At 43.8% G+C, this 120,806-nt stretch overlaps 2 protein-coding genes across 9 annotated transcripts; both read left to right on the top strand.

Annotated features, from left to right (window-relative positions):
- Positions 1-651: 651 nt before the first annotated feature.
- Positions 652-16,997, top strand: daglb (diacylglycerol lipase, beta). Its single transcript, XM_020460746.2, has 15 exons — positions 652-1,406; positions 1,895-2,046; positions 2,296-2,470; positions 12,889-13,156; positions 13,247-13,369; positions 13,472-13,599; positions 13,711-13,837; positions 13,947-14,030; positions 14,116-14,193; positions 14,292-14,372; positions 14,458-14,585; positions 14,700-14,768; positions 15,247-15,319; positions 15,452-15,699; positions 15,819-16,997. Exons 1-15 carry the CDS (start codon positions 1,312-1,314, stop codon positions 16,012-16,014), a joined length of 2,025 nt encoding a protein of 674 aa, XP_020316335.1. The 5' UTR covers positions 652-1,311; the 3' UTR covers positions 16,015-16,997.
- Positions 16,998-18,933: 1,936 nt separating this feature from the next.
- On the top strand, positions 18,934-72,892 carry LOC109869894 (C-Jun-amino-terminal kinase-interacting protein 4). Of its 8 annotated transcripts, XM_031804768.1 has the most exons (31): positions 18,934-19,555; positions 34,607-34,727; positions 47,012-47,082; positions 48,844-48,941; positions 53,421-53,565; positions 55,181-55,249; positions 55,978-56,107; positions 56,222-56,461; positions 56,666-56,756; positions 57,004-57,140; positions 57,485-57,542; positions 57,766-57,918; positions 58,044-58,104; positions 59,539-59,669; positions 59,912-59,968; positions 61,062-61,064; positions 62,311-62,490; positions 62,679-62,811; positions 62,914-63,009; positions 64,567-64,734; positions 64,887-65,058; positions 65,170-65,385; positions 68,075-68,243; positions 68,326-68,454; positions 68,539-68,687; positions 68,785-68,933; positions 69,085-69,256; positions 69,487-69,600; positions 69,895-70,068; positions 70,146-70,283; positions 70,440-72,892. In XM_031804768.1, the coding sequence occupies exons 1-31, from the start codon at positions 19,256-19,258 to the stop codon at positions 70,550-70,552; spliced, it is 4,137 nt and encodes a 1,378-aa protein (XP_031660628.1). In that variant the 5' UTR covers positions 18,934-19,255; the 3' UTR covers positions 70,553-72,892. The 8 variants fall into 8 exon arrangements, with proteins under 8 accessions (XP_031660628.1, XP_031660625.1, XP_020315766.1 ...); XM_031804765.1 differs by having other exon boundaries at positions 55,978-56,461; XM_031804767.1 differs by lacking the exon at positions 55,181-55,249 and having other exon boundaries at positions 18,937-19,555; positions 55,978-56,461.
- The last annotated feature ends 47,914 nt before the right edge of the window (positions 72,893-120,806 follow it).

Genomic DNA, 120,806 nt, shown 5'->3' with positions numbered 1-120,806 from the left:
TCTTGTGGAATGCCACCTGTGATATGTATTTTGTTTGAGTTGTGTTCACCAAGGTTGACAAAATCTCAACTGGTTAAATAGTTCCTAAACCAATTTAGAACTGGACTGGAGAGGCCAACCCACCTCTCCAAACTGTCCAGAAGGACATCATGGTCAACAGTGTTGAATACAGCACTTAAAGACAAGAGTACAGAGAGCTGTTTGGCATCTGGGGGGACAAAAATGCAATTTCAGAATGGGGGGGGGGGGACATGTTCCCAGTGAAAGTTGTGCCCCTACTCATAGTAATATATTCAGTGCGATTAAAAAGGTCTGGTTATCATAACATAATTACAACCCTCTTTTTCGCCATGCATTTAAAGAGTTTTACATCGTCAACATGTAACTCATCTCTGATTGTCTTAATTTCCTCAGGGACCATCAATAATCCGGGACCAGCGCTCCATCCCGGTGCTGGTGTATGTGCAGGCGAAAAAACAGATGGGAATTTTTCCACATACAGGGATTAATTAACATGGGATGAATCAACATATTCAATGATCTGATTCTATATTATATATATTTTTAAACAATAGTAATGTTACAATCAAGTATTTTTAATTGTCTTGGCCTAGACCACAAAACAGTGGAAACAACTGATAACGACACGAGAAGCGGAACTTTATTTTCACAGCACGTCGTTCGACAGGTTTTTTTTAATAGACACAATCACTAGAAGAAAACAAAACATTTCGAGCAGCTTTGTTTGCTTCTGTACTGGCAGCCTGCTACCTATATTAATTATTTTGGGGAGTTTTTCCTCAGATAAATATGTAAACCAATGCTGTTGACGATGGCTTCCAGGAATTTACCAGGAATTAAATGACCGGTGAAGATTGTGCGCAATAACAATGGTATCGTTAGCCCACTCCTTGCTAGCTAACGTAGCAAATCGAATTCAACGAAGCCAAATAATCTAGCTTTATTTTTTACAAATCCGTGACATTACAAATAGATTGTGAACAAGTGTGCGGTCATTTAGCTATACATGGGCTCTTATTGAGGGGACATGCTAGCTAGCCTAGAGGTTCTAGCTAATAGCTAGCAAAGCGCGTTAGCCTAAATTCGACGAAAGCAAATGGCAACAAAGTAACGACCTTCCCTTTTACACCAATAACAGTAATTTCACGATTGAAGGTGTTACGAAATGGCCATCTTAAAAAAGTAGCATTGCTTCTCCGAAAGATAACAAATCAGAACGTTGTCAAGATAGCTAGCTAGGTAACGTTATTTATCTCGTTCCTGACAGTGATTGTAGTGTAGCTATTTGTCATGCCTGGAATGATAGCGTTTGGTCGGCGATGGGGCATCGCAAGCGACGACCTGGTCTTTTCCGGCTCTTTTGAGCTGTTCGTCAGGGTTCTATGGTAAGTGAACTCAACATTAATGGAACGATATTCAAAGAAAAGGGAGTGATGATGCAAAACTCTTTGTCATATCATACCACGTGCAGTCAATGACAGCTGTAAACGTAGCTGTCAGTAGTCGTAGCTACATAGATCCCACACTCAGTAGCACCTTGTTGTATTCTCTCATTGTTTGTATTTCACTGATTTATTATACAAGCATGAAAAACACAATGCTATCCTCCCTGCTATGCCCAACCCACAACCTGGTAAAGGTTGCTGCACTGACCTCTATTGGGGTGTATTCATTATGCCGAATATGTTGCAAAACGTTAAACAAAAGCAAAAGGAGAGAAACGGGAGGGTACCAACGGAATTTGTCCAATAGAAACTTGTTCTGTTTTGCAAGTGTTTGGACTAATGATTACACCCCTGGTATTGCTTTGATGTGTTTTAATGATCTAAAAAAAATCTAATCAATCATGCTGTATCTCTTCACTGCCCTACAGGTGGATCTGGACGCTGGCTCTGTACACTCTCCATAAGGGGAAGTTTGACTGTTCAGGTGGGAGAGTTCTACACAGCTACCTGGTGGTTTTACTGGTCCTGTTGGCTTTCATCATCCTGTCTTTATGTGCCATCGTCTACGTCAGCGCTCAAGGTGAACCTTGCACACTTTTACTGTTATGACATGATGAAAGGAATTTACATGAATTTACTGTATTATTCACTGGGTTTAGAATTGGTGTGATATATATTCTAGTTTTTTTTATTTTATTTTTACCACTTTTAGTAATATATTCAGTGCAATAAACAGGTCTGGTTATCATAACATATGACATAATCCTCCTCTTCACCATGACTCAGAGTTTTACGTTGTCAATATCTTTGATGGTCTTTGTTTCCCCAGGGACCATCACTAACCCGGGCCCGCGACGCTCCATCCCGGTGCTGGTGTATGTGCGGGCGATGCTGTACGTCCCTGAGCTGATCTGGGCCATCCTGGGGGCCATCTGGGTGTCTGATGACAGCCGGGGCTGTGAGCCTGCTGAGGTGGGGGCCGTCATTGCAGCAGTGGTCGCCAGGTGGGTGGGAAGAATGTTTTTTCCTGTACGTATACTGTGGTATGATTTTGGGGATTTTCATTAAATTTAATCCATAGAAGGGACCTTTTTTGACTCCATAATGTTTCATCTGTATGTGCTACAAAGAAAATTGGTGTCATATGAAGCTTTACCACTTTCTCTGTATTATGAGAAATATTTACATTTCAATAACAATGTCCTTACATTAATATATGGATATTGAAAAATCTAAACATAAATATTGAAAATATACAATTTGACATATTTCATATTGTTGAACATAATATACTCTACGAGCATATCAAAGTGCGATTTCTGCTAGTTTTTATGGCCCATTTTTATACAGAGACATTTGTATAGTAGGCAATCACAGCCCTCCTTTTACATGTATCAAATCATATCATATTGGTCACCAACACATGGTTAACAGATGTTATTGCGAGTGTTGCGAAATGCTTGTGCTTCTAGTTCCAACAGGGAAGCAATATCTAAGTAATCTAACAATTCCACAACAACAACCTAATACATACATCTAAAGAATGGAATAAGAATATATACATAAACTCAGCAAAAAAAGAAATGCCCCATTTTCAGGACCCAGTCTTTCAAAGATAATTTGTAAAAATCCAAATAACTTCACAGATCTTCATTGTAAAGGGTTTAAACACTGTTTCCCATGCTTGTTCAATGAACCATAAACAATTAATGAACATGCACCTGTGGAACGGTCGTTAAGAAACTAACAGCTTACAGACGGTAGGCAATTAAGGTCACAGTTATGAAAACTTACGACACTAACGAGGCTTTTCTACCGACTCTGAAAAACACCAAAAGAAAGATGCCCAGGGTCCCTGCTCATCTGCGTGTACGTGAATTAGGCATGCTGCAAGGAGGCATGAGGACTGCAGATGTAGCCAGGGCAATTGCAATGTCTGTACTGTGAGATGCCTAAGACAGCGCTACAGGGAGACAGGAAGGACAGCTGATCGTCCTCGCAGTGGCAGACCACGTGTAACAACACCTGCACAGGATCGGTACATTCGAACATCACACCTGCGGGACAGGTACAGGATGGCAATAACAACTGCCTGAGTTACTCCAGGAACGCACAATCCCTCATCAGTGCTCAGACTGTTTGCAATAGGCTGAGAGAGGCTGGACTGAGGGCTTGTAGGCCTGTTGTAAGGCAGGTCCTCACCAGACATCACCGGCAACAACATCGCCTATGGGCACAAACCCACCGTCACTGGACCAGACAGGACTGGCAAAAAACTGCTCTTCACTGACAAGTCGCGGTTTTGTCTCACCAGTGTTGATCGTCGTATTCGCGTTTATTGTCGAAGGAATGAATGTTACACCGAGGCCTGTACTCTGGAGCGGGATCGATTTTTTTTTTTATTATTATATATTTTTTTAAGGGGGAGGATCCGTCATGGTCTGGGGCGGTGTGTCACAGCATCATCGGGCTGAGCTTGTTGTTATTGCAGGCAATCTCCACGCTGTGCGTTACAGGGAAGACATCTTCCTCCCTCATGTGGTACCCTTTCTGCAGGCTCATCCTGACATAACCATCCAGCATGAAAATGCCACCAGCCATACTGCTCGTTCTGTGCCTGATTTCCTGCAAGACAGGAATGTCAGTGTTCTGCCATGGCCAGCAAAGAGCCGGATCTCAATCCAATTGAGCACGTCTGGGACCTGTTGGATCGGAGATTGAGGGCTAGGGCCATTCCTCCCAGAAATCTTGGTGGTAGAGTGGGGTAACATCTCACAGCAAGACCTGGCAAATCTGGTGCAGTCCATGAGGAGGAGATGCACTGCAGTACTTAATGCAGCTGGTGGCCACCAAATACTGACTGTTACTTTTGATTTTGACCCCCCCTTTGTTCAGGAACACATTATTCCATTTCTGTTAGTCACATGTCCTTGGAACTTGTTCAGTTTGGCTCAGTTGTTGAGTCATGTTCATTCAAATATTTACACATGTTAAGTTTGCTGAAAATAAACGCAGTTGACAGAGGATGTTTCTTTTTTTGCTGAGTTTATACATGTATGGATGAGCCAATGACTGAGCAGCATAGGCAAGATGCAGTAGATGGTATAAAATACAGTATATACATATGAGATGAGTAATGCAAGATAGTTGAAGTCGGAAGTTTACATACACGTAGGTTGGAGTCATTTAAAACTCATTTTTCAACCACTCCGCAAATTTCTTGTTAACTAACTATAGTTTTGGGATGTCAGTTAGGACATCTCCTTTGCATGACACAAGTCATTTTTTCAACAATTGTTTACAGACAGATTATTTCACTTATAATTCACTGTATCACAATTCCAGTGGGTCAGAAGTGTACATACACTAAAATGACTGTGCCTTTTAAACAGCTTGGAAAATTATGGTATGGCTTTAGAAGCTTCTGATAGGCTAATTGACATCATTTGAGTCAATTGTAGGTGTATCTGTGGATGTATTTCAAGGCCTACCTTCAAACTCAGTGCCTCTTTGCTTGACATCATGGGAGCAATTTCCAAACGCCTGAAGGGAGCACGTTCATTTGTACAAACAATAGTACGCAAGTATAAACACCATGGGACCACGCAATCGTCATACCGCTCAGGAAGGCGACACATTCTGTCTCCTAGAGATGAAGGTACTTTGGTGTGAAAAGTGCAAATCCATTCCAGAACAACAGCAAAGGCCCTTGTGAAGATGCTGGAAGAAACAGGTTAAAAAGTATATATATCCACAGTAAAATGAGTCCTATATCGAAATAACCTGAAAGGCCGCTCTGCAAGGAAGAAGCCACTGCTCCAAAACGGCCGTTTAAAAAGCCAGACTACGTTTTGCAACTGCACATGGGGACAAAGATTGGAGAGATGTCCTCTGGTCTGATGAAACAAAAATAGATCTGTTTGGTTGTAAAGCCCATCGTTATGTTTGGAGGAAAAAGGGGGAGGCCTGCAAGCCGAAGAACACCATCCCAACCGTGAAGCACGGGGGTGGCAGCATCATGTTGGGTACGTGCTTTGCTGCAGGAGGGACTGGTGCACTTCACAAAATAGATGGCATCATGAGGTAGGAAAATTGTGGATATATTGAAGCAACATCTCAAGACGTCAGTCAGGAAGTTAAAGCTTGGTTGCAAATGGGTCTTCCAAATGGACAATGACCCCAAGCATACTTCCAAAGTTGTGGCAAAATGGCTTAAGGACAACAAAGTCAAGGTATTGGAGTGGTCATCACATAGCCCTGACCTCAATACCACGGAAAATGTATGGGCAGAACTGAAAAAGCATGTGCGAGCAAGCCTACAAACCTGACTCAGTTACACCAGCTGTCAGGAGGAATGGGCCAGCTCTGTCAGGAGGAAGGACCTAAGACATGGAATTTGTACTAGGATTAAATGTCAGGAATTGTGAAATACTGATGTATTTGTATTTGGTTAAGGTGTATGTAAACTTCTGACTTCAACTGTATGTTAACATTATTAAAGTGGTCAATGATTTCAAGTCTATCTAGGCCTCTCTGTGTTAGTGGTGGCTGGTTAACAGTCTCATGGGATGGAAGCTTTTTTTCAGTCTCTCGGTCCCAACTTTGATGCACCTGGACTGACCTCTCCTTCTGTATGGTAGCGGGGTGAACAGGCAGTGGTTCGGGTGGTTGTCCTTAATGATCTTTTTGGACTTCCTGTGACATTGGGTGCTGTAGGTGTCCTGGAGGGCAGGTAGTTTACTCCCGGTGATGCGCTCTGCAGACCGCACCACCCTCTGGAGAGCCCTGCGGTTGTGGTTGTTGAAGTTGCCGTACCAGTCGGTGATACAGCCTGACATGCTCTCAATTGTGCATCTGTATAAGTTTGAGGGTTTTAACCTCTCTGGGAGGTTGAAAAGCCAGGGAAAATGCAGAGCGCCAAATTCAAATAAATTACTATAAAAATTAAACTTTCATTAAATCACACATGCAAGATAGCAAATTAAAGCTACACTTGTTGTGAATCCAGCCAATATGTCAGATTTCAAAAAGGCTTTTCGGAGGAAGGAAACGATGCTATTATCTGAGGATAGCACCTCCGTAAACAAGAGCGAAAGCATATTTCGTTTGATCCAGAAAAACACCAGTTCCAACTTGAGCAACGTGACTACAAAATATCTCAAAAGTTACCTGTAAACTTTGCCAAAACATTTCAAGCTACTTTTGTAATACAACTTTAGGTATTTTTTAACATAAATAATTGATAAAATTGAAGAGTGGATGATCTGTGTTCAATACAGGAAGAAAACAAACTGTAGCATGCTTTCTGGTCACGTGCCTCTATCTAACAGTACACTTCAAGTGACCCTCGTTCAAGATGGCCGTACTTCATTACACAAAGGAATACCCTTAACCAATTTCTAAAGACTGTTGACATCCAGTGGAAGCGATAGGAACTGCAAGAAGGTCCCTTAGAAATCTGGATTCCCAATGAGAACCCATTGAAAAGAGTGACCTAAAAAAAAATCTGAATGGTTTGTCCTTGGGGTTTTGCCTGCTAAATAAGTTATGTAATACTCACAGACATGATTCAAACTTCAGAGTGTTTTCTATCCAAATCTACTAATAATATGCATATCTTATCTTCTGGGGATAAGTAGAAGGCAGTTGAATTTGGGCATGCATTTCATCTGGATGTGAAAATACTGCCCCGTCACCAAGAAGGTAAGTGACAAGCCAAATTTCTTCAGCCTCCTGAGGTTGAATTATAAAAGATAAAAAATTATTTAACCTTTTAACTTGGCAAGTCAGTTAAGAACAAATTCTCATTGATAATGATGGCCTACCCCGGCCAAACCCTGTGCACCGCCCTATGATGGTAGGAAACAACATCTTCACTTTGCTGATCCTCAACACTGGGGCCCCACAAGGGTGCGTGCTCAGCTGTTGCGCCTTCTTCACCACACTGTCTGTGTCGGTGAACCATTTCAGTTTGTCTGTGGTCTTTACGCCGAGGAACTTTTCACCTTCTCCACTACTGTCCCATTGATGTAGATAGGGGGCTGCTCCCTCTGCTGTTTCCTGAAGTCCATGATCATCTCCTTTGTTTTGTTGATGTTGAGTGAGAGGTTGTTTTCCTGACACCACACTCTGAGGGCCTTTCGCCACCTCCCTGAAGGCTTTCTCGTCGTTGTTGGTAATCAAGCCTACCACTGTAGTGTCGTCTGCAAACTTGATGATTGAGTTGGAGACGTGCATGGTCACGCAGTCATGGGTGAACAGGGAGTACAGGAGGGGGCTGAGCGTGCACCCTTGTGGGGCCCCAGTGTTGAGGATCAGCGACGTGGAGATGTTTCCTACCCTCACCACCTGGGGACGGCCTTGCGAGGGTTAACACGTTTAAATGTCTTACGTTGGCCACGGACTAGGAGAGCCCACAGTCCTTGGTCGCGGGCTGCGTCGGTGGCACTATATTATCCTCAAAGCGGGCAAAGAAGGTGCTTAGTTTGTCTGGAAGCAAGACGTCGTGTCCGTGATTGTCTGTAGACCCTGCCACATGTGTCTGAGCCGTTGAATTGCGACTCCACTTTGCCTCTATACTGACATTTTGCTTGTTTGATTGCCTTGCGGAGGGAATAACTACGCTGTTCTGTATTTGCCATATTCCCAGTCACCTTTCCATGGTTAAATGTGGTGGTTCACGCTTTCAATTTTGCCCGTATGCTGCCCGTATATCCACAATTTCTGGTTAGTTAGGTTGTCAGTGGGTACAACATCTCCTGTGTACTTCCTTATAAACTCACCCGCCGTATCGGTGTATATCTCGATATTATTCTCTGAAGCTTCCCGGAACATGTCCCAGTCCGCTTGATCAAAACAATCTTGAAGTGTGGATTCCGATTGGTCAGACCAGCATTGAATAGTCCTTATCCCGGCTAGTCTGGTGTTTTGCGGGTACAATTTAATGAAGCTGCCAGTTGAGGACTTGTGAGGCGGCTGTTTCTCAAACTAGACACACTAATGAACTTGTCCTCTTGCTCAGTTGTGCACCGGGGCCTCCCACTTTCTATTCTGGTTAGAGCCCGTTTGCGCTGTTCTGTGAAGGGAGTAGGTCACAGCGTTGTACTAGATCTTCAGTTTCTTGGCAATTTCTTGCATGGAATAGCCTTCATTTCTCAGAACAAGAATAGACTGACAAGTTTCAGAAGGAGCGTTCTTTGTTTCTGGCCATTTTGAGCCTGTAATTGAACCCAGAAATGCTGACGCTCCAGTTACTCAACTAGTCTAAAGAAGGGCTTTTTTATTGTTTCTTTAATCAGCAGTTTTCAGCTGTGCTAACATAATTGCAAAAGGGTTTTCTAATTATCAATCGGCCTTTTAAAATGATCAACTTGAGTTAGCTAACTCAATGTGCCGTTGGAACAAAGGAGTGATGGTTGCTGATAATGGGCCTATGTACCCCTATGTAGATATTCCATTTTCAAAAATCAGCTGTTTCAAGCTACAATAGTAATTTACAACATTAACCATGTCTACACTGTATTTCGAATTAATTTGATGTTATTTTAATGGACAAAAAATGTGCTGTTCTTTCAAAAACGAGGACATTTCTAAGTGTACGGTAGTGTATATATTTACCCAAAAATATATGGGGCATTGGAATTGATGCGGACAATTACATTGATGGAAGCAACAATCTATCCGCAATTTTAAAGCTGATCCACCCCCGAAGTTATTTGTTTATTTTAACTTTTTTTAAATAAAAAAATTTGCTATGGTAACGTTTATAAATTGGATCATAACTCTACATCTAGTAGAGATCCCACTCTGGAACTTTACTGTAGAGTATGTTATCTTAAACAATATATTTAAAAATGTGCCAATATAAGAATGGAATATTCTTCAATATTCATTTTTTAAAATCGAAATCAAAATACTACTCATATTACAGAGCAAGCGGTAAAGCTTCATGACGCACATTTTTGCTTTGTAGCACATACAGATGAAACATTATGCTATTATGTCTTAAGGAGGCCTGGGTAAATTAAATTCATTCTTTCTCAATAATGCTTTAAGATACAAACTTCAAATATTTTAGGCAGGGAAAAACGTGTTTTGGCGATTTTTATATCATAAAATTAAATCAATCACAGGGCGTTTTTACTCATTGAGCAGTTTTTACCAGATTAAGTACAATACCATTGGAAATGTTTGTTGAAAGTTTTCTTTATATTCCTGAAACTTAAGTTGAAAATGATGCTTTTGCTGCTTCCTGTTAACAAGACATATTGATAAAAGCCCAATGTCAAAACACAGTTTTAATGTCCAAATCAATAAACGATATTCAGAAAGTGTTTGTGCTATATTGAAAACCTAAAGTATTCTATCTACACATGTAATCATATAACTTTTTTTTCTAACGAGCAGCATATAAACTGGACACAATCATTTTGTTTTGACAAATGGCAAAAATCACTCATTTAGGGGGGGGGGGTGCGCTGTTGAAACTACCACAACGAAGAAAAAAATAAAAAATACATCACTAATGAGAGGACAACCTGCAGAACAGTCGGTTACATTTTGAAATGTTGCATTTTGATACGGGCAGTGGTGTAAAAATACTTTAATGTACTACTTCAGTAGTTTTTTACTTCAATACATTCCGAAAGAAAATAATAAACTTTTTACTCCATACATTTTCCCTGGCAAGTTCTCATTACATTTTGAGTGGCTAGCAGGACAGGAAAATGGTCCAATTCACACACTTCAAGAGAACATCCCTGGTCATCCCTACTGCCTTTGATCTGGCGGACTCACTGAACGCAAATGCTTCATTTGTAAATTGTGTTGTGCCCCTAGCTCTCCGTACATTAAAAAATAAGAAAATGGTGCCGTCAGGTTTGCTTAATATAGGGAATTGGAATTTATTTATACTTTTACTTTCAATACTTAAGTATATTTTAGCAATTACATTTACTTTTGGTACTTAAGTATATTTAAAACCAAATATTTTCAGACTTTTACTTAAGTTGTATTTTACTGGGTACCTTTCACTTTTACTTGAGTTTTTTTTTATTAAGCTATCTTTACTTTTACTCAAGTATGACAATTGGGTACTCTTTCTACTTTTGGTTTGAGCGTTGGGCCAGTAACCGAAAGGTTGCTAGATTGAATCCCCAAGCTGACAAGGTTCAAATCTGTCGTTCTGCTCTTGAACAAGGCAGTTAACCCACTGTTCCTAGGCCGTCAATGTAAATAAGAATTTGTTCTTAACTGACTTGCCTAGTTAAATAAATAAATTCCACCTCTGGATACAGGGTCACCAAAACAGAAAGGGAAACGCAACACTGTTTTGTCAATTAATCCTATCGATTACCACTTTGAAATCAATTGTGCGAGAGGGGGGATATGAGGTTGCACATCCTGTTAACTAACACAGCTATAAAAAAAAACACAGAATCTGGGAATAATTTGTACGTCACTGGTTAGAGGATCATTTTTGGTGTAACACTTACATTAAAAAAAATCACTTCCATCAATATCACTCTGAAATCAATAGAACAGGCAAACGTTTGGTGTAGCGCTGTTTAAACTAACACTATTCAAAGGCCACATGGAGTAACCTATACATGTTTGGTTAGATGAGAATTTGTAGAAGGCTTCTATTTATATTTTGGAATGGAGGATGTTGATTTCGGGAGGCTGCCATCACTGAAAAGTTAACTTCTGTTAACTTCAATGAATCACGACCCGCCATAGGATATCAACAGTGACAACGGTTGGCTGTTATTTAAGGGATAGTTGGACTGTCAAATTCGTTTATTGGTGTGTGTGTGACCAGCAGCTTTTATAAAGAGACCGCCCAGAATTATTTGTACCGTTTGAGAAAGGAATTGATATCTGCGTTCTATATCCTGCGAACCCCCACCGCCCCCAGTGCATATGACAAAATCAACAGTACAAAACCAAAGATAAGATCGATTGCAGATCAATGTGTCACCATGTTGACTATAAACTTTTACACTAACATCACCAATCTGAGGTAAATGGGATGTGTAATTCGCCACAATTCAATGTGGTCAAAACGTCAGCTTGTGTACACTGACATAATGTGTCCAACCGACTTCACAGCCGCAGACCACATGTATTGTGTCGTGTGGGGGTGAGCGCTTTGCTGATGTCAAAGGTTGTGAACAGAGTGACCCATGGTGGCGATGGGGTTATGGTATGGGCAGGTATAAGCTATGTACAACGAACACAATTGCATTTTATCGATGGCAGTTCGAATGCCCATTGTCGTGCCATTCATCCGCGGCCATCACCTCATGTTTCAGCATGATAAGGATGGAAGGATCTGTACACAATTCCTGGAAGCTAAACAAGTCTGTTCTTCCGTGGCCTGCATACTCACCATATGTCACTCATTGAGCATGTTTGGGATGCTCTGGATTGACGTGTATGACGGCGTATTCCAGTTTCCACAAATATCCAGCAACTTCTCACAGCCTTAGAGGAGTGGAACAACATTCCACAGGCCACAATCAACAGCCTGATAAACTCTATGCGAAGGAGATGTCGCGCTGCATGAGGCAAATGGTGGTCACACCAGATACTGACTGGTTTTCTGATCCACGCCCCTACCTTTTTTTAAGGTGTCTGTGACCAACAGATGCATATCTTTATTCCGAGTCATGTGAAATCCATAAATTAGGGCCTAATGAATTCATTTCAATTGACTGATTTCCTTAAATGAACTGTAACTCAGTAAAATATTTGAAATGGTTGTTTATAATTTTTGTTCAGTATAGTAACACATGGAAAGTAGCGTTGTATACATTTTTTAGATATGGCAAGATAATTCAAATAAACTCACAGATTTGTTCAATAATCTGATTTCTTACTAAATGAACCATTTAGAGATTTTAAAAAGTACCTTATGCACAACTTAGCCTGGCATCCGAGAAAGAGCTCCCATAGTGACTGTGCAGCAGCCCATTAATTTGACATCTCTAAATATTTTATTTATTTAACCTTTTATTTAATTAGGCAAGTCAGTTAAGAACTATTTTATTTTTTTAGAATGACGGCCTACCCCGGCCAAACTTTCATCTAGACCGGACGACCCTGAGCCAATTGTGCGCCTCTCTAATACAATTCCTAATATTTAGGTGCATGGCCTTTTGCCCTCCAGAACAGTCTCAATTCGTCCGGGCATGGATTACAAGCATAGCTTTCATCTGGATTCACCTGGTCAGTCTTTGTCATGGAAAGAACACTCAGTGTATGTCAACAATCCTTCCTCCAAAGGACCCTTCTATAGATTACATTTATTGAAAATCCAAAACACCACGGTCCTGTTTTGTGAGGTATCGCCCATATAGGCCTACATCCTACCTGAATATACAGTACATTGGCAGTTTACATTCCTCTCACTCCCTGGCAGTTGGATCTTGCTGCTGTCCACAGGGGTGGGAGTGCTGTTTGTGTTCGACCCACTGGGCAGCCGCCTTCCTGGGCCTCCGTCCCAGGAGCAGCTAGGGGTAAGGGACCTGGAGAGCAGTGAGGGCTCCCAGCTCCTGTCCACCGCCCGCTCCGTGGCTGTCAGGGTGTGGGAGAGCAGGCTAAGACTGCTCTGCTGCTGCCTGCCTCAGGATGAGAGCCACAGAGCTGCGTTCTCCAGCATAGCTCAGCTTGTCAGCGGATTCTTCTCGGTGAGTAAGGGAAACAGGGTGTGTCTGTGTACATCTTGTTGGTCAGTGTGAGACTTTTTTAAAACGAATCATGTTTTCATTGTGTGTTAGGATACAGACCTGGTTCCCAGTGACATCGCAGTGGGTCTGGCTCTGCTACATCAGGAGCAGGATAAGAAGGAGCAGTGTAGGGATCCAGACGAAGTCCTGTCTCACAGCCCCTCATCACCTATTGTAAGTACTGGAGTCAGTCAATAAGTCTGTCAATCCATCCAAAAATAATCAGTGCGTCCATTTAAATTAATCAATTACAATTTGTGTGTGTTTGCTCTGCAGGCAGAGGATCTTGAGGCAGAGCTGGAGAAGGCAGCCCACTGTATGCAATTTGCTATAGCAGCGTATGGCTGGCCCATGTATGTCTACTCCAACCCACTCACTGGAGCCTGCAAACTCAGCGGGGACTGGTAAGACTGTTACACCTCTAATTTAACGTGCTCATCCTTCTCGATTTTTGAGCCGGGGTGTGAAAGTAATTTGGCCACTTTGTTAACAGCAAAGTCTACTGTGTGTTTCAGCTGTAAGACCCAGTCTGCTGAGTATGACATTGTCGGAGGAGACAACATGGGCTGCCATTTCTCCTCCATCCTCCACAGCACCGGCCTACAGTACAGAGACTTCATCTACGTTAGCTTTCACAACCAGGTACTTCGACTCAGGACAAATCTCAAGTGAGATCCTATTCCCCATTAGTTTGCAACCTTTGGCCAGTACTGAATTCTCTACTGATGAAATGCAACCCTGTGTGTTCCAGATCTATGAAATTCCATTCTTTGTGGCTCTGGACCATAAGAGAGAGGCAGTACTGGTGGCTATCAGAGGAACACTGTCACTCCGGGTGAGACTCCTCCATCACTCCATTCCACCTATCTATCTATTGATCTCTATCTCTCACTCACTCGTTCATGTACATTTCTGTGTAGGATTTGCTGACTGACCTGTCTGCAGACTGTGAGAACCTCCCAGTAGAGGGAGTGTCAGGAACATGCTATGCTCACAAGGTGGATAGAATAATCACATTACTTCATCTATTGAATGTACATGTCTATCAGAACATTCTTTATTTGTAGATAGGAGCTGTAACCTCTGTGTTTCACAGGGCATGTCTCAGGCAGCCGGCTACATCTATAAGAAACTCCTCAACGATGGCATTCTAAACCAGGCTTTCACCATCGCACCTGTAAGTCTCCTTACCTGTCCTCTCTCCGCCAAAGTACATTCGTTGTAACCTTAGAAGCCCTAACTGTGTGTGTGTGTGTTTTCAGGAGTACAAGCTAGTCATCACAGGCCACAGTCTTGGAGGGGGTACAGCCTCTCTCCTGGCCATTCTATTACGTAGCTCCTTCCCCACCCTACAGTGTTACGCCTTCTCTCCACCAGGGGGACTCATGAGGTACCAACACACATTCAAATAATTTATGCTTAGCATTATGTCAAGTGAGGATTTAAGTTTGTGTAATGTACATAGTATTATTCAGATTCATTTCCCTTTGTGCTCCCTCTGCAGTAAAGCCCTGGCGGAATATTCCAAAGACTTTGTGGTGTCTGTGGTGTTGGGGAAGGACTTGGTGCCAAGGTGAGGAGAGGAGCCACTTTAGACTGAGATGCCCCCCTCCTCCTGTCATGTGCTCTGTACTCCCATGTTTATCTCAGACAAAAGTTTACACTGAAACAAACTGTGTTCTATTAATGAGTTTCTCAGTATTACACATTATTATACTAGTACACACAGTGGACCAGGATAGGGATTCGGAAACTCTTGTTTTATTCATGTGTCAGTGTGTCAACTCAAGTGGAAAGTCCTGGTTTCTGAGTCTGAATGTGAAAGTGCTGTGGTGTAGAGGCTATTCCTGACTCTGAACGATGGAGACGCTATATTTAGGATCTGCCCCCTTATTACAGGCACACAGAAAATGAGAGCAACTCTCCCGCCCTCTCACTGTCTTTTCCCTCTCGCTCTCCTCTCTGAGTTAGTTCAAGTGCTTGTTCTGTGTTTTGGTGAAAGCACAGATTTGATTCATTTTTCCTCTCTCCTCCACTTCCACCTCTCTCAGGTTGAGTTATCCCAACATGGAGGACTTGAAAAGGAGAATATTAAAAATGGTTTCTAATTGCAATAAGCCCAAGGTGAGAACATTAAAATTAAAATCCAAAATTTAGTAAATGAATCAAATAAGTTGGGCAGAATCCTAACTTTGGAGAACTTTATGATTTCTGATGACTTCTCTCTCTCCCCCTCTCCTTTTCCCTCTCCCTCAGTACCGTATCCTACTCCAGGGCTGTTGGTATGAGTTGTTTGGGGGAGATCCTGATGACTTCCCTACTGAGATGGACAGGCGGGAGGAGGAACTTAGCCAGCCGCTCCTGGGGGAGGAGACACTGCTGATTCGTGGCTCCTCATCCTATCAAAGCCTGGCTTCCGAGGACTCGCCGGTACACTGCGCCCATCTGCCACTTTATTTACCGGGACGTATACTGCACATTACAGAGGACGGCCCATCGCGGAGGTGTGTGGCACAAACACACACACAAAATACATTACACCCATGTCTGCCTTTGTCATTGACCAAAGTTTTTGTCTTCTACTTTTTCTTTCCCTTCCTTCCCTCCTTCATCGCTTCTCCAGGTCCTGTTTTTCCCAGGTGCGTTACCAGGCGGAGTGGTCCAGTGAGACAGCATTCCGGAGTGTTCTCATCAGTCCTAGGATGATCGCCGACCACATGCCTGATGCTGTACTCCGATCTCTCAACAGTATGACACAGGACAGGCCCTTCAACCTCTGCCCCTCGTCGCTTAGCAACAGCCACCTCAACGTCATCTGAGTCACACTGCTACACACGTACACACACCTGGACAGGGCGAGCCTGACTGTCTGTTGCGAAGGCTGTCCCCAGTCCTTTGGTTCTAGTTTCATCTCTTCCCGCCCCAGTTTCTGTCCCTGTTTTGTCCCTACTCCATGACCAGGATACTCAACAGCGAATACAAAGGGACAAGACAATTGGACTCCTCGATTAAAGGACTGTGCAGGATTGTCTTTCTCATTAGGCCTTTGGAAAGGGTGTTGTCATTTGATTATTTATTTATGTAGTAAACATTTGTTGCCATTTCATTGGTTATTGCTATCTTCTTCTGAGTAATTCCATGAACTGTCATTGTGTCCTTATCATCCATTGTGCTCTGTGTACATACCTAGATTGCAGTGTTACTGTAATTCCAAAAGTGTACATTCAGATTTTATTTTATTTTGTATATTTTTTTTATTTAGGCTGCTGATTTTAAGATTAGTTTTTGATTATGTAACTATGCTTTGTCTTGTGTGGAATGTATAAGACTTAAAAAATTGCTTGAGGTAGAATTTGTCCTGGACCACAGATCTAAGATCAGATGACCCCCCTCCCCCTCTCTTTACCCTAACCATAAGGGTGAAGAGCAATATCTGACCTTGCATCAGTCTTAAGAGGACATTTCTACCTACTCAAAAAATCAGGGCCCTATGCATTGCAGATCAACAAGTCTCACCAATACTCCCAATGCTTGACCAGTTTGTTTTGACCCATATATGCTAAATGAGTAGTGTATGAAACAAATGAGTTAATTGGCATGAAAACAACTTCTAGGTGATATGTGGTAGCCTAAATGACTCCAGTTTCATGACACATGTTCTGTTAACATGCCATATACATACTTTATAAGGTAATTAAATATTGAAAAATGAAAGTCAAAGTAATGGTTTTACATCTTGAATCGTGTATTTGTGATGATGGACTTATCATACAAATAAACTTGTCATTAGTCACTGCAGTTATTTTTGTATTTGGAGGCTGGTTTACTTACACTACCAGTCAAAAGTTTGTACACACCTACTCATTCAAGGGTTTTTCTTTATTTTGACTATTTTCCACATTGTAGAATAATAGTGAAGACAACTATGGAATAACACATATGGAATCATGTTGAAACCAAAAAGTGTTAAACAAATCTAAATATATTTGATATTCTTCAAATAGCCACCCTTTGCCTTGATGACAGCTTTGCACTCTTGGCATTCTCTCAACCAGCTTCACCTGGAATGCTTTTCCAACAGTTTTGAAGGAGTTCCCACATATGCTGACCACTTCTTGGCTGCTTTTTCTTCTCTCTTGTGGAGGACAGGTCATCTGATGCAGCACACCATCACTCTCATTGGACAAATAGCCCTTACACAGCCCGGAGGTTTGTTGGGTCATTGTCCTGTTGAAAAACAAATGATAGTCCCACTAAGCCCAAACCAGATGGGATGGCATATCGCTGCAGAATGCTGTGGTAGCCATGTTGACAGTATTACCAGCAAAGCACCCCCGCACCATAACACCTCCCCCTCCATGCTTTACAGTGGGAAATACATATACGGAGATCTTCACCCACACAGCGTCTCACAAAGACACAGCGGTTAGAGCCAAAAATCTCAAATTTGGACTCATCAGACCAAAGGACAAATTTCCACCGGTCTAATGTCCATTGCTTGTGTTTCTTGGTCCAAGCAAGTATCTTGTTATAGGTGTCCTTTTAGTAGTGGTTTCTTTGCAACAATTCAACCATGAAGAGGCTACAGAGTAGCCTAGTGGTTAGAGCGTTGGACTAGTAACCGAAAGGTTGCAAATTCAAATCCCTGAGCTGACAAGGTACAAATCTGTCGTTCTGCCCCTGAACAGGCAGTTAACCCACTGTTCCTAGGCCATCATTGAAAATAAGAATTTGTTCTTAACTGACTTGCCTAGTTAAATAAAGGGGCAAAAAAATGAAGGCCTGATTCACACAGTCTCCTCTGAACAGTTGATGTTGAGATGTGCTTGTTACTTGAACTCAGTGAAGCATTTATTTGGGCTGCAATTTCTGAGGCTGGTAAAACAAAGGTAACTGGGTCTTCCATTCCTGTGGCGGGCCTCATCAGAGCCAGTTTCATCATTGCACTTGATGGTTTGTGCGACTGCACTTGAAGAAACTTTCAAAGTTCTTAATTTTCCGTATTGACTGACCTTCATGTCTTAAAGTTATGATGGACTGTTGTTTCTCGTTGCTTATTTGAGTTGTTCTTGCCATAATATGGACTTGGTCTTTTACCAAATAACCCTATCTTCTGTATACCACCCCTACCTTGTCACAACACAACTGATTGGCTCAAACGCATTAAGGAAAGAAATTCCACAAATTAACTTTTAAGAAGGCACACCTGTTAATTGAATTGCATTCCAGGTGACTACCTCATGAAGCTGGTTAAGAATACCAAGAGTGTGCAAAGCTGTCATCAAGGCAAAGGGTGGCTATTTGAAGAATCTCAAATATAAAATAGATTTTGATTTGTTTAACACTTTTGGTTATTACATGATTCCATATGTGTTATTTCATAGTTTAAATGTCTTCACTATTATTCTACAATGTAGAAAATTTTTTAAAAAAGAAAGAAAAACCCTTGAATGAGTAGGGGTCCTAAAACGTTTGATCGGTAGTGTACCTTATTTACTAACCATTTGAAAAGTCCCCAAGCAATTTTTAGAGACTACCTGTTGAGTTAAAGCAACAGTACAGTGCTGAGGCACATTGAACAAAGTTGGCAAATTAGAGATATGAACAATATTGATGTGGACAGTGCTATTGAATGAAAAACACTTCAAACGGATTAGCGGTACATTTTCTCCCCTAGATCCCTCCCAGCCCTCTTATAGCGTGTGACGTCACTGTGACGGGCCAGTCATCAACAAGAACACAGAAGCTCATCTGTTGGGAAGTCGAGAGGAGAACTAACTGAAAACCCGGAGCCAAGTAGAGACTTTTCTATTTAGCCCCCCTTATAAGTCAACCGTCCATAGGAGAAAGGGGTCGCAACTTGTTTAACGTCGTTTGTTTTTCTCTTTAAAATAAAGAAAGTAGCTAACGGTAGCTCAGTTAGCTATATTTAAGGGACACTATTTGGTCTCGCTTCACAAATAAGGATAAGGCAGGTTGCTGCTGGCAGGCTTTCTCAAGTAGCTTTTTCCTCGGCTAACCTGCTAACCTTAGTTTGCGAGAAGAAAAGGAGGCAAGAAAATGGAGTTGGACGATGGAGTACTCTACCAGGACGACTCTGGTAGTTCGGCGATGATGTCCGAACGGGTGTCGGGTCTGGCGAGCTCCATTTACCGGGAGTTTGAACGGTTGATCGGTCAGTACGACGAGAACGTTGTGAAAGAACTCATGCCGCTCGTCGTCGCGGTGTTGGAGAACTTGGACGCGGTGTTCGCGGAGAACCAGGAGCACGAAGTCGAGTTGGAGCTCCTAAAAGAAGACAACGAACAACTTGTTACCCAGTATGAACGGGAGAAATCGCTCAGAAAATCTGCAGAAGAGGTGGGTTTGAATCCTCGACTGTCAAAGAAAGGGGGAGAGTAAGACAACTTTCGCAGACAGACCACGAAACTGATCGAAAAACTGCTTGCTACTGCTAGGCCACTCAAGCTAGCTTTGACAGTTCAAGCGCAAGTAATGTTCAACAACAAGCACAGACTGTACCCAATAATGTAGCTACTATTCCCATAGGGTTAATTTGCACATAGCAGGGCCTATTGCCTGTGAGAACTTGCAAACAATTATGCATGGACTAGATTGCTTGCTAGCTTTAAACCCTGAAAGTCAATGTTGGTAAACTACACAGGCTAATCTTATAAAGCTATAGCATTCTGAAGCTAGCAGGATATGTCATCTGGTTGCAACAGCTGATGACAAGGTTACATATTACTTATTTGACACTGTTGCTAATATTTTGGCTGGTGACATTACTTAAGTCATTTGCTTCATGGGTGTTTTTTTTTTTTTTGTAGACTAACTTGTTTAATTTCATGCCTGCTGTCCAAACTGGATGCAAACTCCTGCAGCCATGCATTAGTCAGCATACAAATGGAGCTACACCCAAAGGGAATTACTCTGACAGTATATTCCAAACCTGTCAGTGTTTCTCAAATAATGGGTCAGGACCCAGTGGTGGGTCGCGGCTGACTCCCTTTAGGTCACTGCTCTAGATATTTTGAACCTAGCCGTACAGCTTTCTGGCTAAAAACATTTGTCTGCTTGACTTGGTAGAGTCAGATCGACCATAAGAGCAGTTGCCAAATGAGATTTGGTCATCCCATCCAAATCCAAAACAGGAGTGTCATTGGAAGTTTGAGTGCCACCTTCTCTTTTCTCTCTCTCCTGTTTGTTCTGCCACCACACACTGCAGTCACTCCAGACAATGAGACTACTCACTTTCTGTCCCTCTCTTTTGTTCCCTCTCTCTCTCGCTCCCCCCTCTCTCTTTCTCCCCCATCCCCCTGCCTTTCACCCACTATGCCAAGGGTACTCGACTACTATTTGAGAAGGTCCAGTGACATATATTTCCTAGGTGGCAAAAGCCCGGCTGGATTTCATCCATTATCGGCTCTGTGTTACGACGTAGTAACAAACATAGTCGTCTACGACTTAGCAAACATGTTGTTATATAAAGTGTACATTAAATGAGACTAAGAATTTGAATTAATTGCAACTTTATGTTGAATGTAAACATGTGCAACATTGCTGAAGAACAAAGGTGGATGCATAATTGCCATTGCACATGGGCCTTGAATAAATAATATATATAAATTAAATAAAGTGCATGTTTTCTGGAGAACAAAGGAGAGTTGAACCAAAAATAATAATCTGAATGCACAGAATGCCACTGTGGGCCATGCAATATTAATGTGTGTCACTCTGGGCCTTGCCCTTGCATCAATGAGAGAAATTACACTTTGAACCTTGCCACAAATGGTGTGAAAGCAACTCTGAGACACTGGTGCAGGTGTTCATTGGTGAGCCTGGTGCGGTATTTGTTTTGAATTAAGATCAAAAAGTTAGGCACAGCGGTCTAAGGCCCTGCATCTCAGTGCTAGAGGTGTCACTACAGACCCTGCTTTGATTCCAGGCGGTATCACAACCGGCCGTGACTGGGAGTCCCATAGGGCAGCGCACAATTGGCCCAGCGTCGTTAGGGCCGGGGTAGGCCGTCATTGTAAATAAGAATTTGTTCTTATTAACTGACTTTCCTAGTTAAATTAAAACGAGGCTTATTCACAGCTGTATCTGGAGCCAAACATGGTCAGGATGTATAGTGCCAGTTTCTTGAGAACAGGGGGATCGGCTGCAGGAACCGTCCTTTCCCAGAAAGTGACAGGGTCACAATCACCAGCCTACTCCTTCAAAGACACATTTTCTTGCAGCTCAATCAACTCCCTTTGCAGTGATGCAGCATCTACCCATCTGAAGATCTGTTTTTGTGTCTTCTGACAACTTTGTCACATTTGTGACCAATAGAGGGTTCTGTGGATGAGCAGCAGCAGCTCTTGTCCAACAGTGATGTCATCAAAGCGAGCCTTGAAGTTATCCATCAGCTTCTGGATGAAATCAACATGGTTGGGAACGTCTTTGTCTCCCTGCATTAATATGAGAAGATTGGGAAGTGGACAAATTCTCCCTAGAGATCATTCTTGAAAAGCTAATTTCTTCTGCAAAGCTCGGACTGCTGTTATCATATCACACACGGTGTTGTCCCGTCCCTGCAGCTTAACATTCAGTTGATTAAGGTGTGATGTAATGTCTGTCAAAAATGCAACTGTTTTTCGTCTTCTCATCTTCCAAATACTGAGTTGCCTTGTCACTCTTGCTCTGATAAGAAAGTTTTGATTCCCAACCGAATGGCCCAAAAGCATTTCAAAACCCTGGGTATTGTCAGTGTTATTTGTTCATCCACAGTTAATGAAATGCATGCTGATTTTCTGAATGGCCTGGAAGTTGTGAAGTTACATCTTCAGCTAATATTTCACTTCTCCTCATTGCTGTTGAATCTGACAGTGGGATCTGTTTGATCTTTTCCCAGATCTCATCTTTTTGTTTACCTTCAAGCAAGGTGTCAGCACCTTCACAAATCTTATTTTACCATCTCCGCGTCTGAATTTTTTTTCTCAAAACCCAAGTTATCCTCAGTGAACACTCGTTGCACGTTGTTGGGCTGTCATATTGGAATTTGAGTAAGTTAATCTTGTTTGTTCTCCCCTCTGTGTTCAGGGGATACGTCTGATCAAAATGACTATGCCTGCTGTCATAATGGCGCTTAACATTGACACTTTTCATGAGGGCTGTGGACTCAAATCTTTCTGTTTCTTTCTGCTTGCTTGTCCCAAGCTTCTGTAGAGGATATTTTGATTGATGTGATTGGGTAAGACGTGCCCTCTTGTATTTGCATATAACCACATGTTTGGATTAGACGTGGCACTAGTAAATTTGGGCATTGCTTCGAGAGAGAGAGAGAGACAGAGGTTGCAGAGTAGAGGCCGCGGCCCTCGGTTGATTTTCTTTTTTATAAAGCTGTCCAAAAATAATTTATAGACTTTTTTTATTTTTATTTTTATATATAACAAAATGCGATGTCCGGTCCGTATTGACCCGCTTTCCGCCCGTTGAGTTTGGCTGCGCTAGGCTGTCTCTCTGTCTCATCACACTGTTCTAGTGCTGTTGTGATTCAGCCCCCCCCGCCCCCCCCCCCCCATGTCATTAATCTCTTTATTCCCATAACTGCCAAAGTGAAAGCTCCTATCCTCTCCTAAAGATGGGTTAACAGGTCAAGTGATCCTTTGTTGGCAGCAGCAGTGCTGTTGTAATTTAGCCATGTTTAGCTTTCTCTCGGCCTGCCAGACAATACTGTACATGAACACGGCTTAGGAGACCTCTGTTGTAGTGTTGGTTATGGCTTGTGTGTGTCAGGTGCTCTGCCCTTTCAACTTCCTTCACATCAGCACGGTGTGCATTTACAAAAATAATGGATTAGTGTTAACTAGTACATTATAACACAACAATTGAAGGTTACAGTGGTAATGTTACAAATCTGTCTGATCCTTCACTTTGTCCTGTCAAAGGGCATTGCTAGCGCTATTTTTAAATGAGAACAAGTTCTCATTTGCAACTGCGACCTGGCCAAGATAAAGCATAGCAGTGTGAGCAGACAACAAAGAGTTACACATGGAGTAAACAATTAACAAGTCAATAACACAGTAGAAACAAAAGGGGGAGTCTATATACAATGTGTGCAAAAGGCATGAGGAGGTAGGCAAATAATTACAATTTTGCAGATTAACACTGGAGTGATGAATGATCAGATGGTCATGTACAGGTAGAGATATTGCTGTGCAAAAGAGCAGAAAAGTAAATAAATAAAAACAGTATGGGGATGAGGTAGGTGAAAAGGGGTGGGCTATTTACCAATAGACTATGTACAGCTGCAGCGATCGGTTAGCTGCTCAGATAGCTGATGTTTGAAGTTGGTGAGGGAGATAAAAGTCTCCAACTTCAGCGATTTTTGCAATTCGTTCCAGTCACAGGCAGCAGAGTACTGGAACGAAAGGCGGCCAAATGAGGTGTTGGCTTTAGGGATGATCAGTGAGATACACCTGCTGGAGCGCGTGCTACGGATGGGTGTTGCCATCGTGACCAGTGAGCTGAGATAAGGCGGAGCTTTACCTAGCATGGACTTGTAGATGACCTGGAGCCAGTGGGTCTGGCGACGAATATGTAGCGAGGGCCAGCCGACTAGAGCATACAAGTCGCAGTGGTGGGTGGTATAAGGTGCTTTAGTGACGAAACGGATGGCACTGTGATAGACTGCATCCAGTTTGCTGAGTAGAGTGTTGGAAGCCATTTTGTAGATGACATCGCCGAAGTCGAGGATCGGTAGGATAGTCAGTTTTACTAGGGTAAGCTTGGCGGCGTGAGTGAAGGAGGCTTTGTTGCGGAATAGAAAGCCGACTCTTGATTTGATTTTCGATTGGAGATGTTTGATATGAGTCTGGAAGGAGAGTTTGCAGTCTAGCCAGACACCTAGGTACTTATAGACGTCCACATATTCTAGGTCGGAACCATCCAGGGTGGTGATGCTAGTCGGGCATGCGGGTGCAGGCAGCGACCGGTTGAAAAGCATGCATTTGGTTTTACTAGCGTTTAATAGCAGTTGGAGGCCACGGAAGGAGTGTTGTATGGCATTGAAGCTTGTTTGGAGGTTAGATAGCACAGTGTCCAAAGACGGGCCGAAGGTATATAGAATGGTGTCGTCTGCGTAGAGGTGGATCAGGGAATCGCCCGCAGCAAGAGCAACATCATTGATATACACAGAGAAAAGAGTCGGCCCGAGAATTGAACCCTGTGGCACCCCCATAGAGACTGCCAGAGGACCAGACAGCATGCCCTCCGATTTGACGCACTGAACTCTGTCTGCAAAGTAATTGGTGAACCAGGCAAGGCAGTCATCCGAAAAACCGAGGCTCCTGAGTCTGCCGATAAGAATATGGTGATTGACAGAGTCGAAAGCCTTGGCAAGGTCGATGAAGACGGCTGCACAGTACTGTCTTTTATCTATGGCGGTTATGATATCGTTGAGTACCTTGAGTGTGGCTGAGGTGCACCCATGACCGGCTCGGAAACCAGATTGCACAGCGGAGAAGGTGCGGTGGGATTCGAGATGGTCAGTGACCTGTTTGTTGACTTGGCTTTCGAAGACCTTAGATAGGCAGGGCAGGATGGATATAGGTCTGTAACAGTTTGGGTCCAGGGTGTCTCCCCCTTTGAAGAGGGGGATGACTGCGGCAGCTTTCCAATCCTTGGGGATCTCAGACGATATGAAAGAGAGGTTGAACAGGCTGGTAATAGGGGTTGTGACAATGGTGGCAGATAGTTTCAGAAATAGAGGATCCAGATTGTCAAGCCCAGCTGATTTGTACGGGTCCAGGTTTTGCAGCTCTTTCAGAACATCTGCTATCTGGATTTGGTTAAAGGAGAACCTGGAGAGGCTTGGGCGAGGAGCTGCGGGGGGGGCGGAGCTGTTGGCCGAGGTTGAAGTAGCCAGGCGGAAGGCATGGCCAGCCGTTGAGAAATGCTTATTGAAGTTTTCGATAATCATGGATTTATCAGTGGTGACCGTGTTACCTAGCCTCAGTGCAGTGGACAGCTGGGAGGAGGTGCTCTTGTTCTCCATGGACTTCACGGTGTCCCAGAACTTTTTGGAGTTGGAGCTACAGGATGCAAACTTCTGCCTGAAGAAGCTGGCCTTAGTTTTCCTGACTGACTGCGTGTATTGGTTCCGGACTTCCCTGAACAGTTGCATATCACGGGGACTATTCGATGCTATTGCAGTCCGCCACAGGATGTTTTTGTGCTGGTCGAGGGCAGTCAGGTCTGGGGTGAACCAAGGGCTGTATCTGTTCTTAGTTCTGCATTTTTTTGAACGGAGCATGCTAACTGCTTTCCTTTCCACCAAAATGGGAGCTTATCTAGTACATTGAGTACAAGGCCTAGTTTTGTTTCGACATGTCATGATTTGAAATCTAGGGTGGGGCTGGGTGGGGACTGATTAATGCGTTTGTGTCTTCCTGAGGTAATTTGCTTTGCACTGCACAGGCATGACTTTCTCCTCAGAGCTGCAGTTCAGTGGAGTGTGGAAAGACGAGCTCAGAGTCTGGTCATAAAGCTTCATAAGTAGTTAAAGCTGCAATCCATATAACTTTTTAGATGACCTGACAAAATTCACAAATGTGTTAGATCTGTCATTCTCATTGAAAATAAGTTCAAGAAGCGGTAGATCTGTTCTATATGCACTTTTTCTATGCTTCCCGTTATTACGTATAATTTTTTTTTTGCTTCTTTCTTTTGTACACCAACTTCAAACAGCTGAAAATTTCAGATTTTCGATTCTGGAAAATATATTTCACAGCGGTTTAGATGGTACAATGATTTTCTACACGCTACAGTTGAAAAGAGTTGAGAAACCAGTTGTCCTGTGTTAGATTCTTCACCAGTGTTAGGCCTAGGTGTTTACTTTGAGGTTAAAAAACACTATGCTTAATTGACTTTACACACGCCTGGTTAACTCAATGACATCAGTCATGTTGGTCATTAGGCTCTAGAAAACCATCCAATCCACATGCTCATGGCTGTAAAAACCCAAACACCTGCCTAATAGACTATAAGTAAAGACAATATGGTTCTCAGCCAGTAAACAACACTGAAGACAGACACCCCAAGTACTTCTTGGGACAACCCATTAAATGCTGTTGTGACTCAACTGCCAGACAAACAGTCCTAGTAAGTCCAGTGTAACACTGATCTCTCCCAGAGCTGAGCTCAGTGTAACTCTTCCTAGACGGACTGTGACTCTACACTATAGACAGGGAGAGGAAGAGGGCAGGGCCAGGCAGGAAATTGCTGGGAAAACAAGACTTCGTGAGTTCCTCTCTGCGGCCAGGATGCTCCTCGCACCCATTCCCCCTGACATCAAAGGGTCACGGTTCAGAATGATAATGTCACAGGGTGATGTCAGAGAGTCGTGTCATTCCTGCCAATGTCAGTCAGGCTCTAACCAAAAAGCCCCTGTTTCCTGTGCCAGGTATCTGTTATCACACAGCATTTATCAGGAGCAATTTGAAAGCTTCAAAGCATGTCATTGAATTGGGGCTGGAAAACAGAGGTCGGGGGTGTTTATCTAAAGTGCATGGTTCAAGAGTCAACTGTAATAGGCTACATCCCCATTCCTTCTCCCAGAAAACAAAACGCGATGTGGATCTTGATTTATTTTTCAAGCTATATCACACTATTTTACATACAGCAGGTTTTTAAAGGAACAAAGAGTACAGTCTGCGATACTGGTATAATCACAGCCCTCTATTGAACCCAGTTTATTATTTTAAATCAAGACCGAACCTGCTAGCCCCACAATTGGATGTCACGGCCCAGACCATTTGTATGGTTTGTTGATTTGGACAATTTACCCGGATGTTTGATGTTGATCTAAGTTATGATTTAATATTAAATCAATGAAATGTTTATTTGTCACATGCTTCGTAAACAACAGGTGTAGACTAACAGTGAAATGGTTACATACGGGCGTTTCCTAACAATGCAAAGACAAATAATTAGAAAAATAATAACAGAAGGACTAAATAAACAATGAGTAAGCATATCTTGTCTGTGTACATGTGGTACCAGTACTGGTTCAATGTGTAGGTTAACAAGGTCACTGCGGTAGATATGTAGGGATAAAGTGACTAGGCAACAGGATGGATAATAAACAGTAGGGATGCACCAATATGACATTTTTGGTCAATACTGATATTTTCCTTGCCAAACAAAATCCCAATACCGATGACTGATATTTACAATTTTAGAGGCCTTTTAAGCATTCTAGTACAGTTAAATAGTTGACACACACTGACAAAGTTATTTTGTTGCCATTTACATATGTCCCCATTACCAGTAAAACATAATCAAAACCTATTTCTTTCACTCATTGTTGTGCTGTTTCGTTGTTCATTTGTTCAGTCGTTACATTCTCAACCAGGTTTTCATCATACATGTCAAGCAGTGACGTTTCAGCTCTGTCTGTGGCTTTTTCTGTCGTGGGTTCTCTTCCTCTGTGTGCACTGGCGCTGTGTCCATTTCCGTCTTGTCCAGCTGTGTCTTACATTTCACGTAACCCTGTTTCTTGTCTGCATCGAAGTAGCGGTCCTTGTACCTAGCGTCCAGCATGATGGCGACACCGTAAAGAGGCTCAGAGGGAAGGCCACCGAATCGCTTTTTCACAGCCTCGAGTAGAGTACTTTTGTAAGTTTTAACCCCACGGTCTGTGTCTGCAGTTTTGTTGAGCAAGTGTTTCAATACCATGACAGAGGGTATCACGTCTTCTGCAGGCACAGTTGATGAGCTTATTTCTCCAGTCAGTTGTTCAAATGGAGCTAAGCATATCTGTTCATGTTTTCAATGAGAGTCCATTGATTTGTATTGATTGTTGCAGGTAACTCATAGTCTGTTGCGTGCTCGCCAAGCACTCGTTTTTGTTCCAGCTGGCTCTCCATCATGTAGAAAGTACTGTTTCATCTGGTGGAAACGTCTAGCCTTTCTGTTTTCACTCCAAGCTGCTCCTGTATTGCTTGCAGGCGGCTGTATGCTTCCTACCTGTTGCCACTGTGTCAGATATGCTGCGTTGGGTCAAAACACCTTCATTTACAGCCAGTTGCAGTGTGTGTGCCTTGCATGGCAAACTGGCGACTCCGCATTCTTCCAAAGCCTTTGTCATGTTCCATGGATTATCACATAGCAGCGTGTACTTTGTTCTTGGATTTTCTAAGTTTCAAACATGTTCTCAAATGCCATTGAAGTGGCAGCAGCGGTATGACAACCAGCACATTCTTGAGCATGCAATACATCTTTCCTCAGTACGAAATCCTTGTCGACCCACTGTGTTGTCAGACTCCGCATGCTCGTGGGGCTGACATCGCTGGTCCAATTGTCAGTCGTGAAGCTAATAGCAGTGAAGCCCATAGCAAGAAGCTCATGGATGTGGTTTTAACAATACTGTGTAACTCCGGTAGGGCAACATCTGAAAAATAGCGCCTACTTGGTAGTGTGTGCCAGAGCTTGAGGTGCTCGACCAGTCGGCAAAAGCCAACATCATCCACAACCGAGAACGGTTGATTGTCAAGGGCAATGAATTCTATTATCTTGGCGTTAATGGATTCTGCCTTTGAGTTGTCTCGCTGAATTGGTCTTACTCTTTCAAATGACTGCTCGACTTGAACTTGTTTAGTTGTTGGAAGTGTGAGCTTAGTTTTAGTCGCTGATGTCTGGGGTTGAAGAACTTTCAAATGACTAATTAGGTTTGTGGTATTGAAATATTTCACTTTCTCCCCTCTGGAAATAATAGCAGCACAAACGTTGCATATGGCCTTTCTGTTATCTTCCCTTGAAACGTCATAATAGATCCACACAGCAGACATTGTGGGCCAGGTTAGGAATGCTGTGTTGCACGTGTAGCGCTGTATTTTTCGTGGCGTCATTGCGCCATCTACCTACGTTATACAGGTATGCCGTCGGTTTTGCACTTCAGTGTTTAAACTATACATAGAGCCGATGTTGGCATTTTGAGCTAATATCATCCGATTTCTGATATATCGTGCATCCCTAATAAACAGTAACTGCAGCGTATGTGATGAGTCAAAAGAGTTAGTGCAAAAAGGGTCAATGCACATAGTCCGGGTAGCTGGTAGTTGACTGTTTAACTAATTATTTAGCAGTCTTATGGCTTGGGGGTAGAAGCTGTTCAGGGTCCTGTTGGTTCCAGACTTGTTGCAGTAGCAACGCTTGCCCTGCAGTAGCAGCGCGAACAGTCTGATTTTGGTGGCTCAAGTCTTTGATCATTTTTAGGGCCTTCCTCTGACACCACCTGGCACAGAAGTCCTGGATGGCACAGAGATTGGCCCCAGTGAAGTACTGGGCTGCACGTATTAATGTCTGCAGCACCTTGCAGTTGGCTGCCAAGCATTTCCCATACCAAGTGGTGATGCAGGCAGTCAACATGCTCTCAATGGTGCAGCTGTAGAACTTTTTGAGGATCTGCGGGCCATTGGAAAATCTTTTCAGCCTCCTGAAGGAGAAGTGGCATTGCCATACCCTCTTCACGTGTGTGTGTGTGTGTGTGTGTGTGCTATGAAAATTCCTTAGTGATGTGGATACTGAGGAACTTGAAGCTCTCGACCCGCTCCTCTACAGCCCTGTTGATGATGTGGGTGTGCTCGTCCCGCCATTTCCTGTAGTCCAGGATCAGCTCCTTTGTCTTGTGGACGTTGAGGGAGAGGTTGTTGTCCTGGCACTACCCCCCCCCCCCCTGTATATAGCCTCGTAAATGTATTAATTTGATTTTTTTAAAAACTTTAGTTTATGTATTTATTGAACTGCATTGTTGGTTAAGGGCTTGTAAGTAAGATTTTCACGGTAAAGTCTACACCTGTTGTATTCGGCCCGTGACAAATAACATTTGATTTGAAATCTAACCCTGACTGATCTTGCTAACCACAAATGCATGGCCCTTTTTAGTGACTTTCAGTATCTCTTGGCCAATCAATCTCCTACCTTTTTTGTCAGAACCGTCTTGCTATCCCAGCCGCCCAGTTATACCCAGGCGAGACCCAAAGAAGACGCAGTGCACTTAATAAAACTCCCTGTCAATAGAATGTTCATACACTGGGGCACTGTGTGTGTGAAGGGACAAAGGGAGCATTATGCGTGTTCAGGAGGAGAGGAGAGGGAAGAGGCAGATAGCACACCAGAGAAAGTTCTACTCGTTATCGTATGAACACCCAACTATGGGTCATATGATCAGCAGCACGGAGAAAGTGTGTGTGTGTCAGTCAATAGGAGAAGGCGGTTAGGTTCTAGGGAGGGATGTTAGGAATTATGCTTTTATGATAGTACTTTCTGTGTGTGACTTGCACCCTTGTGTTTAGTGCTGTTTACAGATTAAGTCCCAATACCCTCTCCCCTTCCTCCTCTCCCAGCCCCCTTGTTCAGTCCAGGCTTCATGTAGCCTAATGCTCTTATTAGATTTACTATGAAGTCTGTGCCTTTACTGCCTTTCAGACCCTTTCTCATACCTTCCCACGTTCCCAGTTTTATTTATCCCATTTTCTCTGTCTCTCGCTTGCTAGGCTTATGCTTTCATAACCATTTGAACTGGGCCTTGACTACACCTACAGCCAAAACATTTTGCTTTATATCAGTGTAGGCAATTAAGCAGGTCACATAGACATTCTCCAAGCGCCTTTTGTCCTAGCTTACATCTGCTCTTTGACACATAGAGAAGAGCTGATTAGTTCCAGTAGGCCTCCGGCGGAGCAAGGGTCTCTGGTGATAGTCTCCACCAGCAGATGACTGCTCATCCCAGCCGATGTGCTGGCTGAGCTCCATGATCACAAGACTCAAGACTGTTTTGCGTGTGTCGTGCTAATGAGCGCAAACTTTAGTTCCATCCTAGTGTTATAACACAAGATTCAACTCAGTCTAGTGTCAGGTGTGTTAGTGCCGGGCTAGGACGAAATCCTGCAACACTGCTCTAACAGGTCTCTGTTAACAGTCACAGGCTGGTTCAGCTCTTTCTGTATGTTTCTAATAAGCTAGGTGATATGCAGTTCTGTGTGTGTGTGTGTGTGTTTCTCTCTCATTCCCATGGACAATTGTTGTGAGTTTTGATCTGAAAGAAGTTACTGAGATCTAACAGACAACAATAAGACTCACTGCCTGACTGATATTGTCTGTACAACGCATAAACGCACTCAAAAGCTGTGGCTGCGTGCACATGTGCGCCAAGGGGTTAGCGCTCTGCACCTGTTGTCTGACACCCAGTGAATGGAACTGAAGACGGACTGACTCGTCATGATGATCTCAGACCTGATACACACACGCTCAATGGAGCTGCAGAAAGCCACACAGGCAGACGGGTGGGTTTTTCCCATTGATCTCAGTCTTTATGAGTTAGCGAGACCTTAGAGCTGTCCCTAGAGTTTCTCCCCATTAATCTCTTCTCTCGCTCTTTCACTGTGTAGTAGTGAGTGACACTAAGGATCACAGGAAGTTGTGACAGGAGGAATCTCACATGAACATGATGCATACAGCTCACCCTCCTGTCTGTTGGCTAGAGGTCAATGATCTTTCTTACAAGTACTTAAAGGTCCAATGCAGCTCTTTTAATCTCTATCAAATCATTTCTGGCTTACAAGTACCTTACTGTGACCATTTTCAAATAAAATGGTCAAAAATCAAGCAAGAATTTTGCTAGGACTGTCTCAGTGGTGAGGTGAAAACTAGTTGGTATTGGGAGAGATGTTTGGAACGCTTTCTAATTGGTCTATTAACTCATTTACCACCTGGTGATGTCACCAGGCAGGCCAAAACACCAAAAACACAGAAATTTCAGGCGGTATTTTCAAACGGCTCTTTCACGAAAAGGACATTATCATAATTTTACAATTTCACAGTATTATTCCAACCTCATAGTGGTTGGAACCTCAACCTCATAATATATATATATATATATATATATATATACACACACACACACACACTACCGTTCAAAAGTTTGGTCACTTAAAAATGTCCTTGTTTTTGAAAGAAAAGCTAATTTATTTGTCTGTTAAAATAACATCAGTTGTGCACCGGGACCTCCCACTCCTCTTTCTATTCTGGTTAGAGCCAGTTTGCGCTCTTCTGTGAAGGGAGTAGTACACAGCACAGTATGAGATCTTCAGTTTGTTGGCATTTTCTTGCATGGAATAGCCTGTAATCGAACGCACAAATGCTGATGCTCCAGATACTCAACCAGTCTAAAGGCCAGTTTTATTGCTTCTTTAATCAGACCAACAGTTTCAGTTGTGCTAACATAATTGCAAAATGGTTTTCTAATGATCAATTAGCCTTTTTAAAATGATAAACTTTGATTAGCTAACACAACGTGCCATTGGAACACAGGAGTGATGGTTGCTGATAATGGGCCTGTGTAGATAGTCCATAAAAAATCTCATTTCCAGCTACAATAGTCATTTACAACATTAACAATGTCTACCACTGTATTTCTGACCAATTTGTTATTTTAATTGGCAAAAACTGTGCATTCAGAAACGAGGACATTTCTAAGTGACCCCAAACTTTTGAAAGGTTGTGTGTGTGTACAGTAGAATTCGGAAGTTTACATACACCTTAGCCAAATGCATTTAAACTCAGTTTTTCACAATTCCTGACATTCAATCCTAGTAAAAATTCCCTGTCTTAGGTCAGTTAGGATCACCACTTTTATTTTAAGAATGTTAAATGTCAGTATAATTATTTATTTCATCATTTCTTTCTTTCATCACATTCCCAGTGGGTCAGAAGTTTACATACACTCAATTAGTATTTGGTAGCATTGCCTTTAAATTGCTTAACTTGGGTCAAATGTTTCGGTAGCCTTCCACAAGCTTCCCACAATAAGTTGGGTGAATTTTGGCCCATTCCTCCTGACAGAGCTGGTGTAACTGAGTCAGGTTTGTAGGCCTCCTTGCTCGCGCACACTTTTTTCCAGTTCTGCCAAACAAATTTTCTATGTGATTGAGGTCAGGGCTTTCTGATGGCCACTCCAATACCTTGACTTTGTTGTCCTTAAGCCATTTTGCAACAACTTTGGAAGTATGCTTGGGGTCATTGTCCATTTGGAAGACCCATTTGCGACCAAGCTTTAACTTTCTGACTGATTTATTTAACCTTCATTTAACCAGGAAGGGCCCCTTGAGATGTAAAATATATTTTTCAAGATAGGCAGCACCAATTCATTACAAAAATTACAGACAAACAACATGAAAAACTAGTAATCTAGTAAAATCCATAGAATTCACAAGAGTATAACAAAATCAAAAACAGAAAATTAAAAACATTGACATGTCAGGGAATCAGTCTCAAGATCATTCATCAGTGATTTAAAAACACCAATCGGGACAAGTTTCAAGAACTTTGAAAGTTTCTTCAAGTGCAGTCGCTAAAACCATCATGCGCTATGATGAAACTGGCTCTCATGAGGACCACCACAGGAAAGAAAGACCCAGACTTACCACTGTTTCAGAGGATAATTTCATTAGTTACCAACCTCAGATATCGGCAATTAACTGCACCTCAGATTGCACCTCAGAGTTCAAGTAACAGACACGTCTCAACATCAACTGTTCAGAGGAGACTGCGTGAATCAGGCCTTCGTGGTTGAATTCCTGCAAAGAAACCACTACTAAAGGACACCAATAAGAAGACACTTGCTTGGGCAAAGAAACACAAGCAATGGACATTAGACCGGTGGAAATCAGTCTTTTGCTCTGAGTCCAAAGTTCAGATGTTTGCTTCCAACCACCGTGTCTTTGTGAGATGCAGAGTAGGTGAACGGATGATCTCTCCATGTGCGGTTCCCACCGTGAAGCATGGAGAAGGTGTGATGGTGTAGGGGTGCTTTGCTGGTGACACTCAGGGATTTATTTAGAATTCAAGGCACACTTAACTAACAGTGTGGTTGCCACCGCATTCTGCAGCGATACGCCATCCCATCTGGTTTGCGCTTAGTGAGACTATCATCTGGTTTTGTTGATGGTGGTGGAAAATGCTGTCTCAGGAGCTGTTCCAGAATCTCCCATAAGTGTTGAATTGGGTTGAGGTCTGGTGACTGAGACGGCCATGCCATATAGTTTGTTTTCATTCTCATCAAACCATTCATTGACCACTTGTACCCTTTGGATGGTGGGGTATTGTCATCTTATGGGGCCATGGTAGTCAATAATGGGCTGACCAGTATTTTTTTATACATGACCCCCTACACATGATGGGATGTGATTTTCTTAATTAGCTCAGGAACCACACCTGTGTGAAAGCACCTGCTTTCAATATACTTTGTATCCCTCATTTACCCTCATCCCTCACGTTTTTGACAGCACTGGGCCTCTAACGCATCCAGACACATGCCGTTGTGTTATTCAGTGTTTTAATATCTTTCTGTTTCTGTCTCTGTAGAGGTACATGGTGTTTGAGGACAGTCAGGAGACGGAGAAGAAGGACCTTCAGAGTCGACTGGTCCTGCTGGAGTCACAAACACGTCAAATGGAGCTCAAGACCAGGAACTACTCGGACCAGAGTGAGTCAATCATTATGTCTTCTAGGACTGGAGGGGTGAACCCTGATGGAAGGAATACTGAGAAAGACATTACAAGTGAAGGGCTCAGGATTGTGCTCATAACGTGGGGCTGGAAGACCAATATATTTACTGGGTTGTACTGTATCTGCACGCCATAGAAACAAACAACCCACACGATGCTGCCAAACACACCCTCACGAACCGTGGGAAGGTCATTACATAAGGAATAAACTCAAGAGGTGACAGTTTGGAGGTGTCTGTAAGTGCAGTCTAAGGGAGTCTTGAATGGCGATTTTAATTTCATTTTTCAATCCTTGCATCACACCTCGAACTCAGTTTATTCTGATCTGAGTTGGTGTTTGACTGTGAACGATCAGGACTGATTGGGTTAAGTAGCTACTTTATGGGTGTCTGTCATCTGACTTGATATTCACTAGTGCTCACAGCCAAGTCCACAGTTCGTGTTCTTTCCTATTCAGTTTTTCCTCTCTTCCACTGTCACTACGTCTTTCTTTTTTTTTTACACTTTCAGTCCTTTCCTACTTGAACAGTTTTCACTCTCGGTCTTCTCTCTCCTTAAACTAGATAGGGAGAGACAGAGCAGTAATTCTCTTGAGTCATTTTGATGTGAAATCCAGGCTAGCTCATAGTCAGCAGATGTGTGTAGACTGTAGCTGATGAACCGAACCGTTATAATAGACCGCAAGCCGTAAACATACAGTACTTCCACTTCCCAATACACACATGTTTTACTATCCTTGTGGGGACCTAAAATTGATTTCCATTCAGAATCTTTTTTCCCTAAGCTAAAAAGAACCTTTGTCCTCATGATGACCTGGGAAGGGTCCCCACGAGGGAGAATTTTCTAGCATAGTACCAATGAGGATAGTAATAAAAGCCCACCCTCACACACCAGGTGGTTTCCTAAAGGGTTATTTCTGTCTGTACATTCTCTAGTTGGTTCCTCATTGTCTACTGATAGTCATTAGTCATGGTAACAAATAACTTGCAAATCTCACAGCCATCTGAGCTAATTCCTAGGCATTCTTTAAACCACCTATGACGGTCTGTGTTAAAAGCCTGCCCTAACGAGTCTCTTTTCTGTTGTTCTGAATCAAATCCCTGCCGTATGTCTCATTCTACTAAAAGCCAACTCCAAAAATCCAATGACGACAGTCTGGTGTTAGCCAGGCTACCATAGAGATGTGTGGAGGTAGCAGATTATATTAGATAACTGTGTTGTCAGTTAGTGACATTTAAATCCTGATGCTGTGTTGGGAGGGTCATTGTCAATGAGCAGATGGTAGTCCTGCTTGGGTTAGTGTCTCAGTCTCACACACACTGCCTTTGTGAGAGGATATTGTTAGGCTGGGCAATCGTCATCGCGTACACACAGAACGTTGTCAGGGTGTTTTCACTATAAACAGTCCATGCCAGCCAAGTTGCCAACAAAGTGGAATAAGTAACAGGGCTCAAGACCTATCCTTTACTCAAATAGAGTGGATTCTAAAGTCTGTTTCTAGTGTGTTTGGGTTCCTGCTTGTCCATTTTAATCTTAAAATTTAAACATGGCTTCTGTGTGTGTGTGTGTGATAACTGGACAGAATGGCTTAGAATTCCTAATGTTTTCCATAGGATTATGGCTACTCTGACCCATAACCCAAAATATTTGAGTGTTTGAGCCAGCCAGTGTATTTTACTAGTGTGCTAATGACACCTGGTGGTCATGTGTTGCTACTACAACTGACAGCAATTTAAAACCGTACTTGGTTTCTCATCTGAAGCCTAGGCCATGTTCAGTTCGAAAACGTTGAATGTTGTGGATAGAAATACCATGACCATGAATACCAAATACCAGAGCTTTTCTTTTAATTTAACCTTTATTTAACCAGGAAGGGCTCATTGAGATTTTAAACCTCTTTTTTTTTAAAGAGCGTCCTGGCCAAGATGGGCAGCACCAAGTCGTTACACAATTTCAGACAGACAACATGAAAAACTACAAGTAATCTAGTAAAAACCATAGGATTCACAAGAGTATAACAAAATCATAAAAGCGCAAATTAAAAACATTGACAGGTCAGGGAATCAGTCTCAAAATCCTTCATCGGGGATTTAAAAACACCAATCGGGACAAGTTCTTCCAGTTTAAAAGTATTTTGTAAGGCGTGGCACAGAGCACATACAAGCTTTTTTTACCAAATTCAGTTCGGACATATGGAGCAGTTAGCAGAATAAAGTCCTGCGAACAAAGAGAGTACCCACCACATTTCTGAACAATAAAAATGCCTAAATAAAATGGTAGTAAACCCCAAATGGCTTTGTAAATAAAAGTGTACCAGTGACTGAGCCTACGAGTGACTAGAGAAGGCCAGCCATCCCTGGTATATAAAAGTGCAGTGATGCGTAAGGGTTTTGCAGTTTAAAATAAATCTCCATGCACCATGGTAAAGGGTGTCAATTGATCTTCAACACTGAGCTGAAGCATTCATATATAAAATATCCCCATAGTCTAGTAAAGGCATAAATGTAGCTGATACTAGCCTCCTTCTGGCTTCAAAAGAAAAACAGGCATTATTCCTAAAATAAAATCGCAACTTCAGCTTCAATTTTTATTTATAAGTTATTGAATATGCAATTTAAGAGGCCGTCATCAATTAAAATTCCAGGATTTGAGGTTAGTCTCAATATCATTACCCTGACAGGTAGTAATAGGTGAAAGGTTCAGAGGTCTATTTCTTGCTTTAGAAAACACCATTTAGTTTTGTCAGTGTTGAGGATAGGCTTCAATTGTTGAACAGGTATGTTGAACAGTATAAAAAGCAGTTTGCAAGTTCTGGAAAGCTTTTGTGAGACGAGGTACAACAATAAATAACAGTATCATCAGCATAAAAGTGAAGTTGTGCATTTTGCACATTTTTGTCTACATTTTCTTATATAAAGAGTGAATAAGAGGGGACCAAGTACAGAGCCCTGGGGTATACCATTACAGACAGACATTTTAACAGACATGGGCCCATCAAATTGAGTGCAGACAGATAGTTAGCAAACCATGCAACTGCATGCTCCGAAAGACCTACACTCGACAATCTCTGCCTTAGTATAGCATAATCAACTGTATCAAAATCCTTAGCGAGATCAATAAAAAGTGAGACACAGTGCTGTTTTTTGTCAAGGGCTTCAGTGATATAATTTAAAACATTCATGGCTGCTGTAATTGTGTTATGCTTCTTCCTGAAGCCCGATTAGTACATTGATAAAATAGTTGGTATATAACTTCTTATTTTTTTTAGCTGTTCACTCAAGGGTTTCAAGTATTTTCATCAGGGGTGACAGCTTTGAGATGGACCTATAATTATTTTTTAAAGTGGTAGGACAAATGCTGAATTCTAGATCTTTGGAATTTCATTACATTCCAGGGTTAGATTGAACAGATATGTAAGTGGTTCAGCTATGAAATCAGCTGCCAGATTTAAAAAGCAGGGATCCAAAAGATCAGGACCTGCAGGCTTTCTCTGATCTAAGGATTTCAGGGCTTTATGTGCCACCTGCACTGAGAATGGCAAAAAGCTAAATGTTTGACCAGCTCTCACTGCTTCATCCACACAGGGTTGTACAGAGGACACTGAATCAAACAGCCTAACAGATGATACAAAGTGCTCATTGAAACAATTCAGTATTTCAGTTTTGTCATACATCAACAAAGTCCTTCAATACAGATGATGGTAATTCATTAACGTTATTGTTTCCAGACATGAACTTAATATTCTTCTAAAACTTTCTAGGGTCATTTAGGTTCAGTCGTAAATATTCAGACTTGGTCTTCCTGAGAAGAAAAGAACACTTGTTTCGTAACTGCCTAAAAAGAAGCCAAACAGCATCAGAACACGATTTCCTTGCTTTAGCCCAGGCTAGATTACGGTTGTGAATAATACAAAGACCGCTCAGAAGAATTCCATGGATTATCCCGCCCTTTAACTCTGAACCTGCGGAATGGGGCATGTTTGTTTACTATTTGGAAAAAAACATAATGAAAGAATTTCCAGGCAGTTTCCACATCAGGAATAAGCTCAATCTAGCTCCAGTCAAAATAAAACAAATGATGAGAGCCTGCTCATCAAAACTCTACAAATTTCTCTTACGAGTAAAGCGTGGGTTTGTCTTAGTATTTCTAACAGCAACAACAGCACAATGGTCACTTAAATATTCTGCGGTTGTTTTTGTATTGATTTATGTGGTTATTTGTCAATATCAAATCAATCAGATAAGGTTCCTTTGGACATTTGAGATTTGGGCGAGTGGGTTACTTAATCAACTGGGTAAGATTCATAGAATTACAAAATATTTTTAAATTATTAGACACCGGCTTTAACCAACACCAGTTGAGATCACCATTCAAGATAATGTCACTGTAAAGAAGTTTAGATGTAAGGTGCATCAGAGAAGACAATGCATCACCAAGAGCAGAGGGGGGTCTATAACAGACAATCACAGTTATAGAGAGACCCTTTGAAACCTCAATATTCAAAGCAAGAAATTCCAACTGTTAAAAATAGAGCTGACGTGATTCCTTATTCCAAATACCAAAGAGGTATACAGTGCCTTGCGAAAGTATTCGGCCCCCTTGAACTTTGCGACCTTTTGCCACATTTCAGGCTTCAAACAAAGATATAAAACTGTATTTTTTTGTGAAGAATCAACAACAAGTGGGACACAATCATGAAGTGGAACGACATTTATTGGATATTTCAAACTTTTTTAACAAATCAAAAACTGAAAAATTGGGCGTGCAAAATTATTCAGCCCCCTTAAGTTAATACTTTGTAGCGCCACCTTTTGCTGCGATTACAGCTGTAAGTCGCTTGGTATGTCTATCAGTTTTTCACATCGAGAGACTGAAATTTTTTCCCATTCCTCCTTGCAAAACAGCTCGAGCTCAGTGAGGTTGGATGGAGAGCATTTGTGAACAGCAGTTTTCAGTTCTTTCCACAGATTCTCGATTGGATTCAGGTCTGGACTTTGACTTGGCCATTCTAACACCTGGATATGTTTATTTTTGAACCATTCCATTGTAGATTTTGCTTTATGTTTTGGATCATTGTCTTGTTGGAAGACAAATCTCCGTCCCAGTCTCTGGTATTTTGCAGACTCCATCAGGTTTTCTTCCAGAATGGTCCTGTATTTGGCTCCATCCATCTTCATCAATTTTAACCATCTTCCCTGTCCCTGCTGAAGAAAAGCAGGCCCAAACCATGATGCTGCCACCACCATGTTTGACAGTGGGGATGGTGTATTCAGGTTGATGAGCTGTGTTGCTTTTACGCCAAACATAATGTTTTGCATTGTTGCCAAAAAGTTCAATTTTGGTTTCATCTGACCAGAGCACCTTCCTCCACATGTTTGGTGTGTCTCCCAGGTGGCTTGTGGCAAACTTTAAACTACACTTTTTATGGATATCTTTAAGAAATGGCTTTCTTCTTGCCACTCTTCCATAAAGGCCAGATTTGTGCAATATACGACTGATTGTTGTCCTATGGACAGAGTCTCCCACCTCAGCTGTAGATCTCTGCAGTTCATCCAGAGTGATCATGGGCCTCTTGGCTGCATCTCTGATCAGTCTTCTCCTTGTATGAGCTGAAAGTTTAGAGGGACGGCCAGGTCTTGGTAGATTTGCAGTGGTCTGATACTCCTTCCATTTCAATATTATCGCTTGCACAGTGCTCCTTGGGATGTTTAAAGCTTGGGAAATCTTTTTGTATCCAAATCCGGCTTTAAACTTCTTCACAACAGTATCTCGGACCTGCCTGGTGTGTTCCTTGTTCTTCATGATGCTCTCTGCGCTTTTAACGGACCTCTGAGACTATCACAGTGCAGGTGCATTTATACGGAGACTTGATTACACACAGGTGGATTGTATTTATCATCATAAATCATTTAGGTCAACATTGGATCATTCAGAGATCCTCACTGAACTTCTGGAGAGAGTTTGCTGCACTGAATGTAAAGGGGCTGAATAATTTTGCACGCCCAATTTTTCAGTTTTTGATTTGTTAAAAAAGTTTGAAATATCCAATAAATGTCGTTCCACTTCATGATTGTGTCCCACTTGTTGTTGATTCTTCACAAAAAAATACAGTTTTATATCTTTATGTTTGAAGCCTGAAATGTGGCAAAAGGTCGCAAAGTTCAAGGGGGCCGAATACTTTCGCAAGGCACTGTATCTGTTCTACATCATACATTTCTATCTGAACGTTGGCCAATGATGTGTCCTGCTAAACATGGCCCTGGTTTGGGACAGATATTACTGATTGGCATCCAGTAATTGGACCGTGCTCCCACCCATCCAGGACATCTATTCGAAACGGTGCCTGAGGAAGGAACGCAGCATCAAGGACCCCACACACCCCAGCCATGAGCTGTTCTCTCCCTTACCGTCGGGCAGACATTATCAGAGCATGAGGTCTGATACCAACAGGCTCAGTGAGACTGCTGAACAGTTGAACTGGACTGATCACCTACTCTGATTCTCCGCACCTTAGAGTGTGCGCACACACACACACACACACACACACACACGTATACATTCATGCTACACACACCACAACAGCTGCTGCCAGACTCTTATTATACTGCTCAGTTTATACACTGTCTCCCACCCCCCCCCCCCCCCCTTCCCCAATACACTTGTAAATAAACATTGGCCTATAAATTGTGCCATCCTGTGTTAGTTATGCTAAAAATATATATTCTACTGAGCTATTTGCTTTGTTCGTATTCTTATTGTTATTGCTTTGTCAAAGGAACCTGCAAGTAAGCATTTCCTTGTACGTTGTTTCCCGTACATATGACTAATAGAGCATGAAACCTGGTCACTGACACATGACTAATAGAACATGAAACCTGGTCACTGACAGATATGACTAATAGAGCATGAAACCTGGTCACTGACAGATATGACTAATAGAACATGAAACCTGGTCACTGACAGATATGACTAATAGAACATGAAACCTGGTCACTGACAGATATGACTAATAGAACATGAAACCTGGTCACTGACAGATATGACTAATAGAACATGAAACCTGGTCACTGACAGATATGACTAATAGAACATGAAACCTGGTCACTGACAGATATGACTAATAGAGCATGAAACCTGGTCACTGACTGATATGACTAATAGAGCATGAAACCTGGTCACTGACAGATATGACTAATAGAGCATGAAACCTGGTCACTGACAGATATGACTAATGTCCCCAGATTGCATTAAAGGATTACTTCAGGATTTTTGCAATGAAGCCCTTTATCTACTTCCCCAGAGTCTGATGATTTGGAATTTTAAGACTCTTGAAGTATAAAAATATATATATATATACAGTGCCTTGCGAAAGTATTCGGCCCCCTTGAACTTTGCGACCTTTTGCCACATTTCAGGCTTCAAACATAAAGATATAAAACTGTATTTTTTTGTGAAGAATCAACAACAAGTGGGACACAATCATGAAGTGGAACGACATTTATTGGATATTTCAAACTTTTTTTAACAAATCAAAAACTGAAAAATTGGGCGTGCAAAATTATTCAGCCCCCTTAAGTTAATACTTTGTAGCGCCACCTTTTGCTGCGATTACAGCTGTAAGTCGCTTGGGGTATGTCTCTATCAGTTTTGCACATCGAGAATTTTTTTCCCATTCCTCCTTGCAAAACAGCTCGAGCTCAGTGAGGTTGGATGGAGAGCATTTGTGAACAGCAGTTTTCAGTTCTTTCCACAGATTCTCAATTGGATTCAGGTCTGGACTTTGACTTGGCCATTCTAACACCTGGATATGTTTATTTTTGAACCATTCCATTGTAGATTTTGCTTTATGTTTTGGATCATTGTCTTGTTGGAAGACAAATCTCCGTCCCAGTCTCAGGTCTTTTGCAGACTCCATCAGGTTTTCTTCCAGAATGGTCCTGTATTTGGCTCCATCCATCTTCCCATCAATTTTAACCATCTTCCCTGTCCCTGCTGAAGAAAAGCAGGCCCAAACCATGATGCTGCCACCACCATGTTTGACAGTGGGGATGGTGTGTTCAGCTGTGTTGCTTTTACGCCAAACATAACGTTTTGCATTGTTGCCAAAAAGTTCAATTTTGGTTTCATCTGACCAGAGCACCTTCTTCCACATGTTTGGTGTGTCTCCCAGGTGGCTTGTGGCAAACTTTAAACAACACTTTTATGGATATCTTTAAGAAATGGCTTTCTTCTTGCCACTCTTCCATAAAGGCCAGATTTGTGCAATATACGACTGATTGTTGTCCTATGGACAGAGTCTCCCACCTCAGCTGTAGATCTCTGCAGTTCATCCAGAGTGATCATGGGCCTCTTGGCTGCATCTCTGATCATTCTTCTCCTTGTATGAGCTGAAAGTTTAGAGGGACGGCCAGGTCTTGGTAGATTTGCAGTGGTCTGATACTCCTTCCATTTCAATATTATTGCTTGCACAGTGCTCCTTGGGATGTTTAAAGCTTGGGAAATCTTTTTGTATCCAAATCCGGCTTTAAACTTCTTCACAACAGTATCTCGGACCTGCCTGGTGTGTTCCTTGTTCTTCATGATGCTCTCTGCGCTTTTAACGGACCTCTGAGACTATCACAGTGCAGGTGCATTTATACGGAGACTTGATTACACACAGGTGGATTGTATTTATCATCATTAGTCATTTAGGTCAACATTGGATCATTCAGAGATCCTCACTGAACTTCTGGAGAGAGTTTGCTGCACTGAAAGTAAAGGGGCTGAATAATTTTGCATGCCCAATTTTTCCGTTTTTGATTTGTTAAAAAAGTTTGAAATATCCAATAAATGTCGTTCCACTTCATGATTGTGTCCCACTTGTTGTTGATTCTTCACAAAAAAATACAGTTTTATATCTTTGTTTGAAGCCTGAAATGTGGCAAAAGGTTGCAAAGTCCAAGGGGGCCGAATACTTTCGCAAGCACTGTATTTGGCCTTACTGCTATTAGCCCATACAAACACATTGAATAACAGATTCACTACATGGAACAACAGATCCTGAAAATCTGTTTGTTCTGAAGATTATATCCTATATTTGAGATGCTCATGTAAAAAAAAAAAACTTGTATTAAACACCTTATTTTTGTCACTAAACCGTCTCCATATACCATATTGCCAGCAGCATACCACCCTGCATACCACTGCTGGCTTGCTTCTGAAGCTAAGCAGGGTTGGTCCTGGTCAGTTCCTGGATGGGAGACCAGATGCTGCTGGAAGTGGTGTTGGAGGGCCAGTAGGGGACACTGGTGATTGGGGACACTGCCCTGTGTAGGGTGCCGTCTTTCGGATGGGACGTTAAATGGATGTCCTGACTCTCTGAGGTCATTAAAGATCCCATGGCACTTATCGTAAGAGTAGGGGTGTTAACCCCGGTGTCCTGGCTAAATTCCCAATCTGTCCCTCAAACCATCATGGTCACCTAATAATCCCCAGTTTACAATTGGCTCATTAATCCCCCTCCTCTCCCCTGTAACTATTCCCCAGGTCGTTGCTGCAAATGAGAACATGTTCTCAGTCAACTTACCTGGTAAAATAACGGATAAATAAATAAATAAAATAAATAAATATACAGTGGGGAGAACAAGTATTTGATACACTGCCCGATTTTGCAGGTTTTCCTATTTACAAAGCATGTATAGGTCTGTCATTTTTTATCATAGGTACACTTCAACTGTGAGAGACAGAATCTAAAAGACACCTGTCCACACACTCAATCAAACAGACTCCAACCTCTCCACAATGGCCAAGACCAGAGAGCTGTGTAAGGACATCAGGGATAAAATTGTAGACCTGCACAAGGCTGGGATGGGCTACAGGACAATAGGCAAGCAGCTTGGTGAGAAGGCAACAACTGTTGGCGCAATTATTAGAAAATGGAAGAAGTTCAAGATCACGGTCAACCACCCTCGGTTTGGGGCTCCATGCAAGATCTCACCTCGTGGGGTATCAATGATCATGAGGAAGGTGCGGGATCAGCCCAGAACTACACGCCAGGACCTGGTCAATGACCTGAAGAGAGATGGGACTACAGTCTCAAAGAAAACCATTAGTAACACACTACGCCATCATGGATTAAAATCCTGCAGCGTAAGCAAGGTCCCCCTGCTCAAGCCAGCGCATGTCCAGGCCCGTCTGAAGTTTGCCAATGACCATCTGGATGATCCAGAGGAGGAATGGGAGAAGGTCATGTGGTCTGATGAGACAAAAATATAGCTTTTTGGTCTAAACTCGCTGTGTTTGGAGGAAGAAGAATAAGTACAACCCCAAGAACACCATCCCAACCGTGAAGCATGGAGGTGGAAACATCATTCTTTGGGGATGCTTTTCTGCAAAGGGGACAGGACGACTGCACCGTATTGAGGGGAGGATGGATGGGGCCATGTATTGCGAGATCTTGGCCAACAACCTCCTTCCCTCAGTAAGAGCATTGACGATGGGTCGTGGCTGCGTCTTCCAGCATGACAACAACCCGAAACACACAGCCAGGGCAACTAAGGAGTGGCTCCGTAAGAAGCATCTCAAGGTCCTGGAGTGGCCTAGCCAGTCTCTAGACCTGAACCCAATAGAAAATATTTGGAGGGAGCTGAACGTCCGTATTGCCCAGCGACAGCCCCGAAACCTGAAGGATCTGGAGAAGGTCTGTATGGAGGAGTGGGCCAAAATCCCTGCTGCAGTGTGTGCAAACCTGGTCAAGAACTACAGGAAACGTATGATCTCTGTAATTGCAAACAAAGGTTTCTGTACCAAATATTAAGTTATGCTTTTCTGATGTATCAAATACTTATGTGATGCTATAAAATGCAAATTAATTACAGCAAAATCATACAATGTGATTTTCTGGATTTTTGTTTTCGATTCCGTTTTTCACAGTTGAAGTGTACCTATGATGAAAATTACAGACCTCTACATGCTTTGTAAGTAGGAAACACTGCCGATTTGGCAGGTTGTCAAATACTTGTTCTCCCCACTGTACATGCTTCCATGAAACAAATTGACTGGGAACCTTCAGACGAGTCTTGTGAGGCCTGTGAGCATTCCTAGAGCAAAACAACCAACATGTTTGTGAGTCTCACCTTTACACAGAAGGCTACAGACAGAAGTCTGTGGGAGTCAGAGAACACCTGCGTGTTCGTGAGGCTCATCTGTCCAGAGCGGTCATCATCGTTTGTAGGCCAAGCCGTTCAGACGCTGAAGACTATTTTGTGAGAAGACTGATTTTTGTGATGTGTCATGGTCTGACAAACCCAGCTCTAGCTTTGTTACCTTTCACCTCACAAGTGTTGCATAGGCAGATGCGGTGGATTGAGATGCATCCAATTGAAAAAATTTAATAAAAACATCTCTCTTAAACTGACAGATTTTTAAAAATGACGGACATCGACCATAGGGGGTTTTAACTGCTAGGCTACCTGCCTCCACTTTCTGAAGGCACTGTATGTATGAAAAGTATTTGTTCAAATCAAAAGGGGTTGAAATCAAATGGAATGACTAGGGTTGCAAAGGGAGTATAGGGGTATATTACTGGAAATTTTACCAGGAAACTACCCAAATTTGGGTACTTCAGATTATCACAGGTGTCTGCAATTCTCCGGCCCTCTGTGGCCTTACCACATTTAAAAGATCTGAAATCATTAAATAAGATTATTTAAAAATAAAAACATTTGAATGACAAAGCTGTAAAACATTATCCTGAATATAAACTATAAACCTAGTGAATACCAATTGGTGTTTTTAATTAGGGTTTTCAGCATGAAATATACAATTTCCCCCAACAAAATTACAATTTATGTCTATGTATTTGTTGTCAATGTTTTGGCATCAAACAGGTGGCAGTTGTGGAATCAAAATTCAATAGTTGGATGAGTTGAGGTGATTGAAAATAATGCCATTGTTGATTTGATGCTTTTCTTTCATTAATTAGGCAATTTTCTCTTGAACCATATAGTCTATCTTCTAGAAATTCGTGGACATAGAGAGAAAAAATAAAAAGCATTTTTTTTAAAAAGTTATTCAAAGTATAAATGACCTAAGTTACAATAGATTGCCATAGATTTTCTGTTTATTACCCAAATTACTGAAGGTTCCTGTAACTTCCGCAAATTACCGGTTGCTTTGCAACCCTTGGAATGACCCTATAACAGTTGTTTTAGGGTTCTTTTCCCTCATTAACCATGTAGTTCTGTTTGACTGAGATCACACATCGACCTGTTTTCTCTCTCAGTTGGCAGATTGGAGGAACGAGAAGCCGAGCTGAAGAAAGAGTACCATGCCCTCCACCAGAGACACACAGAGGTATGGGGGGGAAGAGTGTTTTGTGTTGGGACTGTTCCTTTTGTAGGTCTACTGGGCAAACTATACTGAACAAAAATGTAAACGCAACATGTAAAGTGTTGGTTTCATGAGCTGAAACAAAAATCCCAGAAATGTTCCACAAGCACAAAAAGCTTCTTTTTTTTAAATCAAATTTTGGGCACAAATTTGTTTACAATCCTGTTAGTGATCATTTCTCCTTTGCAAAGATAATCCATCCTCCTGACAGGTGTGGCATATCAAGAAGCTGATTAAACGGCATGAACATTACACAGGTGTAACTTGTGCTGGAGACAATTAAAGGCCACTCTAGAGTGTGCTGTGCTGTCACACAACACCACAGATGTTTTGAGGGAGAGTGCAATTAGCATGCTAACTGCATCAATGTCCACCACAGCTGTTGACAGATAATTTAATGTTAATTACTCTATCATAAGCCGCCTCCAACGTTGTTTTAGAGAATTTGACAGTAGGTCCAACCGCAGACCACGTGTATCCACGCCAGCCCAGGACCTCCACATCCAGCTTCTGCACCTGTGCCCCTGCCCAGACATGTGAAATCCATAGATTAGGTCCTAATGAATTTATTTAAATTGACTGATTTCCTTAAATGCACTGTAACTCAGTAAAATTGTTTCATGTTGCATTTATAGTTTTGTTCAGTAGAAATCATGTAAAACTCAGGGCTTCACGATTGGCGCAGCGGTCTAAGGCACTGCGTCGTAGTTCTTGAGGCGTCACTACAGACCCGGGCGGACTCCTTGTGGCTGACTTCGATCGTTAGTTGAACTGTGTTTCCTCCAATACATTGGTGCGGTTGGCTTCTGGGTTAAGCGGGCGGGTGTTAAGAAGCGCGGTTTGTTTCGTCATGTTTCAGAGGAATCATGACTCGACCTTCGCCTCCCGAGCCCGTTGGGGAATTGCAGCGATGAGACAAGATCTCAATTGGATATCACAAAATTGGAGGTAAAAAAAAAGGCAAGTGAAACTCTAGTATTGGTAAGTGTCTGTCAAACATAATGATGCTGTTGGAGTCATGTGCTGCCACACATTCGTGGGTGAACATGGATTTGAAGACACACGCGCCTGGATGGCAGGTTGCCTGGGCAGCAGGTAGCCTAGCGGTTAACAGGGTTGGGTCTACTAAATGGCTAGAATGTATGTATAATATGGTTTAGACATAGGTCGGCAGACTAGTGGATCCTATTGATGTTTGACCGACAGCGAACCAAGACAAGATGCTATTTCCAGCTTCCATTCAGGGAATTCGCACTACAACAGAGGACGGGGGGAGGGATGAGGATGGTGAGGGATGGAGAATGCAAGACGCAGGAGAGCGGGAAGGAGAAAGAGGGAGTTAGAATTGGGTCAGTTTAAGGAGATTGGAGCAATTTTCCCAGTAATAAGTATGTTGTCCAGTTGCCTCAACTCAGTCTGCCTAAAGACTGTTCTCTAATCTATTACTAACACATTGGCCCAGACGCCAAAACAAACAAGCCTGCGAAGAGACTATGACGTTTTAAATATGGACGGGAACGTGATTTTAGAAGCTCACACAAATGCACTGTGACAGCTGAATACCCCACAGGCCGGGAGGCTGTCTGTTCCAGCTGTACATCCACACAAAAAAACTCCTAAGAAACAACAGGCATCATGGCCATGTTCAAATAATAATTTGAATAGGACCACTCACTGTCCACGCTAACCCCTCCCTGATCTCCCTATGTGGTATGTCCCATGCAGATGATCCACAGCTACATGGAACACTTGGAACGTGCCAAACACCAGCAGCACACGGCGGTGCAGGAGGCGCCTACAGACACAAGCACAAGCAGATCACGGTAAGGTCATACAACTATTCAAGTCCCATACGGAGATCACTACGTGGACAGTATCTGAAGTTGTACACGAACACTCTCATATAACAGTGCTTCCTTAATGGTGTATTAATAGTGGCTCATGGCCAGTTCATCCTGGGTACTGTGTAGGTGTCATTGGCTTACTTGGCTCCTCACCCTGGTTCAGTGTGTTTGTGAGAGAGTACATTGATGTGAAGTGCTTCATCGCTGCAGGCGCCACTCCTGCGCTCTCTGCTCTCCATGGGCACGATTTCCTTTTAGGTCAGAACCTGACAGAAGATGAGAGATGTGAGGTAGGCATGAGGGGCTGGGCAGAAGGAAGGGAAAGGGGGGAGGAGGGGATGGAAAAAAGAGGGGACGGTGGTAGGAGGGGGGGGGGATATGTGTCTGGGGGGAGGAGGATATGTGTTGAAGTGGGGGGAGGAGGATGAAGAGGAGATTAGGATAGATATTGAGTGGGATTATGCCATGGAATCAGAGGTTTGGCAGTGGTCAGCAGTAATCCCACAGTGTGATGGAGATGAGTGATTCAGAGCTGTCATGTTTTAGTCAGCTGATCAGATTAGTGAAACAGCAGTAAAAAGAGGTCATGGTCTCCTGGGCAAACCTTCATTTTGAACAGTGCAGAGAGTGGTGTTAGTTTGACTAGTACATCAGATCAAAGCAGTTTGTGTAGCTTTTTAGATTTAAACAGCATTTGTGTTTGTGTTCACAAGGAACTCATTTGTGATTTCTGTGGTTTTCCTAACAGAAGTGTGGTACATTTGAGCTTTTGTGTGTGTGTGTCAGCAGCCCTCTACAGTCTCTCAGTAGCAGCAGATGCTGTCAGTTCCCACAGGGTTTTCCTCCTCCCAGTCTCTCCATGGCTCAGCCAATCAGCATCGAGCTGAGGGGAGGCATATGTTACCAGCTCTGATGCTGCCTCAGCATCCGAGAGGGGGAGGGGAGAGAAAGGGAGGGTGAGAGTGACGGTGACAATTCTAGACTGCTCATTGACATCAGTGTCGCAGTTTAGGAAAGAAAGAGCATCGTCTGCCAGAAAGAGGATACAATACATCAAGAAAAGTGAGGCGAGGAGTGTCCACCCTCTCTCTCTCTCTCTCTCGATGATGTCACAGCAGTGTTGAACTGAAGCCGGCATCACTCTACAGTAGCAGCTTGCTGCTCTGTCTCTCTCTGCCTCCGCTGCTGCTGCTCATGGGATTACTGCTGCTGTTGTTTCTGTGGCCGTCGCTCGTTGGCCCGCTGGTCTGAACACACACCACGCCACACACTCTACTCTCCAGCCCGAGTTCCAGATCTCCTGTACCTGAGCATTCTTCTCTTCAACACACGGCAACAGAGTGTGTATGTGAGGAGTACTTTGTGTGTATGTGAGGAGTACTTCGACAGAGGGAGAAGGAGTATACTCTAGTTTGCGTCGTCATCCAAGGGACAGTTTGTAAAAGCACCAGAGGCGTGTGTTTTAGCCCCCTGGCGGTCGCCCCCTTCCCCTGGTCCCGGGAGTGAGAGGCGCTGGGCCATGTTCAGGGGGGGGTCATGAGCCCGAGGTGTATGCTGCTGTTTGTCTTTGGCTTCGTTGGGGGGGCCGTTGTTATTAACTCTGCCGTGCTGGTCTCTCTGTCTGTCCTGCTGCTGGTGCACTACTCTGTCTCCACTGGCCTCCCTGCCCTGCCCACCCTGCCACGACCCAGCAGGTAGTGTGTGTGTGTGTGTGAGAATGAAACACAGCCTACTGTAAGTCACCCCCACTCCTGCAGGTAACTCTCTGTGAAAGGGATGGGTGTGTTTGTTTACCTCCTTTCTCTCTTCTACATGTCCTCTTCTCCAGTCTTTTCTCTCTCTCTTCTCCTACATCTCTCATTTCCTCCTTCACTCTTTCCAATCTCTGCTTCAATCACTTGTTATTTTATATGGTTGCTTACCCCTCCGATTGACTCCGTCTCATCCTTCTTCCCCTTGCTTGTTTACTTGCCGTGGGGTAAAGCCCAGTTGCCTTGCTTTTAACATATGGTTACCATGCTGTTGCTGTGTTGGAGACAAACAGCCAGGCAGTATGTTTCTGCAGGCTGAAAGTAGGTCAGGAGAAAGCGACTTCTCAGCCAGTAAATCACAGCAATACTCATATCCATGATAACATGACATTTTACTTGCTTTCATTTCTCCTTTATTTATTGCAGTTGTTCCTATTGAGGGGAAACATGTCCTATACCGGAGGAACCTGTCAAAGCTTTTTATTTTTGGTTATTTTGGATATTTCTTTGAGAGTTGGAACATTTTGTTTACCATCCAATTTATGTCAAAATGGCAGGCATTGATGGTGAACTTTGTTGCCCTAAGTCTCTGTCCCTCTTGTGCAGTCTGTGCTCTCGCTCTCTCTCCCTCGCTCTGTTGCTCTCACTCGCTCGCTTGGTCTGTCTGTCGCTCGCTCCCTCGGTCTTTCGCTCGCTGTCGCTCTCTGTCTTGCTCTCTGTCCCGCGCTCTCTCTCGCTCTGTGTCCCGCGCTCTCTCTCGCTCTGTGTCCCGCGCTCTCTCTCGCTCTGTGTCCCGCGCTCTCTCTCGCTCTGTGTCCCGCGCTCTCTCTCGCTCTGTGTCCCGCGCTCTCTCTCGCTCTGTGTCCCGCGCTCTCTCTCGCTCTGTGTCCCGCGCTCTCTCTCTCTCGCTCTCTGTCCCGTGCTCTCTCTCTCTCGCTCTCTGTCCCGCGCTCTCTCTCGCTCTCTGTCCCGCGCTCTCTCTCGCTCTCTGTCCCGCGCTCTCTCTCGCTCTCTGTCCCGCGCTCTCTCTCGCTCTCTGTCCCGCGCTCTCTCTCGCTCTCTGTCCCGCGCTCTCTCTCGCTCTCTGTCCCGCGCTCTCTCTCGCTCTCTGTCCCGCGCTCTCGCTCGCTCTCTGTCCCGCGCTCGCTCTCTGTCCCGCGCTCTCTCTCGCTCTCTGTCCCGCGCTCTCTCTCGCTCTCTGTCCCGCGCTCTCTCTCGCTCTCTGTCCCGCGCTCTCTCTCGCTCTCTGTCCCGCGCTCTCTCTCGCTCTCTGTCCCGCGCTCTCTCTCGCTCTCTGTCCCGCGCTCTCTGGCGCTCTCTGTCCCGCGCTCTCTGGCGCTCGCTCTCTGTCCCGCGCTCTCTGGCGCTCGCTCTCTGTCCCGCGCTCTCTGGCGCTCGCTCTCTGTCCCGCGCTCTCTGGCGCTCGCTCTCTGTCCCGCGCTCTCTGGCGCTCGCTCTCTGTCCCGCGCTCTCTGGCGCTCGCTCTCTGTCCCGCGCTCTCTGGCGCTCGCTCTCTGTCCCGCGCTCTCTGGCGCTCGCTCTCTGTCCCGCGCTCGCTGTCCCGCGCTCGCTGTCCCGTGCTCTCGCGCTCTGTCCCGCGCTCTGTCTCGTGGTCTCTGTCTCGCGCTCTCTGTCCCTCTCTGTCCCGCATTCTCTCGCGCCCTCTGTCTCTTGCTCGCTGTCTGTTGCTCGCTCGCTGTCTGTCCCTCGCTCGCTCTGTCTGTCCCTCAATTTCAATTCAAGGGGCTTTATTGGCATGGGACACATATGTTAACATTGCCAAAGCAAGTGAAGTAGATAATAAACAAAAGTGAAATAAACAAAAAATGTATTCTCTCCTTCTCTCAGTTCAATTTAAGGGGCTTTATTGGCATGGGAAACTCTCTGATTCTCTCTCTTTAGGAATCAGCCTGTAGTGGTGTGTATTGTCTCTGGACTGCTACCATTCCATACAGCCTGCTCTTTTCAACATGGAAGCCTTTGTTTCTGCCTACTGTACCTTTTTGATAGCTCCTCATTGATGTGGGTGGGTTGATATTGTGCTCCACTTCCATTGATGTTCAGAGGCTGATAATGTTTGATGCTTAAAGCAAGAGAATATTTGTTCACTTCAGAGATCTATAGGGTCTATGGAACATGTGACAATGAAAATCCTTGAAAGTGTGTGATGTATTGGGTCATCAGAGAACTGTGGGTGCTGAGAGAGAGCATGGAAGTGTGGAAGCTAGCAGGTGAGTGTGTACGCTGTGCATGAAGGATTCGTTTTGTCATTAGAGGGGAGCTAGAGAAAGGACGCAATGTGTGGAAAAGAAGAACCACCACAGTGGGACTCTAACAGCTCTTCAGTCACTGGCCTGTTATAGAGACGCAGAGGTTACTGAGAGACCGATGTATCAGAGTGATGTCACCCCTCGTACTAAAGCACCCAATAGAAACCGCTGTAGTGCCTCCTTGCAAAGTCTCAAATGATTAATGTCTTGTTTTTCTTCATGATGTTCGCTAGCTTTCATGCCTGCAGCAGGAGTATTGACTTGCGTTTTTAATCACAACACACTGACCAGCCTCTGTAAGGCCTATAAATCAGTTCAGTGACTCCATTATGAAATCCTTTATTACAGGGCACACCTCACACTCTTACACTATCCAACACTGTCACACCTTTCTCAGTGGATTTCACCTCACCCTCCTCTTATCTCTCTGAATCCAGGAAGGAGCGTCCCATCTCAATGGGGTTATTCCCATTACCAGGATATGATTTGACCAGTGACTCGCAGAGGGAAGCTGTTGAAACACCGTCTGAAGCCTGGAGATGTAAGGACCTGAGCCACCCTCGCTCCAACACCAGCCTCAAGGTATCAATATACTCCTCACCTGCCAGTCACTTTAAACTGATGCAGAAGTTATTCTATTCTTTGGACATACTTTTCAGGAATTCACTGTGTAAGTACAAAGTGAACTCGGTGGTTTGAATCTGGACCCCACCCCCCCATGTCTCCTCTTAGCTTTTCCCAGGAATCTGAAGGGTGACATAAGATGTGTAATTTGGCCCAGAGTAGATCATTTGTGTGGAAACAGACACGTTCAACCGTTCACTCTGCCAGAGGATGGGAAGGCTTATTGAAAAGGTTTGATACAGTGTGTACCAAAGCACGATTGAGAGGTAAACTTGGATCAGTGTGGCCGGAATGCCTAAGAAGGCATCGAGGGAGGGCAGGGGGGCTGTGTGTAAGTCTGCGGGCCCATGGAAGTGGTACCATTCGGGGCCAGGAGGAGGGGAACAGAGGAGAGAAGAGAGGAAAAGGACAGAGTGTCTGAGTAGACCAAAGGGAGGCTTTCTGCTGGGGCCACACGAGAACCTCACCATGGTTGCCGCGAGCAAGGTTCCGTCATGAATATTAATGAGTGATCGGCTGATTAAGTATTCATTTGTTCTGATATTTTACTCCACGTGGCCAGATAGAAATGATTCAGATACCAGGAAGGGGGCTTCATGTCAGAAGTTACAAGACAACATTTGACATAAGATACGAGACCAGTAGATGAAACTCAACTGCCGATGTTTCAGCTCAGCACTGGCTGCTACTAAATCATCTTTTTACTTAATCCTCCTCTCTATCAAACCTCTTTTCTTTCTCTGTCCCTTATCCCACTAAACCATCCCTTTCTCACTTTCACGGTGGATCTCTTAAGCTGACTTTTAAACACACACACTGCCACACACACTGCCACAGTTCAGACTCACAGGGGCCCCTTTGTTACAGCCTCTGACTCGACATTTCCCAAAGATTTCTAGTTTTCGGTTACAGTCCCCCCTCCCACTTTCTCTCTCTCTCTCTCTTTCTCTCTCAGCCCCGCCAATTATATCTCCCTCTATCTCAGGTTTGTATACAGACACACAGTGTCAGCAGAGCTTAGGGTTTTTTGTCATGGAAAAGCGTCAGCTTTATCAGTCTGATGGACAGAAGAGAAGCTAGGCTCTGATAGGCTGACAGGTGATACTATGGCAACGGCAGAGAGGATGATGCCAGCGAGGGGAAAGTGGGGGGAGTCCACCCAAGGGTAGAGGAAAAAGTAGAAGGGAAAAGAGAGGTGGGGAGTGAAGGACAGAACATGAGAAACTCTGGTGTAGTGGATGTCAGCCAGTGTTTTGCCAATGGTCTTTTCCGAGGCTATTCTTAAAAGCCATATAAAGTATGTAATGCAATCAGTTGAATGGTTGACTGCAGTAGAAAGCCTGGGTACACAACCTCTGGAAGTGGCTGCTCATCAGAACATCTAACCCGTTTGTCACCTTCAGTCCAACATGTCGGACTCCACCGGCCCTTTCACTTGATCCACTGTCTTTATACTTAATTCATGATTTGCAATAATCTTTTTCAACATAAATCTCCTGCTCCCCCCCCCCCTCCCCCTTTCCAGTTGTGATCACTGCTCTAAAACCTTCACTGTAATTTTTCTCTAAACCAGTTGGGGGCACCAGACTTCCAGAGCAGAGGGCAGAGGCTTTCGGCCAATCAGCAGGCTGAACAGAACCAGGTCCAAACTACCGCGTTGTTGTTATAGCCTGTAGTTGCTGTGTTGTTGACCATGTAGTCTCCATAAAAGCTTCATCTAGCCTTTGTGCCTCCATTAGAACACAGTCCACTGCCAGCTGTATGCCATCCACACTGCTTACTCACCTGGACGTCAATGGTGTGACTGTGGGGCTGAATCTTAAATGATCCCTATTCCCTATGTAAGTGCATTACTTTCAGCCCTGTGGGGCTCTGACCTAAAGTAGTGCACTATATAGGGAGTAGGGTTCCATTTCAGATGCAACCCAGACTTTCAGGGTTAGTCGGCTTGCTAGGATTACTAATGCATAGAGCGTTCTCTCTACTTCAACCTAATCAACTAGCCTTAGCTGTAGAATTGACTAAAACTGATTTGTTGTGTGCTCTAACAACTTTGTTGTGAATTGAGGTGGTTTTCACTTTGCCTTTTGTTTCAGCGGAAGATGTTTCATTTACTGCGTTTGGGGGGGACTTTGTTTTTGTTGATTTTGTTTTGTGTACTTTATACCATTGCCTTGTGAATGTTTGAGTATTCAGGGATGATTTTGACTGGGTATTAATGGTTGTGTTGGATTGGCTAACCTTTTTTCAAACATCCTTATTCCTTTTTGAGGGAAAGAAGTGAAGACTGTAGGAAATATGGCCCTTGTGTCCTTGACCATCTGTCAGGATCTCATTTATATTCCTCTTCCTCTTCTTTCTCTTCTGTAGGATGAGATGTCTAATGCGAACCGTGGAGGCTCCAAGTCCAACATGCCCATGTCTCCTAAAGGGGGCTCCAAGTCGGGGACTTCATTTGGGGCTCCCGCTCAAGGAGGTTCCAAAATGTCCTCACAACAAGGTGGCTCTAAATCAGGCACCCCCATGTCATCTCAAGGAGGGGACTCAAAGTCACTTACCCCATTGTCCACGCAAAACGGTGGCCCTAATTTGGTCATTCCACTGTCTTCTCAAGGGGGCGGGTCTATTTCGGCCAGTCCCATGTCTACTTCCGAGTCTGACGTTGCCATGGTATCGGTGAGCACGCCACTCCAGGAAGAGTTTGAGAAAGTGGGCAAGGGTCTGAACAGGAACCTGGACAGAAGCAACAGGAAGCCAGAGAACATCAGCAGTAAGAACACCACAGTACCAGAGGGTCAGGAGGGTCCAGAAAGACAGAACTTAGAACTGAGAGGAGGGTCAGGACCTCGCACAGGTTAGTACTGCAGCTCCAGGGTATAAGCTGTGATAACATGGGGATTGGCTATGTTGGGGACTTGGATTTGTTGTATTGTAAAACCTACCAAAAATGTGTTTGGCATCACATTGGCCTCACTAATGTATTCACCATGTCAAACATGCCGTATGTCCCACAAGAACAGTAATCTAACATGTTATTCTCTTTCCTCTCCACACGCAGCTGATGATAACAGTGAGTCGTTGGAGGTGCAGGCCATCATAGAGTCCACTCCTGAACTGGACATGGACCTTAGCGGCTACAGAGACGCCAGGTAGGGTCAACTGGAAGTAGTATTTCTATCTCTGCATCTCTATCCTGAACACTCAATCTCCATTTATGTGTCAAACTGTACAGAAAATCCCTTCCAGCTTGGTCCTTTTGAGCCGGATATATAAAACAAATCTATACAAATGGTATTTTATGATGGAATCTATTGTAGCTGTGTTCTCAGATGACCTCTCTTCCTCCCTCCATCCATCTCCCCCCATCGCTTTCTCCCTCCTCACATCCCTCTCCAGTACTCCTACTAAAGGAGTAGGAATAGAAAACATGGCGTTCGACAGGAATACTGAGTCTCTGTTTGCGGAGCTGTCCTCTGCAGGACCTGACATGGAAATAGATATAGCAGACATGGACGAGGGGGCTGACCTGCTGGGTAAGACGCTCCCACCCTCCCTCTAGTTCTCCCCTTTTAGCTCCCAAACCCCCAAATGATGTCTAAAATATACAGTGGGATATCCCTCTTGGTGAGGTTGTAGGTTCAGTGTTCTTTAGGCTGCGTATAGACCTGTTGGAGTCCCCGTAGAGTCATGTGCTGTTAGGTGATCCTCAAGATAATCTGTTTTGTTTTCCACCTCACATTGCCAGCATGGGTCTCACACCTTAACTTCCCGGGTAAGACTGAAGGAGTGTGTGTATCATGCGGTTTATCATTCCATTTTAGACAGGAGGAATTTCCATTTCTTCTTTCCCTTTTCATCCCTCTTTTCTCCTCCTAAGGTATGGGCCGTGAAGTGGAGCATCTCATCCACGAGAACACTCAGCTGCTGGAGACCAAGTAAGTTGTGTTTTCAAATCACCTGCGTCCATGCTCCCGAAATCAACGAAACATGAATTTACCAAGCGCAACAATGTTCCATGTTGTGCAGTAGACAGCACACTACTGCCACCTGTTGTTCACGGAGGGATTTAGCTTCCATTAGAGTTCACCCAGGTCCCAGAGGAAGTATGTGTAGGGCCTAATGATCATGCCGTCCAATCTTTGTCCTCCGTCTCGTCAGAAATGCATTGAACATGGTGAAGAATGACCTGATGGCGCGTGTGGATGAGCTGTCGTGTGAGAAGGAGGTGCTGCAGGGAGAGCTGGAGGCTGTGACTCAGGCCAAGACCAGACTGGAGGAGAAGAGCAAGGAACTGGAGGAAGAACTCAAGAAGTCAGTCTCCATTCTACCCTACCTTTCTCTGCCTGTTTTCTTTCCCTGTTTAGATGAATAGAGGGTCCCCAGGCATCTCCAGTGTGTGTTCATCTCTAGTGTGTGTGTGTGTGTTTCTCTCGTAGGGTTCGGGCTGAGGCGGAGGAGGCCAAAACAAAGACTAAGAGCGAGAACAATGAGGAAGATGTGAGTTCTGTGTGTATGTGTTTGCTGAGATATACAGTTGAAGTCGGAAGTTTACATACACTTAGGTTGTAGCAATAAACTCGTTTTTCAACCACTCCACAAATTACCTTTCAAACTCAGTGCCTCTTTGCTTGACATCATGGGAAAATAAAAAGAAATCAGCCAAGACCTCAGAAAATGTTTTTGTAGACCTCCACAAGTCTGGTTCATCCTTGGGAGCAATTTCCAAACGCCTGAAGGTACCACATTAATCTGCACAAACAATAGTACGCAATTATAAACACCATGGGACCATGCAGCCGTCATACCGCTCAGGAAGGAGACGCATTCTGTCTCCTAGAGATGAACGTACTTTGGTGCAAAAAGTGCAAATCAATCCCAGAAAAACAGCAAAGGACCTTGTGAAGATGCTGGAGGAAACAGGTACAAAAGTATCTATATCCACAGTAAAAATTAGTCCTATATTGACATAACCTGAAAGGCCGCTCAGCAAGGAAGAAGCCACTGCTCCAAAACCACCATAAAAAGCCAGACTACAGTTTGAAACTGCACATGGGGACAAAGATCGTACTTTTTGGAGGAATGTCCTCTGGTCTGATGAAACAAAAATAGAACAGTTTGGCCATAATGACCATCGTTATGTTTGGAGGAAAAAGGGGGAGGCTTGCAAGCCGAAGAACACCATCCCAACCGTGAAGCACGGGGGTGGAAGCATCATGTTGTGGGGGTGCTTTGCTGCAGGAGGGACTGGTGCACTTCACAAAATAGATGGCATCATGAGGTAGGAAAATGATGTGGATATATTGAAGCAACATCTCAAGACATCAGTCAAAGTTAAAGCTTGGACGCAAATGGGTCTTCCAAATGGACAATGACCCCAAGCATACTTCCAAAGTTGTGGCATAATGGCTTAAGGACAACAAAGTCAAGGTATTGGAGTGGCCATCACAAACCCCTGACTTCAATCCCATAGAAAATGTGTGGGCAGAACTGAAAAAGTGTGTGTGTGAGCAAGGAGGCCTACAAACCTGACTCAGTTACACCAGCTCTGTCAGGAGAAATGGGCCACAATTCACACAACTTATTGTGGGAAGCTTGTGGAAGGCTACCCAAAATGTTTGACCCAAGTTAAACAATTTAAAGGCAATGCTAGCAAATACTTATTGAGTGTATGCAAACTTCTGACCTACTGGGAATGTGATGAAAGAAATAAAGCTGAAATAATTCATTTTCTCTACTATTATTCTGACATTTCCGATTCTTAAAATAAAGTGGTCATACTAACTGACCTAAAGCGGGTTATTTCTACTAGGATTAAATGTCAGGAATTGTGAAACTGAGTTGGTGTATGTAAACTTCCGACTTCAACTGTATGTAGGTGTGTGTTTGCTGAGGTGTGTGTGTGTCTGAGGTTGCTGATACCACTTCTTGCAGGCAGATGTTCCCACGGCCCAGAGGAAGAGGTTCACCAGGGTAGAGATGGCCAGAGTCCTGATGGAGAGGAACCAGTACAAGGAGAGACTGATGGAGCTACAGGAAGCTGTACGATGGACAGAGATGATACGGTAGGGAGGAGGAGGGAGAGGAATCATGTGACAAGCTGAGCTAGTCCAAAAGAAAATTATTCATATTGAAGAATTTTTGTATTCCAACCAAACAATGTGCTTACTGATAAACATGCATCCCTTCTAATTTGTGTTTTTGTGTTTTCTCTCCTGGGCGATTCTAGCTAGTTGAGTAACAAGATCGTTTTTTGTCTCAGCTGAATAGTGATAAGTCATTAAATGTGTTGTAATCTTTCCTTCAGAGCATCGAGAGAGAATCCAGCCACCGCAGACAAGAAGAAATCCAGCATCTGGCAGTTGTAAGCTTCACTCCTTTCCCACCGTCTCTCCTTTCCTACCGTCTCTCCCTTCCTACCGTCTCTCCCTTCCTACCGTCTCTCCCTTCCTACCGTCTCTCCCTTCCTACCGTCTCTCCTCTTCTACCGTCACTCCTTTCCTACCGTCTCTCCCTTCCTACCGTCTCTCCCTTCCTTCCGTCTCTACTTTCCTACCGTCTCTCCCTTCCTACCGTCTCTCCTTTCCTACCGTCTCTCCCTTCCTACCGTCTCTCCTTTCCCACCGTCTCTCCTTTCCCACCGTCTCTCCTTTCCCACCGTCTCTCCTTTCCCACCGTCTCTCCTTTCCCACCGTCTCTCCTTTCCCACCGTCTCTCCTTTCCCACCGTCTCTCCTTTCCCACCGTCTCTCCTTTCCCACCGTCTCTCCTTTCCCACCGTCTCTCCTTCCCACCGTCTCTCCTTTCCCACCGTCTCTCCTTTCCCACCGTCTCTCCTTTCCCACCGTCTCTCCTTTCCCACCGTCTCTCCTCTCCCACCGTCTCTACTCTTCTACCGTCACTCCTTTCCTACCGTCTCTCCCATCCTACCGTCTCTCCCTTCCCACCGTCTCTCCCTTCCCACCGTCTCTCCCTTCCCACCGTCTCTCCCTTCCTACCGTCTCTCCCTTCCTACCGTCTCTCCTCTCCTACCGTCTCTCCCTTCCCACCGTCTCTCCTTTCCCACCGTCTCTCCCTTCCCACCGTCTCTCCCTTCCCACCGTCTCTCCCTTCCCACCGTCTCTCCCTTCCCACCGTCTCTCCCTTCCCACCGTCTCTCCCTTCCTACCGTCTCTCCTCTCCCACCGTCTCTCCCTTCCCACCGTCTCTCCCTTCCCACCGTCTCTCCCTTCCCACTGTCTCTCCCTTCCCACCGTCTCTCCTTTTCTTCACTCCTTCAATGCAATCCTTCCCCTTTACCACACATCTTTCCTTTTTTGCGTGCTCTCCTTTTCTCTTTACACTCCACATCTAGGAGCTGTCATACCACACTTATAGCTAAAACCACTGTCAGATTGTTGATGATCATTTAATCTGATTTTCCCTTTTCTCTTCTTTCTTTCATGTTTTGATCTCTAGTGTGTAGGTAAACCTTTGACAGGCTAATGGGTCATTTTTGATTTTGGTTCTTAACAAACAAATCAACAAACCAGGGAGTGTCTGCCTGATCAGGGAATGGCTTTCAAAAACGTTTCAAAAACGATTCACCTACAAATGGAAGACAGAAGTGTGTGTGAGCGTGTGCGCGTATCGGTGTGCTTCAGCGTAGTACACATATTACATATATTTTACTGAAATGTCTTGTAAATTGCCATTTCCTGATCTAGGCTCCCCTGTTGGGTTTCAGCAGGAATGGTTATGGTGTGTAATGCATCTGACTAATGCAGAATTTTTATTTGGGGCAGGGGATATAGCATTAAGCTGTTGGAGAGGGGTTGCGTGTATTGAATGCATGTTTATTTATGAAGAAATCCCTTGTCTCTCCTGTTGCCCTCTGCTCCTTTGGTCCCTCTCTCTGTTGTATCCTGCCTGATGTTGTTGTTGTCCTATCTGTATGCAGGAGGTGTGTTGGGAGTGGTTGGGATGGGTGATGGGCGTGGAGAAAGAGGGTATAACTAGTGGAATGGATAGTTGTATTCTAGAGTCAGATACTGTAATCAGAATGGCATATGTGGTTGGACATTTTTCTAAACTGATACACTGAGTTTAGTCTTGAGGCTACTTTCTGCTACATGGAGAGGGTCATACAGTCATCTATACCTTTTGACCTGATGATCTGTAGCTATTTGATCTTCAACTGAAAAAATCCTGATATTTATGGACCTAGTCTTTTCATCTCACTCTGTTACTAAACAAGCATCGTCTCTAGAGCTGGAATAAGCAGCAATAGTTTGTAACTGTGTTGTGTTCTGTGTTGAATTGCTAACTGCCTGGTTCGTGTTACAGTACTAACCAATGCATCCCCTGCTCTCCCATCCCCTGTAAAATCACAGTGGAGACTCGCTCGCTGCTTTTGGTCGGTGTAGTCTAACCAATCTGATTGAGAAAGGTCTCTTTGCATCATGGCACTGGAACAACAAACATTGTTCTGACCTTTTTTTGAAAGTTTGCCAAGCTCTGTATGGTTCTGATTTTTGCTGTGATTTGGGTACTGAGATGGGTACTGAAGGTGTGATTGGGGGGGGTGTAATCAAACCTTAATTTGATTATTTATCCCTTAAACCCTGCTGCTGCTGCTTTGTCTGCCCCTCTATATGTGTATGTGTGTTCTTTCTTTCCACCTCCTTCCTTCTCCCTCCATCCCTCCATCCCTCCCTCCGTCCTCCAGTTTCAGTCGGTTGTTCAGTTCGAGTGGAGGAGCGGCTAAGAAGCCTGCGGAGGCTGCGCCAGTGAATGTGAAGTACAACGCCCCCTCCTCCCAGGTCCAGCCCTCTGTGAAGAAGAGGAGCGCAGCTCTGCAACAGCTACCCAGCGACAAGAGCAAGGCTTTCGACTTCCTCAATGAGGAGTGAGTGTTGGAGACGTCTACCCATCTGTCCATTTCACTCATGATCCAACCAGTCTTTCACACATCAAGGATTCAATCATCGTTTGGCCCCACCTCCATGCCACCATCCATTCTTCAATTCATTTACCCATCTACGCTGGACAGTATGTCCAGAATAGATTAGATGTTTTTTTTCTCCCCCAATTCAGGTCTGAGTCAGGCAACATGGTGTCTCGCAGGGAGCAGAAGAGAGCCCAGTACAGACAGGTGAAAGCCCACGTTCACAAGGAGGACGACGGCAGGGTACAGGCCTACGGGTGGAGCCTGCCCCAGAAATTCAAGGTAGGACAAGTGTCTTAGTGCATTACTTTATACTAGACGAGGGCTGCATATTAAGTTAGGTTCAGTGACTCCAGGTATGCTGACCACTGTGTTATATTACAGGTGGCCAATGGTGGTCAGACGTTAGAGAACAAGATGAAGAATCTACCTGTACCTGTCTACCTCCGACCACTGGATGAGAAAGATGCTACCATGAAGGTGTGTGTGTGTACCTTTCCTTACCTTGTATTTCTCTCCATACAGTACATTCAGAAAGTATTCAGACCCCTTGACGTATTTAAAACAGATACCTTATTTACATAAATATTCAGACCCTTTGCTATGAGACTCAAAATTGAGCTCAGGTGCATCCTGTTTCCATTGATCATCCTTGAGATGTTTCTACAACTTCATTAGAGTCCACCTGTGGTAAATTCAATTGATTGGACATTATTTGGAAAGGCACACACCTGTCTATATAAGGTCCCACAGTTGGCAGTGCATGTCAGAGCAAAAGCCAAGCCATGAGGTCGAAGGAATTGTCCGTAGAGCTCCTAGACAGGATTGTGCCGAGGCACAGATCTGGGGAAGGGTACCAAAACATTTCGGCAGCTTTGAAGTTCCCCAAGAACACAGTGGCCTCCATCATTCTTAAATGGAAGAAGTTTGGAACCATCAAGACTCTTCCTAGAGCTGGCCGCCCGGCCAAACTGAGCAATCGGCGGGAGAAAGGCCTTGGTTAGGGAGGTGACCAAGAACCCGATGGTCACTCTGACAGAGCTCCAGAGTTCCTCTGTGGAGATGGGAGACCTTCCAGAAGAACAACAATTATGCAGCACTCCACCAATCAGGCCTTTATGGTAGAGTGGCCAGACAGCCACTCCTCAGTAAAATGCACAACAGCCCACTTGGAGTTTGCCGAAAGGCACCTAAAGGACTCTGACCATGAGAAACAAGATTCTCTGGTCTGATGAAACCAAGCTTTAACACTTTTGCCTGAATGGCAAGCCTCACGTCTGGAGGAAACCTGGCACCATCCCTACAGTGAAGCATGGTGGTGGCAGCATCATGCTGTGGGGATGTTTTTCAGTGGCAATGAATGGGGAAACTAGTCAGGATCGAGGGAAAGATGAATGGAGAAAAGTACAGAGAGATCCTTGATGAAAACCTGCTCCAGAGCACTCAGCACCTCAGACTGGGGCAAAGGTTCACCTTCCAAAAGGACAACGACCCTAAGCACACAGCCAAGACAATGCAGGAGTGGCTTTGGGACAAGTCTCAATGTCCTTGAGTGGCCCAGCCAGAGCCCGGACTTGAACCAGATCGAACATCTCTGGAGAGACCTGAAAATAGCTGTGCAGCGATGTTCCCCATCCAACCTGACATGGCTTAAGAGGATCTGCAGAAAATAATGGGAGAAACTCCCCAAATACAGGTGTGCCAAGCTTGTAGCGTCACACCCAAGAAGGTTCAAGGCTGTAATTGCTGCTGAAGGTGCTTCAACAAAGTACTGAGTAGCGGGTCTGAATACACATGTACATTTTGATATTTCATTTATTACATTTTTTATAAATTAGCCAACATTTCTAAACCTGTTTTTGCTTTGTCATTATGGGGTATTGTGTGTAGATTGAGGGGAAAAAAACATTTAATCCATTTTAGAATAAGGTTGTCACGTAAACAAAATGTGGAAAAAGTCAAGGGGTCTGACTACTTTCTCAATACACTATACTGTATTGTTGTGTATTGCTAACTGTGTGTATTTATCTCCTGTAGTTGTGGTGTGCTGCAGGTGTGAACCTGTCGGGGGGTAAGACCCGTGACGGCGGGTCTATAGTAGGTGCCAGTGTGTTCTACAGTGACCTGACCAGCCCTGGTCCTGAGAGTCCTCTCAGGAAGACAGGATCACAGAGCAGTCTGGACAAACTGGACCAGGACCTAAAGGTACATATACATCACACACAGTCACATGGTCATACAGCACACACATGCTTGCACTCATACAACAGACAGACAGGCTCATAAGACACACGTGTGTGCGTACAGTAAACACACACACACACACTCATACACTCTTTTCCGTTGTGTGTGTGTAGGAGCAGGAGAAGGAGCTGCTCCACCAGGAGGAGCTGTCCTCTCTTGTGTGGATCTGTACCAGTACTCAGGCCACCACTAAGGTCATTGTCATCGATGCCAACCAGCCTGGGAATGTCCTGGAGAATTTCTTTGTCTGCAACTCCCATGTCCTCTGCATCGCCAGTGTGCCAGGTCTGCGTGTGTTCGTTTGTGTGATGTAAACTGAAGACAAGGTTAAATGTTTTTGTTTTTATTGTAGCTAATCATACCATGTTTGTTTATACATGTTTATGTGTGTGTCAGGTGCCAGAGAGACAGACTATCCGGCAGGGGAGGAGGTGCCCCATGACGCAGGGTCGGGTGCTGAGGGCGGGACTCTGCAAGCCAGCACAACCAGTATTTGCTCAATGGGTGAAGCTGGAGTGCTGGCAGGGATCAATGTGGTTGGCTGCTCTACAGAGGGGGCAGTGGCTACCCCCCAGACAGCAGGAGCAGAGAATGACACCGACACCGACACAGGTAAGATTAGTACACCCACGCAGGCATACAGTTGAAGTCGGAAGTTTACATACACTTAGGTTGGAGTCATTAAAACTCGTTTTTCAACCACTCCACAAATTTCTTGTTAACAAACTTTTTTTCTTTTTTACCTATATTTAACTAGGCAAGTCGGTTAAGAACATATTCTTATTTTCAATGACGGCCTAGGAACAGTGGGTTAACTGCCTGTTCAGGGGCAGAACGGGGGCAGAACGACAGATTTGTACCTTGTCAGCTCGGGGGTTTGAACTTGAAGCCTTCCGGTTACTAGTCCTACGCTGCCGCCTATAGTTTTGGCAAGTTAGTTGTGTCATGCACGAAGTAGATGTTCTAAGTAATTTTTCCAACAATTGTTTACAGACAGATAATTTCCCTTATAATTCACTGTATCACAATTCCAGTGGGTCAGAAGTTTACATACACTAAGTTCGTTGTGCCGTTAAACAGCTTGGAAAATTCCAGAAAATTGTGTCATGGCTTTAGAAGATTCTGATAGGCTAATTGACATCATTTGAGTCAGTTAGAGATGTCCCTGTGGATGTATTTCAAGGCCTACCTTCAAACTCAGGGCCTCTTTGCTTGACATCATGGGAAAATTAAAAGACATCAGCCAAGACCTCAGAAAAAAAATGTAGACCTCCACAAGTCTGGTTCATCCTTGAGAGCAATTTCCAAACGCCTGAAGGTACCACATTCATCTGTACAAACAATAGTATGCAAGTATAAACACCATGGGACCACGCAGCTGTCATACCGCTCAGGAAGGAGACGCGTTCTGTCTCCTAGAGATTAACATACTTTGGTGCGAAAAGTGTACATCAATCCCAGAACAACAGCAAAGGACCTTGTGAAGATGCTGGAGGAAACGGGTACAAAAGTATCTATATCCACAGTAAAATTAGTCCTATATCGACGTAACCTGAAAGGCCGCTCTGCAAGGAAGAAGCCACTGCTCCAAAACCGCCATTAAAAAGCCAGACTACGTTTTGCAACTGCACATGGGGACAAAGATCGTACTTTTTGGAAAAATGTCCTCTGTCAGATTAAACAAAAATAGAACTGCTTGGCCTTAATGACCATCGTTATGTTTGGAGGAAAAAGGGGGATATGCTTGCATGCTGAAGAACACCATCCCAACCGTGAAGCACGGGGGTGGCAGCATCATGTTGTGGGGGTGCTTTGCTGCAGGAGGGACTGATGCACTTCACAAAATAGATGGCGGTTGGAAAATTATGTGGATATATTGAAGCAACATCTCAAGACATCAGTCAGGAAGTTAAAGCTTGGTTGCAAATGGGTCTTCCAAATGGACAACGACCCCAAGCATTCTTCCAAAGTTGTGGCATAATGGCTTAAGGACAAAGTCAAGGTATTGGAGTGGCCACCACAAAGCCCTGACCTCAATCCTATAGAAAATTTGTGGGCAGAACTGAAAGTGTGTGTGAGCAAGGAGGCCTACAAACCTGACTCCGTTACACCAGCTCTGTCAGGAGGAATGGGCCAGAATTCACCCAACTTATAGTGGGAAGCTTGTGGAAGGCTACCTGAAACGTTTGACCCATGTTAAACAATTTAAAGGCAATGCTACCAAATACGAATTGAGTGTATGTGAACTTCTGACCCACAGGGAATGTGATGAAAGAAATAAAAGCTGAAATAAATCATTCTCTCTCTTATTATTCTGACATTTCACATTTTTTAAATAAAGTGTTGATCCTAACTGACTTAAGACAGGGAATGTTTACGAGGATTAAATGTCAGGAATTGTGAAACTGAGTTGAAATGTATTTAGCTACAGTGTATGTAAACTTCTGACTTCAACTGTACACACACACGTATCTTTTATGTTGTTGTGTGTTTGTCTTTTTGGTCTCGTATCCTTCGCTTCAGACACCAAGCCCCTCCCCCTGCCACTCACCACAACAACGAGGAAAGCTCATCTCCCTCCTACAACAAGCAGTCAACTCATATGGACACCGAAACACATTGAGACATTTTACTGTAATAGAGGAGAACGTAACCTTTAACTATGCCCTTTTATGTCTCAACTCCCAAAATGTAGAACAGAGCAGACCCTACTAAGATGGGAGTATCCATTAAAGTGATTGTGGAAAATGAATGCTCAGTTTCTGTCGTGTGCGGCACCTTGTACAGCTAGCTGCATATTATCCAGACTGTATGCTAGCTGTCTAGCCTGTGTTTTAATTTAAATACAGAATTGGCAACTCGTTCTCATTCTGCGAAAGAAGCGTCTTCTTATCCAGGTAGGCCACTTGATTTCAACATCCTAAACTCAGTGAACAGGCTGGGTTGTTCAAACAGTTGGAGACGGACAGGAGGGTCTATTCATAACAGATCAACTGTTCTAACATGTTAGCAAGCAAATAGATCCATGTAAAGCTAGACTTTAAATATAAAGATTAGCTACTCACTAGCAGGTGGGCCTGTGCTTGAGAGATTGTTAACGCCTGCAGATAGTGAATGTGCATTTTGCGTGCTTCTGGTTAAATGTGTAACAAAAAGGGTGTTTTCATAGACCAGATCAGTGATTATGGCAAAAAAAAGCTATAATATTTCCTTCTCCTGTCCTTCCCTAAGTCAAAAGTGATTATCTATTGAATACTCTTCTCTTACTGTAGGTGTATCTCCTTCTCTCCTCTCTGTGTAGACGCCAAGGCTGCAGAGGAGGCTACTGAAGCTACAGAGGCCAGTGCTGGTCCTGCAGGCCCGGAGCATGACTTAAGTCAGAGGGGAGTCTACACTGAACATGTCTTCACTGACCCTCTGGGAGTACAGAGCACTAGTCCTGGGGAGACGCCAGCCAACTACACACAGAGGTATGGGATACAGGGATGCACACACGCCACACATACACACCACCCACACACACACACACTAACATCCTGTTTCTGTTCTCAGGGAGTCTGATCTGGTAAAGGATGGTGTTAGCTCCAACCCTAACCCAGAGGAACAGGACCTGATGAGAGAAGAAGCCCAGAAGATGAGCAGTGTTTTACCCACCATGTGGCTTGGGGCACAGAACGGATGGTGAGACGCCGATCGATTTAATCAATCAGATCAGTTTATCAATCTCATATTGATCTCATCAGTCAAATGTGTGTGTGTTCCCAGTGTGTACGTGCACTCGTCAGTGGCCCAGTGGAGGAAGTGTCTCCACTCTATAAAGCTGAAGGACTCGGTCCTGGGCATCGTCCATGTGAAGGGGAGAGTGTTGGTGTCTCTGGCTGATGGAACACTGGCTATCTTCCACAGAGGAGTGGGTAAGGCTGATATGTTTTTTAGTTTCTTGTGTGACTGTCCATTTAAAGGATTCCTACATTGGTGCTTACACACCGCTCTTACTCTCCCTCTCTCCAGATGGTCAGTGGGACCTGACTAACTACCACCTACTAGACCTGGGCAGACCCCACCACTCTGTCCGCTGTATGACCGTGGTTCACGACAAGGTCTGGTGTGGCTACAGGAACAAGATCTACGTGGTCCAGCCCAAAGCCATGAAGATAGAGGTACGTCTGACCCGTTCATGGACGCAAGCACGCACGCACAAGAAGCCCCCCCCCCCCCACACACACACACGGACTCACACAGACTCAGTCCACAGATTATAGTTGTAATCCTCCTCTCCTTTTCCATCCCTCCCCCTCTCCTCCACTGTAGAAGTCGTTTGATGCCCACCCCCGTAAAGAGAGCCAGGTGAGACAGCTGGCGGGGGAAGGAGATGGTGTCTGGGTGTCCATCCGACTGGACTCTACTCTGAGACTGTTCCATTCCCACACACACCAACACCTGCAGGACGTTGACATAGAGCCCTACGTCAGCAAGATGCTGGGTGAGGAACCAAGGCCATTTACACCTGTTGCAGTTGATGTTGGTATTGTGTTCTACGTTCAATGCTTCTAAAGCAACTTGATTGTGGTGTTTGTGTCCTCATTGTTAGCTAGTTTTTACTGATATGGGACAAGGGTTCACAGCATTAGCAAGCCCAAGTGACATACAGGAAATACAGACCCATACTTCATTATTCCTCTTTTCTTAATGTGTCATGTTGGTCTCCCTCAGGTACGGGGAAGCTGGGCTTCTCCTTTGTCAGGATCACAGCTCTCACGGTGTCCTGTAACCGTCTTTGGGTCGGCACTGGCAATGGAGTCATCATCTCTATACCTCTCACTGACAGTAAGGGGAAGTAATGTCTCTCTCCCACTCTCCATCCCCCTCTCTATGCCCACTACTCTCTCCCCAATCTCTATTTAATGATGCATCTCTCTCCATCCTTCTCTCTCCCCTCCCAATCTCTATTTAATGATACATCTCTCTCTACATCCTTCTCTTTCCCTTCCCAATCTCTATTTAATGATACATCTCTCTCTACATCCTTCTCTTTCCCCTCCCATTCTCTATTTAATGAAAAATCTATCTAACCTTCCATCTATCCACCCTCTCTATTTAACGATTCATGTCTCTCTCTAGCCGATAAGGTGATGGCAGGACCAGGTAAACCTGGCGGAGTGATCCGTGTGTATGGTGATGAGACCAGTGACAAGGTGACGGCTGGAACCTTCGTACCCTTCTGCTCCATGGCGCACGCTCAGCTCTGTTTCCATGGTCACCGAGACGCAGTCAAGTTCTTCACCGCTGTCCCAGGTAACTTCACTTCTCTTCCCTCTCTTCTTCTCCTCCTCGTCCTGCCTTTTAACTGATCAAGGTCCCCCCTCCCCCAGGTCATGTGATCCCGTCAGGTGCAGGCGGAGCAGCAGAGGCTGGGGGTGACAACGGGGCAGAGGAACACCCTCAAAAGCAGTTTGGCAAGTCTGTTCTGGTGATGAGTGGAGGAGAGGGATACATCGACTTCAGGATGGGTGAGTTGGCATGGACCATCACATCACACTGACAAGTCCAGTCAGTATATGGCAGGGCATGAAAACATAGATATTTGTATGAGATGAAGTGGCTTAATGTGTGTGTGTGTGTGTGTGTCTTTGTGTGTGTGTGTGTGTGTGTGTGTGCGCGTGTAGGTGATGAGACTGAAGAGCCACTGGACGAGCCCACTCTGAAGCTGCAGCCGTTCCTGGCCAAAGCTGAGAGGAGTCACCTGATCGTCTGGCAGGTCATGGACAGCCAGGACTGAACTGTAACCTCTGACCATGCCACGGCGATGAGGAGCCTATTTAAAGCAGGAACAAGCTGTCCATTCAGATTCACTCTTTTGCATGTTTATTTTAGTTTATTTATTTTCTTCTAATTTTGGTTTTGTATCTTTGTTTTGTTTTATGTTTTTTAAAATTAAATGTTTTATTTTACTTATTGTATTTTAAATCTGATACAAGCCCGTCACGCTTCTATTATTATTATTATTATTATTACCGGTATTACTACTAGAATGATTATTAGTGAAAACAAAAAAAATGGTGATTTAATTTTCTTAGATCATATTTTGCACCTGGTTTTCTATTGGATGCTTAGGGTCCAACCCCTCTGTCCAAATACTGTTTGGTGATTGGTGGAATCAATGCAGGGTCAGGGTGTTTCTTTGGCCTCCCCTCTGTGCTTTCTTTCAGATAGACGGAGAGGAGACAATAGTGTATAAGAGACCTGCTCACAGGAGAATAATGATGGTTTATTGGTTATGATGTGTTTTGAAATGCAAAACCAAATCAACCCCATGATGTCTCACATCGTCCAATAAGAAAGAAGGGATTACAGGACAATCCAGCAAGTGAGCCAATCTTTTGTGTCCTGAATGACACAGGCGTGCTCTTCTTGCGTGAAAGATTTAATTTTGTGAGAACATGGCTCTTGATTGTATGAAAGACCGTTTTTAATCAATTGTAAGAGTTTTCTGGACCTGGGATCAGTGTTGTCCTCCATGACTGGGCTTATATTTAGGCTAACCTAATAGGTCTCTGATCAATCATGTCCGTAGCTGCTGGGGCAGAGAATCTCTTTGTTTCAATACTTTGGAAATGCCCCTTTTCTTTCTAGGGGTAATGATTGACAGGATTTACATAGGATGGATACATATAGATGAATAATTTATTACCTCACGGAAGGAAGGCAGTGTTGCATTGCAAGAGTGTTGGAACAGGGCTTCCGTCTTTAGTTTCTGGGCCGTTGCTCTCCCACCTTCCCTCCCTCCCACCAGCTAGAGCTTGCAGACACTTTACGAAAATCAACGGCTGCCTTATGTTTGAGAGTTGAGAAAAAATATGTTAAACTACATTATGGACTTTAAGTGTGACAGATTTATTTATTCCTATGTGAAAGAATGTTACATGGCCGGTTACCAAATAAAGTAAATGTGTGGCCTTGTAGCTGCATGTTCAGCCCCGTCTCTCTGTAAATACAATAACATTTTGCCAGACCGTCTTTGTTAAAAGGATCATGGGGTATAGAATAGAGATATTTTTAAGCTGTCATCTCTGCAAATAAACTAAGAGCACTCTCCGAGAACAGAGATGTTGGTGTATAATAGCCGGCGTCTCCGCTTCTGGAGTCTTTTGTACGCTGAGAGTAGACGTTACCCATATAGGCACAGATCTAGGATCAGTTTATCTTCTCTAAATCCCAACATGAAACATTAAGGGGAACAACTCAACACTGACCTTAGATCAGCGTCTAGGAACAACTTCTTTCTTCTACCTTATGTACACTAGAGGGCAGGGTGGCACCCCCATAGGTTGCTATGATACTGACGTTTTCAGACTCGAAGCCTATTTTTTTATTAACTTTTTGTACATTTAGTCTTTTTAGACTCTGGTTGCATCTAAAATGACACATTGATTCCCCGTCTAGTACACTATTTTGGCCAGGCTAGTTGAAAAGTAGTGCACTAGAAAGGGGGTAAGGTTTCACGTGTCTCTGGTCTGTGCATCAACAGATTTAGCTGGTGTCTGTCCTGAAGGGTGAAAGTGTGTTTCTTTCCAGAAGACCCCTCATATTGCAGTTCAGCCATTTCAGTATTTATTTCTATGAAAGAGCCTTTGTAGTTCAGAATGTAACTTTGTACAAAATGAGAAATCACCATATATGTGAGCAAACGACTTGAATCGTTCTTATATAGCAAAATTTGAAATTGTGTTTTTTACATTAGATATTATTTTGACAATGATTGTTATTGGAATGGTCAATACATGAGTGGGTGAATTAGAGAGAGAAACTACTGAGCTATGCACTACATCCACAGGGGAAGGTTGCGTGTTCTGGGTAGGAGTTGTCATTGGGCAGTGATCTAGGAACAGCTTATCCTTACAAAATCCTTCATTACGGTTAAGGTGAAAGGTGTAAAACATCAGTGCCTAAGATCAGCTTCTTCCTACTCTGTGACCTGTTCATTAACCTCCAGGTTAGTCGTGTGTGTGTGTCCCAGCAAAACTGTTGTGTTGTTGTGATGCATCACCTATGTACTGATACAGCGTCTCAGCCTTATTCTTTTAGCATTCAATTAAACTGACTTTTTTTGGGGGGGAAACTCTTGTGTCCTCTCGTTATTTGGCTTTTTCCAACTTATTGAAATCATTCCTAGGTGCTCTTGACTTTACCAGACATGGCTCTTTCCAATACATGAGGTGCACTTAAAATCAACCTCTTAAAAGAGAAGAAAACATTCCGCGTACATATGTGTAAACCAAACACAATGGCTGTCCATGTTAAGCAGTAGCCAGCACCCTGGAGAATGACTGACCAGAGGTTAACTGCAGGGAGATAGAGGGTTGGTTTTATTTTATGGCTGTGGAGCGCTGCCTGGTGAAGGTCAAGGAATACCTCTGGAAACACCCTCTCTCGTTCTCTCTTTATTTCGCCCTCTCTTCTCTCTAATTCTCTGTCACATTATCGATTGCTTTAGGATTGGCAGAAACCAACATTTAGCCCAACTCTGTCTCATGTTGCCCTGAAATAGTGTGTCTGCTGTATGTGTGTCTACATTAACTGGATAGATGATAACCTTGCAAGGCCAGACAGAGCGCCTGTAATCAATGAAACACCTTGATTTCAATGCAGCGTTTAACTATTGACTTTTTACATATAGCATCATACCATAATATCACACCTGTAGCCTAGCCTACTGCAATAGAGGGGTGGCAGGTAGCCTAGTGGTTAGAGCGGTTGCAAGATCGAATCTCTGAGCTGACAAGGTAAAAATCTGTTGTTCTACCCCTGAACAAGGCAGTTAACGCACTGTTCCTAGATTGTCGTTGAAAATAAGAATTTGTTCTTAACTGACTTGCCTAGTTAAATAAAGGTAAAAATCGGACAGGCTCTATTTGAACTCCTGAAAAGAGATCATCCTTCACTGAAGAAAACACATTCACTTTTCTTCCTTGCCACCAGGTGTCAGTGTTGCCCCACAGTCTTGTGGCATCTGGAAGGGGGCATTACTTGAAGCCAATTGAAACACCTCTCCCTTTGCTCTAATTGGCTTTTAACTGTTCTTTTCATGGATATAATGTTCCATTCCATCCCAATAATGTACAAAATCTGCGATGGCACTATAGCCATGAGTGAAATTAGGTGCCTCTATCGCAAAAGCCACAATTGTTTCACTTACCTGCTAGACAATACGGATGTCATAACATTTCTGTTAGTGCATATTAGGGTGTGAGGATGGATGGTGATTTGTACAGGACACATGGAGGGGGTGCCTGGCCTGCTGCGCTGCCCCCTGGCCCACACATTTACACCACTCATATCAGAAGATCATACACACCTCCCTCTCCCTGCTTCCCTGCTCTCTCAGGGTGTAGTGGTTATGTAATGAGCCAGCTGGTGTCTCTAGGGGAGGTTGGCTTGGCCTTGGCCCCATGACGCTTGCAATGCCAGGGTTCTGGGTTCGATTCCCACGGGGGACCAGTATGAAAATGTCGCTTTGGATAAGAGTGTCTGCTAAATGACTAGAATGTTTCGGCACACACCATCCCCCGCTGCCCAGGCCTCTCTGTCTACAGTCCAACCAATAACACTGTGGGGATCACTCTATTTTATGTAAAGGGTAATATCTCAGGTGCCTGAAACAATCCTGCGTTGGCTGCAGTGCATGCATGCGTGTCTGTGTTGTCTGCCCAAATGTTTCATTGCAGGGCCAGATGGGTGCAATGAGGTGAGTGCTGAATCTGTTGAATGGTGTATTTCTACCACAAGGTATAACTCATTGTCATTATCATACTCACAGAAAATACTCCACATATAATGTAGGACCCATATCAATTCATCCTTAGCTCTGTCCCTCTGCTGAGGGCAGTTTGTGTCTGGGTGTCACAGTTATCATTGGGTCTTTCAGATCATAGGTGTCACTGGACCCAAACACACAGCTGCAGTCTCTCTCTTTCTTATTCTCTCCATCTCTCTGTTTATCTTCCTCCTCTGTGATGTCTGAGTGTTCCTTCCCCAGCTCTGTCACCAAAGGGGATTTGCGTGTGTGTGTGTGTGCGCGCTGACACAGCACATCAAAGGGTCTACTAGAGACGGTGTCTGGGAGAATGAGCTTCAGAATGCAGGCTGCTCGCCCTCGGCCTAGACACACCACACACTCAGACTTAGACATAGTCTGGCAGAGAACAAAACCGATTTTTAGAGTAGACAATCAAATAGAATCCACACACAGACATTTCAGAATAGAATACACTGGGCATTTTGAAAGGAGAGGTCAGGTGATTGGAATCCATTGTCCAAAACATCCTTCCTCTGCCGTAGTGGAGAATCAGCAATTGCTGACCAACTCCTAAATTTGGACCTGAAAATGGATGCCATAGACAGATGAAATTCAGGTTTGGTTTGCCTGCCATTTGCTTCTGCTGGGTTAGTGAAATAGAATACCCTCTCTTCCATACACTCAGATATCTGTGAAAGAGGCTCCTAAAGCCACTCAAAGCTGCACAGACTCAGTGGTTTGAGATAATGCTAACATCTGAAGTCAGTGTCCAATATCAGCTGTCATGTCCTTATTTCAAGGTCTTTTACGCAGCCCTGCCCTTGAGAAAATAAGTTTAAAACTCTAAAAATAGATGTTTTCCCTGATACAGTAGCTGAGGAGATAGCCACGAGGCTGGAGGAGCTACCGGAGGTGTAATTTCAGACCCTGTAACTATGCAGAAGGCTGTAACAGTCAAATATGCTGGCTTTGATTAATCACTTCAAAGATGTTCCAAGGGATTTGTAAATAAAAAATTTAAAAAGGTATCATGGAAAGAATTTGTTTAGATCTCTAGGTACCACAAGGACCATTGAATGAGACTAGAAGCTAGATACCATTCATGATAGAACTTCAGGTATGTTTGTTTTTGTGTTTTTCGTGCTTGCCGCTACTATTTTCAGTAGCATATGACTAGGGGAAATTAGCATGAAAACATAATCTGCATAAATTCAATGATCAGATAAGGAAGCTTGAAGATTGCTTCGATTTCATGTAATTTAATCCATGCAAAAAAACTATGCTTGAGGAGAGAATGTTCCAGAACAGCTCTTTCAAAAGCTGAGGATAAATGTTCAGAATGTTTTGCCACTTGTGCTGCTGAGTCACAATGACCTAATATATGTATATTTTGATATTACTCCATAGTAAACAATAAATAAATCGATTTTGGTAGCTATATAGTTGAATTTATTAATGTCTACATTCGTTTTTGACAATTATATCCTATTACCACTAAATGCATACTTTTAAATTATATTATGGGAACTGAACATCAAAAAATATATAAAACATAATTTTTTGTAGAGAGTACCTATGCTACTGCCCCACTAAAACAAATACATACTTAAAAACACATCATTTTGTCATTGAAACATTTGATTGAAGTAATGTAATATTCCATTCATTACTGTGGAGTACTGCTTCTTCTGAGGAGTACCAATATGGCAGCCGGTGGCTTCAGAGCCTCTCATTGACCATTACATAGCATCAGCAATCCTCTATTGGTCAATATTCATAGGTTGCACCTCCGTCACTCGGTAGCGTCACACCATTGTTATGAACGTTCTCCAGCTGCCCTCTGCCATTGTGGTGCCCAAAAGTCGTGATAACCGTAGAGAATGTATGTAGCCTCTTTAATGTTACTTTATTTTGGCACTTTTTATCATTATTTTCTTAACTCTTTCTTGAACTGCACTGTTTGTAAGTAAAGGCTTGTAAAGTAAGCATTTCATGGTAAGGTCTACACTTGTTGTTTTCGGCGCATGTGACAAAAGTTGGATTTGATTTGAATGATGGAGGCCTCTTGGCAGTTTTAGCATGGGCAGCACCGTTGAGGGCTCCCACTATGCTTCTGTCATTTTAAAGTAATCAAAGATGTCAACTGGGGTGGGGATTCCTATGGCTAGTAGCCTCAGTGGCGATGCCCGTGCCGCCACAGACGCTATAACGGCACAGATATAAAGATGAGTTCTCTATCTCTATGTGATAAACCCAGTCATTCTGTGAAGGCAGGCTAAGGACTGTTTCGTCTGATTTACAGTATAGTGGCCTGGAATAACCTTGGCATTGCTAAAGTAGGCAAATATTTAGTAAGAAACAACTTTGCCATCCTTATCATGTGGTCAGATTTACTTTAGACAAATGGCAATGTTGTCATTAGCTAGCAAAGTTAGTCAAAAATAGCTAACCTTGCTAAATCCAGTGGTCTCCTCTCGATCTTAGCCAGCTACTGAGCTTCATCAGTGCTCATTGAGAATGCACTGAGTAGAATGCTCAGTCCTAAAACAAATGTTCAAAACAGTATTGTGAGGAAACATGCAACCCATAGTGAGTTAGAACAACATATTCAGTCTATTAACACACCAAGGTTTACCTGAAGTGAACCAAGACTCCTTGAAACTTTCTTCATGGGATTTCCCCAGACAGTGTTGTGAAAGTTGTTTACTTCCTCAAATGAACCAGTGAGCACAGATAGCGAGGCATTTAGCACGCTCGTGGTGATATGTAGTAGAATTTCAAACTATGTTTACTGCTGGGGTTAATGGTTCATAACAGAATTACAAACCATCCAAAAAATACAGTCGAAACCCTAAAAGTAGCCAGAAGGTCACCGTTTGATAATGATACGTGTGTGTGAATAAGATGCTTGTGATCAACCAACCACCATCAACCACTGACTGTATATTCAAACACATAGGAGTAGGTAGGCATGGTTAGGAGCAACACTGACAGTGATGGCTGTTTCCGAGCCAAAGGCTGCTAGTCCCTCTAACAGGCCTGAGGTCCTGACCCCCACAAGTGGGCAGAGTAAGGAATAGTGAGGAGTAACTCTCTCTCCTGATCAGATTCTCTTCACCTTGCCCAGAGAGAGAAAGGGAGGTAGGAGATGGGATGAAGGTGAAGGGTTGAATGTAGAAGAGAAGGGGTAGAGGAATCGAGGGAGAGAGGTTGTGGAGGGATTGAGGGAGGGAGGGAGGGGAGTGATTAGGCCTATAGGAATACAGGGGGCCAGAGAGAAGAGAGTAGTTGAAAGAAGAGTTTAGGACTGACTATAGGGTCACTGCTGCCACATTCCTGTGTTGGTAAGAATCCAGAGGAGTTTCCTGATGTGTGTGTGTGTGTGTGAGAGAGAGAAAGAGAGAAAGAGAGAGAGAGAGAAAGGTGATCCTGGAGTTTGACCCACTCCTGAGGAAACATACTGGACAAATACTTAATAAGCAAGAGGTTTGTATGAACCTTGCTGTCTGCCTTTCCAACCTAATGTTGCAATTTAGAAATGCAATAAGGCACCTCAGGTCTCCAATGGCTAAGGGCTGTAGTCAGGCACTCTGCTTCGTGTCGTGCATAAAAACAGCCCTTAGCCGTGGTATATTGGCCATATGGATTTGCAGCAAGAAGAAAATATTGGCTGCTGTATTAATAGTTGTACTAATGTGCCAGACATGAGTGAAAATAGACGCATGCACAAATTTACACACTGTTAGAGTGTTCACTGACCCATCGGCCCAGAGCAGGAGGATTGGGGTCAGTTTAGAGTGTGTGTGTGTGTGTGTGTGTAACAGAGAGAACATCTCAGAAAGAAGATTAGCTATTAGGCTAAGACTGGTCTATATCTGCCATTGATATAGGTGTGTGTGTGTGTGTGTGTGTGTGTGTGTGTGTGTGTGTGTGTGTAGCAGATTTATTCTCTGTGTATGCATGTGTGCGTGCCTGTTGCAGCGAGGACATCTTTGAAAGTTAGCCGATTAGCCGTGTTAGACTCTGTGCTAAGACTGGCCTATATATGCCATTGATCCTCAATGGGACCATATGTTCCCATACAGAAAGGGAAGCCTCTACACTAACAAGCTTATGTCACTGTATGTTATGTGTCTTCCTCTCTCTCTCTCTGATCAGACCCATTAACACAACTGATTTATAGCCTCACCAGCTGATATTTAGAGAGAGACCGGTCTTCATCAGCAACTACGGTTGAAAAGGGAGGGTATATTACTTGAAAAGTTCATATTTTCCCAGTAAACTACCAGAATTTTGGTGATTATCAAGGATTTGATGTAATCCATCACAATGTATTTTAGTGGCCCTTTTGGGTACATCTGATGATCACAGGTGTCCTTATTTATCTCTGGCACTCTGTGTGGCATAATCACATGTACAATATATGAACTAATAAAATGTGTTTATTTAACAATAAATAGAATGCCAAAGCTATAAAACATCTTAAATATAAACCAGAAACTTAGTGAATACTATGATGGTGTTTAATATGAATGTTTCAGCAGCATGAAATATCCTTTATGTATGTATTTACATACTTCTTTTTTATTTTGCTGCCAATATGTATTTTTTGTCAATATTCTGTCAATCGTTGGAAGAGTTGCAGAGTTAATTGAAAAGAATGTCATTGTTAATTAGATATAATGACACAAGGCGAGACCCAGATGTAGACACGGGAGGCAGATGGCTTGAGCTCTGATATTTATTATAATCCAAGGAGTAGGAAAAAGGCAAGTCGGGGACAGGCAAGAGTTCAGTTCATAACCAGGTCATATTCCAAAATGGTACAGGGCAGCAGGCAGGCTCGAGGTCAAGGGCAGTCAGAATGGTCAGGCAGGTGGGCTCAGAGTCAGGACAGGCAAGGTTCAGAACCAGGAGGAAGAGGAAAAACAGAGACTTGGAAAAACCAGGAGCTAAGAGAAAAACCGCTGGTTGACTTGGCAAACAAGATGAACTGGCACAGACAGACAGAAAATACAGGTATAAAAACACAGGGCATATTGGGGAAGATGGGCGACACCTGGAGGGGAAGGGAGACAAGCGCAAGGACAGGTGAAACAGATCAGAGTGTGACATTAGATGCTTTTTTCTTTAATTTGGCTATTTCCTCTTAAACTATCTCTAGAAACTAATGGACAATACGGACACAAATATAACAATGTATACTATGCAGTGCATTCAGAAAGTATTCACACCTCTTCCATTTAACCACATTTTGTTACGTTACCCTTGATGAAAACCTGCTCCAGAGTGCTTAGGACCTCAGACTGGGGCGAAGGTTCACCTTCCAACAGGACAACGACCCTAAGCACACAGCCAAGACAATGCAGGAGTGGCTTCGGGGCAAGATTCTGAATGTCCTTGAGTGGCTCAGCCGGAGCCCGGACATGAACCCGATCTAACATCTCTGGAGAGACCCGAAAATAGCTGTGCAGCGACTCTCCCCTTCCAACCTGACAGAGCTTAAGGGGATCTGCAGAAAATATTGGAAGAAACTCCCCAAATACAGGTGTGCCAAGCTTGTAGCGTCATACCCAAGAAGACTCGAGGCTGTAATCGCTGCCAACGGTGCTTCAAAAAAGTACAGAGTAAAGGGTCTGAATGCTTATGTAAATGTGATATTTCAGTTGTTGTTTTTTTTAGAAAAGTGCAACAAAAAAAAGGATTTCTGGAAAAAACAGGGAATTTATTGAAAGTTTCCAGAATGTTGCAAACCTAGTGACTTCTACCTGCAGATACTGTCATCTCTCCTTCACATTATTTCCCCATTTTAAAAGTAGGACCTGCACCCTCAGATGTTACCGGTCACTTTTTCAAACTTGGGTTGCACAACTCAAGACTGCCTAAGCATTAGCTCAAGAAGCTAACACAAGTCAGTCTTCAGATCTCAGAAGGTTAATGCGAGTGTAGTTTTTATGATCATATGGTCCTATCATTAGGACGTTGAGAGGTCACTGCCCCTATCATCGCATCCTCCACAGTGTTGTGGCCATACAGGGAGGGCACTGTGACACCAGGATGACACCATGGTTGCACAACAACAAGGGCACTAAGCTGACACACACACACAAACACACACACATGCATCATGTTCTACCATAGTTCAATCACCCCACAGTCCAGTCTCATGGAAAAGCACAGTTGTAATTCAGATTTGAAATAAATATGTGATACATTACCTCCTGTTTTTGGCTCTGCACCCTTTGCTCTGATCTTGGAGAGAGAGGAGTGGAGAGGTTCAGGAGAGATCGTGTGCTTGTTTATGACACACAGCTGTTGGTGGGAGTGGTCGGAGGGTGGGGGTTGGGCTGGGTGTTGCACAGTCGGGACATCTCTCTCAACTTTGCCCTTTGATGGAGGCCCCCACCTGACACCCCTCACCCTCTCCTACTCCTCTTCTCTTCTCTCCTCCACTTTCGTCACCTTCTTTCCCCTGACCCTGCCAATCTCAGCTGCCTCAGGAAAACCTGTAAGCATTTCCCCTCTCAGTGTGTGTGTGTGTGTGTGTGTGTAAGAGGCTCAGCGCATTACCACCCTAGTGATATAGTGGTAGAGCCTCTCTGGCCCTGGTCTGAGGTACTGTTAGGCCAGGATTCAATCAAATTAGTGCTAACACGATAGTCGATAAAAACGCAGAGCTTTTCATTGCTTTTGTTTAGGCAGTGTCAGAGGTATAACTGTGTTAGAGCTGCCAAATCCACAAGCGGCTCCTGTGGCCTCATTAATAAACAGTGCTTACGTACAAATATAGCCCCAAATGTGCATGCGCCAGTTTTCATGCAAAAGTTGGCATTTATAAAACATTTACTTGAAGTGAGAATGTGCTCACCTCCCAGCAAACTTAAGACCACATCTGCTAGTGGTAGAGATATTGTATTGCAAGCTGGCAAGTAAGTATTTTGTGCAAATGGGGGATGTGATGAAAAGTTGATTCATAACTAACTAAAAACATATTAACAAGAAAGAAACGACTTGCCATTAGTGAGAAGAGAGAAAATCTGTGTTTTATAAAAAAAAACAAAAAAACAATTAGACATAGGAATATTATAATTAGACACAGGAATGTTATAATTAGACATATGAATATTATAATTAGACACAGGAATGTTATAATTAGACATATGAATATTATAATTAGACACAGGAATGTTATAATTAGACATATGAATATTATAATTAGACACAGGAATGTTATAATTAGACATATGAATATTATAATTAGACACAGGAATGTTATAATTAGACATATGAATATTATAATTTGACACAGGAACGTTATAATTTGACATATGAATATTATAATTAGACACAGGAACGTTATAATTAGACATATGAATATTATAATTAGACACAGGAACGTTATAATTAGACATATGAATATTATAATTAGACATAGGTCAATGTTATACATTAAATACATTTCATTTGATTTTTCCTGTTTTATTTTCATAACCTTTCTAGAATGTATTCCTCACCTTTTCTGGCCACGATGGGTTCATATCCACGAAGGAGCCATACATCAAATTCCATGCGCATCTCTCATTTAATAAGACCTGTCTAGTATGCCTAAATAGATAGTCTATAGGCTATGTATTTCAAGTATTGCAATATCATAGGCAACGTGGATTATAATACCGGTATACACTGAGTATACCAAACACTAGGAACACATTCCTAATATTGAGTTGCATCCCACCATTTTGCTCTCAGAACAGCCTCAATTAATCGGGGCATGGACTCTACAGGTCAACTTACACACAGCCCTGACACACACACACTTACCCCACCAGACATACCACCAGGGGTCTTTTCACAGTTCCCAAATCTAGAATAAATTCAAGAAAGCGTACAGTATTATATAGAGCCATTATTGCATTGAACTCACTTCCATTGCAAACGCTCAAATTAACACCAGACCTGGTTTAAAAAAAAGAGATAATGCAATGTCTCATGGTGCAACACCTCTCTCTTATTTGACCAAGATATTTTGTGTGTATGTACTGATATGTTGACTATATGTTCTGTTTTTAAATGTATGTAGTTCTGTCCTTCAGATATTCTTGTAATGTTCTGTATTATGTCATGTTCTGTGTTTTGTGTGGACCCAAGGAAGAGTAGCTCCTGCTTTAGCAACAGTCAATGTGGATCCTAATCAAATACCAAATACAAGGGTTCAAAAGCGTTCCACAGGGATGCTGGCTCATGTTGCCTCCAATACTTCCCACTGTTGTGTCAAGTTGGCTGGATGTCCTTTGGGGGGTGGACCATTCTTGATACACACGGGAACCTGTTGAGCGTGAAAAACCCAGTAGCAGTGCAGTTCTTGATACCGGTGCGCCTGGCACCTACTATCATACCCCTTTTCAAAGGCACTTCAATATTTGTCTTTCCCATTCACCCTTCCCATACACAATCCATCTCTCAATTGTCTCAAGGCTTAAAAATCCTTCTTTAACCTGTCTCCTCCTCTTCATCTACACTGATTGGTGGATTTAACAAGTGACACCGACAAGGGATCATAGCTTTCACCTGGTCAGTCTATGTCATGGAAAGAGCAGGTGTCCTTCATGTTTTGTATACTCAGTGTACAGTCGAATTTAACAGCTGATCTTTTACGTTGAAGTAGGCCTATGTATCATGTTTCAATTTGATATTGTCACTTGCACAAGTAGGCCGACAGTGAAATGCTTTTCTTGCTCTTTCCTAACAATGCAGTAATGAATATCAGTAGTACTATAATATATGTATATATATTTGAAGTCAAGTAGAACAAAAACACATAAGTACTATAACTGTGACTACTGTAAGTATTGCAATAGCTTTTTTTGTAGCCTACTCTACAATGTCTCAGAATTCGCAGGCCATTTTCTGGTCGAGTCACAGTAAATATCCCATGCAGCCGCATTACAAGTTCGAACCCTGGAATGTGATGTATTTTACACCTCGATTAGTGTGATATAAAGCACTATTATTTTGTTTATGATAATACATTTTTAAAAATGGTCATCATTTCTCTATATAGCCAAGACTTTCGTGTTCTCAACTTCTCACCCCAGTGGGATATAAGAGGAGTGTTATTTCGTGACAATACCCACAATAGCAGCCGCTCGCAGCCTTAACAAAAGCAATGAAAATCTATGCATTATGTTGGCTAATGCGGGTTACTGCTGATCTGATTGAATCCTTGGCCTTAACAGTGGTTGAAGCTTTGCTGTCCTTGGCTTACCTTTCTATGCCCTTTGGTCCACCTGCTGTCCCTCTGAATGACGGACTGTGTGTGTCTGTGTGTGTCTGTGTGTTTCTATATCTCTTACACAACTCTTGGGCAATGTTTTCTTGCCGGAGGATTACAATAACACTACTCTCTCTGCTCCAAGCACAAACAGCAGTACTTTAATTCCTGTAGTTAGGATACTTACACTGAACAAAAATCTAAACGTAACATGTCAAGTGTTGGTCCCATGTTACAGGAGCTGAAATAAAAGATCCTAGAAATGTTCCTTGCTCACAAAAAGCACATTTCTTTCAAATCATGTGCACAAATTTGTTTATATCCCTATTAGTGAGCATTTCTCCTTTGCCAAGATAATCCATCCACCTGACAGAAGTGCCATATAAAGCTGATTAAACAGCATGTTCATTACACAGGTGCACCTTGTGCTGGGGACAATAAAAGTCCACTCTAAAATGTCTAGTTTTGACACACAGCACAATGCCACAGATGTCTCAAGTTTTGTGGGAGTGTCCAATTGGCATGATGACTGCAGGAATGTCCACCAGAGCTGTTGCCAAAGAATTGAATGTTCATTTCTCTACCATAAGCCACGTCCAACCGGCCTCACAACCGCAGACCACGTGTGACCACACCAGCCCAGGACCTCCACAGACGGCTTTTTCACCTGCGGGATCGTCTGACGCCAGCTACCCGGACAGCTGATGAAACTGTGGGTTTGCACAACTGAAGAATTTCTGCACAAACTGTCAGAAACGTCTCAGGGAAGCTCATCTGCATGCCTATTGCCCTCTCTTGGGTCCTGACCTGACTGCAGATCAGCGTTGTATCCGACTTCAGTGGGCAAATGCTCCTCTTTGATTTGCCACTGGCATGCTAGAGAAGTGTCTTCTTCATGGATGAATCCTGGTGTCAACTGTACCGGGCAGATTTGCTGATGTCACTGTGACATCTGTGAACAGTGCCCCAATGGTGGAGGTGGGGTTATGGTATGGGTAGGCATAACTGCCCATTGTCGTGCCATTCATCCGTCGCCATCACCTCATGTTTCAGCATGATAATGCACGGCCCCATGTTGCAAGGATCTGTACACAATTCCTGGAAGCTGAAAATGTCCCAGTTCTTCCATGACCTGCATTCTCACCAGACATGTTGACCATTGAGCATGTTAGGGATGCTCTGGATCGACATGTATGATAGCGTGTTCCAGTTTCCTCCAATATCCAGCAACTTCGTACAGCCATTGAAGAGTAGGACAACATTCCACAGCCTGATCAAATCTATGTGAAGGAGATGTGTCGCACTGCATGAAGCAAAATTGGTGGTCATCCGACCCAGATACTGACTGGTTTTCTGATCCATGCCTCTACTTTTTTTTAAGGTGTCTGTGACAGACGGATGCATATCTGTATTCCCACTCATGAAATCTATAGATTTGGGCCTAATGAATCTATTTAAATTGACTGATTTCCTTATATAAACTGTAACTAAAATCTTTGAAATTGTTGCATGATGCGTTTATATTTTTGTTCAGTGTACATACTGTACAGACTTGTCCTACTCTCAGACTTGTCTCTCTTCCTTCCCTCTTTCTCTCTTTTAGAATACTGCAGACTTGGAGGTCAATACTAATGCCCTCTCTCTCTCTCTCTTTCTCCCTCCCTCTCCCTCTCTCTGTCTTCCATCAGGCAATCTAAGGAGTCATCAGTAGCAGAGATAGATTTTAATACAGTACAGTATCTCAGCCACCATAATCGTATTGCTATGACCACTGGCCATGCTAAGTTGCTGATGGTGAGATTCAGAGGATAATTCTGTTTACAGGCCGTATATCTCACAGATGATTAATGTTCGCATTTACGTCGCTCCCCTGCCTCTCTCTTTTCTCTCTTCCTCACTCTCTTTCTCTACTGTAGCTCTCTCTCTTCTCTCTTTTCTCTCACCATCTCTTTCTCTCTGTCCCTCTCTCTCCATCCCTCTCTCTCCACCCTCTTTCTCTCCTGCTCTCTCTTCTCTCTCCCTATCTCTCTCTTCTTCCTTAGAGGAAGGTTAGTTCAATTACAGTGCACTTGTTATACTAATGATGAGAAAAAAAAGAAAAACTAGTCAAATCTCTCACATTTACAAACATGCACACGCACACATGCACGCTACGCACGCGCACGCATGCACTCACGCACACACACACACACACGCACACACACACACACACACACACACACACACACACACACACACACACACACACACACACACACACACACACACACACACACACACACACACACACACACACACACACACACACACACACACACTCTAAACTGACACACACCTGTGATGCACGTCTCTGGTCTTTAATTGAGACGTACACTTCTCTAGTGGGCCAGGAATAGCAGTCACTCCCTTTCTTCATCCACATCCTTTCATCCTTTTATCTCACACACAGAGAGAAAAAGCGATGGAGATATTGAGAGGTCCTTCAGCTCACGGATGTAAGAGAAAAGAAAAGAGGAAAATGGTTGAAAGCACAATGGGGCATTAATGAATCTCTTATGGTTTCAATTCATATGATAATGTAAGTCTTTTATAGTTCATATAATGCCTCCTTGATGATGTGGGTGTTTACGAAAACAGGTGTGGGTATGTTTGTGCCTGTAAGGCAGGGTGGCAGCCGGGGTCATTCAGGAGGTTCAGGGTCTGAAGGTGGATCATCTGTTGGCCTCAAAATTACTCTGACCTACTTCTAAAGCCAAGCAGTGTCAGCAAGGTGGGGGACATCTGGGTCAGTGGGGTACTGTCCACTGAGTCACATCACACTGCCGACTACGCCATCTACAGACTGACCTGTAGGCTGGATCATATGTCCGACATCTCTGTGATCTAATCCTCAATGTGTCTTTTGTGAAATAATCTCTGGAACAGCATTCGTTCTTTCTATCATAGCAGCATCTGAAGGACAAGTTGGAATAAAAGCAAGCGAAATCGAGACAGGTTGACATTTAATTTCTCATTCCGAAAGTCCTAACATGGTGCTGTCACATTTCTGAATCCACTCGTTGTTGATCAATATTTGACAGAGCAGAGTGGTCTGTCTGTAACACAGCAGGTTGTTGGCTCCTTAATTGGGGAGGACGGGCTTGTGGTAATAGTGGGAGTGGAAGAAGTGGAATGATATCAAATACATCAAACACATGATTTATGTGTTTTATCCCATTCCATTCGCTCCGTTCCAGCCATTATCATGAGCCGTCCTCCCCTCAGCAGCCTCCACTGGTCTGTAAACTGCCTTGGAAACAGCACTGTTGTTTACCAACAGTTAGTTCTGACAATATCCTAGATACTCTACATTCCACGCCATACTGAGCTTACCAGTACAATACATTTTGGGTATGAAAAAACAGGCAAGGGTCAGAAGGCTGTAAACAGTATAATGTTTACTATATTTTAAACCTCATAGTACAGCGGCTTTATGCTCTGTGAGTCATGTTACGTTATATTAATCTCAAAAACATCCCTGGTGTTAACAGAGTTTGAAAGGGCAGGGGGACACATGTAAGAGAAACATGCTGTAGGGGTCTATGTACGATGACAAAGCATAGTCACTGTGTCTCACTGACCTGACAGAGGAAATGATCTCTATATATTATTAGATATTTCTGACCTTAACTCTCTAACACTTGTGCATGGACCCACACATGCACATACACATACACTCTCCCACTATCTCCTTGAATTGTACATCTCTTGAAGCAAGTATGATACCAGCTGAAGGTTAAAGAGATTCTCCAGCTGCCGCCAAATTGGGAAGTATTTATCTTTATGGTAAAAGCGTTATGTGCCTGCCTAATATCAGAACAGCTAAGTGGAGCAACAGAAGGACTGTAAGCCTTAGAGCTCTGGTATGGTAGGCCTGTACTCTGCTGCATGATGCTCTGCAATGTGTCAGGTTTCTATGATGGGAAAAACAGACAAAGAGGTGACACTCAAACAACAATTTAAAACAACCAACGTGTGAATTCAGATGTTTCCTTAGTGTTGGGATGTGTTGAAGATATCTGTTGGTGGATTGGTAGGACAGCAACACGTTTCCCCATCAAATCATTGGATGTGGAGAGCTTTGTAGTGGTATTGATCACAGCAAGGTCAGAGGGCCTGGGGCATGGCTGATATTCAGAATCTTATTACCTCTCTCTCACAATTGGGCCCCCTATCACTTCTATAACTCACACGGACACACATGTACACACACACACACACACACACACACACACACACACACACACACACACACACACACACACACACACACACACACACACACACACACACACACACACACACACACACACACACACACACACACACACACACACACACACACACACACACACACACACACAATAACTCGAAGGGACTGAGAGGATTAAGTTCCAAACACAAATTATTAATCCATTTCAATTACCTTTCCTGTGATCAATCATATTCTCATTATGTTCTGGAGCATTCATCACTATACTTTACTGTACAGACTGTTTCTCCAGCAAGGAACCTCTCACTCAGGGTTCATACTCAGTTGTTGTGTAAATAAGAAACACAAAAGGCATACTTTGTTCTTTGTCTCACTCAAATGTCACAGGCAATCAATTGTGATGAAATAGTGAGGAAATATTGACTCAGACAGAAATGTTGAAGAGATACAGTAAGGTGTTCCTGGGCCATTCAATAACTGGTTCTGGAGGGAAGGAATGTTCTCTGGAAAATTGTCGGAAAAATCTAAAATTGGTGATGATTGTTATCATTTAAAATGGTATGATTCGGTGTACAGGCCTTGCTAAAAATGGGCTCCTGCCTCCTGCAGGCTTGGTTGAGTTTGTTGATGTTCAACAGCTTTTTATCATGTCACTAGACATCTATTGCCAGTTAAAGAGACCAGGGACAGTAAGTAGACCGCTGCTGAGGCCAGGATTTTCCAGACCACCTGCCTATAAAAAGACTGTATATGCGGAGGTCTGAAAAACACTAATAAGAAAAACACTTACACACCCATGCAATAGAAGATCCTTTTGCAAAATAAGAATGGTCAACAGTTCTCTTCTAAAATAATCATTTTGTCATTATTAATGTTTATTATACAGCTTAGGGAGTAATACCAGAGACAGTAGAGAAAGCAAGACATCTGACAGGTACTTTTTTTCTGGTCTGGGTGGGACAAGGGGGGAGGGTAAACTATTAAAGGTAGTGAAAAATTAGGAGAAATAGCACCATTAAATTCAGTATGTTTGCAGTAACTCCACTCTCTGAGGGTGTCTCAGGGGCAGTGGGATAATTCAAAATCACTACACTGTACAGGTTACATACAAATATAAGCACCCCCTATTTGACCTTTTTCTTTTTTACATTCATGAGGAAGGAGCAATGAACTTAAGCTCTTCACGGATCCATCTATACTCGAATACCGAGGGACCCAGATCCAGAATTCTAAATAATGTCATGGGACTGGGTTGGATCTGATATGATTGTCTCGGGTATGTGTCATTTTTAACTGACTAGTCCAGAAGCAGCTGTACAGATCTGAATGTGACTGCTGCAGTAGAGAGAGAGATAGAAATGGTATGTGTGATGTGGTAAGGTTGGACCCATGTGCAGAGAAGAGACCAGATGAGGAATCAGTGGGTAAGGATAAACATAATAATACTAAGATACGAAAGCCCAGGATCACAGTACACTTGAAAAAACAACAAACACTAACAATTCACCGTAAACACCATCAACAAAGGCTGCAAAGGACCACAGACAACACACCCCTTTTAACAGGGACACAATCATTAAATAATAAAAAGTCTCTAGGGCAGTCTCTACCGCCCTCTGGGGCCAGGAGGAACCATGACAGCCCCCCCGTTTGGAGTGGCTCCAGCCAACCACCACGTTGTTGTTTGAAGTCTCTAGCAAGACCCGGATCCAGGATGTCCCGGGCAGGCACCCACACACGCTCCTCGGGACTGTAGCCCTCACAGTCCACCTGGTACGGCTGGGTTCCTCGGATCCGACAAGCCTCCAACAGACGCCGGACTGTGTAGGTCAGGCAGCCATCCACAAGTCGAGGGGGCGGAGGAGCAGGTGTGGGGGGAGAGAATGGACTGGTCCTTACCAGCTTGAGACAGGAGACATGAAAGGACGAACAGACCCTCATGGACCTGGGAATCTGGAGATGATAGGTGACCGGGTTGATGCGACTCAAGATCTTGAATGGTCCTATGTAGCGAGGAGTGAGCTTCCATGAGTCCACCTTTAAGGGAAGATCACAGGTGGACAGACACACCCATTGGCCTGGTTGGAGGAGTCGAAGAGGTCTTCGGTGCTGGTTTGCCTAATGTTGGTGTCGGGCAGAGGAGCAGAGCAAGGAGGATAGCACTCTGATCCAGGTGTGGCGACATCGTCGAATGAACACATCGGCTGATGGCACCCCGAACCCGAACTGACACTCAAACGGTGATAGTCCAGTGAATGAGTTCGGCAGTGTGTTATGAGCATACTCCGCCCAGACGAGGAACCCTCTCCAGTTGCTGACCTGTGGATAAGAAGCAGCGGAGGAACTTCTCCAGCTTCTAGTTGGCCTGCTCAGTTTGCCCATTCGACTGAGGGTGGAACCCAGAGACTCATCGATGCCCCCAACAGGGAACAGAATGCCTTCCAATACCATGCGACAAACTGGGGCCCACAATCTGAGACAATGTCATGGGGAAGTTTGTGTCGTCGAAAGACATGGATAATCTTTAGATCAGCGGTCTCCTTCGCTGAAGACAACTTGCGTAAGGCGATGAAATGGGCTGCCTTGGAGAACCACCAAGATAGTGGTAAGCCCTTGAGATGGAGTTAACCCTGTGATAAAGTCTACAGACAGATGAGACCAGGGCCGGCTGGGGATGGGCAGAGGTTGGAGCAACCCAGTCGGTCGCTGACGTGAAGACTTGCTTTGGGCACAGATGGAACAGGCCGCAACAAAGGATCTCATATCCTCCATCATGTTGGTCCACCAGAATTTCCACCTGGATGCCCAGTTAATTTAGAGGAGTGTCCTCATTGTAGTACTTGGGGTCAGGTTCTCGGGTCTGTGATTGTCGGGCCATGGTCTCAATACTCCATATCACAGGGGCCACAATGTGTGAGCTGAGGATGATGGGCTCGGGGTCCCTCTCCTCGCTAGAGACATTGTGTTGGCGGGACAGGGCATCTGCCTTCTGAATCTTGGATCCCAGGTGATAGGCTAGTATGAAATCAAACCTGCTAATAAACAGAGCCCACCCAGCATTCAAGCTCTTGGCTTCTTGAATGGAGACCAAATTCTCATGGTCCGTCCAGATCATGAAAAGATGAGGCGACCCCTCCAACCAGTGTCTCCACCCCTCAACAACCCACTTAACTGACAAGAGCTCCAGGTTGCCTACAGCGCAGTTGCGTTCCGCTGGCGAGAACCGCTTGGAGAGAAAGGTGCACGGGTGCAGTTTCTTGTCCTCCTCATTCTGCTGTGAAATGACCACCCCTGCTCCGGTGTCCGAGGCAACCACGAGGCGTCCACATCCATCACATGAGTCGGATCAGGATGAACAAGGATGGGTCCAGAAGTGAAATATCCCTTGAGCTCCATGAATGCCCTGTCAGCCTCGGGGGTCCATCAAAAACGGGTTTGGGACTTGCAGGTTAGGACCCTGAGGGGCGCTGACACCGCACCAAAGTTGCTTATTAAACACCTGTAAAAATTGGCAAACCCGAGGAAATGCTAGGCCTGCTTGCGTTAGGTGGGATGGGGTCAGTCAGCAACCGCATCTTCACGGGGTCCATTTGGATGCCTGTGGTAGAGGTAATGCGACCCAGGAAGGAAACCTGGGATACGTGGAACTCACACTTCTCTATCTTGACATATAATTGACTCTGCAGGAGGCATCTCAGGACTTGACGGATGTGCAGTATGTGTTCCAGAAGGGTCTTGGAGAAGATCAAAATGTTGTTGAGGTAAACAAAGATGAACCGATTCAATATATCCCTCAGGGTGTCATTTACCAATGCTTGAAAGACTGCCGGTGAGTTCGATAATCTGAAGGGCATGACTAAATACTCATAGTGGCCACTAGTGGTGTCAAAGGCACTCATTTCCCTCCCCGATTCTCACCAGATTGTGAGCAGTGCGAAGTTTGGACCTCAGGGGTAGATTCTTAATCGTAATCTGGTTCAGCCCTCTGTAGTTGATGCAGGGCCTCCATCCTTCTTACCCACAACAGAAGAAGCCTGCACCAGCAGGGGATGTAGAGGAGTGAATGAAACCTGCCTCCAGCCTCTTACTGAAGGCCTCCCGGAGGTCGAAGTCTTCGGGAGGGAGAGCGGAAAAGTCTTGGACTTCAAGGGTTGCAGGAGGACATGGTGAGGCTCTTGGTGGAGGTCTTAGACATGGCAGTCCTTGCCCCAGTCTAGTAGGTGTCCCATGGACCAGGAAACTAGTGGGTTATGTCGAGCTAGCCAGGAGTACCCTAGATAAGAAAACTATCAACTGAAAACTAAGAGTCTCTGAGTGGTTCAGCCCAACCTGCAGTAGAATGGGCTTGGTCGGATGTTTCACCTGACCGGAGCCAATGGGGCATCAATCGAGGGCTTGAAGCTGTAGAGGGATGGGACATTTCAAGCAAGGGGATCTGTAAACTCTCCTGCAAAGTATTGATGAATAAAAATATCTGCAGCCCCGGAGTCCACATTGGCTTGAATTTCGTGCTGACGGTTGTCCCAGTGGAGGGTTGCGGGTAGTAAGAGATGGTGACTGGGTAGCCGGGAGGTAACTGCACAGCTCATCAGAGTCTGTCCTTCTGTCCAGGCGAGCCCTGGGGTTTCCCGTCAGCTCTGGGCAGGTAGCAAGCAGAAGGCCGAGACCGACGCCATAGAGGCAGCAGCCTTTGTTCATTTGCCTGGCACACTCCTCTGGGCTCAGACGTGTGCAACGCAGCTGTATGGGATCCTCCATGCTGGGCTCGGTAGGCTTGGGGTGCCCAGGAAACCAGAATGCTGGAGTGGTGTCAAAAGAGCGCTGTCTCATCCCTTCCTGGATGCGGTTGTCCAGCATTATTGATTGCCAGCATTATCAGGGATTCGAGGTCCTCTCTCAGTTCCCGTGCGGCCAGTTTATCTTTGATGGAGTCAGACAGACCCTGGTGGAAAGTAGTAACCAGTGCCTCCGTATTCCACCCACTCTTGACGGCGAGGGTGCGGAAATCAACGGCTAAGTCAGGCACTGGTCTGGCCCCTTGGCGGAGGTTGAACAGTCGGCTGGCCACTTCTCGTCCGCCAACTGTGTGGTTGAAGACTCGTCAGTGAAGGCTACTATGGATCTGCAAGATGGTGGCTGCTGTTCCCACACCGCCGTTGCCCACGCCGGGGCCTTTGCCTGAGAGTAGAGAGATGATGTAGGCGATCATGGCTGATCGGTGTGGAACGAGGAGGACTGTAGCTCAAACACCAGAGAACACTGAGTGAGGAACCCCTTGCATCCTCCCGGGTGGCTGTCATACCGCTCAGGGGCTGGGATCTTGGGTTCCCGGTACAGTTTCCCTGGAGGAACTGCGGTGACATCTGTAGCACTGGGCAATGAGACCTGGGCGTTGGCTCTTCCTGGGGCGTGTCGTGGTTGGAGGGACTCGGTAAGTGCCCAAAGGGTCCCGGAGATTTGGGAGAGCTGCTCTTGCTGCCATCCTAACAGTGCTCCTTGGTAGGCTACCACATTCCAGATCTGGGTGATCTCTGCTGGGTCCATGTTGTGGCAGAAGCTTGCTGTGATGTGGTAAGGTTGGACCCAGGTGCAGAGAAGAGACCAGACGAGGAATCAGTGGTTAAGGATAAACATAATAGTTTACTAAGATACGGTAGCAGCAGCACCACAGTACACAAAAACTAAGCACACAGTAAACAATTCAAGTTTCTGCAAAGGACCACAGAAAACACACCTTTTTTAACAGGGACACAACCATAAAATAATAAAATACACACAGTCCAATAAAAGCCTCTGGGGCGGTCACTGCCGCCCCTGGTGCCAGGAGGAACCATGACAGTATGATACTTCTGCTCTTGCTTTTCACGAGAGTGGAGCGTGTAGCTTGTTGTTGGCCAATCATATGTCATCATTGTAAATGAGAATTTCTTCTTAACTGACTTGCCCAGTTAAATAAAGGTTAAATAAAGGTTAAATAAATAAAATAAAAAATGTAAATCAAATGGCAATAGATTGTTATCAATAAAACGTCACAATAAGGTGCAAAGAGTTTGATTTGCCTGCTGGGGGGGCAAGGAGACCCCTAGCTCCGCTAAAACCATTGACAACTGCGTACCGCTTTCAAGGGATTGTTAAATAAATACATATTTGGTTGTGATATCATCTGTTCTTGAAGAGCATAGTGTCATGCCTACTCCCAGTCACTCACTCGCTCCAGCGTTGAACGTCACCGGTCTACTAACCACCAGTCCAGACAACCATCATTTCACACACCTGCTCCCCATCGTTATGTACACCACATCATCTTTATTACTCTCCCTTTACTTAGCCCTCAGTAGCCTCAGCCATCAGGCAGTATTGGTTTTGGTCGCGTTCAGTATGCTAAACGTTCTACTGTTTAGTTAATCTGCCTTATTCTTAAACTCACATTCTGCACCTGCTTACTGACTCTCAGTGTATACATTATTTTATTTTATTAACTAGGCAAATCAGTTAAGAACAAATTTTTATTTACAATGATGGCCTAGTGGGTTAACTTCCTTGTTCAGGTTCAGAACGACTGATTTTTACCTTGTCAGCTCAGGGACTCGATCTAGCATCCTTTCGGTTACTGGCCCAATGCTCTAACCACTAGGCTACATGCGGCCCCATTACACATAGTCAGAACTACAAATGTCCAATTATTCCATGAAAAACAACTGTGCACATTTAGCTCTACCATCAGAGTTATACAGCAAGTAACCGCATGATTTTCATGATCGGTAAACATCAATTAAGCATATCATTTCAGATGCGTGAGGGTAGCCTCTCGATATTGCTCAATATTAACCACCATTAATTGCATATTTGAGTGATATTGACATTTAGTCATTTAGAAGATGCTCTTATCCAGAGCAATTTACACTGAGTGCATTAATCTTAAGACAACCACATATCACAGTCATAGTAAGTACATTTTTCCTCAATAAAGTAGCTATCAGTAAAGTCAGAGCTAGTAAGGGGATAAGAAAAAGTAACGTACAGGTGTTAGTTCACAAAAGGCACATTTTTTTGGGGGGGGAGGGGTGCTGTGGGATTATTTAAGATTCTCTTTGAAAGGGTAGGCTTTCAGATGTTTTTGGAAGATGGGCAAGGACTATGCTGTTCTAGTTTCAGGGGGAAGCTGGTTCCACCATTGGGGTGCCAGGACAGAAAAGAGCTTGAAGCGGGAAGGCCCTCCCCGGGAGGAAGAACAGCTCCATCTTGTTGATGTTGAGCTTGAGGGTAGACATCCAAGCTGGGATATCTGCCAGGCACTCAGAGATGCATGTTGTCACCTGGGTGTCAGAAGAGGGGAAGGAGAAAGTAGTTGAGTGTCATCCGCATAGCAATGATAGGAGAAACCATGTGAGGATATGACGGAGCCGAGTGACTTGGTGTATATGGAGAAGAGGAGAGTACCTAGAACTATGCCCTGGGGGACACCGGTAGTGAGAGTACGTGATGCAGACACAGATCCTCTCCACGTCACCTGGTAAGAGCGGCCTACCACGTAGGATGCAATCCAAGAATGTGCAGAGCATGAGACACCCAGCCATGAGAGGGTGGAGAGGGGGATCTGATAGTTCACGATGTGGAAGGCAGCGGATAGATCTCAGAGAATGAGAGCAGAGGAGAGAGAGTCAGCTTTTGCTGTGCGGAGAGACTCTGTGACAGAGAAGAGCAGTCTCGGTTGGGTGACCGGACTGGTTAGGGTCGAGAGAGAGCAAGATAGTTGCTCAAGTGTTTTGGAAAGAAAAGAAAAAGGGATACTGGTCTGTAATTTCTGACGTCAGAGGGGTTGAGTATTTTTTTAGGAGGCGAGCAACTCGGGCCATTTTATATAAAATAAAAGTTAACTATACCTGACTAAAATAAATAAATAACTATAGTGGTTTAGGTTCATTTCCCCTCCTTTGTGGGCTCTGCCAGTCAAGAAACAGAAGGGCGCATTTGCCGATAGAAACTTTGTACAGTTGGCTAAACATAGGGGTAAGAAGACCTAATGTACTTTTTTTATCCAACCAACGTAGGCCTACCTAGCGAAGTTACTGTAGCTAACATTATCCTCCTTTCAACAGTGTTTTTGACAGACTACCCCATTCATAGATGCTAGCTGCTTTAGCGCCTATTGACGATAGTATCTTTTTTAGGGGGGGCTTTATGAAGTTTGGTCTGATCATTAACACGCATCTCTTGCGGTACTGTTTTGGAAACATAAGATGCTTATATTTTATATCAGAGTGAAATCATTTTCAAAAAACAAAACGATACATTTATACACACCTTGATAGGGTTAATGTTCACACACGGCCATATCTCCATGTTACAGTGCTTGTTTATGGAGGACAAGAGGCAACCACCTATGCTAATTAGCTATCTAGCATGGTCCAAACACCTGTGTGTAAGCGTAACTCGGCAAGTGTAGCGTAAATGTAGTTTTGTCAGATGGAGGCACCCATACCTTAGCTGTATGGATCTGTTCAAACTGCTACAGTAAGTGTATGTTTTTTATTTTAAGGATATAAGGACTTTCTCGCTGATGAAAGATAAGCTGTATCACAAGTGATGGTTATTGAGGTTTCTAAACGTTAAAACACAGCGTCAGGATTGTAGTTCACACGAGGTAGTCGTGGGCTAAGCTAATGGCCGAAAGCTGTAGGGAGAAGGCAGAATGCCGACCTAGAGAGTTCGAGAGCTACTGGCAGACATGATAGGCTACATGGATTGATGGACCACGTCTTCTTCTTTTTCTTTTTCTTATTTGGTATCATGATGTTGGCACATTTTGTTTGTGCATGCTTCCACCTAATGTGTGTGGTCGATCATGTTACATTTTGTAATATAAAAGTCAAAGGGAAGGGGGAAAGGAAAACATTGCACCAACTAACACCACACCTACAGTGCATTCGGAAAGTATTCAGAACCCATCAATCTACACACAATACCCCGTAATGATGAAGTGAAAACAGGTTTTTAGATTTATTTGCAAATAGAAATACCTTATTTATATAAGTATTCAGACTCTTTGCTGTGAGACTCGAAATTGAGCTCAGGTGCATTCTGTTTCCATTGATCATCCTTGAGATGTTTCTACAACTTGATTGGAGTCCACCTGTGTTAAATTCAATTGATTGGACATCATTTGGAAAGGTACACACCTGTCTATATAAGGTCCCACAATTCACAGTGCATGTCAGAGCAAAAACCAAGCCATGAGGTCGAAGGAATTGTCCGTTGAGCCCCGAGACAGGATTGTGTCGAGACACTGCTTGGTTGGTTGCTGTCTCAAGCCTCTCCCTCCTCCCTGCTCCCCATGTCACTCGTTCACACTCACACACAGCCTACACACACAGCACGGACCCTGCTAGAGAGACCTCTCTCTACCTCCTCTCCCTCACGCTTAAAAAATTGCGGTTAGTTCTGATCTGATATAGAGCTCTGACCAGCTCTATACGTAACGAGTCTAGTTTTCCTCGGGTCCGTTCGGAACTGGTCGCTATATTTAAAACAATTCTTTATTAGGTCTGGGTGGGAACGTCCTAGATCCATTTCAGAACGGGTCTAACTTTTTGGACCCGTGAAGGCCTCTACAAGGAACAGGAGAGGGACATGGCAAGAGATGGCCGGACATTGTCTGATGAGTAGGTAGGCTGACGGAAGAAGAGAGAGCCAGAGAGCCTAAATCCTAACCCTAACTTTCAAATCCACTCCACATCCTCTGTCAGCATCACCTGTCTGGCGATGAACGCCTCCCGGACCATAGCCCAGAGGAGAATTTCCAAATCCAGGTGGAAAGCCAAACTCAAGACCTTAGCTCCACTTGGCCTGAATGGGAAATAAATATGAATATCTAACCTTGACCTGTAGGGGTCAGTCAGAGGAGGGGCCACCAACACCAGGAGTAAGTTATGGAAAAAATGATGTATTTATTTGCCCAGCCTTGTTTTGTCTCTAGTTTTTGTAACGACACGCTAGGTATGGCTGGTAAGGAAGGCATCAAGGAGGAACAATGACAGAAGTCCAACACACAGGGGCACAGCTTAAACCAGGCTGGCATAATTATTCTAAATAAAAAGTTCACCTAGCTGGTTCTCAAACATTAACTGAAAACAAAACACTCTCCAACTCTACTTAACCTAACCTAGAGTTAGCGTTAACCTTAAAGAACATTTGCTGGACAGCTACCCAGCTTACGTTGAGGTCCAGTCCCTTCTTCCAGTGAAGAACACAATGTCCAGGGCTTTAAACAAATGCCTGTAGCGGTCAGCCTCCGGCATCCAGCCAGGAGATTTCCTCAGGTGCGTTGCAGCCTAACAAGGCCATGTGGCATCTGGGGGTGGAGTCCTGCAGCCTAGCTTGCTGCAGCCTACAATGCTGGTTGTGGGGCGTGAATAACGCTCCAAACAGTGGTTTTCCACATTTTGTCTTTTATATTTATTTATTTATTATATTAAGCACTTATTTTTGCAGCACTTAATCCCTTAATCCCTTTATTTTAATATAGTTTTACTATATTATTTACTTATTCAATTATTTATCTATGAATTTACTGTTCCAGCTTGCATGCATTATTATTATAATTTGTTCTACTTGTTTACCCTCAACACTTAATCAACCTTTGTTTTTCTCTCATTGAACCATTGCAGGTGACCCCTCTGAGCTCTCGGCCTCCATTGACGCCTCGGGAAAACAACCAGCCCATGTTCCCCCACCCTCTCCAGACCAAACTGACCGGTCATATACATACGCAGACATAGCAGGAAGTTGCAATAGGCCCGTGCAACCCAAGGTTTGATACAAACAGAAACCCTCTTAAACCTAAACCTAACCCTAGCTTTATGTCCACATCCTGGTTCAACCCTAACACTAACACACACCCTGGCATCTGGGTCAGGGGAGAGAAGCCAGGTCAGAGATGGACACACACCGACAGGCCATACAACCACAAATATTACCTTATTTTTACCTCTCTTTATTATATTCTGCTTTAGAACCACTGTTGTTAGGTTTGGAATAGAATAGAAGAGTGTAGAGAAACCTAATTGAACACTCAATATGCAAATGTCCCTTGCTTTTCAGTTGACAGAGATATATAATCCTACTGATGAGACCAATGTAAAGATGAGCTAAGGTCGTGTCCTGGTGTATCCAATAACAGATGGTGCAATTTAAAATGGATTTGAGGCTCATTGAGAAGTACCGCAGGTTTCAAGCACTTCACCCCTGAGAGCAGTAACAAGTACTGCTACAAGTTCTCTCTCTGACCGCTGATGCCCTTCAAGTCATGCGCACGCACACACGCCCACACACCGACACACACACACCGACACACACACACCGACACACCGACGCACACACACAGAGCAGTCATTAGGACCTGTGTGTGCCTGTGTTGTGCTGGGACTGCAGTGAAGGCTATTACACTCCCCAGCTCAGCTCTGTCTTAATAATGCATGATTAATTAGGCAGCTTTGAAAAAGGCAGAAACTGAGCAGAGACTGGAAACTGGAGAAGGACCCAGCAGACACACTATCCTATGGTACATTCAGACAGTATGCACCTATGCACACACACACTTGCATACACACACACATATACACATGCATTAGCATTCGCACACAAACACACGCACATTTGAAAACATATTTCTATAGAAAATAACAATTATGTCTCTTTTCCGAGACAACTTGTCTTGTGGAAGGCAGGTCCGTTGAAATCAACAACAGCTCCAGTGACTGAACCCAATTAAAAATCTGGGTTCACGTTCACTGATGCAGCTATACAAACACACGGTTGAATTGTGAATAAGCAGTTTATAATCACAGGCTGCAGGAAGCTGGAGACCCACTTGCATAATAAAACATCATCACCCAGTTCACTGAAGAAATACTCCGACTGGAAGACAATGATGACGTTGCCTGTCTTTCATAGTATAACACCCTGTAATAATAGATTGCTCCAGTCTAAAGCAGTGCACAGTATAGGGAATAGGATGCCTTGTCAGATCTAGCCATGTCAGCTCTAGATGAGACACATTTCCATCTTTCAGCGGAGGCAGTGACTCATGTCTGTCGGAGGTGTTTTTTAAACAGCTTGACAGTGACGTTGGTGCGTTAGTATCTGTTCTTCACATTAATGGCAGCAATCTGTCTCAGTCGGTGCCGCAGATGCAGGTCTGGCCCCCTTGATGAGTTAGTATACATCAGAGAGTTTTATAGCGATCAGAACACAGGAGTGTGTGCATAGATCTTCCTCTATTTTAATGCCATGAGACAATAATATCAAAGCCATATTCATTTCATAATGCCACCTTTAATTCAACAGATATACTGTATGTTGACTGACAACAGATATTTTAGCAGGGACAGGTTTGAGGGGGTTGAGCATTTGGTGTTGTGGTGATCTAATCTAATCTCACCAAATGGTGGAGTTACTTGGATTTATCTTCAGTATGAACCAGACAATGATCTAATAGTTGTATTTATGAATGTGGGAAAAGCACATTCATTTTGCACTGCCATTTAAACCAAGCAGTGCCATTTATCAGGTGGAAGCATATTGATGCAACACATTTGTAGTGAGCTTCACAGACAGTTCAGTTCTTTGAAGCTAAATTCTTCTGTTTTAAACGGGAATCGTTCCTGACCGGAGTCTTGGCCTGTCCCGTGGAACACTTTCTCCTGTTTGTTTTTTCCTCCTTTCTCAGGGGCAAATAAAATATTAATTCTCTCTATCTCTCTCACACACACACACGTGTATGCACACACACACAGGACATTTTTTTAAATGGGTGCATTTCGTTACTTCCTATTGTACAGGAAAGCCTACAAAAATAGATGATTTGGGGTATAACAAATTGATCTGGCAAAAAAAAATCTGGATAGAAAGATTATTTGAATGTAGGAAAATATACACATACAGTGCATTCGGAAAGTATTCAGACCCCTTAACTTTTTCCACCTTTTTTTATGTTAAAGCCTTATTCTAAAATGGATTAATATAAACAATTTCTCATCAATCTAGACACAATAATGACAAAGGATTTTTTATTTATTTATTAAAAGATAAAAAACTGAAATACCTTATTTACATGCAGTACCAGTCAATAGTTTGGACACATCTACTCATTCAAGGATTTTTCTTTATTTGTACTATTTACTACATTGTAAGACAACACAACTAAGACAATAAGACAACACAACTATGAAATAACACATATGAAATCATGTAGTAACCAAAAGAAGTGTTAAACAAATCAAAATACTGTACATTTTAGATTTTAGATTCTTCAAAGTAGCCACCCTGTGCCTTGATGACAGCTTTGCACCCTCTTGCCATTCTGTCAGAATTCTGTCAGAGCAGCTCACAGATCACTGCACATACAGGTAGCTCATCTGTAATTAGCCCATCCAATCAACTTCATCCCCATACTGTATTTATTTATTTATCTCGGTCCTTTGCACACCAGTATCTCTACTTGCACATTCATCTTCTGTACATCCTACCATTCAAGTGTTTAATTGCTATATTGTAATTACTTCACCACCATGGCCTATTTATTGCCTTACCTCTCCTATTCTACCTCATTTGCACACGCTGTATATAGATTTTTCTACTGTATTTTTGATTGCATGTTTGTTTATTCCATGTGTAACTCTGTGTTGTTGTATGTGTCGAACTGCTTTGCTTTATCTTGGCTAGGTCGTAGTTGAAAATGAGAACTTGTTCTCAACTAGCCTGCCTGGTTAAATAAAAATAAAAAAATAAATAAAAATGTCTTCTCTCAACCAGCTTCATGAGCAATGCTTTTCCAAAAGTCTTGAAGGAGATCCCACAAATACTGAGCACTTGTTGGCTGCTTTTCCTTCCCTCTGCGGTCCAACTGATCCCAAACCATCTCAATTGGGTTGAGGTCAAGGGATTTGGGATGTTTTTCAGCTGCAGGGACTGGGAGACAATTCAGGATCGAGGGAAAGATGAACGGAGCAAAGTACAGCGAGATCCTTGATGAAAACCTGCTCCAGAACAATCAGGACCTCAGACTGGAGCGAAGGTTCACCATCTAACAGGACAACGACCCTAAGCACACAGCCAAGACAACGCAGGAGTAGCTTCGGGACAAGTCTCTGAATGTCCTTGAGTGGCCCAGCCAGAGTCCGGACTTGAACCCAATCGAACATTTCTGGAGAGACCTGAAAATAGCTGTGCAGCGACGGTCCCCATTCAACCTGACAGAGCTTAAGAGGATCTGCAGAGAAGAATGGGAGGAACTCCCCAAATACACTTGTGCCAAGCTTGTCGTGTCATACCCCAAAATACTCAAGGCTGTAATCGCTGCCCAAGGTTCTTCAACAAAGTACTGAGTAAAGGGTCTGAATACTTATGTAAATGTGATATTTCCATTTTTTATTTATAATACATTTGCAAAAAATTCAAAAAACCTGTTTTTGCTTTGTCATTATGGGCTATTGTGATGTCATTATGGGCTATTGTGATGTCATTATGGGCTATTGTGTGTAGATTGATGAGGGGGAAAAAACTATTTAATCCATTTTAGAATAAGGCTGTAACGTAACAAAATGTGGAAAAAGTCAAGGGGTCTGAATATTTCCAAATGCGCTGTACATGAGCATTCAAATACAGCACAGCCTTAATAATCTGCAAAATAGATCCAAATTAGAAATCATCATTTAAAACTTGAGGATGCAAGGTATTTCATTTATCATTCCAAAACATATCTCGCTGTAAGTACATTTCAGGGATTTTACCACCTCTAATAGGTGTGATCTGTTCCAGGCCCGCAAAGAGGACAGTGTATGGTTTCTAAGTAATGTTTGCAGTAGCATATTCAATATTGCCAATCCAGATCGCTGTTATATATTCAGATATTATTTTTAAACATATTTTTCTTTGGCCAACATTGGCTTTACCACATGGGCATGTGAGCATTAACACAACGTTGGTAGAGTTACAAGTGATGAACTTTCTCTGGTAGAACTGTTTACCATATTGTTACATTGAGCACATCTTCCAAACTTAGTTCCCTTGTTAGTTAGTTCCCTTGTAGAGGTTGAAGGACATGTTTGGAAAACAGAATCAATTGTTGTATGGTGAAACATAAACATTAGTTCACAAGTATACTGTACAATGAGTGTACAAATCCTTATGAACACCGTCCTAATTTTGAGTTGCACCCCATTTTTTCAGAATAGCCTAAATTCGCAGGGGGATGGAATGAAACCGTTCAACAGGGATGCTGGCCCATGTTGACTCCAATGCTTCCCACAGTTGTGTTAAGTTGGATCGATGTGCTCTGGGTGGTGGACCATTCTTGATACACACAGGAAACTGTTGAGTGTGAAAATCCCAGCAGCGTTGCAGTTCTTGACACACTCAAACCGGTCCTGGCACCTACTACCCTCTGAATGGCAGACATACACAATTTACATCTCAAGGCTTCAAAATCCTTCTTTAACCTGTCTCCTCCCCTTCATCTACACTCATTGAAGTGGATTTTACAGGTGACATCAATAACGGATCATAGCTTTCACCTGGATTCACCTGGTCAGTCTATGTCATGGAAAGAGCAGGTGTTTCTAATGTTTTGTACACTCAGTGTAGTCTTCCAAAGAATAGTCCTTGCTGCAGGACCCAAACGGAAAGAACAGCCAGACATTAGGGTATTGTGCATGACTGGCAGACCTTGTTTGAGTAGACAGAAAGGATGTACGTGCTGACCCTATGGCACAGTGTCCTGGATATGGTCATCTGAGTGAACACACACACACACACATAGAGAGCCGTGTGCAGGTTTGCTCAAGCTGTTTTTACTGGCTGAGCTCCAGGCACACTATGAATGAGGGTTAAGATGGAGGGAGGGAGAGAGAGAGAGAGGGGTGGAGGGATTTGGAGAAGCGAGAAGAGGTGAAACATTAAGAAAGAGAGGGAAGAATTCAGCTGGCTCTGTGTCCACTCTTTGACCTCTTCTCAGTCTGGGAGAATGTAACATTTGTTCTGATGGATGTCTTTTCACACAGACGAGGGATCAGTCTCCACTTCCCTGTGACATTCTTCGCAGCTTGCTACCCTAGCCAAAGCTGGCCCTGGATCAGCCCTAAGGGACACCCTCAGCTCAGCAAGGCAGACAGTAAACACGGCACTAAACAAACTCAAGGCAGCCAGCGATTTCAAAGGAGATTGTAGGCTACAGTAGGAGCCTGAGAATATTAGCTGGGGGGAATGAGTTGGAAGAAGCCATTACAGGCTTGGAAACACACTTCAGAACAAGTTCATAAGTATGCCCAATTTGGCGAGTACATTTTTCTTCAATAAAAGAGGAAAGAAGTACAATTGTAATAGTCAATATTCAACTGGTGTGACCCTAGACTGGTCTCATAGTCATTGGATGTGGGTTCTTGGTAACGGAATGTCAAGGCACAAGGCAATTAATCAATCAAATGTATTTACAAAGCCCTTTTTACATCAGCAGATGTCACAAAGTGCTTATACAGAAACCCAGTCTAAAATCCCAAAGTGCAAGCAATGCAGATGTAGAAGCATGGTGGCTAGGAAAAACTCCCAAGAAAGGCAGGAACCTAGGAGGAAACATAGAGAGGAACAATGGAGATTATAAGTACATGGCCATTAAGGCCAGATCGTTCTTGAAGATATACAAACGTTCACAGATGACCAGCAGTGTCAAATAGTAATCACAATGTTTATAGAGGGTGCAACAGGTCAGCGCCTCAGGAGTAAATGTCAGTTGGCTTTTCATAGCCATGTATTCAGAGGTTGAGACAGCAGGTGCAGTAGCAAGAGAGAGAAAGAGAGAGAGAGAGAGAGAGAGGGAGAGAGAGAGAGAGAGAGAGAGAGAAAGAGGGAGAGACAGGGTCGAAACAGCAGGTCTGGGACAAGGTAGCACATCCGGTGAACAGGTCAAGTTCCATAGCCACAGGCAGAACAGCAGAAACTATAGCAGCAGAATGACCAGGTGGACTGGGGATGGGGACAGCCAGGAGTTGTCAGGCCAGGTAGTCCTGAGACATGGTCCTAGGGTTCAGGTCCTCCAGGAGGGGAGAAAGAGAGCGAGAGAGAAAGAGATGGGAGAATTAGAGGGAGTATACTTAAGATCACATAGGACACCAGATACGACAGGAGAATTACACCAGACAGGACAGACTAACACTAGCCCCCCGGCACATAGACTATTGCAGCATAGATAGGGGGAGTGGCCCTGTGGCCCTGTCCAGACAGGGCTAACCAGTCCGGATGTACTGTAACCCCACGCACTTTGCTAAAGCACAGCCCCCACACCATCAGAGGTATAGCAACAGACCACCAACTTACTACCCTGAGACAAGACAGAGTATAGCCCATGAAGATCTCCCTCCCCACCGCACGAGCCTGAGGGGGACCCACTTTGCCAAAGCACAGCCCCCCCACCCACTTGCCAAAGCACATCCCCCCCCACCCACTTTGCCAAAGCACAGCCCCCCCACCCACTTTGCCAAAGCACAGCCACCCCACCCACTTTGCCAAAGCACAGCCCCCCCACCCACTTTGCCAAAGCACAGCCCCCACACCATCAGAGGTATAGCAACAGACCACCAGCTTACTACCCTGAGACAAGGCAGAGTATAGCCCATGAAGATCTCCCCCCCCCCCCCCCACCGCACGAGCCTGAGGGGGACGCAAAACCAGACAGCAAGATTACATCAGTGACTCAACCACTCAAGTCGAGTATAGCGTGGAAAAAAAGCCTGGCACTACGTGTTGCATCCCTCCTAAGGACGGCATGGGCAGCAGTAGCAAGCCAGTGACTCAGTCCCCGTAATAGGGTTAGAGGTAGAGAATCCCAGTGGAGAGAGGGGAGCCGGCCAGGCAGAGACAGCAAGGGTGGTTCGTCACTCCAGTGCCTTGCCATTCACATTCGCACCCCTTGGCCAGACTACACGCAATCATAGGTCCTACTGACGAAGTGAGTCTTCAGTACAGACTTAAAGGTCAAGACGGAGTCTGCGTCTCTCACACATGGATAGGCAGACCATTCCATAAGAATGTAGCTTTATATGAGCCTCAAGCTGTTTGCTTAGAGATTCTAGGAACAATAAGGATGTTGTGACCGTAGCGTATGTGTAGGTATGTATGGCAGAACCAAATCAGAGCGATAGGTAGGAGCAAGTCCATGTAATGCTTTGTAGGTTAGCAGTAAGACCTTGAAATCCGCCCTAGCCTTAACAGGAAGCCAGTGTAGGTTAGCAGTGGACTAATATGATCAAATGTTTTGGTTCTAGTCAAGATTCTAGCAGCCGTATTCAGCACTATCTTTATCTGGGTCGCTGGAGAGTAGTGCTTTGTAGTAGTGTAATCTTGAAGTGACAAAAGCATGGATCAGTTTTCTGCTTAATTTTGGGACAAAAAGTTTCCGATTTTTGCATACAAAGATGGAAAAAATATGATCTTTAAATATTTTGGATATGTTCATCAAAATAGAGATCAGGGTCCAGAGTAACACTGAGGTCCTTCATAGTTTTATTTGAGATGACTGTACAACCATTGAGATTAATTGTCAGATCAAACAGCAGATCGCTTTGCTTCTTAAGACCTAGGACTAGGTTCTCTGTTTTGTCGCAGTTCAAAAGTGAAAAAAATGCCACCATCCACTTCCTTATGTTTGAAACACAGGCTTCAAGGGTAGGCACTTTTGGTGCGTAACTATGTTTTATTGCAATGTACAGCTGTGTGTCGTCTGCATAGCAGTGAAAGTTGACATTGTGTTTCCAAATGACATCCCCAAGAGGACAAATATATAGTGAAAACAATAGTGGTCCTAAAACGGAACCTTGAGGAACACCGAGGAGAAACCATCCACAGAAACGACCTGATATATTTCTGACAGTTAAGATCTAAACCAAGCAAGAACTTATTTGTGTAGACCAATTAGGATTTCCAATCTCTCCAAAAGAATGTGGTGATTGTTGGTGTCAAAAGCGGCACTAAGATCTAGGAGCATGAGGAGAGACACAGAGCCTTGGTCCGAGGCCATTAAAAGGTAATTTACCACCTTCATGAGTGAGGTCTCAATATTATGATGGGGTCTAAAACCAGACTGGAGTGTTTAGTATACACTATTTGTCTTCAGGAAGGCAGTGAGTTGCTGAGCAACAGCTTTTTCAAACATTTTGGAGAGTAATTAGAGATTCTATATAAGCCTATAGTTTCTGAAAATGTTCCGAGTCAAGGTTTGGCTTTTTCAGGAGAGGCTTTATTACTGCGACTTTTAGTTTGGTTCAGCTCCTGAAGTTAAGGAGACATTTATTATGTTCAACATAGGGAGGGCGAAGCACAGGAAGCAGCTTTCAGTAGTTTAGTTGGAATGGGGTCCAGTAGACAGCTGAAGTGAAGTCCATCCTCACTTGGGGAATGTTGCTTTTTAGTTAGCTTTGCAGCAGTGTTAAAAATACATTTGGGATTGTTGTTAAATCTCCTCAATCAGGTTGGAAAAGTAGGCTGATCGAGCAGCATTGAGGACTTTTACGATATTACAGGGGCACTGTCTTTCCGAACTAGTCGGAAGACTTTCAATTTGGTGGAGTGTAATTTCCATTCCAAATTTCTGGATGCTTGCTTCAGGCCACTGGTATTTTTTGTATACCAGAGAGCTAGTTTCTTGTGACAAATGTTTTTTTGTTTACAGCGGTGTGACTGCATCTAGGGTATTACGCAAGGTTAGGCTTAGATCCTCGGTTAGGTGGTTAACTGACTTCTGTACTCTGTCGTCCTTGGGTAGGTGGGTGGAAGGAGTCTGGAAGGGTATCTATGAATCTTTGGGTTGTCTGAGAATTTATGTGCGGCTTTTGATAATCTTTGTTTGGGGTCTGAGCTAATTATTTGTTGCAATTGCAAACGTAATAAGATGGTGGTCTGATAGTCCAGGATTATGAGGAAGAACATTTAGATCAACGATATTTCACAGGACAAAACTAGATCCAGGGTATGATTGTGGAAATGTGTAAGTCCCGAGACGTTGGAGAAAACTCACTGAGTTGATGATGGCTCCGAAAAAACTTTTGGAGTGTGTCTGTGGACTTTTCCATGTGAATACTGAAGTCCAATAATCACCAAAAATGTGAATATTATCTGCCATGACTACATAGGAATTCAGGGAACTCAGTGAGGAATGCTGTATATGGCCCTGGAGGCCTGTAAACAGTAGATATAAAAAGTGATTGAATAGGCTGCATAGACTTCACGACTAGAAGCTCAAAAGAGAAAAATGCAGACTTGTTTTTTGTAAATTGAAATTTGCTGTCATAAATGTTAGCAACACCTCCACCTTTGTGGGATGCGCGGGGGTTATGGTCACTAGTGTAACCAGGGGGAGAGGCGTCATTTAACGCAATAAATTCATCAGGCTTGAGCCATGTTTCAGTCAGGCCAATCACATCTAATTTCCGATCAAAAACATATTTTGGTTATTAACATTATTAACATATTATTAATTCCATGAACAATAAACGCAATATTTACATCTTACAGTTAAATGAGAAAATGAGGAAAAGGAATAAACCTCAATGTTTCTTAAATTTACAAAAGGCAGAACATTTTCTGCTAAACTAAATATAAGTGTTGATATCAGTTGGCAGGGGTCTTTACTTCAATATTGTGTTTTGATGTATTTCTAATACCTTTCTTGACTTTTTCAGGTAGATGTTTGAACAATATATTCCTTCAGAAAGTATTCACACCGCTTGACTTAATCCACATTAAATTGTTATTTTTCTCATCCATCTGCATACAATACCCCATAGTGACGAAGTGAAAACATGTTTTTAGAAATGTTTGACAATTTATTGATAATGAAATACAGAAATATGAAATTTACATAAGTCACACCCCTGAGTCAATACTTTGTAGAAGCACCTTTGGCGGTGATTATAGCTTTGAGTCACCTTGGGTATGTCTGTATCAGCTCTGCACATCTGGATTTGGGGATTTTCTCAAGCTCTGTTAAGTTTGATGGGGACGGGCGGTGAACAGCAATCTTCATGTCTTTCCACAGTTTTTCAATGGGATTCAAGTCTTGGCTTTGGCTGGGCAACTCAAGGACTTTCACTTCCTTGTTTTGAAGCCATTCCAGCACTGCTTTGGCTGTATGCTTGGGGTCATTGTCCTGTAGAAATCTTTGCCCCAGTCTAAGGTTGTTTGGCTGTATGCTTGGGGTCATTGTCCTGTAGAAATCTTTGCCCCAGTCTAAGGTTGTTTGTACTCTGAAGCAGCTTCGGATCAAGGATTTGCCTGTATTTGGATCCATTCATTGTTCCCTCTACCCTTACCAGTCTCCCAGTCCCTCCCGCTGAAAAGCATCCCTATAGCATGATGCTGCCACCAACATGCTTCATGGTAGAGATGGTGTTAGACGGGTGATGAGCTGTGCCTGGGTTTCTCCAGCCATAGCGCTTTGCATTCAGGCTGAAGAGTTAAAGTTTTGTCTCATCAGACCTCAGAATCTTTTGCCTTATGCTCTGAGTCTTTCATGTGCCTTTTTGACAACGCCAGGTGTGCTGTCATGTGCCTTTTTCTCAGGATTGGCTTCCATCTGGCCACTCTCCCATAAAGCCCAGATTGGTAAAGTGCTGTAGAGACTGTTGTCCTTCTGGCAGGTTTTCCCAACTCAGCCAAGGAACTCTGTAGTTTTGTCAGAGGGATCATTGAGTTATTGGTCACCACCCTGACCAAGGTCCTTTTTGACCGGTTACTCAGTTTGGTTGGACAGCCACCTCTAGGCAGAGTCTGAGTAGTTCCATATTTTTTCAATTTCCCAAGAAAATTTCAACACTCAATAAATAGTTTTATACCCTTCCCCAAATATATGCATCATCAAAATTATATCTCAGAGATCTACGGAAAGTTCATTGGACTTTTTGGTGTAGTTTCTGCTCTAACATGCACTGTTAACTGGGACCTTATACAGACAGGTGTGTTTCTTTCTTAATCATGCTCAAACATTGGCCACAGGTGGACTCCAATCAAGTTGTAGTGACATCTCAATGATGATTAAAGGAAATTGGATGCAACTGAGCTCAATTTGAAGTTTGATATTAAAGGGGTGTGAACACTTACATGTATGTGTCACGGATGACTAGGAGTGGAAGGTAGGAATCAGGTGCAGAGAGCAGAAGGTTCACGGAAAAATGCACTTTATTCCGGCACAAAATGGTCATGCCTAAAACACAGGGCGGAAAACACTGACTCACCCAAAACACAGGGTAACACGGTCCAGAGCACAATAACACCTCCGATCCAAAACGTGAACACAAAATAATCCCGCACAAACAAGGGCGGGCTTCACAAGCTTAAATAGGTAAGCAAACCAAGAAAACACAAGTAGGAACAGGTGCAACTCTCATAAGACTAAACTAACAGAAAAGGGAAAAGGGATCGGTGGCGGCTAGTAGGCCGGTGACGACGACCGCCGAGCACCGCCCGAACAGGCAGGGGAGCCAACTTCAGAGGCAGTATGTAAATTTGACTTTTCTGTATTTAATTTTCAATACATTTGCAAAAGTTTCTAGAAACATGTTTTCACGTTGTCATTATGGGGTATTGTGTGTAGATGGGAGAAAAAAACATCTATTTAACCCATTTTGAATTCAGGCTGTAACAGCCAAATCTGGAAGAAGTCAAGGGGTAGGAATATTTTCTGAAGTAACTGTATGCCTTAATTTCCCCAAAATATAGATTATTTTGACACCCAATTTGACATGCTCCAATGAACTTCACAATGGTCCTCACGGGGTCCTTTTACATGGAAATGACCACCCATATTGTATGCTCACAACATTTTTAAAACTATTGTTTTATACTATTAAAATTGCTCAGAATATAGAGATGTTGCTTAACAAGTACAAAAAACAAAAAAAAGCTATAAAAGCACATTCATTTTGAGCTGCCATATAAACCAAGCAGTGTAATTGATCAGGAGGGAGCATATTGATGCAACACATTAGTAGTAAGCTTCATAGACAGTCAATTTTGACAGGAGTCTTGGCCTGTCTCTTTGAACACTTTCTCTTTGTTTTTCTCCCTCCTCAGGGGCAAATGAAATATTAATTATCTCTCTCTACCTCTCTCGCACACACACACACACACACACACACTCACACACACACACAGACACACATGCATTGGTTGCGAAATTGCATTGGTATTCAGTGCAAGGTTGTAGTTCCCACACTATGTCAGTCCTGATTAGCCAATAGCCTTTCATGATATTTCAGGAATATCATATTATTAGTTCAGCACAAGACAAACCACCTTGCCTCTCCCACCAAATTCAAAACCAAGGCGGCACTGAAGATCCATTGAGATTCCATTGTTGTTTTAAAAAGTTCAGGGTGTAAAATGTCATCAACAAAGAAAAATAAGGCAGATGTCCACTCATTTACTGCCTCTTGGACAAAGGAATATGGAAGGGCCGGGCTGTTTGCCCTCTTTGTTGTAAGACTGTTTGTTGGACATCAAGTACAGTGTCCTTTTGAAACGAGACATGAGAAAAACCTCAAGGAGGAGGCGGACAAGGCTTAAGGTAATCAAAAGGGACATGTCCAGGTGTGAAAAGCAAAGCACTGTGTTTACAAATCTACACGCAGTCAAAACTCCAGCTACAGAGGGGAGCTACAAATGTGCGCAGTGCATTGCTAAACCTTCATTTACTGATGGGGAATATGTCAAGGAGGCTTTCCTCAGTAGTTTGCAGGCTTGATTGCCTAACAAAGACACAATCATCTCAAAGATAAAAGACATGCCTGCGTCTGCCAGAGCTGTTGAAAGGAGCAGCAAACTGTAGAATTAAAAGATGCACTTGAGTTTAGTGTGGCTCTTGATGAGAGTGTGGATGTGAATGAGATTCCATGTCTGGCAGTTGTTGCAAGATACTGTGACTCAGAGCAGGTACGTGAGGAGCTGCTTTGTCTATAACCCATGCATGGTATTACTAAAGGAGAAGATGTAAACAAAAGCCTTCACAGATCATTTTGAGGAGAGAGGTGTCGATATTAAAAACATATTCGCTATTACTGACGGTGCCCCCGCTATGGTGAGGAAACACAAAGGATTTGCAAAAAGATTGGCCACTCTGTAGTTAAATTTCACTGTATCATTCACCAAGAGAATATGTTCCAAGATTTCAAATTCTGATGTAAAGTAAGTACTATGATGACTGAATGTACTTGTTGCTCTCTCATCTTTGACAAATAGTTTCGGTCATTGCTGGAAGAGATGGAACAAATCCACAAAAACTTGCCTCTTCACTGCAGTGTCAGGTGATTAAGTGGAGGGAAGGTTCTGGAACGGTTTGTGGAGTGTTTGGATACGATTAAAGCCTTTCTGGCTGAAAAGGGCCAAAACTACCCAGAGTTTGAGGATGAGGATTGGCTTGTAGAACTCTTGTTTCTTACTGACATAACAGGTCACCTCAATGAGCTTAACCTGTGCCTGCAGGGTTCAGGCCAAACAGTGCTGGATCTGTTGGATGCATGGAAGGCATTCGTTGCCAAGCCAGAAGTCTACTCGCGGGATATTCAAAGTGGAACTTTCCGCTACTTCAAGCAACTCAAAGGTCTGTCAACCCGACACACTATTGGTACTGAGGGAGCTGAAGTCCAAGTTCTCTGTCAGATTTCAAGACTTCAAGCAACATGGACCAATGTTTTCTTTTTTTCAGTGTGTTTCAGTGGATGGGGATGGGGATCGAGCTCAAGGCATCATCCCTTTCGTCATCAAAATTCATGGAGATGTGCAAAGAACTGGAAGGGACTGAGAGAGATCAGGGGGCCTCCATTATTCACCGTTGGGAGAGCCTGTCAGTGAAATTTGATTCTGAAGAAAGTTGCATGTGCAAATGCTTTCAGCATTTGGATCCACATACAGTATCTATGTGAACAGATCTTTTCACACATAAAGTCAATCCAGAGCCCCTCATGCAGCCGGCTGACCACTGACCACTGACCACTCAGAGGCCTGTGCGCAGCTCAAAGTCTCCAAATATGGCCAAGATATTATGCGGCTCAGCGATGGAAAGCAGGGACAGGGATCACACTAAATCGGTAAGATGTGATTTTGTATACAAAATTATATCATCTTGTAATATTCATGACAGTAAATGTCAGCAAGTAGTAATGTAAACGTGTGTGTTTGTGTGTGTCTTTTGTGTGCCTATATTGAAATGGGACTGTTTCACAAAAATGCATGAAGGAGGAGCAATTTATACACGTTATTATTATTGAAAATTATTACATGAAATTTCCATGTATAAACAATCGAAATGTCTGATAAATGCAATTGAAAACGGCAAAGAAGTGTCGTATCACAATGAAATCTTGTGATAGGTTCAATGTTAATAAAACGCATCATAGGAATACTGTCCATAAATCAAAACCATAAATAAAACCAACATTTAAACATCTTTTACCAAACAAAATATACATATTAAACCACTAAATACAGGCCATCAAGTCACTATAAGGCCAACTTCAAATGCCGACATCAAAATTAAAATGATCATCGCATTAAAACTGCTGACCACAACGGCATATGTTAGATAAATTCAAATCAAATCAGATTTTATTTGTCACATACACATGGTTAGCAGATAATGCGAGTGTAGCAAAATGCTTGTGCTTCTAGATCCGACAATGCAGTAATATCTAACAAGGAATCTAACAAATTCACAACAACTACCTTATACACACAAATGTAAAGGGATGAATAAGAATATGTACATATAAATATATAGATGAGCGATGGCCGAACTGCATAGGCAAGATGCAGTAGATGGTATAGAATACAGTATATACATATGAGATGAGTAATGTAGGGTATGTAAACATTATTAAAGTGGCGTTATTTAAAGTGACTAGTGATACATTTATTAAGTCCATTTATTAAAGTGGCCAGAGATTTGAGTCTGAATGTTGGCAGCAGCCGCTCTATGTTAGTGGTGGCTGTTTAACAGTCTGATGGCCTTAAGATAGAAGCTGTTTTTCAGTCTCTCGGTTCCAGCTTTGATGCACCTGTACTGACCTCGCCATCTGGATGATAGCGGGGTGAACAGGCAGTGGCTCGGTTGGTTGTTGTCCTTGATGATCTTTTTGGCCTTTCTGTGGCATCGGGTGCTGTAGTTGTACTGGAGGGCAGGTAGTTTGCCCCCGGCAATTCGTTGTGCAGACCGCACTACCCTCTGGAGAGCCTTCCAGTTTTGGGCAGTGCAGTTGCTGTACCAGGCGGTGATACAGCCCGACCGGATGCTCTTGACTGTGCATCTGTAAAAGTTTGTGAGTGTTTTAGGTGACAAGCCCAATTTCTTCAGCCTCCTCCCAACGTCAGTGGACCTGTTGGGGTGGTAAGCAAATTGGAGTGGGTCTAGGGTATCAGGTAGGGGGGAGGTGATATGATCCTTGACTAGTCTCTCAAAGCACTTCACGATGACAGAAGTGAGTGCAATGGGGCGATAGTCATTTAGTTCAGTTACCTTAGCTTACTTGGGAACAGGAACAATGGTGGCCATCTTGAAGCATGTGGGGACAGCAGACTGGGATAAGGATTGATTGAATATGTCAGAAAAACATACCAGCCAGCTGGTCTGCGCATGCTCTGAGGACGCGGCTAAGGATGCCGTCTGGGCCGGCAGCCTTGTGAGGGTTAACACGTTTAAATGTTTTACTCACGTTGGCCACGGAGAAGGAGAGCCCACAGGCTTTGGTAGCGGGCCGTGTCAGTGGCATTGTATTGTCTTCAAAGCGAGCAAAGAAGTTGTTTAATTTGTCTGGGAGCAAGACAACGATGTCCGCGATGGGGCTGTTTTTTTTTTGTAATCCGTGATTGACTGAAGACCCTGCCACATAGGTCTTGTGTTTGAGCTGTTGAATTGAGACACTACTTTGTCTCTATACTGACGCTTTGCTTGTTTGATTGTCTTGCGGACGGAATAGCTGTTTGTATTCGGTCATGTTTCCAGTCGCCTTGCCATGATTAAAAGCGGTGGTTCGCGCTTTCAGTTTTGCGCGGATGCTGCAATCCATCCACAGTTTCTGGTTAGGAAAGGTTTTAATAGTCAACATCTCCGATGCACTTGCTAATAATCTCGCTCACAGAGTCAGCGTATACATCAACGTTATTGTCTGAGGCTATCTGGATCATATTCAAGTCCACGGGATCGAAGCAATCTTGAAGCGTGGAATCCGATTGGTCAGATCAGTGTTGGATGGACCTGAGCACGGGCGTTTCCTGTTTTAGTTTCTGTCTATAGGCTGGGAGCAACAAAATGGAGTCATGGTCAGGTTTGCCACAGGCAGGGCAGGGGAGAGCTTAGTATGCATTGCGGAAGTTAGAGTATCAATGATCCAGAATGATACCAGCTCGTGTCACACATTCGATATGCTGATAGAATTTAGGAAGTCTCGTTCTCAGGGTAGCTTTGTTAAAATCCCCGGCTACAATAAATGCAGCCTCAGGATGTATGGTTTCCGGTTTACATAGAGTCCAGTGAAGTTCTTTCAGGGCAGACGAGGTATCTGCTTGGGGGGGGGGGGGCTGTGACTATAATCAAAGAGAATTCTCTTGGAAGATAATGCAGTCGGCATTTGATTGTAAGGAATTCTGAGAATGTTACAATCTCTGATGTCTCTCTGGAAGGCAACTCGTGCCCTAATTTTGTCCACCTTGTTATCTAGAGATTGGACATTGGCGAGTAATATGCTCAGAAGCGTGGATGGTGTGCTCGCCTTCTGAGTCTGACCAATAGGCAGCTCCGTCTGCCTCTCCTGCGGCGACCATGTTGTTTTGGGTCGACCTCTGGGATAAGATCCCATGTCCAGGGTGGAGGTCCGAACAAAGGATCTGCTTCGGGAAAGACGTATTCCTGGTCGTAATGTTGGTAAATTGACATCTCTTTTTTATCCAATAGTTCTTCCCGGCTGCATGTAATGACTCTTGAGATTTTCTGGGCTAACAATGTAAGAAATATTACAAAAAACGAATAACTGCATAGTTTCCTAAGGACCTGAAGTGAGGCGACCATCTCTGTCGGCGCCATCTTCCATACACATAATGCAATTGAACAAGAGGCATAACATCACACTTACAATCATCAAGGATGCATGCCAAACAAACTCAACCATACAATGGTGAAAATCAAGTACAATACAAAGATCTATAGATGTGTTTTAAAAGGAGCAAAGACAAGCTGGATTCAACACCTTGGACAGCGCCTTGGTGCGGCTTCGCTCATCTGATGCTGGTAGCTAGGCCTATAGTTGAGCTCCGTGGTGCTAATGGACAGGCCTCTGTTTATCGAGCTATGGAATTATTCCGTTGGTAGGCAATTTGACATTCAATAGACACAATTAGTTGCAATGAACAAAAAGCAGATCGTTAGAAATGGTAAGATAAATTGTAAATTGGCACTCAACACAAAAAAGGTTGCCGACACCTGGTCTAGGCTAATGTTAGCACAGTGTATTGCTAGCAGAGGCAAGTGCATAGTCAAGCTAGCTAAAAGAGAGAGTTAGCATCATCATGGATAGCAGAAAAGGATAATAAATGGATGTCAGAGCGAGAAAACAACATGATTAAAAAGGGAGGAAAATACATTTATTTAACTGTGAAGACGAACTTTGCAATTAAAAACTGCTAAATGAGTGAACTTGAGGGTAAAGTGACTGAAAATGTGACTGTGACTGAGGAAAATATTGCCTTGAGGACAATATTTAAGTGAGTGATAATCAGGAGCCTACTGAGAAACAAAACATTTAGAAACAATGTGACAGTTTGATGGGGGTGTTGTGCAGTGGAGCTCATATATATTTTATTGTTGTAAATTACATTGATGAGGACAAAATTGTTCCTACATTGTTTTGATGTTATGGGGCCAAAGACATTTAATTTACTACGCAGCCTGTTACACCCAGACAGGCCAGGTAATAAGACATATGGGGATATTGTAGAATTACTGAAAGGACACTTTTCACCAAAGCCACTGATTGTTGCTGAAAGGTTCAAGCAGGAAGAGGGAGAATCAGTCACAATGTTTGCTGCTGCATTAAAGAAATTCTCAGCGCACTGTGAGGTGAATTATGTTCTAAATTAAACCATAAGAGACAGACTAGTATGTAGGCTACTGATTGAAGCGACACAAAAGAGACTATTGACTGGAAGTAATCTGACCTTGGCAAAGGCAATTGAAGTCAGTGTGTCCATGGAATTAGCTGCTAAAGAGGCTCAGCAGTTGAGTTCGTCAGGAAAAGGAAAAGTTGGAACTGAAAACCACACCAACTCGTTAGAGACAACGGACCGCAGCTAGTGTCCCAAGAAAGGGCCACGTTCCTACAGGTGCATGGCCTACAGCACATCAGGTCTACACAGTATCATTCATCAACAAGTGGCTGGCGAGGAGGTTCGTACAGACCATGAAACATGCATTAAAAGCGCCTCAGGGTAAAGGGACACTGCACCAAAGCTTGGACAGCTTCCCACTATCCTACAGGAACACACACAACACAACCACCAAGGCTTTGTCTGCGTCGCTACTCATGAAGAGAGAGCAAAGCACAACCTCCAACCTACTCAAACTACCAAACGCAAAGGGGACAGTGTGAAGCCAACAGGAGAGTCAAGTCCAACGTCCTGAACTGAGAGCAAAGGACAGAGCATTCCAGCCTGGACAGGGCCGGCTTAATGCAGGGGATTACCAGGGCCCAGGCCCGTGGGAGCCCCAAGAGGCAGCAAAAGAAAAAGGTAAAAAAAAGTAAAAAATAATAATATTAAGGAAATATATACTGTGTATTTTATCTATAGAGTATATATTTGGTATTTTTTCAATGCAACCGCCAACCTCAGGAAGACTCAGAAGCCCGCTCTCGATGAGTGTAGACAGCCTGCTGCTGCTGTTGCTCTGCTAATAACCAGATGGAGGCGGTGAGGAGGTAGGGACCATGTGGGTAACTGGGGAGCCCTGCCTTGGTAACGGATTAATAAATGTTTCGATAAACTGCATAATAAATTAATGTGAATGGTCAATTGTGTGTGTCAGGGGGTGGGTTCAAGCCCGTAGAGGACCTAATAGGCAAACAAATATAATAATTATATAATTACATACACTTTTTTTATTTATTATAATTTTTTATCCAACCACAGGAGCCTTCTCTCATACCAGGCAGTGATTACAACCGGTCAGGATGTGCTTGATGGTGCAGCCGTAGAACTTTTTGAGGATCTGGGGACACATGCCAAATTTTTTCAGTCTCCTGAGGGGGAAAAGGTTTTGTTATGCGCTCTTCACAACTGTCTTGGTATGTTTGGAACATGATGGTTCTATGGTGATGTGAACACCAAGGAACTTGAAATTCTCGACCCGCTCCACTACAGCCCCGTCGATGTTAATGGGGACCTGTTCGGCCCGCCTTTTCCTGTAGTCCACAATCATCTCCTTTGTCTTGCTCACATTGAGGGAGAGGTTGTTGTCCTGGCACCACACTGCCAGTTCTCTGACCTCCTCCCTATAGGTTGTCTCAACGTTGTCGGTGATCAGACCTACCACTGTTGTGTCATCAGCAAACTTAATGATGGTGTTGGAGTCGTGTTTGGCCACGCAGTCGTGTGTGAACAGGGAGTGCAGGAGGGGACTAAGTACATACCCCTGAGGGGCCCCGTGTTGGGGATTAGCGTGGCAGATGTGTTGTTGCCTACCCTTACCACCTTGGGGCGGCCCGTCAAGAAGTCCAGGATCCAGTTGCAGAGGGAGGTATTTAGTCCCAGGGTCCTTAGTTTCGTGATGAGCTTCGTGGGCACTATGGGGCACTTCGTGGGCACTATGGTGTTGAATGCTCAGTTGAATGCTGAGTCAATGAACAGCATTCTCACATAGGTGTTCCTTTTGTCTAGGTGGAAAAGAGCAGTGTGGAGTGCGATTGAGATTGCGTCATCTGTGGATCTGTTGGGGCGGTATGCAAATTGGAGTGGGTCTAGAGTATCCGGGAAGATGCTGTTGATGTGAACCATGACCAACCATTCAAAGCACTTCATGGCTACCAACGTGAGTGCTACGGGTCGGTAGTCATTTAGGCAGGTTACCTTCGCTTCCTTGGGCACAGGGACTATGTTGGTCTGCTTGAAACATGTAGGTATTACTGACTCAGTCAGGGAGAGGTTGAAAATGTCAGTGAATACACTTGTCAGTTGGTCAGCGCATACTTTATTTTACGTCCTGCTAATCCATCTGGCCCCGCGGCTTTGTGAATGTTGACCTGTGTAAAGGTCTTGCTCACATCGGCTACCGAAACCGTTATCACACAGTCATCCAGAACAGCTGGTGCTCTTGTGCATGCTTCAGTGTTGCTTTGCTCGAAGCGAGCATAAAAGGCATTTAGCTTGTCTGGTAGGCTCGCGTCACTGGGCAGCTTGTGTCTGAGTTTCCCTTTGTAGTCCATAATAATCAAGCCACATCTGACAAGCATCAGAGCCGGTGTAGTAGGATTCAATCTTAATCCTGTATTGACGCATTGCTTGTTTGATGGTTCGTCTGAGGGCATAGCGAGATTTCTTATAGGCGTCTGGATTAGTGTCCCGCTCTTTGAAAGCGCCAGCTCTAGCCATGGCTTCTGGTTGTGATATGTACGTACGGTCACTGTGGGGACAACGTCATCGATGCACTTATTGATGAAGCCGGTGACTGAGGTGGTATACTCCTCAATGCCATTGGATGAATCCCGGAACATATTCCAGTCTGTGTTTGCAAAACAGTCCTGTAGCGTAGCATCCGTGTCATCTGACCACTTCCGTATTGAGCAAGTCCCTGGTACTTCCTGCTTTAATTTTGGCTTGTAAGCAGGAATCAGGAGGATAGAATTATGATCAGATTTGCCAAATGGAGGGCGGGGGAGAGCTTTGTATGCTTCTCTGTGTGTGAAGTAAAGGTGGTCTAGAGTTTTTATTCCTCTGGTTGCACATGTGAAATGCTGGTAAACATTTGGTAAAACTGATTTAAGTTTCCCTGCATTAAAGTCTTGTTTGCTTATGGCCTTATAGAGTTGGTTGAGTGTGGTCTTAGTGCCAGCATCAGTCTGTGGTGGTAAATAGATGGCTGTCAATAATATAGATGAGAACTCACTTGGTAGATAGTGTGGTCTATATCTTTTCATAAGGTACTCTACCTCAGGCGAGCAATACCTCAAGACTTCTTTAATATTAGACATTGGGCATCAGCTGTTATTGACAAAAAGACACACACCCCAACCCCTCGTCTTACCAGACGTATCTTCTCTGTTCTGCCAGTGCATTGAAAATCCCTCCAGCTCTATATTATCTGTGTCTTCATCCAGCCAAAACTTGGTAAAACATAAGATATTACAGTTCTTTATGTCCAGTTGGTAGGATAATCATAATCATAGGTCATCAATTTGATTTTCCATGTTATTTTATTTATTAAATGTTAGCAAGTAGAATTGATGGTAGTGGAGTTTACCCGCTCGCATACGGATTCTCAAAAGGCAGCCCAATCTGCATCCTCTTTTCCTCCGTTTTCTCACACAAATGACGGGATCTGGGCCTGTTCACAGGAGAGCAATATATCTTTCTCACCGGAAAAGTTATTTTCGGTCATAAGAGACGGTAGCAGCAACATTATGTATGAAATAAGT

The sequence above is a fragment of the Oncorhynchus kisutch genome, linkage group LG25 (assembly GCF_002021735.2).
Source record: "Oncorhynchus kisutch isolate 150728-3 linkage group LG25, Okis_V2, whole genome shotgun sequence".
NCBI lineage: Eukaryota > Metazoa > Chordata > Actinopteri > Salmoniformes > Salmonidae > Oncorhynchus > Oncorhynchus kisutch.
Note: the sequence above shows the minus strand (reverse complement) of the source record. Positions and strands in the feature narration are given on the sequence as shown.

Excerpts from the sequence above, each read along its gene's own strand:
- daglb (XM_020460746.2), top strand. The coding sequence starts at position 1,312 with ATGCCTGGAATGATAGCGTTTGGTCGGCGATGGGGCATCGCAAGCGAC. Across the intron at positions 1,407-1,894 it reads CTGTTCGTCAGGGTTCTATG|GTGGATCTGGACGCTGGCTC; the intron begins GTAAGTGAACTC and ends ACTGCCCTACAG. Across the intron at positions 15,700-15,818 it reads GAGGACGGCCCATCGCGGAG|GTCCTGTTTTTCCCAGGTGC; the intron begins GTGTGTGGCACA and ends TCGCTTCTCCAG.
- LOC109869894 (XM_031804765.1), top strand. The coding sequence starts at position 19,256 with ATGGAGTTGGACGATGGAGTACTCTACCAGGACGACTCTGGTAGTTCG. Across the intron at positions 65,386-68,074 it reads TGACACCGACACCGACACAG|ACGCCAAGGCTGCAGAGGAG; the intron begins GTAAGATTAGTA and ends CTCTCTGTGTAG. Across the intron at positions 68,244-68,325 it reads CCAGCCAACTACACACAGAG|GGAGTCTGATCTGGTAAAGG; the intron begins GTATGGGATACA and ends TTCTGTTCTCAG.